We start from the raw sequence: 144,179 nt of genomic DNA, 5'->3' as shown, positions 1-144,179 counted from the left end.
TTATCTATTGTGGATCATTTATTATCTACTATCAATGGAGAGAATATGATATAAAAACAAGTAATTGCACCTAACTAATTCTAATTTCAGGCAAAAGAACAGTTTTGTATACAAATTAATGTATCTTCACAGCAAGACATTTAAGTGGTAAAAAGAAAATTCACGTTCTAAGTGACCCCAAATTTCTTATACAAATGTCCTGTATTTTGCCTAGGGCCTATAATTTTATGGGAACTGAGCTGAACACTTGGGAGTAGACCAAAAATATTGAGTGAAAGGAATTTTAAAAAAAATTTTATTTTAAAATATTTTAAACTAGAGTAAGTTCAATAGAATATGTTTACAGATTAATTTTCATGGAAATCAAAAATCAAATAAATATTTTGCTAGTCATTTTTGTTGTATGTAGGGACTGAAATGATATATTTGTTTTAAGCTTTACGGATATTTCAAGGAAACTCTGAAATTATTTTACGGTACATGCTACTACAGTAGCTAAATCTTAGTCACTAGCAATTAATAATTGGCAATATGTTCAGAATTCTCCTTGATTCAATAATCCTGGTTTAACCATTAAAGTCGAGTTTATAATTCTTCTACAGGCTATATCATTTATACTTCTTCCATAACAACCTTAATAATAAACATTTCTACTTTCCACAGTAAAAATACTGTGGAAATTTTTCATGATAAGTCTTGAAGGCACCAAGTGGAATGTTTCATACTGCTGAACATAGCCTGCTGACTTCTCAGTATCATGCTACATTTCCTTCACACTGGGCTTCCCATTTGATTTGTGTTTCTTTTAATCCCAGGTTGCTCATATGCTATCTTTGGTCTCCTGAGATGGATGCTGTTTTCTCTTTCCACATTACCTTCCCAGTGTGTTCCATGTGTTACAAAAGAAACATGATTAGAGGGACCTGAGGGTTTTATTCCCCAACTATGATGCAACCATTTAATGCAGTGACAAATACTTATCTATTTCAACCAGGTCCTCTCCTGATCTGATTAATCAATCATTCCCAAACTTAGACATTTTTAACTACAAAGGAGATAAATATTTGAAAAGCCTTGATCTAGCCTCAGACATTTTCTGAATGCATTTTCTTGGGTTCGGTGTTGTCTTATATGATAATGACTAAGAAATTGTATATATTATTTATAGTAACATAATTGCAATTTAATACTTTGAGTGTTTAATTTCCTAAATATTTAAGCCAACAGGGACCACTGAAACTTCCTAATATCAGTAAGATGACTCACTGTTTTCATTCTCTGTGATCCACACACTGGTCTATATTAAATGCATTAGTCCACAAAGAATTCACTCAACAAAATTTTCACAAGCTGGTGAATTATACAATCATCACACACTGAACAATGTAGCAAATCATTATTAAATTGTTACAATGATCTTATGAAAAAGTCAGTAGATATTCTTAAATGTCTTTTTTGCACAATTCTGCTGTGTGGATTTTTTGTAATATTTCCAGATAAATAATATGTATTTTAGAAAATCAAACTCAGCCACTGCATAACATAGTTGATAGTTTTGAGCATGGGCTCTGGAACCCAACTGCCAGAAAGGAATTTAGGCTTGGTTGTTCATTCCAGTATTGTTTATAGTTGTAAAATATTGGAAGCAATCTAAACACTCACACATAGGAGAATGGTTGAATAAGTTCTATTATATTCACACAATGGAGTACTATGCAAGTGTTCTTTGTGAAATGGTATGGAGGTGTTTTCCATGGTATACTGTTAAGTAAAAAAAAAAAAAGTAAATTGCAAAAAAACATAAATAGTATCCTATCCCTTTTGCAAGAAACAGGGAGATACAACAAAATACATCTATCTATCTTCTTGTTTGTGCAAAATAAACACAGAAAAAAGAAAACAGAAGCCTAAGTAATTTGTTACCTATAGGGGTTGACTGAGAAATGAGCAGAAAGCAGGATCTCTCTTTCTCTTGGAAGGATACATATGATTGCATTTAGGGTGTACTCGATAATCCAGGATAGTCCCCTCCTCTTAAAATCCTTAATATAATCACATTTTTTGGCTATATAATAAAGCACACATATGTTCCGGGGATTAGGATGTGGTTACTTTTTGAGGGGCTATTTTTTAGCCTCCCACAATATCCATGAGTCCCTATCAATGTATGTAATTACAATAAATACATAAATGGGGAAAAGGGACAGCTCTTCATTAGAGATGACTTCAAATATTGAAAAATATAGATGGAGCTAAGGAAATAGAAAGTCACCATAGGCAAACACTATATAATAATAATTGCAGAAGAAAACCATTAATGAATGCTAAAATCAGTAGGCAAATATTTGAAGAAAAAAATAGATATTTGCATAATCTTAAGGTATTTTTCAGTAGTATCCACCTTATTAATTACAAAGTGAAATGTAGTAATTTTATGTGGAGAAACCCAACAGACACCACGATTACCAAGAAATCAAAGTGAACACCAATAGTAACACATATAAACATCATGTACGCCCAACCTGATATACCAAGAAAGACACATAACATTTTTTTTGTAGTATTCTTGCTAAAATGTATGATGTCAATTTAATCACAAGCAAATTTCAGGCAAACCCAAATTGAAGGACAGGCTACAAAATAACTAGCTGGACTAGCTGACCCTAGCTGTCTCAGTTGGAGGAGACTAAGGAGACACACAACTAAATGCAATTTTGGATCCTGGATTGTTTTCTGGAACATAAAAGGGTAGTAGTGAAAAAAAGTGGGTGAAAGTTGAATGAGACCAGTTCAGTTTATAGTATTATATCTATGTTAATTTCCTAGTTTTCATAATTATATAATGACTCTGTAAATTTTTAATATTAGGGGAAGTGTGGGGAGGGGTGTATGGTATATGTGAAAGCTCTGCCTTAGCTTGTCACATATCTTTAAATCTAAAATAATTGCAAAATAAAAAGCGAAAGAAAAAATAAAGAAAGAAAAGGAAAGGAGGGACAGGCGAAGGAAGCGGGGAAAGAACTGTTTAGGTTTTATATAAACACATGGGCCTTTTGGGTGGCTCAGTCTGTTGAGCATCTGACTTTTGCTCTTGATTTTGGTTCAGGTCATTATCTTATGGTTCCTGGGATCCAGCCCCACATTGGGCTCTGCACTGATAGCACAGAGCTGGCTTTGGATTCTCTCTCTCCCTCTCTGCCCCTCCATGCTCGTGCAATTTCTCTCTCTGAAAATAAATAAATAAACTTTAAATAACAACAAATAAATTAAATAAATAAATAAATAAATAAATAAATAAATAAATAGACCAGCTCCTGGCCAAAAGACCCAATGGACCTAGGTGCTGGCCTATCAGCCATTTTGGTAGAGAAGTGCGATATATGCTTTTTGATATGCTACAATTTAACAAAGGCCACATCACCATTCTACACACTAATACTAAAGGATGGATGGATGGATGGATGGATGGATGGATGGATGGACAAATAAATAAGCAATCAAGGAAACTGTTTTTATTGCCGAGAAATATCTAAAGCAGACATCCTCACTTTGTTGAGTCCATCTCATCCCTGAACTCTTGTTGGTATTACCAAACTCGTATTTAATCATGATGGGTAAAATTTTCTTAGAAATAAGCCCAGTTATAATGGATCAATAGTAATGATTTTATTATTTTATGATTTTAGTATTTTCTCTTTCTGATTACCAAAGTAATGCATACATGATTTTTAACTGTTTTAAGAAAAGAAATAAATGAATAGAAATGGACTGTATCTTTTTACAGAGTTAGCAGTAGGAAGGTTAGAGTTGTGTTGGTTGTATCCATTGGTTACCAGAAACCATAATATTACATTTTGCTTTAAAATCTTGCCTATCTTAAAATGGTCACAACTCTTTCAATATTGTCTTGTCAGAGGGTTCTTCTTCAACTCAGACCACAGGCTTCTGATCACATATTACTAGTATAGTTATTTGGGGAATCTTCCAAAGGACAGGTGGAGGCAGAATTTTTCTCTGTGTTAATTTCTCTCTGTGTCTCTACTCCTGTATGCCAAGGTACTGTCACTGCCACCAGCTACCCATAATTCCCAGACTGTTGAGAGAGAAACAAAGGTTTTTGGCACAGTGCACATCTCCTTACACATTTATCTCTGGACGTCTATTCAGCAAGTGGTAAAAATTGGATAAATTGTTCTGGACTCTTGAGATCTCAGGCATTGATGAGTTTGGTCACTGTAGTCTAAAAGAGGAGTAATAGCAGGCAAAGACTCAAGACCTTAATGCAAAAGTTCTGTCAAAGTGGCTGTCAGGTTTCCTTAGGGCCTAGACATTTTATGATGAACATGCGGGCTTTAACTGCACATTCTCAGAGAGAGCCTGATGCCAGGTCAAAGGCTACAGAGCAGTCAGACCACTGTCCCTTAATTGTAGTGGCATCTTTAGCAACTATTTAAATGTACTTTGCGCATTCAAAATCTTTCTGGCTGATATTCTTTCCAAAGAGCAAAACTAACAGAATCATGGCATCAATTCAAAGAAACACTCTCTTATAATCAATTAATTTAATAACACTTGAATATTCAATTCTTGTGATATATAATTTATATCCAGGTTATAAACGACTTGTTTTACAATGCTCAGGCCTAACAAAATGACCTCCTAAAAAGTGGTGCAACGGTTTCCTCCCCGCACACCCCACCTCCCCACCAAGGACAAACTCATCATCAAAGATATTCTAGCATGTCCTTTAGTAATACACTACATAAGCTCACATTCTAGCTCTGCTGCTATAACGTAATATGAAAACAGTTTATTGGAATCTTTTTTATAACCTTTTAAAATTAAGTATCTACCTGAACCAGTTAACTGTGTCCTGGATGCTTTTACATACATCGACTTAAGTCATCCCCCAGTGGTGTTAAACTGCACTTCCAGAGGTTAAGGATTTGCTCAATTGCTCCTCAAGTTTATCAGAGGCACAATCTGAGGGTTTTTTTTTTTTTTTTACTATAAAATCTCTTCTCTTGTCCTTGCACATTGTCTTCTATTTTCACATAAGCTGCGAACCCTATGGTTGGTATATTTTTCAGGTGATAAAATGCAAAGAGTAAAATAAAGGCAAATGAGATGATTTCTACATAAACAACTTCCAGTTCCTCCTTCCTTGGTTTCCACAATGAACTAGAGCATATTCTGCCCCATTCCAAAGTGTTTCTCTGTGTTGGAAGGTCCCTAAATTTCTGTAAAACTCTGAGGTCTTCCAGAATCCAGAAAATTTGGTGGGTGAGAACTTTCTATTGAAAGCCAAGAATAGGTTGTGGCTTTGCCAATATATACAAGATGCTCACAGGTGGTAAACTCATTTGTAAAATGCATACAGTCTGGCTTAATGTTGCATACTGTTAAAGATAAGTGAAAACAAGGAACAAAGTTCTGGCAAACTTTACCGAGGCTTTGATCCCTTTGCCTTCAATGTATAGTGGCATTTTTCCACAACTGTGGAAGGGAAAGATTACTTAAAGTTACATAATTTAGTCATAATTGGATACATGTGATGGTGCCTTATTTTAATGAAATTCAACACATTTTTCTAGAGGATACTTATGGTTAACTCCTTCTACCTTATGTTGTTTGGATACATTTCCTTTATATAGGATTTTATTCTAATAAATGTGCAGGTGGTAAAATAAACCTGATGTTGTGGTAAGTAAATACTTCCTGGGGAATAAGCTTTCCACATCTTTGGAATGAATGCTTACTTACACACACACACACACACACACACACAAATGCTCTGTGTGTGTATATCTGGCATCTGGGCTGTATTAGTTCACTTGATATGGACATACAGTTTACTGTCATAGAGGAGACTATCCAACATGCGACTAAACCATCCATAAGAGTTATACTGTTCCTTAAAGTGAAATAAATACATACAATGCTTCATAGAAGAGCTTTCTGTGGCAAATATAAATTCTTGATATTTATTGGCAGTTTCAAAGTATGGAAGAAAAACCAGCAGCTGTGATTATAAGTATAGATGCACTTACAATAAGTAGGGGCTTGGAGCTAAACTGATGATTTAAAATTTATCAGAACATGATAGGAGTCCTCATTAACCATTCTGAGTTATTTGTAATAAATAAACTCAAGTAATTTTTGTCTGTGTTATGCTTCATCATGTTACTCTAATTCCTGGCAAATCCCCCTTGATTGTTTTGCTCTGCAAAGTGTTTTATTAATGTCCCTTTTAACATTCTCCACATTGCCGGTGGAAACTTAGACTTAGTAAAGAGATTACATTTCCACTTTTAGCTGTTCACAGAAACTTAATATTTGGATTCTAAGATGTCTCCATCTAAATTTGCAAAATTGACACCTTTATCTAATCTAGCACATGGAAAAAAATCAATCAGCTGAGTTATATTCCTCTTTACAGGAAAAATGTATTATTAAATTCATGAGACCCATTGTGTTATAAGCAAACATATATCATATCTATATCTCTGTATAGATATGTCATTTATAAGCAAACAAGTAGATAATCGACCATATATTCAGAAAATACTAAATGTTTTTGCCTCACATCTTGTACAGTATGGTGTGATGAGAATGTAACCTTAGTGTCAGAGATATTGATTCAAATCTCAACTTTATCACTGAAAAAGTTTGTAAACTTGGGCTTTATTTTTTGGTTTATTCATTTATTTTCCCAATTCAAGCATTAGATTTTTTATCAATTAAAAAATCATTGACATGGCAGGATTGTCTATAGATTTTAAAATGGCAGAAAAAAATGTCTAATGCAGTGATTGGAGCATAATAGAGATTAAATAAGTCCCATTTTCTCTTTTCTTCTCTTCTATGAGTATGTGGCCTGCAAATTTTCCATGGTAAATACTCAGTAAATATGTTTTCGCTTGATTTACTTATCAGTTAAATATATACAAATTGACCAATTTACTTCAAATAGGTTATAAAGGCATTTCCAGAAAATAACTTTGTTTTTTAAAGTTTATTTATTTATTTTGAGGGAGACAGATAGAGTGTGAGCAGGGAGGGACAGATAAAGAAGGAGAATCTCAATCAGATTGTGTGCTACCAGCCCGAAGCCTGATGTGGGGTTTGAACTCATGAAACGTTGAGATTGTGACCTGAGCAAAAATCAAGAGTCTGATGCTTAACCAATTGAGCCACCCAGGAATCCACAGAAAATAACTTTTAAAAATATGATCTTAATTCCTCAGATCAGCTCCCAATGTTTAGTCAATAATTATCATATATTGTTAAGACCTACTTAGGTAAAATTAGCATATATAATATTAATATAAAATAACATATATAATATTGCTTATTGATACATACTCATGTTTTTTAAATTAAAAAAATAAGTTTACCTGAGAGTGAAAAATTTTGCCATAAGAATGCTTATTATGATGTTATGATTAGTAGTAAAAAATTGACAATGATCCAAGCACATACACATACAGGCACAGAAAATAAAGTATAAAGATTATTGGGAATGAGAGGAAACAAGTTTCTTTCACAGTATGTACAAAATAGAATTCATTTAATGCTGCATTTTTTTAATAGTAAAGAAATGAAAATATATGTAGAAAATATAGAAAACAACAGAAATTAAAAACAGCTCTTGGTAAGGCAAGGCGCATTATGAGGACCTTCTCTTCCTATATTATATATTTGTCTAGTGTTTGAACTTTGTTTTATATAGTGTAGGTTAATATATGTTAATATCCTACAAGGAAAAAATATAACTTCCTGATTAAAAATAAAATAATTGGGGAGCTTCTCCATAAAGACAAATAACCAGGGTAATGTAGCTCTATATTTTTCAGTTTTCTCATCTGACAAATGTCTAATCTACTTTACAGAATTGTGGGAGTAATTTGAAATAATTTAGGAGAGACTGCTCTGCAACTTGTAGTGCTATCTCATAATTTCAAATCTGAAGAATTTGCTTTGAACCATTGATAAGATTATCTCGCCTACCTCTAATTCCAGGTGGAAGACAGTGCAGTAAATGGCTCTTACAGAGATAAGACACTACCTTCTGTAGCAGCCAAGTTTAACTCCTTCAGAGACAGGCTATCATCATCAGTCTGTATTGCAAAACAAATCTCATACTTTCTGAGAGGAAAGCTCATTTGCCAGGTTGTTGAAAAGCCTAAAGAATGGTTCCAAGCAACAATGGTCATTTGATTCTTTGTTTATTCAAATGTATTATTATGCATATGGAAGACACTTGGAAATATTTGTATTGACAAGCTAGAGTACTGAAGCAAGACAGCCTGAGCCATATGGTTATGTAATTATCATAAAGTTATCTAGAAGAGCATAGCTAAACCATTACGGACTATGTCAAAGAAAGATAGCTGGCTCATTTATAATGAATGTTGTTCTTTTCTTGTTTTTTTCAGCAATGAGAATGAAATATGTACATATATATATATATATATATATATATATATATATATATGACAGTAGGTGGCAGCATCCTTAGCAGCATTTGGCAGATTGAGGCAGTTAGTACCTAATAAAATAAGGACCACATTAGTTGTACTAATATTTGCTGCCCTTCATCCAAAGAAATTTCCATAATTATTATCATGTAGTTACATCACCAAATGAAGATCCATATTTGAATTGTGGTTTAAAATGCATACTGATTGTGATTTGATTAGTCATTAGCATACCAAATATGGAATCCACAGGCTTTTGGAAATGTGGGAGGCTAGATTTCAGTATCCTCAAACTGGATGATTTTTACCTTTCTTTAAAAAAAATGTACTTAGGATAACCTCCAATGCATTCATTTCTCAGATTTGCCTCTAGATAAATGACGATCTAGGTTTAGACATTAAAATAATGTTCTATATTTCACTTCAATAAGCAGTACTGAAACTTTCATATGAATCATAATCTGTCCATCCTTTAAGTAAATCTCAATTACAATCAGAAAATCAATTACAGCTTTCTTAGGAGAGTGTCCTTTCTAAACTTAATGATATTTAGATCCTTAAAATCTTATAATTTTCTTTCCAGGTATTTTCTAAGGAATAGATAGGAATTAAAAACAGAGTATTTTAGAAAAATCTGAGAAAAATTAAAATATGACATTTATTAAGATGAAATTATAATTTTTTGCTTAAATTCAATGTGCAGAAAGTCTTGAATGCCAACAATATTCCAACCACATAGAACTTCACAAAACAGGGGGGTGGGGGGTGGATCCTTGACCTTAGGGGGTACTCTTTGGTAGAGAGATGCTATGCAAAAATATGGATAATATAAAAAGCTATAATGGATTATATGCGCATAATTTTTAGTACTACTCCTACTACTAAACTATCAATACTAATAATGATTATTTTTTTTAATTTCAGAATGCTTTATGTACTAGGCACTATCCAAGATACTCTAAACATTTACTTGTTTAACCTGTCCACACACCTTATAAGGTTATATGCTTTTATCATGGAAGAGAAAATTGAGGCTTGAGATGTTAGTTAAGGTAGAAAATGGCAAGATTTTTCTTGTTCCAAGATTCTACTGAACACAACAACTCATAAAATTATAAATAATATGTACAATACAAGACAAAATAGGATACATTATGCAGGAGAATTCAAGATATTAAGCAAAATTCAACGGAGTAAATTTTCAAGATCTTATTGGTTTTATTCAATGATTCATAAATCAGGAACATCCAATTTAGCAGACAGAAAATAACTTCAAGGAGATGTACAAAATGAAAGACTTATCGGCAGAGCAGGAACAAAGAAGTTATACCAGGTAAAAAAAGTGGTTTGGTAATGGTAAGATCACTTTTCTTTAGGGGATGGCAGGGTTCTATCAGCAGATTAGCTAACTACTGCTGATTAGGCAATTCTTGATTGACTAGTTTAAGATTCCTTTTCTGGGATACCTGAAACTGTAATTAAGTATTGGTTTGGTGACATGAGGCTTAGCACAAGTGACTCCATTTGGGGGTCTGTTGTCTTATTTTTAAGAGAGCAAAGGATTTTAATGTCAAAGTGGCAGGCAACTTTATCTGCTTTGTTCACAGATGTATGCCAAGTTCCTAGAACTGTCTTGTCAATAAAAGATCCTCAAAAAACATTCATGGCATTGAATTACATCTCAAGGAAGTAAGTTTGCATTCATTAGATGTGGGGGTTGTGGTGTGAGTTGGGAAAGGATTCAGATGAAGTTATTTGAAGGAAATTTTACTGGTGTCCATGGAATAGTTACGTTCCTTTTTGTCAAATCTCCCACTCACTGTAGCTTCCCTGATTGCAAAATGAGCATTCAAGCTCTCTTTGAACCCTCTTCATGTTAAGAGAATTTCCAAAAACATTATCTAAATGTAGTAATATTTATATCAGCATGCTTAGATGCAGAATAAGAATGTGTCATACATGAGAAAAAAAAATATCAGTGTTTAAGACTCTGAAAGACTCTGTGGTCGTGTTTGTGGCCAGTAGAAATTAAGTTACTAGAGTTGAAGAGGGTGAGGACCTATGAACTGATTCAATTCTACCAGATAGTCATAAACTTTGCAAGAGATAAGGCAGAGAGTGAAAATGTAGACCAGGTGCTGAAATCACTGCAGAAAGAAAAAGAAAATCTGAGCAACTTAGTAAAGGACTGTATTAAAGGACAGAAGGCAAACCTTGTCAGTATGAGCTGAAGAAAAGACATGGGTGGAATGACTGTATTCTGGCCACTTGCAGGGAGCAAGGAATGTGCAAATGGTTTCTGTCGCTATGGATTCCTGGGGGAGTGCATTAGACAGCCAGATACAATCTGTTTTGAGGGAAAGGCAAATGAATGGAAGTGATATTTAAGGAAAAGTCCGAGAATAAATTCCTTCAGCATTTATTTACTGATTCTCTACATATACCAGTCTCTTTGCAGGACCCTATAGATGCAGAAATGTTTCTATTATCAAAATAATAAGCCTTGAAAAGGGCACAATTAAACAAAGGAACAAATACAAATCTGGTGAGTTTGGTGAGAGTAGGAGTGAGCTAGTTTGGATCAAGTAGGGAGCCAATTTGGGGACAGGCAGTAAGCAAAGGAAAGAAAAGGAAACAAAAGGTTTAAGAAGTATGACCAGATGGGATGGACATGTTGCAGTAGAAAATGAAAGTGTAGAATTTAAGGAATATAATAAGAAAAGTTATCTTAAGTAAAGATGAGTCAGACTAATTTTGATATTTGGACAGCTACTAGATATAATCATAAAATTATTAGCTAGCAAATACCTAGAAAAGCACAGTATTCAACCATAACTTAATATGATTTCATGAAAATTAATCACCCCAGAACAATTTAATTTCTCTATGACAGTGATAGCTAAAATCGAACAAGACATTTAATATATCTAGGTTTTAGAAAGGCCTGATGCAGATTTGCATGTCATTTTCACCAAGAAATTTGGAATATTTTGTAAGGTTAATGTATAATTGTACGAAAGTTTATATTCATAGGTGGTTATCAGTGATTATGTGACAAACTAGGGTTACATATTGAGAGCCATACCACTGTGGTCTCTGTTCTAAGACCCAGTATTTTTCAAATATTTAATCAATGGTTTAGGAGATAGCCTCATCCACCAGCTTAATGAGAACATTGCCCATTGTCCTCTTGGAAGACAGCCAACACTACAAGGTACAAAAATATAATTCAAGTCATAAAAGTCTGACTTAAAACATAAAGATACACCCTCTAAATTTAAAGACTGAACACTATTTGAATATATGCATTAATACACTAGCATAGCTCCAAAATACAATAACTAAAAGCAGAAGTTCTTTTTTTGTCCACAGAAGTCCAATTTATTAAGAATATCCACAATGCCTGCTATCTCTTAATTGGAGTATTTCTTCTCTCTCTCTCTTTAATTTTAAACAGGATGCCACAAACAAGATACCTAACAAAGGTTAATAGATACAATATGAAAACTAATATGTCAGATTTTTTTTTTATTCTATATAAGCTATTCACATCCTCTTGTTCCATATTTTGCTCAAGTATTATTTGTTGAATGAATTGATGACTTGAAAGAGAAACTTTAGGGGCAATAGATAGTGAAGTAAAATTCATTCATTTCTATTAATTTGCTGATTTAAATGGCACTTATTATGTTTTAACTATTTTCCAGCATTGTGTTAGGCACTGGGAATACAGTAATGAGTGAATCATCAAACCTGCTCAGAGTAATCAGCAAAGGAAAAAAAAAAAAAGAAAGAGAAAGAAAATCAATAACTCCAACTATATGTGACAAAAACCATAAGAAATACATGGCAGGACATTAGAGGAAAATAGAGAACAAGAACCTGTCTAAACTGATGGTGTTCTGACTAAAGCAATATTTGAATAAAGTTTGCACTGAAGTTTCAAGGATGAGTTACTCTTCACTATGGGGTGTGTGTGTGTGTGTGTGTGTGTGTGTGTGTGTCTGAAAGTGAAGATATGGGAAAACATATTCCTTGCAAGTGGAAATTGAGAGAGGAAGGATAGCTATATTTCTATCAGACAAAATAGATATTTTTTATGTTTATGTATTTTTGAGACAGAGACAGAAAGAATGCTCCTGCGCATGTGCACACAAGTGGGGGGAGGGGCACAGAGAGAGGGGGACAGAGGATCCAAAGTCGGCTCTGCACTGACAGCAGCAAGCCCGATGTGGGGCTCGCAGTGGCAAACTGTGAGATCATGACCTGACCAGAAATCAGACACTTAACCAACTGAGCCACCCAGGTGTCCCTGGCCAAAATAGATTATAAGTAAAAATCTGTAACAAGAGACAGAAAAGGTCATTATACAATGACAAAGCGGTCAGTTTATCAAAAGAATGTTTTTGAATTAAAGATATTTGAATTAAATCTGATTTTTCTTGGAGAGTAGTGATGAGTGTTGAGGCTGGATAGGAACCAGGGTTCTTACTGGTATAAAATTTAGAGAAGCTTAATATAAAAGCTCCTTGTGTGTCAAGTAACTACCATCAATTTCATAAATTTAAAATAAGTGAATCTGAACTAGCATATGGACAAAGTTCCTTTTAAGTTGAACAAAGATTAAAATGTAGGGGAAAGGATCACTTGGCAAATATATTATTGGTTTTGAAAAACTTCCAAGTGTTTAAAAAGTAGTCTTCAAATCAATGATACCCACATGTCCAAGCTTTCTCATGCTCACTATTGAAAAATGAAAAGTAGAAAAAAATGAATAAATTTCAAGAAACCTACAACTTAGGAAGAATGAATCATGAAAAAATAATAAATATGAATAGATATATAAGAAATCAATAATCAAAAATCTCCCAACAAAGAAAGGCCAAGAACCAGATGATTGCATTGATGAATTCTACCAAACATTTACAAAGTTAATGCCAATCCTTTTCAAACAAATGAATGAAAAGGATACTTCCAAACTCATTTTAGCCAAATAAGCCAAACAAGGACACTACAAGAAAAGAAAATTACAGGCCAGTTTCCCTGATGAACATAGATGCAAAATTTCTCAGTACAACACTAGAAAATCATAGTCAGCAGCACCATAAAAGGATTGTACACTGTGAAAAAATCAGATTATCCCTGGGATGCAAGGATAGTTCAACATACAGAAATCAATTTGATACACTACATTAACAAAATGAAGGAGAAAAAAATGTATGATCATCTCAATAGGTGCAGAAAAAAAGTCATTTGATAAAATTCAACTTCCTTTCACCATTCACCAACTCTCAGCAAACTGGGTATAGAAGGAACATACCTCACATAATAAAGCCATTTGTGTCAAGCCCACAGCTAACATCACACTCAATGATAAAAAGCTGAAAGCTTTTCCTCTAAGATCAGGGGGGAAAAAACAAGGATGCCCACTCTTGCCCCTTGTATTTAGCATAGTACTGGAAGTTTTAGCTAGAGCAATTAAGTAAGAAGAGAAACAAAATATATCCAAATCGGAAATGAAGGAGTAGAATTGTTTCAGTCTGCAGATAGCATGATCTTATAAATAGAAATCCCCAAAGACTCCACCACAATCAGTGTTAGAATTAATAAATGAATTCAGTAAAGTTGCAGGATACAAAATTAACATACAAAAATCAGTTGCATTTCTATATCCTAGCAAAAAAAAAACTACCTGAAAGAGAAATTAGGAAAGGAGTCACAATTATAATAGCATGGAAAAACAGCAAAATACTTGGGAATAAATTTAACGAAGGAAGTAAAAGATATACATACTGAAAACTATAAGATATTGATGAAAGAACATCAATTATATTTCAATTAAAAAAATATCTGTCTTTGCCCACTTATTTGGAAAAATAAGTATTTAGGACCTAGAATTGATATCTAAAGTTTCTTCTTACTTTGGAATGAAATATATTATTTGGATTATGAATTACAAAACACATTTATTGAGCATTTATTTCATGCTTCCTGTGTACTAAGTATTTACCTGTAGGATACTTGTTTCAGTCTTCAAAATTTATCACTATTTTAATCCTGCAAAAGGTTATTTCTCTCTCATGTGACCAAACTAGATTATTAGAATATTTTACTCACTGTGTTTATGTGAAGAGCCATACTGAAAGAAGCTTTCAAAATCATCAGAAAGGGAAAAAAAAATCATCAGTAAGAAGACAACTTGGCAAATTAAGCCTGGGTTCTTCATTCATCACTGTTCACATTTAGAAGCAAGTCCAGGACCAAAACTCATGCTAAAACAAAACAAAACAAAACAAACAAAAAAACAATGGAACTATGTAACAAAAAGTGGGAAAGCTAAAAATATTTGGTGACCACAAAATGACAATCTAGATTTCTTGATTCTTGACTGTGGGCAATATCAGAATACAATCTGTATTAAAATTTTCAAACGTGAGAATATAAAGCCCAATGCATTATAATAGGATTCAAATTTTTTTCTTAATCATAATTTTGTACATTCATTTTTTTTTTCTAAAGGGCACAAGGTTACAACACTATCCCATGTTTTCTAAACATAGTATAATTGTATGCTATTTTAACAAATTTTAATGCCTTTATCTGACAATATAGTACAAAGTATTAATTAACATAAAATAATACAATATTATGTAGGCCAAATATTCAGGGATTTCAGAAGTCTTGGTGTGATTAGTTGATTCAAATTGCTTAATGGGGATGCTTGCTTTCAAATCTGAAAGGGGGCACGATGAAAGAGACAGAGACAGGCAGAGGAAAAGAGACAGAGAGAGAGGTGATATAGGAAGGAAGTACGTTTTTAATGAGGGCAAAATCTCAAGGAAATATGTAATTTGATGTGCTTGCAAAGGTGAAATTTCAGGGCAGCCTGGATGGCTTAGTCAGTGGAATATACGGCCCTTGATTTCAGGGTCATGAGTTCAAGCCCTATGTTGGGTTTAGAGATTGCTTAAATAAACTTAAAAAAAAAAACAAAAAACTTAAAAAAAGGTGAAATTTCATTAAAAGAAATTGACCTTTGAATTAAAAGAAATATAATACAAATATATATGAAATTTCTCTAGTGTTAATCATATTTATCCATACTCATCTATGTATAGATATTCCTGGGAAAATCACATACAGGGATGAATTTTGTAAACATATGAATATTTTTCTGCATTTCAATTTATTTCCAGTAATAAGAGAGACAATGTCCCTGATTTTTTTTTGTTGTTGTTTTTATCAAATTCAGGACAGAACCATCTTAGGCAATATGTTGCAGTGAGTGTTCTGATCTGGGAATATAAGGGACCCATCATTTCTGACATCATATCATATTTTAAGAGACAACAGATGCTAGATAAAATTATTACAATATCTCCCAAAAGAATCACCAAGGCAGTTCTTTCTCTATCATCTCTATCTCCTTTAAACTGCTTTTCACACGGCTATACTTTGTTTTTGAAGTTGTCTTCATTTTACCCAAAGCAATTAAGATGTATTTGGGAGTTTGGAAAATGTAATATATAATTTCCCTGGCTTCACTACTCTCTATTGATAATAAACTTAAAATTTGGATGTAATGTCTGTCAAAGACATTTTTAATATTTATGGATTTCTGCAAATGGAAAATCTCAAAAATGCATTTACATTTTAATAAATGACATGTTTATTTATATATGCAACAAACTATCTTTTTTAAAGAATATAACTATATTCGATTAAGATTGTTCTGGATAATTCAAAACATTCAGTAGTCATGTCTATGGTTGATTAAATACTCCAGTTGTAAGGATAGCCATGGACAAGATCAGAATGAATGTATATGTACACAAAGAGAAAAGTTTACTGCTCTAGGTTTGTATGTGAGCTTTCTCTTTTACATACTTCCTTTAATTTTGAAAATGTACATGCCTATATTTGTGTGCATACCCATTTGTCCCTAAGCCATTGAAATGCTATTCTTGGAACTAGAGCTAGTTTTTCATAGCTGTGACTGTTTGAGTAATTGGGAAAATCACCCTGACAGAAAATCCCTTAGTCTATGTACATCAGCAATTATATCCATGGTGACATGACCCAAGAAATAAAACTTCAGGAGATTAAAGACTGAGTGATCTTGAATCCTGCTTCCAGCAGCTAAAGATCATAATTTGATATCTGGCACAGATTTTTTCTTGTGACCTACACAAAACAGGTTAATGATTTTTATGCCTCAGTTTCCTTATTTGTGAAATGTAGTATGAAAATAAAGCTGATCCCAGGGGGAAGAGGTGTTGCTGGGTTTACATGATGAAGTGTGATGTACATGCTGAGTGGATTCTCGTTATGTACGTTATGGCCAGATTATTTTCATGTTATGTAAAAACTAGCCAATTTATAGATACACACAGGTATTGTACTTCATATATAAAAGGCAAGGTCAGAAACGTTTTTCAATTATTATTTTTGAGAATGAGTAAAAGCTAAAATTAGCTAATGTATGGCTTACAATTTTCTGCATTTTTTGAGCAGTCTGCTCTTAGCCAATAATATCAGATATTAGTCTGACTTTAATTTGTAATAAAACAGAGCTAAATATACCCAGTTCTTCATTTCTATTATTTATTGCAGTGCTTGTCACATGAATGTATTGATTTTTGTGCCAACTTCTGTTCTTATCAAATTTTTGTCATGCAGATTAACTTCTCTAAATGCAGTACCCTCAGTATACTTTACAAAATATATTGGCATGACATTATAATTTGACCTTTACATCTTAGACTGAGGAACCAGGCCATTTCGGGTCTGAGAGCCATATTCTGTGCTTCATTTTATTCCATTAATTTTGGTCTTTTATTGAGCTCTCCACAAAGTAAGGCATGGATCCTTCATGACACTTTCTTTGAATGTTATGATTGAATACAGGTAGTTAAAATATGCATTTTACATTTTTGAAACATGGCTGAACCATCTTTTTGAGCATGGTTAAACTAAGACCATTTATTTAAAGGAAAAACATGAGCAGAAGAGCAAAAATTGCATCCTGAGTTGACTGAAAATTCAGGAAGTTACTTGAAAGGTTAATTAATTAATTAATTAAAACAGCAACAACAACAATAAAAAACTTGTGACTAATTCAGAGAGACATTGACATTATTTTATTTAAAATTCTTCACAAATTTAATATCCACAATCTGTGGAACAATGTGGAAACCTTAAAGTGCATTTATAAGGTTCAATAAACTATATTGTGGTTGCTCATCTCAGCCCTGGGTTAATAACCAGCTAGGAAGAACTGGCCCATGATACAGGCCAAGAGGTAAAATGTCTCTCAATCACCTGGTCCTTCATTCATTTAGAAATATTCATTGAGCACCTTATATTTGCTAGGCTCTGCTTATTTCTTTCTTTACATTATTATTTGTTTACATTTGAGGAATTTTTATACTTTTAGGCAGAGGAGGGTTTTTTTTTGTTATTTTAGATTTTTTTTTGCAATAAGAAAATATTTCTGAAACTTATAGACAGTATTCTTTCCATTGAATCACAGCCGAGTTTTAAAATCAAAGACAATTGATAGAGTACTTTTTGGGTAATATTCAACTATTAGATAGTGTAAGGCTGTTATTTTTACTTTTTCATCATTTTCTGGGAATATTACTGCCCCTCTCCAAAATCAAATTTGATTATGCTCAAAGAAGCACATTTAGACTAAAAAGAATTAGAAAAGATGATCAGGGTTCCTGGATGGCTCAGTCGTTTAAGCGTCTGACTCTTGATTTTAACTCAGGTCATGAGCTCACAGTTCATTAGATCAAGCCCCGTGTCAGGCTCTGTGCTGACAAGACAGAGCCTACATGGTATTCTCTCTCTCTGCCTACTGCTTCTCTCTCAAATTAAATTAAAAAAACTTAAAAAAAAAGAAAATATGATCAAAATCAGAAGTTTTCCAGAAAGAAAATCTCCATAAACATTTAAAATATATATTTAAGGGTAAACATTAAAATGACAAGCATCAAAATAAAAATGATATGTTTATATTATTTATAATATGTGTTATATATTATACTGTATGTATTATACTTATATATTGTATATAATGTTATCATATAGTATATGTAGATATAAATCTATATCTACATTTACATCTATAATGAATTGCTGTTATCAGGCATGATAACAGGTATGGGCCCCAAGGCCCATAAACTTCCTTTTGAAAATTCTTTAGAGAAGACTTGCAACCTCTGAGTAATTTATCATGATCACTCTCCAAGGAAGTTCTGAGTTCACAAGTCTTTTTTCTCAATTTATTTCTGACGTCATTTCAGGTGATACTCGGAATAATTCTACTCCTAGAGCAGAGTCTAAGGAACAAGATGCAGGATTATAGCTTCTATAATGGAGCCTTCATTTTATAGTTTCCTTAAAGCCAAATAATATTAATCAGAAAGTCATGCAGGCAAGCCATTGTTGTTGTTATCAAAATTCTGAGTAAAGCAGAACCTAAGGACCCCAAGTATGTAATGAAAAAGAGGGGAAGGTAAAGAAAGAGATAAAGGAGATAAAGTGGATAATACCAGCTATGCGGGCATTCAGAATCATAGGAACATCATTTTTTTATTTCTCTTTACATTAAGTCATTATAAGCCAATGTTGGTCCAGAAAGCAAAATTGTGCTTTTCAAGATTCCCGGTAGAGTAACTCCTGATCCCTTTATTCTATTCTTTCACAACCCAAAGTAAGTGGTAATGAGCATTAGAAATTATAGAGATGAAATGCTTCATAGAAAATGCAAATATGTCTTTAATTTTTAGCTGAGTGATAGCTATCAATGAATAAAATCTTATTCAAAGAACATTTTATAGTCGTCATTTTTAAACTGAGAAAATGAAGTACCATCATCATTCACTTTAGTGTTGGTTAAGAATTGAAAATTGGATTCAGTCAATGATAATGAAGATAAGTGTTAACAGTAGCTTTCATGTACAAGATAGGTCACTCTCTGTCTCACACACACACATGGAATGAAGAGTTAGGCAGGCTAGGATTGGATTTTTGCATCTAGAAAGACATCTAAGTTTGCCCTGGGTTCCACCCCCAAAATCACAAGATGGCCATCTGTGCAAGAAAGAGTTAACTAAGCAGGCCTGTATTACTCAAACCTTGCACAGCAGGCCCAACACTGGACCTGTCTGTGAATGGATTGGCCCTCAGCTGCTCCTAACAAATGAGGTCTTTGAATGTTCTAATTGATGAAAGTGTTTTGTAGGCTTGGAGCCTTTAACCATGCTGTACCAGTTTTTCCAGATAACCTGTGCAAGTGTGATTTACAGTGAACACCTGCTTTGGGGATCTGGAGGAACTGTGGCAAGTCCTGTAGGCATTGTATGTCCACGTGACCAATCCCCACTGAAAGCCCTGGGCGCCTAGGTCCAGGCACAGGTGAGCTTTCCTGATAGAAAACACTGTGTGCATGTTTTCATATATTGTTGCTAGGGAAATTAAGCACATTCTATGCAACCCCACAGAAAGCAGAATCTGGGAAGCTTCAGACTGGTTTCCTTTAGACTTTGTCCCATGAACCTTTTTTTTTTCTTTGATAATGTTGTACTATATCATTTTGCTATAATAAACTATAACCATGAAAATAAGAACTCCTGGCTCCTGTGAGTCCCTTGAGCAAATCAACAAATCTGAGGGTTATTTGGGAACTCTTAACACACATAATATTCTCATATGAGGCATTAGAAAGGAAGATGTACGAGGGAAGAAAAAAAATCCTTATCTTGAATCTTCATACAACATCTGTTTAAATCTCCATTTGCTCTCTTATCTTTATCTTCATCTGGGCACAATGCCCAGGGTTCTGTTGGCAAGAAAAGGAGAATGAATATTGGGCAGGCAACCAGCTGCATATTTGCCCACTCAAACATCAACATGCCCCTTATTCCACCCCCCCCCCCATATATGGAAGAAACACAACCTTCTCTCAAAGAAAACCACCCTAAAATTCTCATAGAATTTCTACACAGACCTCAAGGCCCAGGATCTCTGAGTTACATGAAGATCTGTGCACATTATGTTGGGGGTGGTTCTTATGACTTGTAGATTAAAATACTATAAGGGAAGAATGAGAAATACATAGCAGTCAAATGCCACCTAATAAAAATAGCCTTGAGACTTGGCTCTAGCAGTGGAATTTGTTTCTTGATTAGCCAGTATGATAGGCCTTGATTCATCTCTTGCATAGATTATCACCTGCTCATTTTCCTCCAAGGCCCTGACTTTGACCTCTGAGAGAATTTTCCTTGCCCTGGATCTCCTGATTGTATCTGAGGTGAGTATTGAACAGTATGCCCTTCTTGGGGGTTGTATAAAACCCATGGCTTGCTTCCTACTGTTACAATTTTAAAGGCCCAGAGATTTATTTGTAAATTGAACTGTCATACCTCCTTGAGACAAACATTTGGGATTTCAGCAACACAGTTGCCTAAAATTTAATATGCTTCTGGTCTATTTGTGTCCAATCATCATGACTAGTGTCCATGTGGAATGATTATTTTGTCATTGTTACCATATTTCATTCATTATTTATGACACTAGTGCCATCAAAGAAAATCAAAATATTGTTTGTCTCCACCCTTCAGGGGCTTACAGTCTACTGAATGAGATGATACTTCAAAAAATGAAGCATTAAAAAAATAAGAAGCAGCCTATATGTATATATTTTTTAAAAAAGTAGATCAGACGATAGGTGCTATAAATACAATTCAATAAATACAGAGAGTCTCTGCTGGAGTAGTCCTGAAAGGCTTTGTGGAGATTTAGAGGTGATCCTTTGAAGGACAGATATTTAAAATAGCTGGAGAGAAAGAGAAAAGAACTGCTAAAGATTCAGACCAACCCACGTATAGGATGGCATAGATAATGAATGCAGAGTATTTCCCTAAGGAAAAAGAAAGCATGATGAGATATGGACCTACAGATTGGTCTCAAAGATGTCTGTGTTTAGAGAATAAATATAAAATGGATAAAACGTAAGGGATATGCTATCCCAGATGGATATTTGGCTACACCTGAACTGCTGTTGTTCAAATAAGAGTAGGCAACCTTAAGGAGTCTTGGGATACTGGGGCAGGATGGTAGGGAACTGGGTAAGGTGTCTAGGCATTTGACACTACAGGAGGTAATGGAGCACAGAAGTGATCCAGTTAGTATCTGAATGCTATAAGCAAGTTCTAATAGCCTGTGGCCCCAAATTTTAAAGGCAGCCTTCTTTTATCACCAGCATCAGTTAATATGATGGAAACTTTTCACCAACATTTCTGAGGCTATCACAATGCCCGCATCTCCTTATTGCTTCCCCCAACTCTTTCCATCTCTTTTTCCACCTCCTCTTCTCCTTCCTTCTAGGATTTGGCCTTCCTCTACCCACCCTCATGTCCTTAGGGACCAACAAGGCATATCTTTTTAATCCAAGTGTAGTTTTTAGCCTAAATAAGTTTATCTTTCATTATTAGCCTCTGTCTTTTGTTCTCTTTCTCTGGCTAGTTTAAGTAGAAAGAGGTTAATTAGAGTGCTAGAAGAAGAATCTACAAGAAGTCCAGCAACAATAAAAGTTAGGAAAAGCTCACCCTTTTTTTTTAATGTATTTTGAGACAATGTGTGCAAGCAGGGGTAGGTATAGGAGGAGAGAGAGAGAGAGAAGCAGAGGGAGGGAGGGAAGGAAGGAGAGAGAGAGAGAGAGAGAGAGAGAGAGAGAGAGAGAGAGAGAGAGAGAGAGAGAAGGGATAGAATCTTAAGCAGGCTCCCCACCCCGTGTAGAGCTGATACAACAGGGCTTGATCCCACAATGCTGAGATCATGACCTGAGCTGAAATCAAGAGTCTGACACTTAAAACAGTTGATCACCCAGGTGCCCCATATTTTTCTCTTTGAAAGTAAGCTCCAACTCTGCTCATCATAGCATTAGGCACTTAGGATGCTACAAACTGTATATTAGAACTTGTACTAAAGATGAAGATAAGGCATTAGTGCAGTAAGTATCTCCCAGTCCCTGACTATACTTGCTTCTTTGTATATTTTTCATTGCTCACTTCCTCCTTCTAAGTTCATGTATCTGTACCTACTTAGAAGAACCATAACTGCAAGGAAATCCACCTTCAAGGGAATCTGAAAATATTATCTATCTATCTATCTATCTATCTATCGATCTATCTATCATCTATCTATCTATTATCTATGTAGCTATCTAGCTAGCTAGCCATCGCCTATCTAATTTATTTATTTACTTTTAGTTTACCAGTTTATTCATTATAGGAAATTTCATTAGAAAGGGGTTGAAATATCATTGACTTAACTCCTAATTCTCTTAAAACATCTCACTTCAATTTGTTGGAAACTATTATTTAATCCTAATGAATCTTAGAAAAAGTTATGTGAAGAAAGATTAAAATCATTCCCAATAGCAAAAAATAACCAATTTGATGAACCATATATGTGTATATGTATACTATATATAATACGTGATATATAAACATGTATATGCTACCTTTGAGTGAATTAAATATAGAGAACTTTACAAATATATTTAATCGAATTGTTCAAATCAAGCATTATTCAGAATATTGAAATATGTTTCATTTGTCTTGTTCTGTTCGCAGTTGCCTAAGTACAGATTTAACATTAAGTTCAAGGGCTATTAGGCCCATTCATACTTCCAGAATAAGTATCCTTGAAGACACATAATACTGGTTTGTTGTCAATTATTTTCTTTCTGGACCTGTTCAGGTTGTAGGAGTTACCAAGTTTAGAATAGCATTAATAAAGGTTGAAGAAAAAAGACCACAAACATGAAAAAGTTCAATGGAAACACCCATAATGTAGAATTAAAGATAATAATGTTGGGGCACCTGGGTGGCTCAGGTGGTTAAGCAGGCAACTCTTGATTTTGCCTCAGGTCATGATCTCACAGTTGGTGAGTTGGAGCTTGTGTGCTGACAGTGTGGAGACTGCTTGGGATTCTTTCCCTTTCTTTTTCCCCTGCCCCACTCATGCGTGCGCGCTCTCTCTCTCTCTCTAAAATAAATTAAAAAAACATTTTAAAAAGATAATGTTAATAAAGGGACTTGGCCTGAAACATTCACATGAAACAAAATTTTGAAAGCTATTGTATGAGCCCTAAAGTGATCAGTTTACTTTTTCCCATGGTTTGCAAAATGTTGCCATTTTTTTCATCAGTACTTTTACAGACTTCAGAGCACAAGGGCATGAACATTAGGTGATTTAGAATTTCAAAGACCATATTCACTATGGTGTTTGCTTTTCATTTTCCTACCCAAACTAAAATACAAACATGCTAGGCCACTTATTTTCAGAATAAATCCCAAAACAACAGAGTTTTAACAAAAGATTGAAATAATTGCTCAATTATCAACACAAACTAAAGTTGCAAGTTCTTATTAAGAACTGAATATTCAAAATAAAGTCCAGAAAGAAAGAATGAGTAGCTACAGACATCTATTTCACTCAAGTATCCAGGTCTCAGGTCATTGGTGCAAGGGGTTATGAACAAGATTGTAAGCCAGTGGACCAAATGGAGATATTAGGTTTTATATGTTTGTTTACTTTCATATAATTAAAAAAATATATTATAGAACCTTTTTTGGGTTCTATGTTTTTACATATGCTTCCTGTTTCTTTCTGCCAAAGTTTTCTCCAGCCCAGTTTGTTTTTTTTTTTTAATTTTTTTTTTTTAACGTTTATTTATTTTTGAGACAGAGAGAGACAGAGCATGAACGGGGGAGGGTCAGAGAGAGGGAGATACAGAATCTGAAACAGGCTCCAGGCTCTGAGCTGTCGGCACAGAGTCTGACGCGGGGCTCGAACTCACGGACCGCGAGATCATGACCTGAGCCGAAGTCGGCCGCTTAACCGACAGAGCCACCCAGGCGCCCCTCCAGCCCAGTTTTTAATTCATTATATTTTCTCTCCTGATATCTCAAAAATTATAACACTATTTTATTTTTCAATCTAGAAATCCAAAACATAATGATCTTTTTCTGCTTCCAGAAATGTGGTTTTTGCATTTGGATGTATAATCCATAATCTATAATCTATAATCTATAATCTATAATCTATAATCTATAATCTATATATATGGCACTCTCTTGCTCTTTCCCCCCTGTGTGTGTGTGTGTGTGTGTGTGTGTGTGTTTTCTTTTCCCCATCTTTCCTTTCCCATCGTCTCTATTTTCATTGATCTTGCTTTATGGGTCATCCTATAATTCATCTGTGGCTCTAAATTTCTCACTCTATTGTGTCTTTCAAGGAGTAAACATTTTCATCATCTCCAAAAATAAACACAAATTTTTATTTGATCTTTACATAGTTGTAATCTACTAGAGCTACACCATCTTTCTCTTTCATAGCTAAGGGTCTAGAAGCAGTATTCTCCTCTTCCTGTATTTACCACATTCCAATTCCCATTTGTTTTTCAGCTCACTACAGTGTGGCTTCAACTATTCAAGTGGAAAATGTCCTTAGAAAATTACAAGTCTCCCCACGTTGCCAAATCTCAGACACACTTTTAAGTTGGGATCCTCTCTCTTTTCAATGGCATATAGTCTTCTTAGATTGCTTCATATCCTGACTCTTGAAATGTACTCATTCCTGGCTCCCAGGAAACTAGTGTTTCATGAAACAGCATCTCAAAAATTTTCCTCAATTTTTCTGAGCATTCCTTCTCAATTAGTTTTCTGGGCTCTTCTTCTTGTACATATTATTTATAGTTGGTGTCATATAGCATTCTTTTCTTGGTTCAGTTTTCTTTTCACTCTACAAATTCCCTTCTAAGTGATCTTATGCATATCTGTGTACTAATAAGTGATAAATCTATGGTTGTATCCATATAAGAAATAGTTTAGAGTAGTGTATATAGAGTTTTAGATGTACATAGTTTAGAATTTGTATATTATATATATATATATATATATATATATATATATATATACATATATACCTACAGTATATATGTGTATGCATATATATGCACATATATGTGTGTATATATGTGTGTGTGTGTGTGTGTGTGTGTGTATACATGCATTGAGTAGCATTAATTGGGTTTCTTATATAAATCTCACCCTTAGGCTGTCCAAAACTAAATTTAACACCCTCTTCCACTATTGCCCTCATTGCCTCTCTCAACAATCTTTTTTTCTCTGTACTAAGGGGATTGTTAAGCAATTATTCACTATTCCAACCACTGGAAATAATCCTACTTATTTATTCCCCCCTTGTCCTACACATGCAGTCTTAAAAATCATTGAAGCTCATTTCCAAAAGGCCATTCCATCCACATCTATTACCATTTCCTTAGTTCAGACCCTCCCTACTTCATGCCTAAATTACCATGGCAGCCATCTGTCAGGTATTCCTGCCTATATGCCCCAAACAACACTTCACTGCTCTTCTTAAAAAGTATTTTATCAATTCTTATTAATTACTGAGTCTTTATTCCCAACCAGTAAGTATTTTGTCTGGAGCTGGGAGGGTGGGGAGAAGAGAAATATGGAATTGGAATATGGTTGAGGAATCAGGGCTCAAGTAAACATTCCATGTTGATTAAATGCTTACAGCGCACTATGTATTTTACTCATATTATCTCATAGTAATCTTTTCAGTATCCCTATGGGCAAAGTATTATGATCCTCCAAATTCTACAGATAGAGAAACTGAAGTATGAAGACATTAAATTTCCCACCCAAGGTCACATATCTACTAACTGGAGTGAAAACTGAATCCGAGAAATGTCAGTACAGGGCCATATTCCTTAGGGCTACGTGCAATCATGAAATCACAGTAAGTGACAACTTTTGTCTTCCTGGATGAATATAAAATATCAAAAATCTAGTATAACACACTGTTCTTTGAAAAACAACTTACTGAGATAGAGTGAGAGGAGAAGAGAGGTAAATGGACCAGAATAAAACATAAAAAAAAAAATCAAAAAAGGAAAATTTTCTTCAGAGAAAAGGATGTGACCCACAATGTTAAGACTACTAAAATGGTAGACACAAGCTATTTCTTAAAAAGCTTTCCAATTTTTCTTAGACAATAATTCATTACAGTTGGAAGTACACTATTATTAGAGTGTGAATTGTTTTTAATAACTATGGGTTACAACATTTTAATATTTTATCATGGTTGATAATTTGCAAAAACAAAATAAAAGAAGCAGTTTTCCAAAATTTTCAATGTGGCCTTTTATGCTAACAACAAAACACTATTTGCTACTAAAAAAGCACAAATACAGAGAATAGAGAAACTGTGTCATGTTATTTTAATAACTATTTCAATATGAATAGAATGAGACATAATGAAGAACACATGTTTGCTTGGTGCTAATGACATAACATTTTACAGTTTTATAGATAAAGCAAAATGCATAATTTGAACCAGATGTTGAAAAACTTTAGGATTAGTATCTAAGGACAAATATTTCAGAAAATATGTGGAAAGGTTACCACACATTTGCTACTGGGAGTCTTCTATGCGAGTGTCTTTATATTGAACTTTACTCTGTTTCTCAAAATAAAATTGCAATCTGTTCTCAATACTATATGTATTTTTTAAATCCCATAGGAGAAGCAGTTAAGCAAAGTGGTTAAGTGCTCAGATTGTGTAGTCACATTTTTGGCTTCATCATTTTCTGGCTGTGGGATATTGAGAAACTTAACCTCTCTGAGCCTGATCCATCATTCGCAAAATGCAAATGAAAAGTTGAACTTACCTCATAGGAAAATTGTGTGGCTAAGATTAAGTTAATACCTGAAGTACTCTCCACTAGAATATAGCACTCGATAAAAAGTAGCTAGTATTATTGTCATTGTTATTACTAGTACTTTTTTTTTCATTATTACTGCTAGTAAAACATTCTTCAAAATTATTTACTGCTAAATCACTTCAGTCTCCCTCAGTTTCAGTATTAGTTTGGATCCTGAGAAGTGTATCGATTAGGCTTAAAGTTTGATGGTACAGAATCACATTAGTTATCCTCAGGTAATTGGGGCTTTTTTTTACAATATACAGGGAAGTTTGAAAAAAATAGGAAGTGGCCTTAGAAGCCATTCCAGACCTAAAATATAATTTATTCCCAATTCCTTATACAGCTCTGGTTCTGTGCATCTGGCTATAGCTGCACTGATTCAGAAGCATCTCTACTGGTGATTTTTGCAGAAACAGGTACTGCCTGGGCTTTAGGGAATGCTTCTGCCTATCAGGCACCCAGCTGCTTCTGCTGAGCCTGCTATCCTGAACTGACTCTAATGTCAATGTGATTTCAATTCAAGCTCATCTAGAAGGACTGCCTTGAAAGATTGGCCACCATAATCTAGCATGGTGTGTCCCTCCTATGTGGGGTTCTCCCCTTCATTACTACACAAACTGCTAGGCAGTAATGCTTTGTTAACCATGTAGCTAGTGGAAAGGGAACAGGATGTGGCAAGACAATACAGACATGTTTTATTTTGAGGCTTCTCAAATGGATCAGTGTAACTGGTAGATGTGTTGAGTAGAGTCACAAGACTCTTGTTTAACTCAATGGTTTCTCTGATAACTCATTGGTTTTCTCTACAGTTTTAAGGCAAAGTGTTTATATTCATAACAGATTCCTCCAGGGAAGTCATTTGGTCCCATCTTTCCATGCCACCTTTGGGGACCACCTTTCCTTTGCTTCCACAGCTTGGCCAGGGACAGTCTGCACAGACATTTTACACACCATGACCTTGTTCTCTCACCAGGCCAGGCAAGCTCATCACATTCTATTCCCTAAGGATAATCACTTTGCCAAGATACTTATGGTTCACTTCCTAGGAAATTAAAATTGAGATTGAGAAAGAAAAATCTGCTAAAGAGTACAACATGTCAGCTCAGGATTCATCAGCAGCCATGTTTTCTCTGATTTTATTTTGTGTTTTGTTTTCCTTTTGTTTGATTGTTTGTTTGTTTTAATTTGCTGTATTTATGGTCAGGAAAATAAGAATAGGCTTATTTTGAGAGAGAGAAAATTGAAGCAGCCATAAAGAGAGGCACAAGCCTTGAAGTTCCCATTCCCAGGCAATTCCTGAGAGTTAAATGTACACCTGTTGTCAGTTATGTGAGATACTCTTGCACCATAGTAAGATCCCACTTGCGTAAGCTAGTGCCTGTTAGTATTTATTGTTTGAAACTCAGAGTCCTAATAAACAGTACAAAGATAATTTTTTTCCTTAAATTAGGCACTGAAATGGCATAGATTATATATAAAATTTCCAGAACAAATTTTGCAACCAATTTTCTGTCATAAAAAGGGGGAAATCTTTAATTATAAAGTTACGGGAATAATATGGTTTCTATGACCTCAGCTTCTCATTCTACCTTTAAGTTTTTTTTTGTTTCATCCTTGTTATTGAACTGTTGATACTTTTCAGTAACATACAATAAAAAATATTTAATTATCTTGGATCTTCAACTCAAGTAGACACTAATTCTCATTGTTTAGAAATATGGATATAAATGTAGACGATATAAGATGGTATGTGGTTTGCACTAAATCTAGGATATATGTTACATTTTTAAGATGAGTATCTATTACTAAATCCAAACTTTGATGTAATTTTTTTTTTGGCCATTTGCCTTTTTCTCTAAATAAGTGTGTCTGTGTATGCATGTGTACATGTGTCTTATATATATAATTTTTGTATTATAAATTTTTTGTATTATACATATATTCGCATTCTAAGACATAGACTCAGAACTGGTCAGGTAGGTGATATTTAGTACAACCTGGCCTTAGTCATCCCCCAATCACAGTCCTAAAGACATTTCAAATTCCCTCTAATAACTGTTGATAAATATTAGAGGTTTACTTTTTAATAATCTATCCTGAATGGTTAGATCCAGATAAAACCTACAGAACTCCTAAAAATGATATACATGTCTAATAATTCTCTTTCCCAGGAATTTTTTCTTTGTATGATTCATCTGATGCCTAACCATATTGTTGGAGACTAGGGGAAAGTTTTTTTGATTTCCCTTCATCCACACTTTTTCTCCAGCTGTTCTAGTCATTATTTCTGGAAAACAAACTATCTCTAACTTAGTGGCTTGAAACAATCACCACCTGGTATGTGCACAGGTTCTGTGGGTCAGGGATTAAGATAGGGTCCTGCAAATATGTCTAGTCTCTGCTCCACGATTCTGGACCCTCAGCTGAGCAGACGCAAATAGCTGGGGATCACTCAAGTATTTTGGTACTAGATTATTCTGGAGCCTTCTTGGGATAAGAGACTTAATCCTGGGCTCAGTTTTACTGTCAACTGGGCTCTGAGATAGCCAAGAGAAATCTGGAGATTTCACACAATCTGGAGAGTGAGTGTTCAAAGAGAACAAAGTAGAAGGCACGTGGCTTTGTTATGCTATAGCCTCAGAAGTCATATAGCATCACTTTCCCACTCAGTTGCTAGGGGAGGGGATATAGACATCGTTTTTTAAACAATTTTTTCATGGTTTTATTTATTTTTGAGAGACAGAGCATGAGTGAGGGAGGGGCAGAGAAAGAAGGAGACACAAGCTGAAGGAGGCCACAGGCACTGAGCTGTCAGCACAGAGCCCAAAATGGGGCTCAAATTCAAGAACCGTGAAATCATGACTTGAGCTGAAGTTGGACACTTAACCAACTGAGCCACCCAGGCATCCCTAGACATCAGGTTTTTTTAATGTTTATGTATTTTTGAGAGAGTGAGTGAGAATCAGTGGGGGAGGGGCAGAGACAGAAGGAGATACAGAATCCAAAGGAGGCTCCAGGCTCTGAGCTGTCAGCACAGAGCCCAGCACAGGGCTTGAACTCACAAACTGAGTTCATGAACTGAGCTGAAGTTGGACGCTAAACTGACTAAGCCACCCAGGCACCCCAACACCAATTTTCAATGGAAGGAATGTCAGGGAATTTGCAACCATTCTAAATCCAATCAATTGAAAGTGGACATGAGAAGCCAAATGAGAATCTAAATATACATCATTGGTAAAACTAGATTGGAAATACTGCAGGGACATGTTACTTCCTCTTTCTATTTGAATTTGCATACCTAGTTGCAGTTAAAATCTCAGAGCATCAGCCTCTTCCACATCTCTCCATTCCATTATAGAGGAGGATAGGTCCCAGGATATTTATTACTTTCGAAGAGGAATGAGAAAAGAATTCATTCTGCTTGAAGGCAGGCAAGTCAGGGAAGAGAGCTTTTGATACACCAATGGTTTCCATGGACAAATTAGATGGTTCTCTGACCCAAATTCAGTGAAAGAGGAATCTCAAAGAGATTAATAGTAAACCAGTCTTCGGTTGAGTTCATGTGCCAATTAAATGAAGTTGTGCTTTAATTTTCATGCTTTTGTGGTCATGATTCTCAGAAAGAGACCAAAAGGTTTACAAACTAAAATAATATAGGTTAGATTATAAATATAATACAACAGAATAGAAAATATGAGGCTGCATCAAATCAGAATAATTTTTGTTTTTTGGGGAGAATTTTGTTATTCACTATGTAAAATAAATTTCATATTATGTGCCATGGTTAAACATTACTGAAAGCCACTTCAGGGGCACCCGGGTGGCTCAGTTGGTTAAGCGTCTGACTCTTGGTTTTGGCTCAGGTCATGATCTCATGGCTTCATGGGTTCAAGCCCCACATCGTGTTCCATGCTGGCAGTGTAGAGCCTGCTTGGAATTCTCTCTCTCCCTCTCTCTTTGCCCCTTCCCCACTCAGGCTGTGTCTTTCTCAAAATAATTAAATAAAAACTTTTAAAAAGAGAAAGAGAGAGAGAGAGAGAGAGAGAGCCACCTTACCAGGAAAACTCCTATATATAACCAGAAAAAAAGCATGAGAGCATTCAAATAGCATTGTTTACTTTAGAAAAACAACCAGACACATTCAAACATCTGTAAGAATTTACAAAAGAATGGTAAATAAATTGTGGTATATCCAGGTAATGGATACTATGCAGCAGAAAGAATCATGAATAACAGTGAAAAGGACCAATATGGCTAAATCTTAGGAACAACTTAAAAATCATGCTTTTGAAGAATATTTATAGTATGATTTCATTAATATGCATTAAAACATGCAAACTATTAAAAATAAATATAAAACAGATGCAATTAAACTTTAAAAATGCAACACAAATTTTACAAGGCTCAACAGGCTTGCATTTTCTTGAATCTTTGCTTACCAAAGTCCCTGGTTTACTGATGCCCTAATATTAAATTCACCCAATGTGATTGTAATTTCTGTGTATTATTTTGGTCCCTAAGTGCCAGACCTTGTCTATTTCTTAATGTTCCTGACAAAGAAAACAAGTTATAAAGGTTTGGATGCCCCAAAATTAAAGATCCCTCCTCCCACTTCATGGAACTTATTTGCTCCAATAAGCACTAGGTAGAGAGGGAAAATCAAAATGAAAAATCACATCAAACAAGACTCCCTGACCTTCTTGTAAATTCTGGAAAAAGGGCACCAATTTTGTAAATTCCATTAATTCTTTGACATGATAACAAGTATTGATGATCTTTCCCCCCTCTAGCTATGATAAAACATGACACCCTGGTTATCCCTGATAGACAGACTTATGTCAGCTGAGCTTAGGTTCACAGATCAGGGGCTCTGGATAACTGGCCCTGAATAACTGGCACATTAGCAAAAGTAAAAATCAAGATTCTCCTTCTCTCTCCACCCTTCATCCTGCAGTTGTTCTCAGGCTCTTTTTCTTTGGTGCATCTCTTGTTTCTGGGAATCAAATTTTGCTTGAATGACTGCTGAATACACAGTTGCTACCTCGTAGAGCCAAACCATGAATAGGCGGACAGAATCAAGAATGTAGTAATCACTATATCATGGAGAAAACATTTTGTTTTCTGGGAAAATGTACTTTAAAGCTCACTCCTGGGGCGCCTGGGTGGCTCAGTCGGTTGAGCGCCGACTTCGGCTCAGGTCACGATCTCGCGGTTCGTGAGTTCGAGCCCCGCATCGGGCCCCTGTGCTGACAGCTCAGAGCCCGGAGCCTGTTTCAATTCTGTGTCTCCCTCTCTCTGACCCTCCCCCTTTCATACTCTGTCTCTCCCTGTCTCAAAAATAAATAAACATTAAAAAAAAAATTTTTTTTTTAAATAAAAAAATAAAAAATAAAAAAAAAATAAAGCTCACTCCTTCCTTTTGTAATGAAAGAAATAGCACTGGTTATATTTCATAGCATTTTCATGTTTTATGGATTTATTAGGCATAAAATAGCTTTTAAAAGGAAATTATCAAAGTGATGAGTCAGCTTCAAGAAGTTCAGTGTTTTGGTTCAACTGAGTACAATTACTCACATTTGATAATTCATTATAAATTCCAGGCTCCATATCTCATTTTTCTTCCAACTATTCAAATTTTATGTTCCTCCAACAGCTGTATTCAAGGTAAATTTGCCAAATGTGAAAATCATTTTCTATGCTGCTGGGACCAGTTGCTAGGAATGATCCTTCATTGTTTTTCTCTTCAATGGCATCATTAAAACTCCAGTCAGTTAATCATCAAAGGAATTACACAAACAAGTTTTTCAATTGCACAAAACATAACAAAGCTTGTCAAATTTATTTTTATACAAAATTTCCATGACAATAATGAAGCAAACACCAATGTCTGTCAGGCATCACAGTTTCTGCATCAGTTTTACATTTATCCATCCTCAACTTGTCAAAATATCGTGACCATCCCCAAACAAATGTATTTGCTTGAGATTTTTTATGTACTTTTGCCAAAACAAGTTGTTTAAACACTGTGCATATCTGTGAGAGCTCAAACCGAAATGATAACTAAATATAAACAGGAATGGAAGTGGGCGCTTTTAGCTTTGTGTTAAATCTTTTAAAAAATACCTCTCACTTGCATTAATGCTCTAATATAGTCTCATCAATCATCCATTACTAACTAGATTATGAGCTATTTCTCTGATGTTGCACTTTATTATTTTTTTGTTTATTTATTTATTTTAAGAGAGGGAGATCGAGCAAGGGAGGGGCAGAGAGACAGGGAGAGAGAGAATCCCAAGCAGTGTCCACACTAACAGCGCAGAGCCCAATGTGGGGCTGGAACTCATGAACTGCAAGATAGTGACCCAAGCCCGAGTCTAATGCTTAACCAACTGAGCCGTCCAGGCACCCCTGATGTTGCACTGTAAGTGGATACCTAGATGCATTTCTATGACATTAGAAAAGAAAAGGGAAAGAGGTTAAGTGAACTTCTTTTTTTCCCTTCTGCCAGGCCCCACCATTTTCTCAGTTTCTGTGATCCTCGATTAGAGAGTCTCAGACTGAAGGCTACAAAATGTATAACACAGGGCTCTGAGGTAGTAGCAGAAGTCCTAAGTTTAGACATATACCAAGAATATCTTCTGAGTTTATGACTCAAAGTTGAATACACAGGAGGGTGTTTGAATATAATAAAGATCTGTCCACTAACTGGTCCACAGGCTGAGCAACACTGATCTTGGGAAATTATTTGCTTTTCTCTATGATTCCAAAGATTATTTCTAGGTTTTTTATTCCAGTATGAATTAACTCTACAGTTCACAGGTGAGCTTTTTATCAGCATGCTCCAAAGAGGTTTTTTAAAATTTTCTTTTTAATAATATTCACCTAATGAAATATATTAAGAGTTTAATATAAATGCATTTCTGTATTTTTCTTACTTTCTTCTCCATCCCATTAAAAATTTTAAATATTGAAAAAGAATCTCTTCCTTGAAATAATAAAATTACATTTCCAAATGCATTAATAGAGTGAAAAACAATTTGCTCCAAGTTATTCAAAATAGTGTACTAACAAATCTTAATATTAAAACTAATGTGTTATAATCAAAATATATCACAAAATAACAGTAATTAAAGCAAAAATGAAATATAGTACCAGATATTCACAGCAGTCTAATTAGCTGCTTCATCCTGCTTCATGATTTCTAAAATAACTAGCAGTGCAAGTCCTAAAACTTTAACAATTTGGTTAAATTTGCTACTAGCAAATGTTCAGTAGATACATAATGTTCAATAATAAACAAATTCTTTTTTTTTCGGTTTTTGTTTGTTTCAAGTTTTGTTTTGTTTTTTTTTTTAATTTGAATTAGTTAACATATAATATAATATTGGTTTCAGGACAGAATTTAGTGATTCATTACTTATATATAACACCGGTGCTCATCACAAGTGTCCTCCTTATACTCATCACCCATTTAGCCCATCCCCTACCCACCTCCCCTCTATCAACCCTCAGTTTGTTCTCTATAGTTAAGAGTCTCTTATGGATTGTCTCTCTCTTTTTTCTTTTCTTCCTTCCCCTATGTTTCTCTGTTTTGTTTCTTTTTTTTTTTTTTTTTTTTTTTCTAATGTTTATGAGAGAGAGACAGAGTGAGAGTAGGGGAGGGGCAAAGAGAACGAGAGATACAGAATCCGAAGCAGGCTCCAGGCTCTGGGCTATCAGCAAAGAGCCTGACATGAGGCTCGAACCCACCAACTGTGCGATCGTGACCTGAACTGAAGTCGGACGCCCAACCTACTGAGCTACCTAGGCGCCCCCTTTGTTTTGTTTCTTAAATTCCATATATGAGTGAGATCATATGATATTTAATAATAAATTCTAATGTGCTTGTTTTACTTTGATCTTTTTGCTTTAATATTCTATGTTGTAATGCATTATTAAATACATAAATAATATATGTAAGCTATAAAAAAATAATATGAACCCACTACCCAATCTTCAAACTAGACCATTTCCAATAATTTGCATCTACCTTTAGGCCATTCTCCTATTCCACCCCATTATGTCTCCTTTAGGGATAACCACTATTTTTCATTCTGTTTACCACTTTCTAGATTTTCTAGTTTTATTGTGTGCTGAAGTAGATATTCGTGTTGCATTTTTTTTGAGTTCTGTCATTATATATACAACTGTTGTAGTCTTTCAGGACCCATTATGTTGTCCTGATCTGTTTCTAAAGGTCCATTCCTGCAATCATATCTAGCTGTAGTATCTTTCTTTTTATGGCTGCATTTTATCCAATTGTGTGAATGTGTCCCAGTTTCTTTATCTACTTTCTTGTCAATGTGATTTGAATTATTACAAGTTTTAGAGGGACATGCCTTTCTTTTTCCCTTTTTTTTTTTTTCTTTTTTTATCCTCACAAACATTTTCTCTATGTTCTCTAGGGTCTATGTACAAGCTGCTCATTAAATATATGTTTCCCCTTTTTACTGGGCACACAGACGACCTTTCTCAGATTTCCTTGGTACAGGCATGTGACTGATAGCCAAATGGGATGTGATAGCCAAAGTACCTTACATTTGGGATACAGCTGTTAAGAAGAGTGTTTGTCTTTTCTTCAATCTCTTCCCCCTGTACCACTGGTCACAGAAAATAAGAGGCTTCAGAAGATGGTCAAGGCTCAGTATGGAAAGAACCTGGGTCCCTGTTAGTTCACAACCTTGGGAGTTTCCCCAGATGAAATTTGGAACTGTCTCCCATACATGGAGAATCAGGAGAGACCAAAGAAAGAGGCAGACCACTCCAGACTGGCAGGTGGCAGCTTCAGTTAGCAAGGGAACTTACAAATGAGGCTTTCTGTGGGTGGTGGCAAGGTGAATAGATCTTCCCACCTGCCTTCTAAAACCTTAAAAGTTTTTATAGAGGCCTTAATGGGGTCTAGTGACATTTTCAACCTAAGTGGTCTCTACCGCATATTACTTTCTTAAGGATACATATTTGAAATGGCTCAGACTGTGGGAACAGTAGGTGGAACTCATATTCCAGGGACAGGGGAGGGACTAAGGAGCCTCTCCAGTTGCCTGGGTCCAGCATGCAAGTCAACAGGCAATAATCCCGTCCTTTGGATGACCTCCTCTGACAGGAGGGGAAGTGGGGCAGAAGCACTGTTAGTGCAGAGGCCAATGTGGGGCTCAATCCCACAAACCATGAGCTCATGACCTGAACCAAAATCAAGAATCAGACGCCACCTAGGCGCCCCAGTTTTGCTTTTTAAATTCCACATATGAGTGAAATCATATGATATTTATCTTTCTCTGACTTATTTCACTTAACATAATACATTCTACTTCCATCCACGCTGATGCAAATGGCAGGATGTCATTCTTCCTAATGGCCAAGTAATATCCATTGTATATATATGTTCCACATCTTCTTTATACATTCATCAGCTGATGGACATTTGGGCTCTTTCCATAATTTGTCCATAATCAATGGTGCTGCTATAAATATCAGGGTTCATGTGCCCCTTCTAATTAGCATTTTTGTATCCCTTGGATAAATACCTAGTAGTGCAATTACTGGTGGAGGGTAGTTCTATTTTTAATATTTTGAGGAGTCTCCATATTTTTTCCAGAGTGGCTGCACCAGTTTGCATTTCCACCAGCAGTGCAAAAGTGTTCCCCTTTCTCTGCATCCTTGCCAACATCTATTGCTTCCAGAGTTGAAACAATTTTTAGCCATTGTTGAATTTCAGCCATTCTGACAGGTGTGAGGTGGTATCTCATTGTGGTTTTGATTTGTACTTACCTGATGATGAGTGATGTTGAACATCTTTTTATGTGTCTGTTAGCCATCTGGATGTCTTCTTTGGAAAAGTGTTCATCTTTTGCTCATTTCTTCACTGGATTATTTGTCTTTTTGGGTGTTGAGTTTAATAAGTTATTTATAGATCTTGTATACTAACCCTTTTTCTGACATGTTGTTTGCAAATTTCTTCTCCCAGTACGTCATTTGGAATGCCTTTCTTCTCTTACCTAATCTTCTATGTTACTATCTGCTATATGTCTTGTTTGCTCTTGTGCTGTTCATATTGATTCATTAAACAAATGTCCATTGGGTGCCTACTATGTTCTATTCTTGTTATGACAATGAACAGAACAGATGGAAATCCCTGCCTTCATAGAACTTAAATTCTAGTGGTTGCTCTACCCATATCTTGACTCACAAGATTGTTGGTTTCTTGATTTCTTTATGGTTGCTAATGTGATTTTTCTCACCTGAACTCTTAAATGTGTTGTTTGGTTATCCTCAATATCCCTTCTAGCCCTTTCAGCTACAAACAGATGAAAACAGCTGACCAAGTCTTGACATTGGTTCCAGCTCCATGCACTATAAAAATCACTGCACAGAAATGAAAAATAAAGAAGTCCCGAGAACTCATTTGTCTGATCCTTGAGACAGATTTATTCTACATTTCACCAGAGCAGGAGCAGATAAAAGTAATAGAGATAAGAGACCACATAAAAAGATCAAGAAGTATCCAGAGGAAATTTAGCTTGGGATCTTAAACACTGTGAGTTACTGGGATCAAAATGAAAACTTTTTGCATGCCATTGTACATAGAGCTTTTGGAAATTTCTTGATCATTCATAGATGTTCTAAAGGTATTCTTAGATCTCTGAAATTGTTTTTCAATGTTATTTTTTTTTCTAAAATCTCAACACAAATGCCGGTCTGTTTTTTATTATATTTTTTGGTGACTATGTCAAATACAAAAAATGGGCTGAATAGACTGTGTTTGATAAAATGTACCAATTCTTACATAAGTTATATTTTATTGAGCAAAATTTCAATAATGGAAGGTAGAAATCCTTTGTTATTGTACGGCTATGTAAGAGTGAACTTCATTTCTTACATGTGTTCTATGTATTTTAATGTTTTAATTTAAAAAATAACCTTAGGTAAATTACACAGCAGGCTTTAAAAATGAATAATCACACACTTTCTACATCATGGATATAGGGCCTTAAAATTATCTTTGAAGCGAACAGAAGATCTTTAATTCACTACTGACTAATGCCATATGCCTTTCAGTACACAAGGGAAGGATTAATGATGTGTAGGAACATGTAAACGGAGAAAATCAGTCACAGGTGCTAAAGGCACCATAATGATTGCTTTCCTATGAAATAATAATCCCGATGTTCTTCAGATAGAAAATGGGATTCCTTTTGGGAATATAAAATCAAATTTTGTAACAGTTAAAGGCTATTTTTGTGAAGACATTTTCAAGTGGATTGATGAAAGAGCCATGTATGCTTTTGTGATTTATATCAAAACAGTTGTGTTACATTTTCTTGTGTACAAGAAACCTACTAAGTGAAACTTCTGAATTTTAAGCAGGAAATAGTAAGTCAAACAATGCTGAGCAATAGTATTTTTTTTGCTTGCTTGCTTCTGAAGTAAAAACTACAGGTTTTACTTTTGTAAAACTCTGTCATATTTTTATAACTTTTAAATTAGTTATTTTAGCTTATATGTGGAAATTACTTTCTAAATGAATGATAGGGCTCAAAACTAGTAATATTTAATAACATTAGATTGTCTGATTAAGGTGCAGTACTTCATAACCCCACATAGTTGAAATATATATATATATTTGTCATATATATATATTTGTCATATATATATATATGACAAAGACTAGACAAGCTTGCCTCCCTAGTTCAAACTAGTTCAACAATGAATTGTATCAATTCTTTCGGCAGTGAATTAATGCATTACTGGAAGAGTTTAGTCATGTTCAAATACTTGTCAGCCAAATGGCTGTCTAAGATATGACATGGGAATCTTTTACTCTGTCAATTACATAAATTGTTTTTAAATTATACTGTGGACCTGGAAACTGTCTTACAGAGATCAGTAAGACACTTCCATCAGCGTCAGAGGCCACTAACTATGGATTATGTGATTTAGTTTTTAGTAAAAGCAGATACAAGAAGGTGGTACATCCAAAGCTGTTTTTCATCCCATACAGAAAACCATATGAATTTAATCTGGTTTTGGATATTCATGTGAAATTTGAGCAACCTAGGTTACATACGAGCCTATAAATCTATCTTTGAAATAAGAGTCACAATATTTTATTACAAGGACGTGTGAAATTCTAGAACCTTGTCCATCTAGGATCTGATTTTGGCTCATTGCGTAAATTTTAAAAGCACCCCATCCAAAATACTCTTAGATGAACAGCCTTCTCCACCCAACTGAAAATTATGGATGCAACATTTAAGAGTGTCTCAAGAACAATATATGTTTAGTTAGTACTTCTGTAATTCCTGTAAAACACTCAAATTTTCAATTTTTTTAGCTAAAAATAAACAAAAAGTATTTTTAACAGAGTCCCTCTTTCATTATTTTACTAACTGGCAAGGAAGAGTTCTTCAGGTTAATGAAGTTTCTATTCTTTAGTGAAAGGTTGGGCATAAACTATTGTCAATAAAGTATAAGAGACTGGCTTCATTCAAACACAACAGCTGAAGCCAATAAAGTAGTTTAGAATGAAACTATTATACCTGCCTTTCATTGCCTTTGATTTGTCTCAATAAAATTTGCATTTAAACATGGTAAGATTAGCTTGCTTTGCTACACTTCATATAAAAAACACTCCCCACCCCTACAAAGAAAGTTTAATTTATTTTCCAACTTTTATTTCCATAGCTTGATTGCTACCACATCTGTTGACATTTTGTATAAACACTCAGTAGCTATAGTACAAAAAATACGTGTGTGGTCATCCTAAATAAAAGGAAATATTTGTTTCAAAAATACCACACATAGTTTAATTTGTGTTAAATATTTATCTCATATATAGCAACCAGATGTAACTGAGATTTAGTTTCTTCCTAGTATTTAATTTTTAATTAAAATGTTTCCTTTAATGTCTACTTGTCCATAAAAAAAGTATACCTTCCAAATTTAAAATATCAATTTAGATTATATTTACTGAGTTGTTGATTAAATATGACATGTCTTACTATTTAAGCCACTTTAAAGGAACTACATCGAAGTGTTGTCACATTATTTACATTAAAGAAAATCTGTCTTCAAAGTGAGCTACTTAGCTTTCTCTAATCATCTTGTAGATTAAAATTTTTTATGAAAGAATTAGTGTCCATAATAGTAATATGGCACTCTTCCAGTAGAAAATATTCAATGGGTATGTAATAAAGGTAAACCAAAACAAATCAATATCGGCAATGAAGTTATTTAAACATATTTTCCATATTTCCAATGTTAAACTAATTCTAGATTTACTAGAATAAAATTAAGACTTGTGTAAATTACATGAAACAAAATGGCAAGTTTTCAACCATTAATTGATGTTTCCACTTGTGGAAGAAGGGGCAGAGAGTATAGAAGAGGAATAACTTACCTACTTTGACTCCACATGGCTGAAATTTACTAGGATAATTGACAACTTTCCCTTTGTAGTGCCCAGACTGGATCTCAAATCAGTTTAAATCATCCCATGTGGTGAAGTTTATCCATTTATAACACACTTAAATCTGGGAAATCTACAGCTATATGGCATTAACAGCAGGTCAACAGAAAATCACATCTGAAATTCAAAATAAACAAGAAAAAGACCAGTCAATCTCAAGCTTGTTAAGTGCATTTTTATTGATTGTATTTTCTTCTTTTTGGTGTGAATCCAAAGGACACAAACTGGTCCTGTGGCTTTTACTCTTTCATTTTCCCAAACAAGAAAGAAAGGATGGTATAGAGAACAGGAACATAAAATAGCTGTTTCTGCAAAAATGATCACCTTCCTCATAGCTTCATAATTTACTCCCAGTCCATAAGGTCCTCAGTTCCAGTGATTGGGATGATGGATGACTCCACTTCAGCTACAACCAGCAAAGATGCTGCAATGCATCACTCTGCAGGATATACAATAGAACAAACGAACCAGCGGGACAGAATGGCAAGCAGGAGCGCCAAGGGAATTCTCTTCGGTGGAAGAGTGGATACTCGTTCCCTGGAATTATGTAAAATACAGCTTGTAAATATCGCTCCCATTGTGGACAAGTGCATGTGCATCTTGACAGAAAAGGGCAACACTGGCATGGAAGAATGCAAAAATATTTCCACTTCAGTGCCCATATTTTCCACATGGCCAGATTTTGCATTAAACAAAGCTCCAGGTCTATGCCCAGTGAATTGTTGAGAATGTAAATATATATATATACATATACGTATATACATATACATATATATATATGTATATGTATATATATGTATAGATTTGAGTACAGATAAAACCATTTATGGTTTTATCATTGAGATCTGATTTACTCCAAATCTTGTAATTCAATACTAAAGTAATGCTAAATTGTTTGGTAATACTTGGTTAAATCACCATTCTAGGAACATCCCCTATGTCCCCTATGTCTTTATGAGACAATATTAAATTTGAGCTGAAAAAATTAGGAAGTGAAACAATTTCCAGCAAATGTTAGCTCCTCTGCCCTTCTGCCATCAGTTAACAAAAGGTGCTTTGAATTTCCAGACTACACAGGCAGACATATTCATTCCCACCCTCGTCCTGTGCAGCTTGCATAGGGAAGAAAAATCCTAACTGTATTTCACACATTCTCACATAATCTAATAGAAATCTGCTCTGTACAAAATAAGGCTAAATGCTTATGTCCTGATAGGATCTTAGCAGCTAAGGCCTCATATCAACAGGGAATAAGAGTGGTTATTAGCAGTTCCTCTGAGTTAATAGCAACTAGCAAGAAGAAACTCCTTGAGAGATTCTTTTTATTCATTTATATTTTTTTTATTTTTTTAATGTGTATTTATTTTTGAAGGAGAGAGAGAGCACGAGCAGGGGAGGGGCAGAGAGAGAGGGAGACACAGAATCCAAAGCAGGCTCCAGGCTCTGAGCTGTCAACACAGACCCCAATGCAGAGCTCGAACTCACAGACTACAGGATCATGACCCAAGCTGAAGTCAGACCCCCACTGACTGAGCCACCCAGGTGCCCCACTCCTTGGTGGATTCTTAAAGCCAATTCACAGATTGCTTTTGCCAAGTTCTTCTTTATCTTTTACATTTGAAAATTTCTATTCTACAAGGGACTCTATTTGGGAATTTGTTTGTTCATAATTTTTATGCAGGAAGCCTGCTCTTCTACTTCCATTAATTACTAACAGGAACAGGGTCAAAATCATTAAGTACAACTCATAACAAGTAGTGTAACAGAATTTTGGGCGCTCAGGTCTATACTGCCCTGACACACTTAATATATATAGCCATAAAACAGCCTCTGTGTGTGTGTGTGTGTGTGTGTGTGTGTGTGTGTGTGTTAGGGATAGTGGATAATCCATAATCTTAGCTAAAGTGATTGGCCTCATGACAGATGCAATGTCCTTTGTAAGCAAATGAAAAGATGTGGGTTTCATTTTTTACCTATTCTAGTAGACACATTTAATGTTGTATTTCTTAAATCTCATGCAGGTCTTTAATTGGGGGGGGCATTGGAAAAGGAAAATTGAAGTAAAGGAGAGACATTAGTCACAAAATTATATTTTGTATACATTTTATTTTCAGGAAAGAGATTCAAACAATACTTTTTGAGGATGGATAATAGAATTCCCTGCTTTGGCTTCTCGGGACATAAGCTACATACTAAATCAACGTTTCCCATTGTGTTCTATAAAATTATTTGTAAAAAAAACAAAAACAAAAACAACAAACAAAACAAAAGGTTCTGTAGTCAAATAAGTTTGGAAATACTTGGAAAAATAGTTAAATAGGTATCTTTAGTGCACAACTTTGCAGAGCCTTTCATACTCTCACATGCATTGTAAATATCAAAAAAAGGGATATTGTACGCATTTTTTCCTCGACTATATTTGTGTTTGAAACTTTTGTTTTCACTTAAGACTTGTTAATATTCTGAAGACCTTACATTCTGCAAAGCATATTTTGAAAAATAATGCTTAATGTTGCATGCATACGTACAAGAAAGAACCTTTGGTTGATCTTATGTTTGGATCATTGTTGTTAATATCCTGAATTAATGCAGTGTTACAACCTGTGCAGATTTCTCTCTGTTTATGTATTCTATTTTATTTTCCTTCTGCTGCTTTATAGAGCTACAGCCTTGTCTAAGTAGCCGATTTCTTTATTTGAAAAACTTCCAAATAGGTTGATGATGGTTGGTTACTTAAGTAACCTATGTTGAAGGAAAGAACTCCTTCATAACTATGACTCTGTGGCTTTGTAATCTAGAACTCTGGGTTGTTTCCAGTCCGCTTTATAAGAGAGATGCATTGTATTACAAATTATATAATTATATACAGTTTATAGCTTTAACTTATACTTAGTTATTAAAATTCACCTCCATGTGACATTCAGAGACCAACGTCAGTGAAGGAATGTGGAATCTTGAAGTAGAAATAGCACAACAGTAAGGTTCAAGACGCCAGAGTTTGATCACTAATAACAGTATAGTCCCAGACAAGTCATTTTCAGGGTCTCAGTTTCTCATATGTAAGATGAAGAGTGTGATTCATATATTAGAATCTTTCATTCTGAGCATGGATTGGGAAATGAAAACTTGATAAGTATGAAGTTATGATGGCAATTCCTTTCTTGCACATGGGCCATTGCAAATGGAAGTCATTGAAGACTAAATTTGTATTTATTGTTTTTTTTTTTATTTTTACTCAAAACATATAAACAAAAATAGACTATGATATTCTGTTTCTTTATCAAAACCTTGAACAATTAAGGCAACGTTTCTACCCTATGTTTGTAGTCAAAGTATTATAGGTAAAAATACGTGTTGTTTACTACAAATTGGGCAAAGAAATCAGACACTTTTGTTTCTAGCATAAGTATTAATCTATAGGCTCTTTTCTCAAAAACAGCTGTTAGCCTAACAGATTCAGAATTGACTTGCAGCTCTTTCAACACATCAATCTACCAACACAGAGCTTTTTTAGTGTCTCTCTTTTTAAAGATGGATGTGTACCTACTTGTTAGAAATCTTGGTACCATTTCTCTTAGGTATGTAGAAGATATAATAGCTTGACATTAAAAGAACTTAGCTTTAACAAAATATACCCATTAAGTGTCACAGCCAATTCTTCTTGGCAGGGAAGAAAAGGTATGAAAGAAGAAAAGTGTGAGTTCGTGAGAAGAACACAAATTAAGCCTTTTAAAATTCCGTTGGTTTAACAACCTACATGTCATCCATTGTTCAGTAAAAGACATTCATTACATTTTTTATGATTCATTGCTATATACGTTATTTTAAATGTTTTAAATGTGTCAATTTTACCTTCCTAACATCCATGCGAGATGCTTTATGCCATTAAATACCTTGAGGGAAAACACAACCTTGAATATTTTTGAAGCTGTTCTTCAAAATTCATGCTTAAAAATATATTGTGACAAAAGCATATTTAAATGTTTACAACTTCCATGAATTATGAAAAATCCTTAGAGAAAATATAAATGTAAAAACAAACAATATTTCCTCTTGAAAAAGAATAGAAAAATATTTTACATAATCTGCCAGATAAAAACAAGTATTTTTCGTTTTGAAAGCAGAGGGCAAATGTTCTACTTAATTTGTTGGGCCACTGTATTGTGGACTGTTCTTGTTTATCACTTTACTTCTACATCACTGGGGCACAATTGCCCGGATTAGAGACTACAGTAAGCTTGGTGAACGGGGTAGGTGTTTAGTTAGGACTTTAAGGCACACAGATGGACTCCCCAGAGCCCTGAAACACTGAACCTTTTTCTACCTGCAGGGACCCCAGCAGGTTTGTGCCGCTGATGGGGCTGCTCTGAATGGAACATACCACAGGTCATGCTAATGAAGGAAGCTCAGGGAGGGACTGGGAAGGAGCACACAGTTTACTGCTGATGGTGGAGTGCCAAAGGTTAGTGAAAAGCGGGATTGTCTGCTGGCCCGGGAAAGATAAGAACACAAAGGGCAGAGAAATGGATTTGAATACAGGCACTTATCAGTGTGCCTTTTAAACTACATAATGCTGCACATAACGGTGTGCTTTTAGCAGTAAAACTGGGAGTCCTGGTATGAATGTACCAATTTATTAACATCAATTTGTGTTACCATTTAAGTAGTTATTCTTTTTTTTTTTTTTTTGTCATGAAGAAGGAGCATCGAGAAAACATTAGGTTAACTTCAAATAAGCTATGATTATAATGAAAGTCAGATGTGTCATGTAATTATAAATAGTTTTATATAGTGCAACTTTACTACCACATTAAGAAAAAATCTTTTAATTTCAATAACATATGAATGACATAAATCTCTATCTTTCGATGATTTACCAGTTATTTAAAAAATGTATGTTTACTTCCAGTTATTTTAAAAATAAATATGTTTATGTTTTCAAAATAGTTTTAAAGTACACTTATGTTCATGTGGAATTAAACACCATAGTCCACATAACAATATAATTGCATTTTGAGTGGCATTGTGATCAACTAACTCTGAAAACAATAAACCAGAATTAATTCATGTTAAATCCATTGTAGATAATTTTAAATTTAATAATTTTAAATTAAATTTTAAATATTATATATGCTATTTCATTATTAGTTACACTTCATTTGAATTATATTAGCCAACAAGTAATATTGCCTAAAGAACAATGACTGTTTAAACAACAGAAGACCCATAACATGAACATTACAGATTTCAGCGTGTTTTACCATGGAGCAGCTACTTGTTGATAAGCTGTGTACAGTCACCTAAAGTGTAACTGGTGATATAATTGATCATTATGAAACTTAATTAAGGTAAAGTTTGTTTTTGTTATCTGTTGTTGCTCAACAAACTACCCTAACACTTAGTGGCTTAAAATCAGAATCATTGTGTTTGTGCAAGGGGTCAGGAATTCAGGGAACAGGTGTACTTGACTAGACATTTCTTATGTTTCGTATGGCGTTTCCTGGGGTTACTCATTTCGCTGCACTTAGGAGGGTTATCAGCTAGAGATTGGGTTCATTGGAGGCATTAAGCTAGCAGGAGCTGAAAAGCCCAAGATGTATTTGTTCACCTGCATGCTGTCTCCATTTCAATGACTGGAATATCTGGGGGTCCCTTGGATATCTCTCCTTCTCTCTCCATGTCATCTCTTCAGTAAGGTAGCTGGACTTTTTCCCTGGCAGATAAGGGCTCCAAAAGAGAGGAATTGGAAGCTGGAGACAAGGTTTGACCTCAAAAGTTACAGGGGAGCCTGGGTGGCTCAGTCGGTTAAGCGTCCGACTTCGGCTCAGGTCACAATCTTGCGGTCCGTGGGTTCCAGCCCCGCGTCAGGCTCTGTGCTGATGGCTCAGAGCCTGGAGCCTGTTTCGGATTCTGTGTCTCCCTCTCTCTCTGCCCCTCCCCCGTTCATGCTCTGTCTCTCTCTGTCTCAAAAATAAATAAACGTTAAAAAAAAATTAAAAAAAAAAAAGTTACAGTGCCAGTTTCATTTAATTCTATTTTCAACACTAATTCACCAGAGTAGATTCAAGGGGAGGGCAAAATAGACTCCAAAACTTCATGTGGCAGAATAGGAGATATTATTGTGGCCATCTTTAGAAAGACAATTTAAATCAGTTTAATATCTTTTGGTTTGCTATTTAAAAACACCATATATTGGGGCGCCTGAGTGGCTCAGTAAGTTAAGCCTCTGACTTTGGCTCAGGTCATGATCTCATGGTTCATGAGTTCGAGCCCCATATCGGGCTCTGAGCTGACAGCTCAGAGCCTGGAACCCCTTTGGATTCTGTGTCTCCCTCTATCTGCCCCTCTGCTGCTTGCACTCTGTCTCTTGCATTGTCTCAAAAATAAATAAACATTAAAAAACAAATAAAATAAAAACATCATATATTTTATGGAATTAACATTTAAAATTATAAATCTTATAGACATTATTATCTCTGGAGGAGAGGTGAGAAATATTTTGGGAAAGTTCCTTCCTAAATATATAAAATTGCAGTCATCCTGAAGAACAGTTTAATAAGTCAGAATCTGCACCCTCATTGCCCTGAAGTAGTGTAGAGAGAGCTGTTTCAACAAGAAGCCCATGCTTCATTACAAAACCAGACCTCAACACACCTGGCTTCTCAAAGAATCGAAACTGGAATGAAGGAGATAAACTATTATGCATAAGGATTTTCACCACCACTTAAGAATGGCTTTCATCTAGGGGCGCCTGGGTGGCTCAGTCGGTTGAGCGTCCGACTTCAGCTCAGGTCATGATCTCGCGGTCTGTGAGTTTGAGCCCTGCGTCGGGCTCTGTGCTGACAGCTCAGAGCCTGGAGCCCACTTCGGATTCTGTGTCTCCCTTTCTCTCTGCCCCTCCCCTGCTCATGCTCGGTCTCTCTCTGTCTCAAAAATAAATAAAAACGTTAAAAAAAATTAAAAAAAAAAAAGAATGGCTTTCGTTTAGAAACAAACTACTGACGTCTTGGTGGGCCATATTGTAGCCTTGCTCATGGCAGTTGAAAGTGGCCATTTCAGGAATTTTATAGCAAGGTATTGAAAACATGGTAACACCGAGTTCCTAAAGGGTATACAACACTCACTTCTATACCCAAAAGTTGAAGAACATTTTTGTCTTAAGAAGAGATTTTTGCAAAGAATAGTACTGAAATCATGAACTCTAATTGAAATAAAATGTTCTTTCCTTTATAGATACCAATTCTTAGTTCTGAAAGGTAATAAAACAAAATATAATGTAAGAAGAGGATTTGATGCTCATGTATTTCAACACCCTCATTTCATTGGTTGAAACAAGAAAGCATTGAGAGATGGATTCTGGCTCTGAGTCAAAGGATTAACACGTTATCAAGCCAAGACAGGAAACCAGGTACTTAATCTGATTCCTTTCCACCTCCCATTGCACCAAATTGATTTACATGACTTGCCTCTTAGGCTCTAGATCAGGGATCAGCAAACCATAGACCAACTGTCAAGTCCCATGCACTGTTTTTGTAGAGAGCATAAGAATGTTTTTTTCATGCTCAAAAGGTTGAAAAGATATTCTGTGATGTGTCTTTGTGCATACAAAATTTAAATATTAGTGTTTATAAAGTCATATTGGAAAATGGCCATACTCTTTCACTTATATAATTCCTCAAGCTGATTTTACACTATACAGACAGAGTAAAGCAGTTTTGAAAGAGCTTCCTTTTGGTACATAAAGGCTGAAATATTTATCATCTTTCCTTCTAGAGAGAAAGTTTCCCTCCCCCACGCTAGGTTTTTTCTTCTCTTGATTTATTATCTATTTACCCTTTCTTTCCCTGCCCTTTCTGTCTTTTCTCTTTCTCAATCTTTTTCTTTTTCTTTCTCTCTCTCACTTTTTCCTACCTTCCCTCATTTCTCTCATTTGTTCCTCTCAGAACTTCCTTTTGTGTTACCAACTTTTTCTTTGACTTTTGCAAATTTTTATGTCCTACATATATTTATTTACTTATACCCAAACAAATATTTTTTCCAAGTATTTTTTTTCAAGATGACACTTAAGCCCCATAAGCAGAAATTCATTTCCTTCTAGTATAGGTAGAGATGCAGTCATCAGTCTCTTTTTAATAATTGCATAATTCACCTAAACCAAAAACATATGAAACCTCTCCATTGTTCACTAAAACAGAGAACTATTTAGATTTGCACTTGGGCCCCAAGCATTTGCACAGCACAATTCTTCACTTTCTTCAGGTCTTGGCTTGAATGTTTCTCGTTCATTAGTGTCTTCCTTGGCCATTCCATTTAAAGTTTCATGGGCCCCCACAATTACATTTCTCCTCCCTATTTTCATTTTCTCCACTGAGCATAGGTCTGAAGCACATAATTTACTTATTTGTTTGTTATATTCCCCTCTAGAGTATGAGCTTCACGTGGTCAGAAATTTCATCAGTTTTGTTTACTGCACATCCTCAGTGCCTAGAACAAAATAAGGAGTCAATCAATGTTTTTTGAATGCCTAAAAGAATGAATCTTGGACGTTTATACACATATAAGAAAGTCTTAATGACACAATAACCTTAATTACTTGGCCAAGATTGAAGCCATAATTTTTAAATTTTATACTAAAGAAAAGTCATTTCCCAAACTGACAAACTAAATTGTGAGGATTTGGCCCAAAAGACAGCTCCATCTTCTAACCAAAATTTTATTTCCACTTTCTCTAGCAAAATAGGACAGAGAGGAAACTACTGAGTTGTTTTACTATAACTTAAAATATTTAATCCTTTAGGTGACAAGACAATGCTTTAAAATCCTTTGGCCCATTTTAGATGACAAAAAGTAGTGAAAGAAATGACACCTGTTAATGGAGGACAAGAGAAACTTATATAATCTCAAATTTACAGACAAATTGAAGGTAGAGTAGAAAAAAAACAATATTTTTCTTAGTCAATGGTTCTAAAAATGTCTATAGCACAAAGATCCATCTCAGAATCAGCCATTGGATTTAATTGTTATGTCTTGTGTCTTTCAGTTTGGAATAGCTCCTCAATTTTTCACTAGTTTCTTGACCTTATTATCTTTGAAGTTTACAGACCAGTTGTTTTGTAGAATGTCTCATTTTGGGTTTGTGGAATGTTTCTTCATGATTAGAGAATAAGATTATGCATCTTTGGCAGGAATATCATAGACATGATGCTATTTTCTTCTCATTGCATTCCATCAAGTGTCATGTGATTTCTGTTTGTCCCATTGTTGTTGATGATACATTTTGATCACTTATTTAAGATGACATCTGCCAGCTTCTCCATTGTAAAATTATACATCTTCCCTTTCTAATAATGGTAAGAATTTGGATGAGAAGTATAGGTACTACAAAACTACATAAATATCATATTCCCATTCCTCATAAAAGTATCAATTAACTTATTTAATCTATCCGTATACATTTGTGTTTTCCTAATGCATTCATTGGGCCATAAAATACTACTATCATTATTGTTTTGACATTCAATGTGTCCCCTCTGTGTCTGGAGGGAGGCCTTCTAGTTGGCTTGTGTGTGTGTGTGTGTGTGTGTGTGTGTGTGTGTGTTTGTGTGTGTGTTTATGTTCTCATCGTTCTTTGACTATGTCATTGCTTTCTGGCACAATAGTGTATTTTGGGTTGATCTTGTACTTTCCCTTCCCTGCCCTGGTATAATTTTCACATTTCTGTCTTTCCATTGGATTATTACCATTTCCAGGTCCTCTCAGAGCTGAGAAATGTAGAAGTGTGGATATCAGGGCTTTCTTTCCCATGTGGGTCTCTGCTTGCCTACCAAACCTATGTTACTCCATAATTGGGTAACAATTTGTTCTTTTAGAGCATTCACAGGTGCAATTAGTCACTTGCTCTTTCAGTAAAAGAGGTGAGTGGCCAATTTCACCTGCAATTAACCAATTACCTCATTGTTTCATTTGCCATGCTTGAGCCCAGGTGTTTTTACACATTGCTTGTACTGCATCCAAAACATCCAGAGACAGGTCAGGGGCAATTTTTCAAACTCTGGATTCAAGCATTTGAAGTAGCACACACTTTATACAAGGGGGACTAAAAAATCAGAAATGGAATAACACAATTACATTTTTTTCTGGTTATAATGAAATGCAGAATCCTCACATAGTAAAGTATAGAATTGCAGAATGGAATATCATTAGTGCCTGTAAAGCTCACTGGCTTGTGCAAAGGCTCTCATTTCATAGACCATTTGTTGCAGTATCTCTACTAAGTCAGCAGATTTTAAGAAATGCATAATGGTGCTCTCATTTTATTTTCGTTTTCTACTTTTAAGGTAAATATAGACCTAGGTAGATAAATGATAGATAAAGATAAAGATAGATATGATTGAAAGGGATGGCTGCTAGTTTTCATTTCCTTGATGCATTTCAACAGCAACAAAAACATTTCATTTTCAATGAGAATCCCACAATTAAAACACCTTACTTCAAATTTAAGATAGGGAAAGAATAATTAATTGTGTCTGCGTCACTCGTTGGTCCCCATCCTTGTGCCCACCATAGATCTCACCTCATCTCCACCCCTTATCCTTAGTGCCTCTCAGTTGCAAGATTTAGATTTTCCAATTCCAGTAACTTGTATAATTAAAAGTGAGGGAATGATGCTGTACAAATGGTTTGATTGCACCAGATAAGTTGTAAATTGCTGCCTTATAGGTTAAAGAGTCACCTTGGCCATATACCATATGACTGATCTTCCTTCACCTGAGAAAAATGAGATTTGATCAACTGTTCTAGGAAAGCATGTGAATACATGTCTTGATAGTCTATTCCCCAGAAACAATTTTTTTTTTAATATTAAGTAATGGAGAGAAGGAAAGCATAAGATGCTCTTAAAAGTCTTCATACTTAGCTCTATTTGATAACAATTAGAAAACATTAAGATTTTGATTGAAAGTACTTAAAACCATTTAATATTTTTTCCAAAAAAAAAAAAAAGCTTATTCTAGGGGTGCCTGGGTGACTCAGTCAGTTAAGCATCCAACTTCAGCTCAGGTCATGATCTCACAGTTTGTGCGTTCGAGCTCCACATTGGGCTCCATGCTGACAGCTTGGAGCCTGGAGCCTGCTTCAGATTCTGTGTCTCCCTCTCTGTTTGCTCCTTCCCCACTCATGTTCTGTCTCTCAAAAAATAAATAAACATTCAAAAAAACTTTAAGCTTATTCTTATGTCACATTTCATAAAGTTACTGGCAATTTACTTTTTAACCCCCCAAAAATGGAAGTCCTTGGAATTTGCTTGACCACCTCCCCTCTTTTAAACAGATAGGAGTTCTATTTCCAAATACTTGTGTAAGTGAATGTGTTATACACAGACTCACTCTATCCTCTGTATTCTTATTGGAAAAGTCTCATTTTTCCATTGATTTAAGCATATCTAAAGAATAGAACATAGTTAACCTCACTCTGGGAAGTCCAAAAGGCTAATGAGAGGCAGGCACACAATAATTTAGCAAAGGAGATTGTGATCAGTGATAACAAAGTAATTAAACACACACATACACACATACAAAATAAAATAATAGTAAGAGAATATGACCAATTTCATGGTGGTAGTATATAAGACATTGGCATGGTAGCATGGCATTCCTTACAGGATTAAGAAAGATATAAAGCCATCCCTTGAAGGATAACTACAGAAGCAGAGCCACAAGGATTTGGGAAATGTAAGAAATATTTGGAGGAGTGAAATAACTATTCACTCAATAATTTTCAAGCACCACTTCTAAAGGTTGATACCAAATCTTTGACACTCCTTCCCTTGAATCTAAGAAGACTCTGCTTTGATTAATAGAATATAGCAAAAATTATCCTGTGCTACTTTCTGGGCCAAGGCCTTTTAAGAAACTGGCAGCTTCTACATCTTGTCTTTTGAAATACCTGCTTTTGAAACCCAGCTCCTGCAATGTAAGGAAATGCAAGCAACAATGTGAAGAGGCCCATGTGAAGAGGAATCAAGGCAGAATAACCCCAGCTTAGCTCCAAGTGGATAACCAGTGCCCACTTACAAGTCTCATGAATAAGCCATTTTTTAACATGTATCTTCATGTTCTGGTCAAATTGCACCAGCTGATGCAATATGGAACAGAGATAAGCCAATCTCACTGATTCTTTATCTTCCCATATGCATATTGTTGACTAAAATATGACAAAAAACTTATTCTTGACAAAATAAGTTTTGGGATAACATGCTGTGAGATCAATAAATAACAGAACAACTGACACATACTCAAACTATACCAAGTCCACCATTACATAGGAGAGAAACTGACAAATGTAAGTCCTGTGTTCATGGAACTTAGTCTGGTACAGTGGTGCTGGGGTGTAGGTATGAAAGAGAGTAAGATATGGTGGAACAAGAATTGAGAAAAGGAAGTTTATTAGTGAATGTAGGGGGTAAAATGTGGTTTTAGATGTAAACCACAGAAGTTTTCTTAAGTAGAGACTCATGCTTTAGGACAGTGAAGGGTAACATCAGTATTTGGGTTCACCTGGAGAAGGCAACACTGAAAGCAGACTGACTCACCATTTAATATTCACTCCACACTTCTCTTCTGCACTTCATGCCTCTCTTCCAAAGAGCCATGTATTGCTTTAAAAAAAAAAAATAAAAGATAAAAAGGATGTATCACTTGACTATGTATAAGATAATCTGAACTACATGTAATATCTCACCCCTCCAGCCACTTACCTGTATTTTCATGATGTGTAGTTTCTTTGCTTTTGTTCCCTTAATATATTCCAGAAAATGTATTTATAGATGGTACTGCAGTAGAAAATATGATGAATAAATATGAAGACATTTTTGTTCACACTCTTCCGAAAGAGGAAGGACAAAAATGGTACAACAATAACCACAATATGAGTCACATACCTGGTACCATAAAATATATTTTCTTACAGCATTCTGATTCTTAGGCTCTAAGATTACCTTCTTCATCAAACATACCTGACAGTACCTTTGATGTTGGTTGACTAAAAGATAATAATCTTTGTTTCCCAAAAATACACATGATCATTATCATAGGATCTATATCCACTGGCTTCTGAAAATTCTACATAATTTAAATGGCAAAAAAAGAAATTTGCTAAAAAGATTTGGGAAACTAACCAAATGTCTTTGGTCACACTTACCTATTGCTATAGTTTGTAAAAATGAAAGAAACCAAAAAAGACAAAAAAGACAGGAAAATGGTGTGTTACTTCTTAAGTTAATAATGAACCACCAAATGCATATGTGGAAGTTCATCGAATATTATTTGATGTTTGGGAATTATTGACCCTACTTATATTTTATTTGTAGCAATTTGATTGTTTTGCATCAATATATTCAAAATAATCTAAAATAAGAATAAAAACAAAATATACTTTTTTTTTGGAAAAAATTTGGTGACTAACTGCCCAAATACATCCTCTTATTTAAAAAAAAAATTAAAGCTCTAACAACTTATTTTTTAAATAACAGCTCAAAATTACTGACAAAACTTAATGTCTTTATATTTTTTAAAAAAGTAGGCATACACATATTTTTAGTTTTTCAGATGGTATGAGGGAAACTTCACAGTGTCTGGAAGCCATATGCCAACAATGCTCAGTTATTATTAATTTATCTATGCATAAACCATTGAAAATGATATTTCATGTCATAATTCATCTAAATGTTCATTCTCTTGGAACATTGCTTTCCACAGATAGTAACAGGACTTGGAACAAAATAAAATAGCAATATTATACACATTTTCTATTTCTGCATTTTTCCATTTCTGGAAATGGTCATAGGATCAGTTTGTGACAGATTAATATCATCCATGATCCTAAATCGCTAAGAATAAAAGTGCTAGATTCTTTCGGTAAAGTTGCCATAAGGACCAAATTTATTTTTTTAACCAATTCCTTGGAGTATCAACTGATTTTTAGTTTTACAGCATATGTATCTCATCTCCAACCATTTTGCCCCAATTCTAGTTCTTTTTATCCTTCAATAGTGAGGATGAGAAAACCTGGATGCATATGGATATGGTTGATTTGAAAAGTACTTTTTAAACATTTGGAGGTTTTTCAAAACCAAAAACATATTTGCCAAGTGATCTTTTTCCCCTACATTTTAAACCCATGTGCAACTTAAAAGAAACTTTGTCCATATGCTAGTTCAGATTCACTTATATTAAAATCATGAAAATTATGTTTAATAGCTATTTGACACACAAGGAGCTTTTAAATTAAGCTTCTCTAAATTTTATCTTTCAAAACACACTCTGTTCCCTATCCATCCTCACCACTCCTTACTACTCTCCAAGAAAAGATCAGATTTAATTCAGGAGCTCTAAATTAGATGCTTTCAATCTATCAACGGTGATTACGTAATAAGGAAAAATACATTCAATATTTTACCTCTTTCTACAGTTTTTTGGCTTAAATATCTCCATACAAGTTTTTAATGGCTTGACCTTTATCAGGATCAATAATCTGAGGAATAAAATAAATGTTTGTATTTGTGATTTTATATTTCGTTTACAGTACATTAAATACACGAGCATTTTAGTACTTTGATATTTCGTTACGAATAATGCATGAGCCTTGTATCAGCACAAATATAGTAAAATTGTATAAAGAGAAAAATAATCTCATTTTCCTTATCCTCTGCCTCCTCCAATCCCTGCTGCACTAAGATAATCAATGTTAATGGTTCTGTGTCAATCCCTCCATACCTTTAAGAGACAGATTTATATAGTACAATTCTTTTTTAGGTAAAACTACGTGTGAATAAAACCATGTGTGGTTTAGAACTCAAGATTGGGATTTCTAAGTAGTTAAGGAAGAGGAAAGGAGAATGAAAAGTCAGGTACACTTAAACTAATGGTAGAATGGAGTCTCCAGTCTTTGTCATATCTGAAGTCCTAACCATTGGACTACTGAATACTCACATTAAATTATGAATAAAAAACATAATAATAATGAATAGACAAGTGTTTAAAGTGTGAATGAAGGATGACCTGTGCTTGTTACTATTATATCACTTTATTTTTAATTTTCCCAAAAAGGTTTAAGTCAAAGTATTCATAAGTTGTTCATCTCTCTTAACAAAATATTCATGAACTTATAAATTAGGTAAAATATATATACATATATAAAGTAGGGATATATGTAGTAAGGATATATATATAATAGGGATATACATATACATAGTATGGTTCTCATACTGCAGTGTAATCAGAGCACCTCATTCCTGTTTATAAAAAATTGATTCTGTGTTGCCAAGAAATAATAATAAAAACAACAAAAATCAACTTATATGAAGTCAGTTTATAGGTTAGGGAAATTCAGATTGACAATAACAAACAAGTTATCTTCAACTGCAGAAATTTTAATAATATAATTTCCTCTTTACAGCTATAAATGCATGGTTATAAAATCTAAATACAAATAAGCCCATCCAATGTTTGACTATATAAATTTTGCTTAAAGTAATGGCCTTTCTTTTGCTCTTACCAGTAGTATTACCATTAGCACGATGCCTCATGCACATCCTTATTATTTCTATCACCCAGTGTTATAATTGACAAAGCACAAAGTCACGCTCAAACAGCCATTTATGCACACAGAGCAGCATTTATCCTAGGATAGACTGTATTTTGGGTTTCTTAATTTATTAACTCTTTATTTCCAATGCACAATTTGGAAAGTCTTGCTGTTGGAAAACTATCTGAATGGCTATAGGATCCCTGACTAATCCCCTCCTCCCAATGAACACACCATTTTTTTTTTTTGGCTTATTGTTATAACTGTAATTGTTCTTTAATTTTTGGTGGATTATAACTGATCTACATTTGCATCCTTCAATCTAATGCCATTGTCAAAACCCCACCCTTCAAAACTCTTGTTTTGGTTTCTTTTTATTTCCTTTTTTTTTTTTTTTTTCTCATTTCCTCAAACAAAGGGAGTGTTTGTTTGTCTAAGCAAATCTTTTGTCTGAGCCTCTATGGTACAGATATGAGGACAGTAGTAAATTTAAAGGCTCCTTCATTCACATTAGATTTGGGGAATGCACTGATCACTCTTTCCTCTGTTTTCAAGGCAAAGTAGCCACTGTAACAATCTTTAGTGTGAAAACAGTCTTTCCACATTTTACCAGGATTTGGTTTTTATTTCCACCACTGATGCAGGCTGGCTGGTTCTGAGGACAGAGAAGGGTACCCCAGAATCAGCTAAGGGGATTCTTGGCTTTGCATAGGATGGAAATGAAACATGAACCAAGGGGAAGTGAAAGCAGAGTTTACTGAAGACCTAGAACAGAGTATAGATACAGACAGAGTAAAGAAGACAGGAAGGTAAGGGTAGAGAAGAGGGTCTTATCTTTGTTTGGGGCCTACAGTTTTTGTTTTGTTAAGGATGGTGGTCCAGTGCACAGGTCTTCTCAGTAGTCCTGGAACAAAGCTGGAGTACTTAGGTGTCCTCCATAAGTCACTCATGCCCTAGAGCCAGGGGTTTTGATGAGTCCTCGGCCTTGGAACACATTCATGATGAGGCCATATAGTTACTCCTTAGATGTTATATTGTACTAGGAGGCTCCAAAGAAATCATTAAACCTTGACCTTTACAAGGAAGTACATGATCTGTTCTATAAAGTGTGCATAAGGCAGGGATGTAGGTCCTAACAAGAATGGAAGCAGGAAAGGGAGTGAATAAAACAATTTTTCATGGGATCACTTTAGTTTCCCTCTGTCACAGCAATCTCTAGATATTTTGAAAATGATAAAAGCAAAACAAAACAAATATCAAAGATCAAAACATCACTTCCTATTCACTTTTTACTAAAAGTGAAAACTCATGCACAATTATAGCCAAAGCAGCTAAAACAGGATTTTCCCTTTCTAACTTAGTTTTCACTGCTGTATACCTGATGGGCCATTTGGTAGATCAGATATCTCCTCTCTGATCTATACCTGAAAATGAAGTGAATTTTAGACATGTGAAGATATTCATGAGTCTGAAGCCACACTGACATTCTGTCAGTTTGATCACTCTCAGGCTACGACATTTCCTAAACCTTCAAATTTAGTAATACAATAAAAAAGAGCCAACATTTATGGAGTACATTCATTGAAACCTGAATATGTTTTAGATACTGCATTGAGAACTTTATCTGCAACATTTAATTGAATGCTCACGGCCACCCTGAGAGAGAGGTATTATTGCTTTACTTACATTTACATAAAGGGATTAAGACTTAGACAAAGTAACTTGACTAAGATCACATGGCTAATGAATTTAAGTTAAAGCTGTGAACTTTGAGAAATTCCAGCTCAAACAGAAGGGACTCTTATCCACCCCCCACCACCCCCTTTCTTAGATGTGGCCAAGCTGTAGATATACACTGTAAAATTTTTCTCTTATCAGAATGGTCCCCTGACATTTGGTAAAAAACTAAGAGAATCTGTTTCCACAAAGTACAGACTTAAGTCTATACTGGGTATCGTGTATATGGGAGTTCTCTGTGCTATATTTATAAGTTTTCTGTCAATCTAAAACAGTTCTAAAACAAAAATTTATCTGGAAAAATGGGTCCATATACATACCCAATTAGTGTTTAAGGACAATCCATTTTACCACTAACACACATCTTCCATTATAATTTTATTATGTTTTTGCTAAAGAGGGACATAATAATGTACTCAGCAATGAAAAAAAGCTGTTTTCATTAAATCCTTTTTTCTTATGTCAGAAGTCTTTATTCCATGTCTCAAAACCCAGATATTGCGTGGATCATGAAAACACACAAAAGCAAATTAAAGTAGTGAAAAGAAAAGTGTTTACAAAAATGTTATTAATGAAACAATCCATTTACACAAATGTGAACATATTTTATATTCAGGGATACAGCAGGAAGTGTTGTAACGTAAAAAGAGATTTACAAGTGCAAAAGCTGAGGCAGAAAGTTTCAACTTCAAGCATTAAGATCTTAGTTCATAAATCTGAAGGGAAATAGGTATAAAATAAAAGCATGAGAAGATAGGAAAAAATTCTAAAAGAATGTCTCTTTCATGAATCTCTGTGAATATACAGCAACACATAAGCTATAGAAAACCAGTTTACTGTTTAAATGATGAATGGGAGTTCAGTGGCATCAACATGGATGGAAATGGAAAATAAACTCATATTGTTTAGGCAATAAATTATAGTATCCTAGTTAAAAGGAATTCTAGAACATAACTTTCCCTACTGAAACACCTTTTGCTGCTTTAAAAATGTACGGTGTTTTGAGAACAGAATGAAAGATTATCAAATACATACTAGTAAATCACGAACAGTTATCCTAAAATCAAATTTAAAACTATTACACAGTTTATTAAAGAGTATTTGTTCTCTTGCTTTAAATGGAATGTATAGATGACTAAAATTTAAACCATGCTAATCTTAAAATGTGCTTTGGATGTCAACTAAAATTAATACATTCAAAGTTTTTATTTTCCTATTCAATTTAATAGGAATTCCAAAAGACCACTTCTTTTCAGAGAGAAACTTGTTGAAATAATTACCTATTGAGGACTAAAAATCCCAGAGGATTAGTTATGGATACAGAGCTTTCAAGTTTCTAGGCCACTGAATGGAATCTGAAACCAAACCCACAGGGACTAAAGAGCATTACTAGGAAAGGCTGTTAAATGACCTTTATCATATGGTCTCAGTGAGAGACAGGTGTCCACTGTTGTTGACCATCTGGGTTAAGAAGCAAGAACATAAAAGGGTATGATTACCCCTTAAAATGATCACCAGAGATTTGGTTTAGGCAAAACATCGGAAGTGGACAAGTCTGTGTGCAGTGAGTTAACATAATCTCTCTCTCTCTCTCTCTCTCCACACGCATACGCAGCCACACACACACGTACATATACATACACACATTCTGTGTATACTTAATGTGAAGATATTTATTATAAAGATGATTCAGGGAAAGGAAGAAATATTTTCCTTGAAAGAAAAAACTAAATTTTCTCAAGAGGTCCTGAACGTGGATAAATGATACGTCAAAATCTTACACACGAAAAAGGAAAAAGTGTGTGTTAACTACACAGGTTTTGGAATTACGAAGACAAGCACAAAACTTGTTACCAGATAGTTTCAAAATGCAGTTTCAGAAGTTTATTTTCTCTGGTTTGGGAAATATTGAGCCATTGTCAAGATAGGTCTTTAAAAAGCTTTGGTGGGTGGAAAAACATTATATAATGTGCAACTGGGTGGAAAAACATTATATAATGTGCAACTGGAGAGCATGAGAGCAGTGGGCTACATACAAAATGAAGGATGATATTGGATCAAATTCATTTCATTTGTTGCTATAAAAATTGTTTTCATAATCAAAAATGAAATTGAATCTTTACGTTTGCTATTGAATATGAATATTAATGAGATTCATGTGGTAATGTTGGGGAGTGGGGTAGTAGTTACAAGTCGCCCCACCCCACCAAGAGAAAGAGTGAATCTAATACACAGTCTCTGTTACTTATTTTGGCCACAATCAGTGTGGAGACTTGTGTCTGGTATTCAAATCATCTTTCTACGTAGCATACTAATTTTAGCTAAGCTTCTTCTTTGAAAAATGTGCTTTACAAAAAATTAGAGCTGCTATACAAAGACTTGAGAATGAAATGGGGGAAAGAGAGCCTGTGGTTGATGAAATGCAAATGAGGCTTGGCTCAGACAGCTGGCTGCTTTGGGATGACATGGGTGATAAATGGTTCTTAAAACATGAGCAGGCATCAGGCTCCCGATTCAGTGTCAGACTGGCAAAAACAGCAGTATTACTAGATGCTTCCTTTAATTAATGCAACACTACTGCATTAGTCCGGACACTGCCGATAAATGGGAAAGAAGTGATATCAGTGGTAATATCAGAAATCTTTCAACCTTGAAGCTGGGATGTGTTGGCCAAAAGCTGCAGTATCATAAGAGGTTTAATTGTATTTGTAATGTACCAGTGCACCATGACAAAAATGGGGAGATAGTGTAGTCAGGACCAGGAAAGGCTGTGATAAATGAGAGAGAATGAGTGATTACACAGCCAAGAAGACTGTGAAAACAGACAAAGGACAAGCAAATGGAAAGGGGGATTTAGCCACCACTGCAATTTGAACAGTAAGAACTCAGAGGAACTTTGAAGTGGGCAGAATGGTAATATTTGGTCCTTCAGGATTTGTCAGAGCTAAGGGATGCATATAACAACGTGCCCCTAAATATGGTCAGACAGCATATACTTTGTAATAAATTACACTTTTTAATCTATATCTAAATACATAAGCTCTACTGGGACAACGTCTGAGAAATATCTTTAAGACACACACATACACACCCATACATGCTCACACGATATTTTAAGGAAAATATAATCTGAGACTGGCTTCCTTTTAAGAGGGTCCCCTTAGTCTTGGCTCAAATTCCCACTTAGAAATCAAAAAATCTTTCAGATGATACCAACATTGTAAGTATGTTGCAACAAAATAAGGCTTTATTAAAGAAAGTAAGCCAATAAATAATTTTCTGCAAGAAGCAAATGACAGAAAATTTGTCTCAAATGTGACAATAGACCCCACTCAGAATTCCCTGAAATCCATTCTCCTTTCCCATTTTGTTAAACTACAATCACTACAGCCACAATCACAACCACAACCACACATACATGCTGCCATCTCTCAACACCCTTCACAAAATCTCCCTACTCTGGTCCTCCATCTTTTATAAAGCTTTGCCCTCCTATATCCCTTTAGAGCAAGGGTAAGCAAACTTTTTCTGAAACAGGCCAGATAGTAAATATTTTCAATTTTGTGGGCCATAACATCTGTCTCACCTACTCAAATATGCTACTACAGAGCAAAAGCAACATGAGGCATTAATAAATGAATGGCTATGCCTGTATTCCAATAAAATTCTACTTATAAAAACAGACAGTGAGCTCATGGGCACTTGGGCTACAATTTGCCAATCCCTGATGGAACATCCAAATTCTCTGTGGTTACTTTAAGCACAAAAGAGAGTCTGGCCAATAATTATACCTCTCCCAGCAGTGTTTACAAAGATAGTGTATGAGCTGGTTGGGGATAACTTCCTCTTAATGTGTGTATACTCAGGAGTGTACTGGGAAATCACCACATTACATTGTGGGATAGGACCCTTTCCTTCCCTTTCCTTCTGACCTTTGCCCTAGAGTAATCGAGGTCACCAAGAACTATTTTCAGTTGTAAAAATTAATCTGTCACCTACACCCAGGATTTTCTGCCTCTTTTTTAAAATCTTTATTGAAGTATATTTGACAAATAAGAGTCTAATAAATTTAAAGTATACATGATGATTTCTTATACACTGCCAAGGGATTTCTACCACTGAGTTAATTAACATATCGAGCCATCTCACAAATGTATCTTTCCTTTTTTTTTTTTTTTTTTTTTTTTGATGAGAAGCTTTAACTTGTACTCTCTTAGCAAATTTCTATTATACAAAATGATACTATCACCTATGGCCACCTGTTATACATTAGATACTCAGAAGTTATTTATCTTATGACTGAAATTTATATCCTTTTACCAGTGTCTATTTTCCCAGGCCCCTGATAACTACCATTTCACTTTCTATTTCTACGCATGAGAATTTTTTTTTTTTGGGGGGGGGGGGATATTTCACACATAAGTGATAACACACAGTATTTGTCTTTGGCTTATTTCACTTAGCATAAATGTCCTCCAGTTTCATCCATGCTGTTGTAAAAGGCAGAGTTTCCTTCTTTTTTAAAGTTAAACAATATTATAGATATCACACATTTTCACCGATGGACACCAGCTTTTTCCATGCCTTGGTTATTATAAATAGTGCTGCAGTGAATGTGGGAATACAGACATCTCTTTGAGATAGTGATTTTCTTTCTTTTGGATATATATCCAGAAGTGGGGTTTTGGGATTATATGCTGGTTCCTTTCATAATTTCTTGAAGAATCTCCATATTGTTTTTCAGAGTGGATGCACCATTTACATTCCCACCAAGAGTGTGCAAGGATTACCTCTCTCACATCCTTCCCAGCATTCCTTATCTCTTTTTGATAATAGCCATCCTAACAGGAGTGAGATGCTATCTAATTTTGATTTTGATTTGCATCTCCTTAATGATTGGTGATGTTTAGCACATTTTTGTGTATGTATTGGCCATTTGTATGTCTTATTTGAAAAAAAAAATGTCTAATCAGGTCCTTTGCACAAATATATATATATATATATATATATATATATATATGTATACACACACACACACACACACACACACACACTGTTGAGTTGTATGAGTTCCTTATATATTCTGGATATTAAGTGCTTTTCAGATACATGGTTTGCAATATTTTTTCCCATTCCATAGGTTGTCTTTTCATTTTGTTAATGGTTTTCTTTGCTGTGTAGAACCTTTTTAGTTTGATGTAAACCCACTTGCTTATTTATTTATTTGTTTATTTTGCTTTTTTTGACTTTGCTTTTGGTATCAAGTCCAAAAACTTATTACCGAGATCTATGTCAAGAGGCTCACGACCCCCCCATTTCTTTCTTTCAGTTGATTTTTGCATTTGGTGTAATATAGGGATCCAGTTTCATTATTTTGCATGTGGATATCCAGTTTCCCAACACCATTACTGAAGAGACTATCTTTTCCCCATTGGACCATTCTTGGCTAGTAATGCATTATTATTGAGCCAACTACTGGGTTTTTGTTTGTTGTTTTTTTTTTTTTTGCAACACCTTTTAATTTTCAGGGTTAAGCTACAAAGTCCCTTCCCTGTGATTTGAAAGCAAAATATTTGAATTCTCATATAAATTTCATGTAATTATAAAGTGTTCAATAAAGCCTAGACAAATGATGTATTATCTTTAATTCTTTGTCTTGTAATGACCATGATTAATTAAATATATGGAAAAATGTATTAACTGTCTTTCTTCAGGCTTAAGTCTCACATCTATCTCTTGGATTTCAATCAATAGCACTGATTTTAGAATTGAATACATTATTCCTAATGTAAAATCATTAGTCTCTAACTTAGAGATTTTTTTCACATGGCTGTAACGGAGATCAAGCAGCCTTGCTATTCCTTAAGAACTTTCTTGTGTAACTTTAAAACTTATGTCAAGGAGTTAGAGCAACTAAAAAACTAAGGATCTGTCCCCCGACCCCGTCCTTTAAGTGGCTCCTCAGGGAAGATGGATTGGACCGGGATGGGTTATAATTCTTTTTTCTACAATGTTCATGACATGCACTAATGAAAATGTTCACCTTTATGTTCCTCTTGATTATAACCAAGGAATTTTTGATGCTACATAGGCATAAATTTTTGTTTCTTGAACGGAAGAGGACAGGCTGGTTGTGGAATCTAATTGCTGAAAAGATGAAATTTGAGAACAAGAGGTCATTCTGAAGTTATAATTCTTTCCCACATCCTGACAAATTACTAAAATTCCTTTTTTTTTTAATTTGAAGTTAAACTTTATTTTCTTAGGTTGCCTTATGGATTAACACTTCCAAAGACAGCTATCTAGTGTATAGTGAACCCCCGTAGGAAACTCACTTTCCAACATAAATGTAAACATACATGTATAAGTTGGCTGAAGAATACTTTTCTGAGGTCTATTGCAGTACAGACAACCGGGGGCGAAAAAAAGGTTCTTTAACACTTGCACCATTAAAAATAATGCATTAATAGACAGAAGACATGAGTGATTGGTTAGAATCTCAGAAAGATGACTGATGTCTGATTTGTTTCCTTTGTCCAGAATGGGATATATGACATTCAGGTGCAGGTGAGGATTTGAATAACTAACCAAGACTGAATCAGTTATATAAGAAAAAAAAAAAAGTTTTATAACTATATTTTACTGGTTTGTATTGAAACAGAATATTTTCCTTGTGGTATTAGAAAGCTTCCAAACTTTCAACTCTTGAAGCTTCAAATCCTTAACTGATCTATTTAGTTATCATTTTATCAGTGTGTCTATCTATTTAATGTACTTGGAATAAAATTTTTCTTCATCTAAGACTTGATCAAAATATAATGAGGATTATTCAACACTCAACTTGCAAGGGCAGGTGACTCAGAAGTTAGTTGCATCTCCAATATATTAAAAAAAACCACAGGTAATTATTTACTTTTCTCATCTCTCAGGCTTATTCTGAGGATCAAACGAAGTAATGAACAACAGCAATACTTTGTAAGCTGTGAGATCTGAGATACTATAACATAAAGGAGATATTTTGTGTTTAAATATAACTAGGATTAAGGGGAAGAAACTGTTGGCATACCTGGGTGGCTTAATTGGGTAAGTGGCCTATGCTTGACTTTGGCTCAGGTCATGATCTCATGGCTTGTGAGTTTGAGCCCCACATCAGGCTCTGCAGCGACAGTTCAGAACCTGATTGGGATTCTCTCTCTCCCCCTTCCTCTTTGCCCCTCCCTTGCTCTCTCTCTTTCTCTCTCTCAAAATAAATAAATACACTTTAAAAAAAAGGTTAAAAAAAGGGTGGGGGGAGAAAATGTTGAGATATCTGTGGGCATGTCGATTTCTGTAGTTCAGTCTAGGAGCCATCATCATCTGGCAAAGAAACAAATTTACTGAATGATAACAATATTCATAATTTTTCATATTCATATAGTTACGTGTTATGGGCATTTAGAATATGCATACTCATATGCAATATATTTGAACTTCAAATTTTAAAGCTTTTTATATTTCAAAGTCCATTATTGTCACCACCTTTCATTCTTTGTTCTTTGCTAGAGTCAGGCTAACTACTTGCTGCCATCTGCATTAATCCAGGTCTTTGCTCTTGACATCCACCTGCATTAAATATCTTTTCTTTTTTTTTTTTTTTTTTTCTGTTTGATTCCTACCATCTTTTTAGGCTTCAACTGAAAGTTGAGTTCTTACATGAAACTTTCTCTGAATTCTCCATCATACTCTAATCTCTTTTTTTTTCCTGATGTCCTGTTGAACTTAAGCTGTAACACTCCATTTAGCACATGCCCCATCTCCAGTTTTGTCACATTGTGTTAATCTTGTCATTCCATTAAGCTTGTAATCCCCTGGTGAGCACAGACTATTGAGGAAGAGTGAGAATTGGTTCTCTCAACCTCCATGTTACATCCTTTAAAACTGAAGAAATTAGAAAGCTAGAAATATTCCTAGACTTTGTGGCTACTGTGATTCCAGAAGAGAATGAGGTTCCACTAGTTGAATTATTTTGAGAAGAACTGGAGGGTGGGAATGAGGCAGAAGCCACTTTTTTTGCACCTCATTGATTATGCTGATATGCAATGTTATTAGCTATGTGCTGTTTTTCTTCAGGAACATTATTCTATTTCCCATCTTACCAGACTTACATGCCTCAGTAGCAGCAGCAGTAGCTCTGGTGGAGCCTTTTTTACCCCATCTGCCTTATTCAGCTATATAGGAGTGTGTTTTTTAATTCCTGGCACCAGCAAAAAAAAATCAAATCAAATCAAGATCAGTAGCTCCCAGAGGCCTTGCCTTGACCATGCACTTGAAGTTTTCCAAACTATTTCTAAGTACCTATTTCCTTCTGTTAAAACTCTTCCAGTTCAGAATTCCTACAGTGATTTCTTTGTTCAGCATTGAGTCCTAATTGATATAGTGGTCAGATATTATGTTTCCTCATTAGCTCTGATAGGTCTTTACACAAAGTAGGAGATCTACTGAGATATTAATAAACACTTGGATGATTGTATTAATTATTTGTTGCTATATAATAAACTACACCCAAAACTTGGCAGCTTAATCCAAAACAAAAACAAAAACAAAAACGCACAAAAAACATTTATTTTATCCCATAAATTTTGAGGGTCAGGAAGAAAGAAATACTTTAACTGGATGGTTCTGACTCAGGGTCTCTCAGGAGGTTGTAGTCAATCTTTAGGCTGACATGGGAAGTAAACTTGACTGAGGTTGGAGGACGCATTTGGAAGCACACCTATATGGGTGTTGACAGCAGCCCTCAGTTTGTCACTGGGGGTTGATCAAGAGTCCCAGTCCCCTCAACACGTGGTCCTCTCTGTTAATGCTGCTCATGACATGACAGCTTACTTTCCCAGAGCAAGTGATCTGAGGGAAGGAAGGGAAAGAGAAAGAGAGAGAGGAGCCTAGCAAAATGAAAGGCACAGAATCTAATGTAATCTATGTTAGAAGTTAAGTACCATTAGTTCTAAAAATTTGTCACATGGCCTAACCTTGTTACAAGGTGGGACAGGACTATAATACAGTCTGGATTCCAGGCTATGAAGGCTATCTTGGAGGCAGTCTGTCCTTTCCACTAATAATTCCTGTGTGTTCTACATGCAAAATAGTCTCACTTTTCTCCAAGGGCCTGAAGTCTCATTCCATTACAGCCTCAGTGTGATATCCAGAATCTCATCATTTAATCAGGCCCAGGTTCAGGGAGTTCTACTTGTGTGTAATCCCTTAAGGAAAGCTTCATGAGTCCAGGTCCTTTCATTTTGGGGTCCTGTGATCTAAAGGGACATAGAATCCTGCCCCCCATCCACACACACGCCCAACAGACAATGGTGGAGCAGACACCAGAGAACTTCTATAAGAACTCCTATCCAAAAATTGGGAAAACAGGAGGCACACTTACTGATCCACAGCTGTTCTAAAATCCATCCAGGCAAAATGAAAATTACTTGATTAAGACTCAGTTCAACTCCTGTTTATAAATGACTTACTGTGGTTCTGGGGTCCACCCTCTGGGATCTTCATTCTGTGCTGAGTTATCCTTTATGTTATGTTTTCCTTAACACAAAAAGAAATGTGTGTTTGCAGCTGCATCCCGCTTGTAGAAGTCTGAAAATCCAAAGGTTTTCATTTTCTACTCCCTTTCAGTCAAGCTTTCCATGATTCTCCAAATACAATTTTCTTTAAAAAAAATTTTTTTTTTTTTTTTTGGTCTTCTTGAATCTTATTAAGGTTCATTCCATTAAACAAAAACTCCCATCACAAATAACTCTGAAGTAAGTCCTTCTCTAGCTGAGCTTCTGCTAACATAGTGGAGGGAAACTCCCTAAAACTTAATGGGGCCTATTGTTTAAAGGGATTTGTGAGTCATAGCCTTAAACATCTTTAGAAAACCCTATCTGACTCAATAGTACTCTGAAATTCCAATTTAGGTTTTTCTAAGGTTTTAACAATGCATTTGACAGGCACACCCTCCACTTGAAGACTGCCCCCCACCCCCAACCGTGACTGAATTTGCTCTTTGTAGGAAGACATTTCTTAGTTTGAGCATTGTTTGTTAGCCTGGAAAGCCTGTGAGTATTCCAGGCCATCAAGTTCCAGTTTCTTCATGTTCAGCACTTTTTCCGTACCTTTTTTTCTTCTGGCATTTTATGATAAGCTCAAGAACAAACCAGGCAACATCTTCAACCCTCTGGCTGGAGTTCTGATCTAAATGAAGCTGTTCCTTAGGTCTATTTGCTACTTTCCACTTTACCGAAAGCAACGGTGTCGCTAAACTTTCTGCCAGTATATACTAAAAATTCCCCATCTACTAGTTTCCAGTAAGAGGATCATCCCTCCTTCAGGCCTTTACTGTTAGTTAGCCTCTTCAAAGGCCACGACACACATTAAGCTTTCAGTAATGTTCTCTTCCAAGTCTTTCCAGCTTCTGCTCACTTCCCAGTTTCCAAGCCACCCCTGCATTTTTAGGTATTTGTTATAGAACACCACACACTTGGTAGCAAGGTCTGTTTTAGTTATCTATTGTCATGTAACAATTTACCCCAAAAGTCAGCAGCTTAAAACCCACCTATTTATCATAGCACACATTTTCAGAGGCTCAGGAATTCAGGAGCAGCTTAACTGGATGATTCTGGTACAGAACTTCTTATAATGTTGCACTCAAGAAGTTCACCTGGGATGAAGTCATCTGAAGCCTTGAGTGGGGCTAGAGAATATGCTCCAAGCTTTCTATCATGGCTATGGGCAGGAACCCAAAGTTTCTCACTGGCGATTGGACAGAGACCTCAGTTCCCCCCCACATGTGTATCCCCATAGGTCTGCTTACAATTCTCAGACAAAATGATCTGAGGTAGAGACAGGAAGCAGTCAAAATGTGAGATACAGTGACTTTTATAGTCTAATCTCAGAAGTTAATATACTATTGCTTTTCCATATTCTTTTGGTTATACAGACTAATCCTGATATAATGTGGGAAGAGACTACACAGAGATACCAATATCATTCAGAAGCTGGGATCATTGGGATACATCTAAAGAGTCTCCTACCATAATTGTTGAAAGATTCCCAGATAATGTGTCATGTCTTTCTTGTTAAATGTTTATTGAGTACCTATATCTGCCACGAATTTTAAATGTAAATATATTTAATTAATAACATATTTTATGAATCATATGAATTAAGGTTCTCCAGAGAAACAGAACTGATAGGATATGTGGTGCATATGAGCATGGGTGTGTGTGTGTGTGTGTGTGTGTGTGTGTAGATAGAAAGAGACAGAGAAAGAGAAAGAAAGAAAGAAAGAAAGAGAAAGAAAGAAAGAAAGAAGAAAAAGAGAATTTTATTTTAAGGAATTAACTCACATGATTATGGAAGCTGGCAAGTCAAAAGCATGCAAGATGGGCCAGATTGCTGGAGACCCAGACAAGAGCCAATATTATACATCAAGTGCAAAGACTGTCAGGCTAGAGACCTAGGAAAGAGAAGAGATCCAATGTTTCAGTTCAAGTCTTAATGTGGTATGCCGGAGAATCCCCCTTCCACTTGGAAAATCAGTCTTTTGTCCTCTTCAGGCTTTCAACTGATTGAATGAGGCCCACCTACATTAAAACTGGCAATCTGCTTTACTGGAAGCACACCAATTTAAATCTAAATATTATCCAAAAACGCTCTCATAGAAGCATCCAGAATAGTGTTTGACTATCTGGGCGTTGTGGCCCAGCGAAAATTTGACACAGAAAAATGAACCATCACAGAATTTAAGCACTATACTCGTATTTAAATAAGGTGCTAAGGTATGGTATTTTGGCATAATGAGTTAGACTATTTCTCCCACAACAATATCTATCCGTATTCACTGATTTGCCATTCAAATGAGGCTCGCTCTCAGTTCAGAGGTGGTGGGAAGGTAATTTTTAGTCAGCTCTTACCAGTGGGTAGAAAGGTAGTTTATTCATGTCTACTCTTGGTGTTCACAGATTTATGACTATCAGATTGGGGTGAGGTAACAGAAATAATATTTCAAGGAGGGCCATAATTGATCCCAGGAGAAAATTATCCAAAGAGAAATAAGAACCTAAATATCAGCTATCTTACCTATATGACCTGGGCATCTACACGAGAATGGTGAATTCATGTACAATGAGTGGCAGAAACAGTAATCTATTGCAATTTGACCATCTGATGGCATTACAACCCCTGAGGAGAAAAAAGAACTAAGGGAGTGAGTACAAACAGCTTTTATTTTGGTGCTCTAGACACCCTTCTGCAAGAACACCAAAAGAGAGTGAGATATTTTATTTCTCTTCTTCAAGAGACTGCCATGCTATATCGGACTTGGAAGGGAAAATTGGAAGCTGACAGTATTGGCTGGGCTCTAAAGAAAGGAGGATGATACAGCAATTAAAGCATATATTGGCGCCTAAAGGGCCGGGGATAGATTGTGTCTCTGGCACACCATGGTGAGTAGAAGCTTAGACTGGTTTATGATCAACATGGAGAATATCAGCAATACTAGTGTGACATTGGAATAGAGATTAACACTTCTGTGTGAGCAACTAGAAGCTTGAAGCTCATAAGACTGCGGTAATAACGCAAAGATTACCTAAACCGCACCTATTGGTTAGGGAGGGCTGGGAACATTTGGTTTGCAAAAAGTATGTGCATGATTTCCAAGTTTTCTATTTTCTAGAAGAAAGCTGTATCTTATATAATGTCCCTTGCCTTTTAAAAAAGCAGCAGTCTATACCAATCAAATATTTATTTTCCTGTGTCCTCATTCAAGAGAGAAGAAAGCATTAAATAGAAAAAAATGCATACTGGGTAACAAGTAATGAGGTCTCTGGTCTTCATGCCATTTACTAAACAAACATTTTAACCTAATTTCTCAAAATCTCAGTTTCTTCTGTAAAATGAGAATATTAGTCCTATCATTTGGATATAGGCTAAAAAAAATTAAATGAGATACTAGTTATGAAATAATTGGGTATGCTTCACATGGTGAAGCATAATTATTTTATTTTGTTACGATTATTTAACTGAAGAGCTATTCCCAGTCAGGAACCACACAAAATTCTATCTTTCAGTACACACCTTTAAGTAGAGCAATCTGTGGCTGAGTACAAGATGTGATTTATTCATTTAATAATTTCATTGGAACTTATTCGTAACCAAACATCGTGATCATCTTTGCTTTTAATTTGTGACTTGATTTTCTTGATGCTAAATAATTCTACAATACAATTACCCATATTGAGGCAACGGGCTCTAGACTTATACAATCCCTAGCCAGCTCTAATAAGGGATCCCTTCTAAGCAAAAAGGGTAAAAAGGGCCAGATAATAGATATTTTAGGCCTTATGGGCAATATGGTCTCTGTTGCAATGACCCAACTCTGCCATTATATCGGGAAAGCAGCCATAGACAATATGTTAACAATGGCTGTTTTCCAATATACATTATTTTTGAAAGCAAGCATCAAGATTTGAGCCCGAAAGTTCAACTTTGATGACCCCTACTTTAAATAATTATTAGAATATATTTTGGTGAGTATATTTGTATAGTCTAAAGAGATCTTCTATTCCTTGTCTTAAGATATACTTATTTTACAAGTTTAAAAAAATCCAAATGCATAGATGATAGATAGATAGACAGATGATAGATAGAGATAATAGATAATAGTAAAAACTAACCCTGTATCCGACAGTAAAGACCTTTTATTATTTATTTATTTTGCATGTTGTACTTCTAGAATTTTTTGAAAATATATTTTTATTATAGATAATGTAAAGCTTATTTTGATTACTACCCAAAGTCATATTACCTTTACATTTTCTCTTCTTGAGGAAATCATTGTGATGATCTTGATGGATTTTTGGACTAAAAAAATATTTATGTGAATATAAACATATATAGAATGTATCCATAAACAAAAATATAGATTTTACTTATATATGTGAGCATGACCATCTGCCATTTATTACCTATACCAATGTATATCAGTGGTATATAAATATATCTTCTTCCCATATCCTAGTGAACGAACACTTGATATTGTCATGTTTTCAATTTTTGCCAGTTCAAATAATTAAGAAAATAAATTTTTAATCTTTGCCATTTCAATGGGTTCAATTCAATTACTTCTCATTGTTTTAATCTATGTTTCCTGATTACAAATGAATTTAAACTAATACCCTATGTTTATTAGCTGTGGTAGGCTAAATACATTCCCCTAATAACTATACACTAATCTCTAAAACCTATGAATATGATACCTTATATGAAAGAAGAAACTGAATATTAAAATTAAAGATTTTGATATGGGGAGATCATTCTGGATTATCTGGATTCTTCCAATCCAATCCTATGAGGTCCTACAGCATAAAAGATGGAAGAAGAGTCAAAGGAAATTAATGTAAGGACTCCACCTCTATTGCTGGCTTTAAAAATGTAGGAAGGGGGAAAATTTTCAAGGAATGTGGTATCCTCTAGAAACTAAGAATGACTCAGTTTACAGATTGCAAGAAAATGAAGATCTTGATGCCATGACCTCAAGAAACAGAATTCTTCCAACAACCCAAAGGTATGGGAAACATTCTCCCAAAGAGCTTCCAGAAAGAAATACAGCCTGCTGATAACTTGATTTTAATGCTTTGAGAACTGTCAGACTACTGACCTTGAGAACTACAAAATAATAAATTTATGTTGCTTCAGCCACTAAGTTTATTGTAATTTATTATGGCAACTATAGAATTGACATTAGTATTTATTCTTTTGTGGTTACCTGTTCTTATCCTTTGCCCATTTTTCTATCAGTTTGCTGGGCTTGCTTATTAATTTGTAGTTCTTTGTACATTTTGTTTACCAATCCCTCATTATAGTCTCTATTATATGAGTTACAAAAATCCTCTTTAGGTCTATCACATGCGTTTTAACTTTTTTATGAGTATCTTGATATACAGATGACTTTAATTTAATATAATAAAATGTATGAAAATATGTCCATTAAGGTTATGCTTTTGTTGTCTTAAGAAAACAATCTTGGGGCACCTGGCTGGCTCAGTCAGTGGATCATGCAACTCTTGATCTCGAGGTTGTGAGTTCAAGATCATGTTGGGTGTAGAGATTACTTAAAATTAAATCTTAAAAAAAAAAAAAGAAAAAAAAGGAAAAAAAAGCAGTCTTTCTGTTTCAACATGAAGAAACAACTAGACTATATGCCAGTTTCATCAGTAAGCTAATTCCTAGGTTGAGTGCTGATAATGTCAATTGGCTTCTTTTAGTTTCATGTAATAAGACACAGAATAGAAGAGTAGAAAAAAAGAGATAAAAAGAAAATATGAAATTTCACTTTGTAGTTGTTATCCACTATAACATTTAGTTTCCATTTTAATATTTTAAGCAGTATAAAACTGACAGTTTTGAGTTTAAACAGTACAATATTGGCCATTTCACATGATTTGATGTATATATTCTTACACAATTTGGCAAAGTTTATAGTTTTTACATAGGTCATGATAAAAGCTAATTTTATCCAGATAATTTGAATTCCTACACTAGATTTTAACTGTTTTATAGGTCATTAAAAAATTTAAAGGAAGCGATATTAAAGTTATCACTAAAGGATACACAAGAAATACTCAACATTGTTAGGCAAGATGTTTCTACAGGCATCTCGCTACATCTTTCCTTGGCCTTAACTCCCAGAACCTTGAAATTGAAGATTAGACTTGCAGACCATCAGAATAGCATTTTGCGTGGCCTGACGTTCCCATTTAAATCCTATTTATGTATTATGACTGTTATGCAATCCAACAATTTTCCCTAGTGGATCTACCAAGGTTTCTAGTTCATTTTTCAGCTTATACCCTTTCAGATAGGTGTTTTTGTCTGCCTTGCATGGATTTGAAAGATCGCCAGAGCAGATGTTAGCATAGTTTTCAGTTGGACCGTCTTTGCTGTCTTGTAGAAATGCAAGCTATCATTACTTGAAAACTGGATTTTAAATGTTTTGTGTCATTGTTATTGTTGCTGTTGTTTCTTTTTAATTGAAATCAGGCAAAGAAGGAAGTCAAATGCAAATATTAGCTATTGTTGGCTGATGGATACTGTGACCTCAAGTCCCTCACACAAAATGCTGTACAACTTCATGGGTTTGATATGGAAATATAATTTCTGTATCTAGTGCAGGCTTTTATATATTAAACCTTTGGGACGCAGAGGGTATAGAGAGCTATCTATATTTAATGAAGCTCTTCATTATCTGGGGATATGATTTAGGAAATATCTAATGCACTTGTTTCAAATTCCAAATTTTGTGGTGGCAGATGGAATTAGTCTAAGAATACCCAAAAGTTAATTCTCTTTCTGAAGAAATGATAATCATTATAAATATTGTTATTACAATGATTTATTTCATCAGGGATCTAAGTATTTTATTAACCAGAGGTACAGCCTGGTATAATTTCAGGCTCTTTTTTTTTTTTCTCCTTCTGACAGACAGTTTTTTAGGTTAAAATTAAAGCGCATTTTAATGATGACCTTCTTCTACAGGTTAGACAAAAGGGAAAGGTTAACCAGAATTTAGATAAAAACCAGTACATGATTCAGTTAACTGCGATTATTTAGCATTTTCTGACCAGTACACTACCATTTAGTCTATTTATTAGTGAATATCAGTACAGCAACAACAATCTCAAAGACTTAGTGGGTGGATTGAAGAACATTTATTTCAGTTTTTTTAAGTAGGGTCTATAGAACCCTACTCCATGAAATGCTCTGAAAAGAATATATATATATATATATATATATATATATATATATAAAATACATTTGAAAACTGGTCTCTTTCTATAATACACATATATGATAGAATAATATAATATATATGTGTGTGTGTGCCTATATTACTTATACATGTGTGTGTATATATATACATATATATGTATGTGTATATGTATATGTATATATACATATATATATGTATATATATATAATTTATATACAACAGTCCAAGTTAGCATTTTAACTATTCTTAGAATTACAGTAATAAAGAAATTTGTTTGACTCTTTTAAACCAGTTTTTCCCAAATATATTTGCCAATAGACCTTTTGTCTTAAATAATAACTATTGATACATATATCAACAGTTGATACATAATAACTGTTGATACATAATATACATACATATCAACAGTTGATACATACATAACTGTTGATATATAATATACATATATGATAGAAATAATATAATATATATGTGTGTGTGCCTATATTACTTATACATGTGTGTGTGTATATATATACACAGTCCAAGTTAACATTTTAAATATTCTTAGAATTACAGCAATAAAGAAATTTGTTTGACTCTTTTCAACCAGTTTTTCCCAAATATATTTGCCAATAGAGCTTTTGTCTTAAATAATAACTGTTGATACCTTTGAAAGCATTTCTGGAAAACAGATATTGTGAAACTCTGATTACTGATGAGGTCAGAATCTTAAATATTAAAATTCCTGTTTTGAAATATACAGTTGATCCTTGAACAACATGGGGGTTTGTGAGGCTGATCCCCTGTGTAGTCAGAAACCCACATATAACTTTTGACTTCACCAAGACTTAACTACTAATAGTGGTTGGCTGGAAGACTTAATGAGAACATAAACAGCCGATTAACAGATATCATCTACGTATATTCTTACAATAAAGTAAGCTAGATGAAAGAAAATGTTATTAATAAATCATAAGGGAGAGAAAATACATTTATAGTACTGTATTATATAGAAAAAGAAGCTGTATAGGCAGACCTGCACAATTCGAGTCCATGTTTTTCAAGGATTAACTGTACTTTACCTTAAATTCTGGCCATGATCTACACAGAATGAGGATAATATACATCCAAATATTTTGCTTCATCCCTTTCCACTCCAAAAAATTAAATTGGTCACATCTGTTACACTGATCTCACTGCTCTCAACCACCTCAAATCACCTTTTTTTCTTTAAAAAGAAAACAAAAGAAGTGCAAAATATTCCTCTTCATCTGTTTACCAATTAAGCATAGTGGTGAGTCATCATTTTTTTTCCTGTGAGTTGCAGAATTACTAATGTATAAACACAAAGTATGTCTGTTTTTAATAAAAAATCTGAACTCTTAGAATATTTTCAGGTATCTTTTTTATTAATGCTATGGCCAGGCTAAGGAGGTTAGATTACATATGTAGCTATGTAGCTGTCCATTTTTTTTTTTAAATATTAGATTTGAAATTCCACTTGGGAAAATGCCAAACACTAAAAGAGATTTATTATATGCATGACTCTCCTAATCCATATACAGAAACTTACCTATCCGCACAGTACAGAGAGGATGAGCTCAATTAGGGAGGAAATTATTATTTCACTTTTTCAGTGAACTGTCATTTTTTTAAACATTTTTTTAAGTGTTTTAATGTTCAAAAACATTATACATAAGAAGACAGTATGTTAAGTATTGGTTGAATGTCTGAGAAAGACGAAGATGGTTAAATTTCAGATTCTTAAAATCATCATGCAACTGTAAAAATGCAGGTATTTTCCCATGCGTATCATTACGTAAAAGGACACTTTAGAGGAAACTGGATTATTGACTAGGCTTTGGCCTGAAATTTCTTGGTGCTCTCCTACTCTAACAGTATTTGTGAGCTTAATTTGGAGCCCAGAAAGAGACCAACATCCCCAGTCCCGCAAAGTATTTTGATCCTCATAATTTTACCATTTTAATGAGTAGTAAAGCCAATCACAAATTTAAAAAAAGAAAGAAAGAGAAAGAAAGAAGAAAAGAAAAGAAAAGAAAAGAAAAGAAAAGAAAAGAAAAGAAAATAGCATTTACCCCAAAATTCAAAGAATATCTAACCTAACCAATCTGCTTCCTGCCTCCTTCCATCTGGATCTATGAGAATGCTGCTGGGTCTTTCTTCCAAACATCTGAATTCATTGTGGTTTGAAGATTGCCTCCCAAATGGGAGATGATCCATCTATATTTCCAAGAGTTCCCAGAGAAAAGAGTAACCAAAGACGTGTTCCAAAGAGAAAAATGACAACTTGATGTGGAAGGCCTCTTAATTTCTTAGTCTGAAAACTCTGTAACATATCACTATAACCCATTTATGTCCTTGAGTTTAGAGTTATAAATGGGGAAGTAGACAGTTATTGAATTCCACCAAGAGGTTATATGTACATGTGTACTTTTAGGGAGCTTATATTATAGGGGTAGTAAGTGGCTGTCAAATAAGGCTACACTTCAGATTATATAAATAAAAATGTACCTGAGGCCACACTCTAGACATCCATATGTTTTTACAACACATCAAGGTGATTTTTAAAGCTGCATTCTTTGCTTTAAATAGTCCTAGGATTGCCTTTAGTAAACAAATTGCAATGACAGTCATTAAAAAAGTATAGGGAATTATCTTCACTACATGAGTTATACTCAAAAGTCAAGTGGTAGAGTTTATAGCAAGGAATATGTTTACAAGGCTAGTTCCTACAGTCACAGCATCTCTTTGTAAGTGGAGAGTTTATTAACACAAACCAAGCAAAGAAGCCAGACTTTAAGTATAGGGATAGGGATCAGAACAAGAGCTTAATACTGAGCAGAGTTGTTTTGTTTTGTTTTTTTAAATATTATTCAAATAGGTGTGTGGAAGGAGGCAAAAAAAAAAATAAGAATAAAATTCACTAAATTCAAAAACTGCACTGACCATAATTGAAGCTTTCATTCATAATTAATGGCCTCTGAATCTTTTGTATGAGCATTAATTCTTACAGGTGTAGCAAAGTAGTAGTAAAATGTTTCAGGGTGGTGAAATAAAAGATACATTTCCATTCCCCCACTTACCTCTTCCCATAACATACACACATAATACATGTCTGTAAATAACAGAAAACCTAGGGATCTGCATATCTGTGGATGAGAGTACATGGGGATAATATGAGAGAATGTACAGCTGTCTCATAATTTTATACATTTTTACTCTCTAATATTAAAAGGAGATATGAACTTTTGAAATGTAATTGAAACATTACATATATAATATATAGCATATATGCACACACTGTTTATTTGTACAATACTTTTGGGGCACCAGAGTAAATGATGTAAGTTTGCTGGATGTAGTGACACTTCAGGAAGGAAATACATCTTACATAAGAGACATTTCTTAAACATTTGATGTTGCTGTCAATGAATCTATGGCTTGCTTCTAAATGAAAAACCTATTAGCTTTTGATTCAAATTTAAGTGACAAAATTTTAGGAACATTATGGGCCTGTGTATATAATACACGGGACGATTTTTAATAGGAAAAATATTAGTTCACATAGGTCACTCAGAAAGAAAAGTCAGCAAGGAGCTACCATGGGAAAATACTCTAGCAATGATTCAAAATTGGAGCAAGTTCACAGATGTTTGGTCTCTGAAAAGAATGAGGTGCCAGTTATAATTTGCCTGTGGTGACCTTTTAAAATAATGTCAAGTCCCAAAGAACTACCACCATCTGGATGGCTGCTGCCTCTAAGACATGGATCTAAATTAGGCATTGAAAGTAAACCAAGGATTATCTTAAACAATGACAAACTGAACTTAATTTGTAATAGGTTCCTGATTTAGCTTCCTGATTTAGCCCATTACTCTCTCTATGTGGTTTCTAATTTCCTGGGTATTAATAAGCTCAGCCTTTCTAGTTACTCTCATGACAAGACTATTACACAATACACAAGAATGAGCCACTGCCCCTTTTCTACTTGCTTCTAGATAGAGGTGCCCACCAGTAGAATAGAACATAGGATGTGTGATAGGTAACCACATAATTCATTGTCTATACCTAATTCTAGCAAAACTATTAGGAAAAACAATGGGTCTGTACTGTATCTGGGAACTCTTTCAAGCATATAGGATCAAAATAACCCTTTAACATATAATTAGTTCTAACGCACAGTGCAAAGGTCTTCCCAAACTTTCTCCAGATATTCAACAAAGGTAGAACTACCTAGACAATTTATGGCTCAACTATTAATTACTATTTACTTGATTTCTTTTTTTAATTATAATTCTTTCATAAAGCACCAATCCTTTATTTAAAAATATGAGAAATTTTGTGTCTTGTAACCCCTACTAAAATCTTAACCCCCCATTGTAAAAACTCTCATCGCGTTCTTAAATGACTTCACAGCTTCAGGTAAAAAAAAAAAGAAAAAAAAATCAGAACGTCCTATAGTTTTTCCTGCTTTGTCTCCTATTTTGTCTATGTCTCCACAAATTCTTAGGTACCTATACCTTTTTTTTCCCAGCTGCATTGAAAATCCATTTTATCCCTACTATCTATTCAAAGTATCTTTTCCTCCTATATTCAGTGAATAAAGCCCATTCAACATCATTTGTATTTTATATTGTTTCATTTTGTATTTCAAATTAAATCAGCTACACAAACCCTAGTAATTACTAAGGCTACATCTTTATGTTATTAAACATCACCGCCCCCCTCTCCAGACACACACAATTGGCTAGAAAAATGTGTTAATGGAAGCTTCATCAGTTATCCATTCCAAAAGTAAATAAATCTACCACCTCCTGCAGGCACAGCTCCTTACCTGGTTTCACATATACACAATTTGAAAACATGGAATCTGGGAAGAAATAGTTGGTGTCTATAGGACTTGCCTACTATCCTTAAACTTTGTAAGTAATGGACTTAGCATTTAGGTTTTCCCTGTTGCTTTTGATCCTTTTATTCAAATGCCTTTTCCTCCCTCATATGCAAATCACTTCTTTTTGGCCACATTGCCACGCAGGGGAAAAAAAAAGAAAATCTTAAAATGTCTCTTCATTCAACAAACATTGAATGAAGACCTAACTTTGCACCAGATACAATATTATATTCTTGGGATATTAACATGATTCCTTCTGTAAGGAGCCACTGTCTAGTGGGGAGAATACTAAGCTAAGAACTATGCTAAGTACTACAAGAGACATAAGCACCATGTTCGGGTGATACCTGAATTCTAGCACATTAGGAGAAGAAGCATAGTGAAGAGTTAAATATGTTCCTATACACATCCCAGTTCTGCTGCCTAAAACTTAAGCAAGGAAATGTTATACAACATCCGTGGATAATTTTAGCCTGTTTCTGTTTTAAGTGTGCCATTAAGGGTAATGACATTTTTTGAAAATTACATGCAACATAGTAGGTGAGAAAAACAGGCCAGTTGTGATTATCAAGAAGCCCAGGGAAGAGCTTAATTCTCTCTGAGGAGGATCCAAGGGTATGTTACTCAAAAATTGACATGAGCCAGATCCTGAAGTCCCCACAAGCTGAATTAAGAAGTTTGGGCTTAAACCTGAAATTACTGTGCATAATTTTGAGGAGGGAAGTGGCATGATTGAAGTAGCATTTTAGGAAGAAAACGTTAGGGTTACGTGTGTAGAACATGAATTGGAGACCTCACATGATGACTGTGAGGAGGAAGGAGAATTGCAATGCTCTTGAATAGCCAGTGGAACAGTTCCATAGAGCTGAATTAGCTCAGTGGCCGTGAATTTGGATGGAGCAGATACTGACAGTCAATTGGATGTGATAGAAAGCGATCAGAGTTTAACTCCAAGCATGCTGGCTTAAAAACTGGACATATGGTGTTACCGTTCAGTTGCTGACATTATTAAGGCATAAGCTTTCCCTAACTCTAGTAGTGCCAAATGTTTGTGAAGAAATGTAACTAATGTCCCTTTGTAGTTTGTGGAACCAGATTCATAACATGTGGTTGTACTGCCTAGAGGAGAAAGGTAATTTGCTTTTAGGATAGTGCCAACTGTACATTTCATCTACTTGTTGAAACTTACTTTAGGTTTCCTGTAATCTGAAAAAAAAATAACACATCCTAAACCCCTCAAACTTCTCCTTTATAGATATATACTATTTCTTTTAAAAAAGATTTTTAATGTTTATTTATTTTTGAGACAGAGAGAGAGCACGAGCAGGGAAGGGGCAGAGAGAGAGGGAGACACGGAATTGGAAGCAGGCTCCAGGCTCCAAGCTATCAGCACAGAGCCTGACGTGTGGCTCGAACTCATGAATTATGAGATCATCACCTGAGCCGAGGTTGGATGCTTAACCAACAGAGCCACCCAGGCGCCCCTAGATATATACTATTTCTTTTTCTCTCAATATAGGCATATACACAGAATGAGCTCTCCAAATTTATAAAAGTGAAGCTTGCATATCCAGTGATCTTATCTTAGTTAAGATCAAAGCAAGTACCTAACTCATTTTTGACAAAAGCTTTTTGGCCATATCTTCTTTCTTCTCTCTTATCTAACAAAAGGTGGTGTATTCTGACAGGAAAAGCAACATGATCAATTATCTTTAATATGATTATTTCATACCTTGACTTTCACAGAAATGTTTTTTTTTTTTGCATAATCTTAATATCGTAACTTCTTTTAAATCCTAGATCATCTACATTACATAAAATCACATACATCATTATATGTATTATATATATTATTGTTAAAAAATAACAACACTTGAATAAATGGCCAGTAACGAATTTATAATACTACCTTTCCAGGCCACTAAAACATAATTGCCTTTCAGAGTCAACTAAAACTAGAAGACAACAACAACAACAAAAAACAATGAGGGATAATATCAAGCTATGGCAGGCTTAATAATGGCCCCCAAAGTTGTTGACATTTGAATACCTGGAGCCTATCCATGTTACCTTAGACAGTAAAAGAGATTTTGTAGATGTGATTAAGTAAGCGATCTTGAGATGAGGAGATTATCCTGGATTATGGGAATGGGCCCAATGTCACCACAAGTGTCTATAAGTGGGAAGCAGAGATACATTTTAAGAAGTAGGTGATGTGACAATAGAAGCAGAGATGGGGGTGAGGTTGCTTCAGCAGCCTCTAGAAGTTGGAAGATTCACGGAACAGATTTTTTCCTCTAACTTCTAGAAGGAACCATTCCTGCTGAGTCTGATTTTAGCCAAGAAAGACTAACTTCTGATCCTCAAAATTGTAATAATATAAATGTGTGTTTTAAGCTACTAATGTAGTGGTAATTTATTTAAAAAAAAATTTTTTTTTTTGAAATAGAGACAGAGCATGAGCAGGGGAGGGGCAGAGAAAGAGGAAGACACAGAATCTGAAGCAAGATCCAGCTGTCAGCACAGAGCCCCATGAGAGGCTCGAACTCAGGAACCATGAGATCACGAGCTGTGCCAAAGTCAGATGCTTAACTGACTGAGCCAGCCACCCAGGTGCCCCAGTGGTAATTTATTAGAATAGCAATAGGCATCAAATATATGTTTGATAGCAGAGAGGAGCGTACTGCTGAAAAAATACTTCCAGAAGTATGGAAGTAGCTTTATAATTGGGTAATGGGGAAAGGCTGGAAAAATTATAAGAAGCATGATAGAAAAAACTATAAATTCAATAGAAAAATGTTCAAATCAAGCTTGCATTATAATTGCTTGATATTTTCTTGTAAATTATATGTTGTTTATCTCCTCTAAATATAATGCAAGCTCCTTAAGAACAAAATTCCTGTGTTAATGATTATTATGTCCCCTATTTCTTGAGCAGTCCCTTACACTTACTAGGCTGTCAAGATATATGGTGTAGATTGAGTAAATAGTTTTTTAAAAGTATTTGAAAATGAAATTTCAAAAAATGTAAATTGCCTTAAAGAGACTGTTAATAGAAATATAGATGTTAATGACTCTGCTAGAGAGAACTCCGAAGACGTGAGGGGCATGATAAGCCTATCTTCGAGAATACCCAAAGTGTCATAAACAGACTAGATAGAAATATGGAGGGTAAAGGTGCTGCTTGTGAGATTTTGTAAGGAATAGAGGAATATGTTATCAGAACTGTAGGGAAAAGTATCTTCATCATACGGTGGCAGGTAACTTTGCAGAACTGTATTCTATAGTCATATAGAAAACAGAACTTGTGAGTGATGAACTGGGAAATTAGCTGAAGAAATTTCCAAGGAATGTGTTGGGGTGCAGCCTCATTTATTCTTGCTATTTATAGTGGAATGCAAGTGGTTAGAGATAGATTGAGATAGTAACTGTTAAGCAAAAAAGACAGCATTAATGACTGGGAGAATTCTTAGACTATCCTGATTCCCCAAAGAATGCTACATTGGAGAGTCATTGTCGGGAAGCATGCTCTGGAGAGAGAGCCAATTTTGTGGTTGAAAACCTTTTGCTAGTGCCTCTGAAGGATCAAAAAGTAAATTGTTCAGTCACATAGAAGTCCTTTGAAGAGGGTATGTATGTGACTCGGTGATCCCTTCAGCCATCTCAGCAGTAGCTACCCTCTGACTTCCAAAGATTCATGTTCATCTCACATGCAGAATACATTCACCTCATCCAAGGTCTTCAAATTTCTCAACCCATTATAACATCAAGTTCAGATTTTCATATAAGTCTTATCAGCTGAAAATTCCCAAACCTCATCATCTAAATTAAGGATGAGTGAGGTTTTATAAATAATCCACCCTGGGGCAAAAATCCTCTCCATCTGTGGACCTATGGGGACCATTGTGGATTTATGACCTTCAGAACTGTAAGAGAATAAATGTCTTGTTTTAAGCCACTACCTTTGTGTTACAAAAGTTAAGCTAATATTTGTTACAGCAAGAATAAAAAACTAGTAACGTAACCTGGCTTTAAAACTTTAAAAACTTTGGTGTTTGTGGTTGGTAACCTCTCTAAACAATAAATAAAATTTCAATGAAAATTTGTCAAAAAAGTTATCAAGATTGTCTAGCAGATTTTTTTTTCTGACAACAAAGTAGAAAAATTTATAGGTTCATAGGAAGTCAGTAAAGACATTCTGTCTAACATGATATATTTTCATCCTTGTTTGAATGAGAATTAAGATATTCTTTTAACTCTAACCTTACTAAATTCCCTTAGGTCAGCAGCCTTTGGCAAGTTAACTTCTCTGAGGCTCAGATTGCTAATGTATAAAGGATGAAAAATAATACCTAATTTATGGGCTAACTAGAGGTGTTAATAACAGCCTTTGTAAATTCTAAAATAATAGCAATGTTAACCTTTATTATTTTCACCTTACTTGAGTATTTTATTATTATTTTAATATCTGTTTAAATAAATCCCTGTTGACCAAGGAAGGAAAAAAAAATATTTTATTTACTTAGGGATTTATTTTTTAAATGTCTAGAATTACAAATTACAAAGTTAAAAAAGATTTTTTGCAGTGTTCAAAATTGCTTCAAACTTTAATAAATGAAATACTTTTCAAATGGATTTCATTTTGTGTATGAACTGAGAACAATTAAGGATAAACTATCAGGTATTCCTTATTTTTAGGGAAATCTAGTTTATAATTTAAACTTACAGAGCAGATTAGGGAATTGCTATTTATTTGAAATAAATCACCTAATGGCTTCTTTGAATAACTACCAACAGGAAAGAATTATACACATACATATAAAGTGTCTACAATATATATATTTTTAATATGCTGAGACTACAGGACATTCTCCAGAAAAAATAAAATAAAATAAACGTAAAACCAAAAAAAAAACACAGATTTTCTTTCCATGTGGACATTCTCCAGAAGAAAAAAACAGATTTTCTTTCCACGTATATACATTTTTTTTTTTTTTAACTTTGAACAAAGTCCCTCCATGCACACAAGGGCTATTTTTAGTTCATCATGAATATTCACAAGAATGCATGTTATTAATAGTTTTGGAATTGTTTGCCTTTATACTTATGAATTTTCTTTACAGATACATTTCAAAATTCAAGAACTCTTTTTATGTATTTCCTGTCTTGAATTAATAAAAATGTGTTTTAAGGTAAAATGCTTTATCAATTTAGTTTCAATTAAAAACAAATATATTAAATAGGACAACACATATAAGGTACCTACCCAAATCCTTAATACACAATAGGCGTTTAAAAAATAGAAACAACTGTAGAAAAATAAAAAAATAGAATTATATGACATTATTATATTATTACTATTGTAATCAATTTAGAAGAGCCCAAAATGTTCTATGTACATAGATTTACACAGAGTAAGACTCATATTTATGCAAACACATTTTATACATTTTTAATACAGCAAGAGAAAGAAGTAAAGTTTTAAAGGAACAAATTAATTGTTTTATATCATATTTTAATTTAACAACATGTTTGGTTTACTTTTTAAGCTAGTTACACATTTTTAAAAAATTCAAATTATTTAGGTTCTATGATACATAGGTGCTATGATACATACAAAACTGAAAAAAAAAAAAACCCTCACAGTTATGTTTTCTTTTCTCTCATAGCATGGATTTTTCTCCTTTCCACCTTTTTTATGTGCTAAGTAATATGCACATATTATCAGTATATAATGTCCACTTATATTGAACTTGAGATGGCATTGAGATTTAGCACTATTAGAATCAGAATCAGAAAAAATGAGAACAGAAATCAGATCATAAAATCAGAATAAAAAATAAAATCAGCATCAGATTCAGACATAAGAAATAATCAGAATAACACAATAACACTAGAAATCTGATCTAACTTTACTCCATAATCTTGCTATTTAAAACTATTAAATAACTCTTAACCTTGAAATATAACTTAAAGTACAAATATTGTTTAAAGAATTATAACTTGGGTGTTTTTCTTGTCATTTTCATTAATTATATATAATTTCATCACTACTGAATCTTAAGTAATATTAATATTAACATAGTAAAATATACTATATTTAGTCTCACTATGCCCTCATTTTTATTCATGTTTATAGTAGAACATCTGTTTGGTTGACATTTTAAAAGTGCCTGTACTGAAATAAGGCTAGCAAATGTTATTTGACACCTCATATAACTAAAAGTAATAAATCTAAAAACGCACAACAATAAGACAAGGTGATATTTACATCATTAAAAAAACTACATAAGTGCTATAAACATAATTCACTTTTAAACATCTTTATGTGACATGGAAATACATTCAGCCAATCATAGTGCTTAGATATAAAAATGATCCATTTTTAATGTATATAGCAAAAAGTAGCTCTGGAAGAAAGCATATCTTATGGTATGAAATAAGAATATAACCCAATAAATAAGAGTTAATAGTATACATAGAAAAAAAAAACAGCTTAAATTCAAGCTTTCTATAAAGAGAAGCAATGTGAATACTCTCAAAAGCAATGTCCTATATATTTTCAATGTGTGTTTGCCTATTTACACATATAAAGAACTCTTACAATAATGACACATCTTTGCTGTGCTCTATGCTTGTGATGGCATTTTCATATGCGTTTAATTTTAACCTTATAGTCACTCTTTAAGGTAGACAGCAGACATTTGATCCCCATTTCACAGACTAGATAACTAAGACTTAGAGAGAGTGAATGGCCAACTAATGAATTATAGTAACATGGAAGCTATAGCTCTAATTCAACTTTTTCAATCCAAATTCCCCAAATCTTGACTTTGGGATGGTTATTAATAAATATGAGAATCCATATACATTAATCATGAGAAGGAAACAACATATTTCCCATTAGAACTAGCCTCCTAGGGTTCTCTGAAGGAATGAAGATGATTAACAAGGTTTGAGTTCAAAGGTCAGTCACACAAATATTACCTCTTCTCTGCCAAAGTATGAAAGCAACTGGAAAGACAAAAAGATTATAAAAATGGGAACCAAATACTACCTTTATTGGTACTAAAGTTGGAATTGTAGAATGTGGCTTGGACAACTGACAATGATACACTTCCTACTATTGATTCCAAAAAATCAGAAAGACATAACCCCTCCCCCCCACCCCCCCCACCCCCCAGTCCCTCACAGCCCTGGACCACCATGAACCTTTCTGTAGGGCAGAGCCTTAGCTTTTAGGGTGATCCTATAACCAAGAGCATCAGACTTCTGTAGGCAAGCAGACCCCACAAAAGAGAGAGGAAGAGGCCAAGGTTCTCATGTCCAGTTTATTCCAATACTTAACAAATAGATGAATGAGGAGGGGGAGAGGGGCAGGAGTGTTAAATGGGAGAGCCCACCCTACATGGAAGAAACTATCAGAAATGGGGAAGAAATGTGTCTTCTCCCTAAAAGCAGGTGTTAAATAATCACACAGATGAGAAGTATAAGTGAAAACTATTTAGATTTTCTAAAAGCCTTTTTAAAAGTCACAATGTGTCATATTTGCCATGGAAGGATATATTATTCAGATTAATGATTTTATTAAAATGAGACATTATGGTAACCCCATATTTATATTGGACCTGCAGTCTCCATTGAGCTATTTTAAAAATAATCTATACAAGCATGGCATACTTGACTTTTCCTGCCATCTCTTAAATTGATATAAGGAAAGAAGGATGCAGCTTATTAAAACAACTTTGATGACAGGCTCCTGGGTGGCTCAGTCAGTCAGTTGAGTATCTGACTCTCGGTTTCAGCTCGGGTCATGATCCCACGGTCATGGGATGGAGTCCTGCATTGGGCTCCACGCTGAGCATGGAGACTGCTTGATATTCTCTCTCTCCCTCTGCCCCTCTCCCCCATTCATGTTCTCTCTCTCTCTCTAAAAAAATAAAAATTAAAAAAAAAACCCAACTTTGATGAGACAGTATTATCTCCCAATTAGAGCTAGATTTAAGTGGGTTCCTCCCTTCTCCTCCTGGCAAAGGGAGACTTGTACTGAGTTTATTTACCTTAACCCATAGTTTTGAATTTCTAATATGGTAATAAATCTTATACCTCAGTCACCCCACCTCAAAACCCTGGCTGAATTTTTAACTGTAAACCAAATTCTACATCTCTTTATCCATATGATGGGGTAGCAAAGATATTTGGCCCCTGATACCAACTTTTGCTGGAGTTATGACTAGAGAGAGTCAAATTGCTTGGTTACCATCTATGTCATTTTGGATTACCTTGTAGTGTCGGTAGCCTCGTTTTTAGCTTCTGTCACTTCCTATCGAGCATCATTGCAGTTCTTTGCTAACCTGTTCCATTCTATGTATGTATGTGCCTTGATGACAGGCTTCATGATGTCACAAGAAGCATATAACTAAATTGAAATGTATTTGGCAAACGTCAAACACTTCCAAACTTTACACTGTTAAATTCACATAAATAAAATGCAGTGAGAGGCTATGTATTTGTTTTCTTAAGGAAATCAATAAGCACATGCAAATTTAGAAAATTCGGAAGTCATGATTGGGGGTTGGGGGATAGAAGGTAGAGAATAATGCATATTCAACTCAATTTGTTTTTCTTCTGTCACAAAGAAACACTCTGATAGCTATTGCACTAACCCACCACAACTCACAGTGTGGTCCACACACCAGCAATATCCCGGAGGCACTTCCTAGAAATGTAGACTATCATACCTCAACTCAGATCTACTGAATTCACATAAGACCTGATATTGAGAAAGCACTGTATGATTCCATGAAAACAACTGTTCAAAGAGCATTCGGAGCCCAAAGCACGTTGGGATTTTTTTTTAAAGAAGCATTTAGGAATAAAATAGAAATTATTGCCCTGTCCTTATTCAAAACAACAAAGAATCCACACCTGGAAAGTCTCCTTGATCCACCTCAGGAAATAATGGAGTTGAAGAACGTCTGGAGAACTATAAACTTAAATTACTGAGCGGAAAGAGGGCCTGCCACATGTGGAAGGGCTAAAGACTCATTCAGCCTGCAAACATGAAAGATGAAGCAACAGTGATCAAAGTTTACAAAATCATGAAAGGCACGGAGAGCATGTTCACTGATATTAGTGTCAAGGAGCTGCCTATGCTGGAGAAATATGTCTGTCCTCCACCCCGGCAAATGTAGATTAAGTGTCTGCTACTCAGGCAGCCAAGCAGCTGTTTGTAGTTACCAGGTTTACTTCCAAGGCAGGTTCAGTCAGGACCGAATCTCAACCGAGTGAGAGGAATATAAAGACAGTGGAGGCCAAGACAGTGCACTGGCTCTGTGTCAAAATTCTTCTTTGCTTCATTTCCATCCCCAATTACCTTTCCTCTTCACCCTTCCAAAGATGCTCTCTTCACTTATTTTTGCTGCCTGCCAGTATTCTCATATTATTTAACTGGACTTCGCACAGTCTTTACTCCTTTGCTCAAGGGTGTGAAATGCTCTCTTGATCTGATCTCTGACTGACCAATGCTCGGACACGCCAGTTTATCAGCTTTTGATATTCCTTCAGGCCACCTCAGCTCTTTCCGGTGGTTGATTTAAGATTTTTAGATGTCACTCCTTGGACCTTGCAGTGACTTCACTCAAAAAATGGAAAGTATTTCTCTATATAATAGTAAAACTATCCTGTAAATGGTAGGCTACAGAACTACAAATAAATTTAAGAAGGTTTGATATTGAAATCATTAAATCCATAGATTTTTTTATTAAAATCTATGAGACTATTTAAAGGAAGAAAGAAGACTTAAATATTCCTGGTTAATATGATGGAGGATCTTTCATAAAACACCCCTAAGTAGACAGAGGCACAGCACTGAGGAAGTGAAATATACTTCTACTCACTGTGACATCTTTTTATCCTCAGTTGTAAATTAATAACATCATTTAGTTCTAAAGTCTCATTATGGTTGAGAAAAGACAAATAGAAATGTCTGGTAATATTTCGTGTATTTTTGTTGTGGTTCTCAATTATTTCCAAACACATAGGATATAATTTTTAATTTTCCATATACTCCATATTTATACTTAATATTCCTTAATGATGTTTACTTATAAACCCAATCTCCTTCCTTTTCCATGTTATGGGAAATGAGTTGATAAAAGTGTACAGAAATGTGCATATGATGTATTTATAAAAGAGGACATTTGTAGATTTGAAGTTGTGGACTGGAAAGAAATTTAGTTCAGAGAAGGGTTTTTTAAGAAAAAAGAGTAATGGGAAATAAAAAGGGCTAATCGATATCTCCTGAGTACCACTATGTGCCAGATACAGTACTTGTGCTTTAAAACACAACCAGGTAGGGGCGCCTGGGTGGCTCAGTTGGTTAAGCGCCTGATTTTGGCTCAGGTCATGACCTCTCAGTCTGTGAGTTCGAGCCCCGCGTCAGGCTCTGTGCTGACAGCTCAGAGCCTGGAGCCTGCTTCAGATTTTGTGTCTCCCTCTCTCTGACCCTCCCTCATTCATGCTCTGTCTCTCTCTGTCTCAAAAATAAATAAACGTTAAAAAAAAAATTTAAAACACAACCAGGTATATTTCCTATAACCTCAGAGTTTCTATCCAATACCTCTGAGGCCAGAAAAAATATACTAGATGTCACTATACTTCCAGTTTTGATTCTTATGTTTTCTGTACAATACTTATATAATGCTTGTTTCTGGCAACATTACCCCATCACCCAACTCCAGCTTGTATGTGGGAGGCAAGAGTGAGAGAGAATTAAAGACAGTGTTGGTGAGGATTTATCTGGAGAGACTGGTCAGTGTGCTCTCCCCACCTCCTGTGCGGTAGGGTCAGGAAGGGCTTCCTCTCCTCCCAAGCTAAATAAGGATGGCTTCCTGAGGATCACTGGAGAGCATGGTATATATTGCCTGAACTATCTGACAGATAAAGAGTCTGTTTTCTGTCACTCATGAAAAATCTGAAGAAGGAGAATGTATAACTTTTATCCCACAGAAAGTTTCCTTGCCTGAGGAAGGGCCAGCTGGTTGTGAAAAGAATTAATTGGTGATGTTTGGAGTTTTAATATGATATTGGGCTAGATTTTGAATATTAGGAAATAGAGACAATCCATTATCACCTAAAATTATCTGGAAAAGCTTTGGGCCATGAATGACTTTCACACAGAAGAAAACAATATATGTAATATATGTTCTAGTCAGAACATCTCTCAGTGTACTTCAAAACATTCATAATATATAACATAATTATTAAAAGAAAGCATATCCCTTTTTTTTTTAAATATACACTTATGCTTGCTCATAATTAGATGCAAACTTGATTCATTCAAGCTAAGTCTCTTCCTTTTAGTATACTTTCCTCTCATCCCCACACTTCCCTACCCAATGGTAAGGACATTAATGAACAGCAAAACAACTGGGAAATCAGCCAACTAAAATGAAATATTTGCCAATATAAATGAAAAACACATATTAGTAATGTCACTACCCCAAAAGAAATCAAAACAGATCATATGATTCAGGTAAGATCACCGTGAAAAAAAAAATACACACACACACATATATACATATGTATATGTATATGTATATGCATATGTATATGTATATATATGTATACACATATATATACATATACATATGCATATACATATACACATATATATGTATATACATATGTATATGCATATATGTACATATATATGAAATTGTTCTTCTTTCATTTTTCTATTGCTTCAGCCATAATTATCAAGGTATCAGTAGCTCCAAAATTTGTATCAGGAATATTCATTATTTCTGATTACACAAAATATTAAATAATGGATCAAAATGCTTAGCTTGTCTCTGCCTCATTTACTGAAATGAATAGATAGATGATAGATAGATAGATAGATGATATAGATAGATAGGTTTATTTATTTTTACTGTCTCCTGGAACTTTAGAATTTAGCTTCAATAGTCCAATTGTGCGATCAAGGACTCTATTTTCTAAGATATATCAACCTTATCTTTTCTATAAATTTACACACTCTCATCCCATTGATAAGATTTATTTATCAACATATGGAGTCCATCACTTCAAATTAACCATAAATGAATTAAAATAGATGTGGATAACAGAGTCATAAAAGATTTACCTTCTTCATAACCTGCTTTCCTCTTTTCTGGCTTCTGAGTCTAAAGTAATAGAAGAGAATTTCTGTAATGTATCTCAAAGTTGAAAAAGATATAGACAGTCTTGTTTTAATGAAATATTTACTATATGCCTGAGGAGCTTAATCTTTGAAACACAAATTTACTGATTTTCTATTAGATTCTCCCAACATCCATAAGCATTCCTTCCGTATTTCTCTTTACCTCTGCTTCCACAGAGACGAAAACAGAAAATGCCAAATACAAGCCAGAGGCCAGCTACCAGGGGAGGTAGAAACTTGGTGGAGAGTTTGAATAAAAGGCACAAAAGTTCTAGAAATTATGTTGGGAGTGAACAGGAGTAAGAACCAAAAGGAAGGTTCTCTACCTTAAGCATGGAGGTATCCCCACAATCTGTTCTGAAAATTTAGAAGTGAAGCCTCCATATCAATGGACTAAGCCTAAGGACAAATACAATGGGCTATATCTCCATCATGTTGTGAAACTTGCTGTTTGAGTTGAAATATTTAGTGTTCATGATTAAAGAAAAGTGATAATTATTTTCTACAATTCCTTGATTCTAATGAATTGTTTGTTGTAGGCTGCATTACCTAGAAGTATTACGATTTGGGAATGGTACTGTCTAATATTATTACACTGTGACACAATATTTGGCTATGCCTTAACCAAACTATGCCACAGAACTAACCCTGGCAAGACACTGACATGACAATTAGTGTCAATATAAGGTACAAATAAGTGTACATACTATTTGCCATGCATTTATCTAACAAATATTTATAGAGCATGATTCTTTGTCACAATACCCTCTCAGAGTGAAAAAGACAGAGAGAAAATGGAACATGGCCTCCAAAACACAGAATGAGACACAACTACAAAGACAAAACTACATCTTAATCTGAATTTACCAAGGATCGTTCCTAAGAGAGGTAATTTAAGAAAATACCAAAGGGTAGGTTTTGTAAAGAAACATGGAAGACTACATCTTTAAAAGAGTTTGTAAGGGAGTCGCATCACTTTTAGAGCAAGAAAGCTGATCCACAGAGAGAACTCAAGCAGACATCAATTCACTGATGGATACTTAGAGGTTCCAGACCAATGGTTTGGGGATTAGAATTAGACCAGGCATGGTGGCCTATTTTGGATATCATCATAGGTTAAAAGGTAAGGCATTTTGCATTTGACCTGTATCAGAAATTCAGGAAAGAACAAGGGGTATGTAGAACATGAAAGTCCCTGCTGGTGAGGTTCTGCAATGCTTGAAATACTTGAATACATCATCCTCAGTGTACTAGATATCATCGACTTTATTTTATTTTTTTAAGTTTTTATTTTAATTCCAGTTAGTTAACATTATATTAGTTTCACTACATAGTATCACATTAGTTTCTAGTGTCCATTATAGTGATTCAACACTTACACACATCACCCAGTGCTCATCACAAGTGCACTCCTTAATCCCCATCACCTATTTCACCCAAACCCTCAGCCCCCCTCCCCTCTGGTAACCATCAGTTTGTTCTCTATAATTAAGAGTTTGTTTCTTGGTTTCTCTCTATTTTTTTTTTCTCCTGTGCTCATTTGTTTTGTTTCTTAAACTCCACATCTGAACGAAATCATGTGGTATCTGTCTTTCTCTCACTGACTTATTTCACTTAGAATTATACTCTGGCTCCATCCATGTCATTGTGAATGGCAAGATTTCATTCTTTTTTATGGCTGAATCATGTTCCATTGTGTATATACACTACATCTTAATCTATTCACCAATTGACAGCATCTGGGCTGCTTATATATCTTGGCTATTGTAAATAATGCCTCTAGAAACATAAGGGTGCATGTATCCCTTTTAATTTGTATTTTTGCATTCTTTGGGTAAATACCTAGCAGTGCAATTGCTGAATTGTAGGGTAGTTCTATTTTTCAACTTTCTGAGGAACCTCCTCCATACTGATTTCCAGAGTGGCTGCACCAGTTTGCTTTCCCACCAACAGTTCATGAGTATTCCTTTTTCTCCACATCCTCACCAGCACCTGTTGCTTCCTGTAGTGTTGATTTTAGCCATTCTGACAGGTATGAGGTGATCTCTCACTGAAGTTTTGATTTGCATTTCTTTTAAAGTTAGTATTTCTGGAGAGGAGCAGGAATAAAGGAAGGGAACCCCATTCTCTTAACCATCTAGGAAGTAATGGTTAACATGCTTCTTATATATTTTATATGAGTGATTGGAGACAAGAGAAGCATGGGATTAGGCATTGCTTAGGCAATTGTGGAAAGGAGGTTATTACACTGAGGAACTAATAGTCTACCTCAGGCATTTAATTTGTCCAAAATTCCCCTGTAATTCTCACTAACAGTAGTTAATTTAGGTAACAGGGATAAAAAAACAGAGATCCAGAGTAACAAAAAACTAAGTATAGCAGCCTTTCTGAAGTGAGTTGGGCAAACACGGCATAGAAACCATATCCTCTCATGGAATTTCTTTTGGGGTAGGGGGTGGGGGAGAGGGCATTATTCTAGGACAATCGAAACCAGGTGTCCCCAGGTATATCCCATTTGGATGTAAAACTTCAGGCCCAGCAATAGCCACAAAATTGGTACAGTTCTGGACCTTTCCCTATAGCTCTGTAGGAAAAGCGCAGACCCCAGCCTACACCGTCCTCTCAAATTTCTTCTCAGTTTGTACTGGAGGTCACCCCTTCCATCACACATATGCTCAGAAAATAGTCCTGCCAGTGAGTCTGATTTTCTGCAGTGCTAATCCTTTCCTACTGAACTGCAGCCTCAGAGCAGGGCTGCCGGGCCTTCCTAGACATCTTACCTTGGGTTCATGAAACCCTCCTTCTGGTTTTCCTCTGTCCCTGCTTCAAACCTTGTGGCTAGGCTGAGACACTCATCTTCAAGGGTTGCAGTTAGAGCACAGTCTGAGTGACCAACACTAGCCCACTCAGAATAACTGCTCCAAACCTACCCGACACCCACCCACATACTCACAGTGAGCCCATGCCCTGAAACGAACTCAAAATGGTTTATATTCCCAGGGTGCCTGGATGGCTCAGTCAGCTAAGCAGCAGACTTTGGCTCAGGTCATGTGATCCGTGAGTTCGAGCCCCGTGTCGGACTCTGTGTTGACATATCAGAGCCTGGAGCCTGCTTCAGATCCTGTATCTCCCTCTCTCTCTGCCCCTCCCCCACACATACTCTGTCCTCTCTCTCTCTCTCTCTCTCTCAAAATAAATAAACATTAAGAAAAAAATTTTAAAAATGGTTCATTTTCTCTAACTCTTTAGGATTTATTCTTTTCCAAAGAGCTTCAAGGAATTACTTCTTATTGCTAGAGGATATTTACAAGTTCTGTTCACGAAAAGAGGCCAGGGCCAACCAATTACCCTCCCACAAAATTTTACCACTTCATGCTATATCTCTCTGAATAGTTGCCCAACATCTCCCATCCTAGGCCAAAGCAATGAGAAGTTTGATGGTCCAGGTGTAGTTTCAATAAATGGCCTATCATCCTTGCTAACATACTGTAATGTGTTTAGTTAGGTTTCTGAAATGAGTTGCACAGGATTTGTGATGAGATCAGCATTTACATTAGGCTTTCCGATCGCACCTAATTGGTTATAAAGAGCTTCACAAACTTCACAATAATGCAGCAGAAACTTCCTGTTGTCAAGAGCATTGCAGCAGACCCTGGTTAGATACTCACCCATCCCATTTTCTCTTGCTGAGTATGCGGGAAGGAAATTTCAAAGATTCTTTCGAGGTCAGCTTAGAGATCCATCTGATTAGTTTTATCTAATGAAATGTGAATGGAAGCGATATTTGCTACTTCCTGTCCTATATACTAAAATCTCCCAGAGGGGTGCCTGGGTGTTTCGGTCAGTTAAGTGCCCAGACTCTTGATTTCAGCTCAGGTCATGATCTCATGGTTCTTGAGATGGAGCCCTGCATCGAGATTCTTGGGATGCTTTCTCTCTCCCTCTCTCTCTGCTCCTCCCCCATTCGTTTGTGTGCACATGTGCACACTCGTTCTCTCTTTCTCAAAATAAACATTAAAAAAATTAATTAGAAAAATAAAATAGGGGTGCCTGGGTGGCTCAGTCGGTTAAGCATCCGACTTCGGCTCAGGTCATGATCTGGTGTTTCATCAGTTCAAGCTGCGTGTCAGGCTCTGTGCTGACAGCTCAGAGCTTGGAGCCTGCTTCTGATTCTGTGTCTCCCTCTCTCTGTCCCTCCCCTGCTCATGCTCTCTCTCTTTCTCAAAGAATAAACATTAAAAAAATTAATTAAAAAATAGAGTAAAATAAAATAAAATCTCCCAGAGATATTCAGCTAGAGTGTCCTCTCCCATTTGCCCTGAGGACAAATGCAAAAAACTTAGACATGACTGAGTCACATGGTGAAAAGAGCCAGAATCTTTAAATCACAAAGTCGGAGAAGAATCTTGCCCAGGAGACACATCCAGTCTACATCAGACTTGAGATTGTGATGTATATGTGCATGTGTGTGTATGTGTGTGTTTGCATGCTTGAGTGTGAGTGTGTGTGTTAGTGTGGTGTGTGTGTGCTGTTTGTTAAACCATTGAGGTTTGTGGGTTATTTGCTACAGCAACTAGTGTCGAGCACCCTGTCTTGTATGGTGTCAGGTGATATCTCCTGGTTTTGATTTGCATTTCACTGATAATTACTGATACTGAGCATCTTCTCATGTGTCTGTTGGCCATATATATGTCTTCTTTGGGAAAATGCCTATTCAGGTTCCCTGTCCTTTTTTCAATTGGATTATTTATTTTTTGGTATTGGATTGTGTAAATTCTTTATATATTTTGGATGTTGACCCTTTAGCAGATATATTATTTGCAAATACTTCTCCCATTCAGTAGGTTGCCTTTTCATTTTGTTGTTGGTTTCCTTCATTGTGCTAAAACTTTTTGTTTTGATGTACTCCCAATAGTTTATTTTTGTTTTTCTGTTCCCTTGCCTAAAGAAACATATCTAGCAATATGTTGCCAAGGAAAACAAATGATAATTTTTAAAAAAAGTAATCAAAAAGATTACTAAGGCTTCCTTCTAGGACTTACTGTTTCAGGTCTCACGTTTAGGTCTTTAATCAATTTTGAGTTTATTTTTGTGTATGGGGTAATAAAAATATTTCTTTAAAAAATATCAGATCCATTTTATTTTAGGCAAGGATTGACATACTTCTGTAGTGTTCCTGAGATGACATCAGCAATGCCATGTATCAAGCACTAAGGTAAATAACTAACACATATTGCATAAGTTGATACCCAGTAAAAATGATTTAGGAATATGGTTTGTTTGAATGTATGTTGTTATTTCATTTTGACTTTAATAAAGGACTGCCTCTTTGGCTTGCCTGACAGCATGGATTTTTAGAATGTATAGTTTACCTTTGAAGCTAAGTTTTCTCTACTTTGGGAGAAGCACCAGGAAGAGTCCTTCAGTTGCATACATATAGGACAAATACCCACCTATCATTCAGGGACAAAACTTGAAGTCTTATAAATTGGAATAGAAATATTGATGGATTGTGTAGAGTTATATAAGTTGGGTTTATCAAGAGCCACACAATAATCTTATAAGTGATATTTTTTCTTGAAATAAGTAAATAAATTGGAATATTAGTAGCCTCTACAATAGGTCACTTGGGAGAAATAGTAGAGGTTTTTGGGAAATTCCCTGTGCACTATTGGCTTATCTTTTTCATTATATGTATTTCTTTGTTTAAAAAAAAAGGAACACATACTACACATTTAAAAAGTAGTAAAGGACTGGCAGAGTACATAGCTGATTATAAGTTTCTCAACCTTACATCCTGAGGAACTATGAGGGGGGGTATACAGACATGGTCAGTTAATATTGATCCAAACAAAAATTTAGTATGCCCAGGTCTTGACGATAAACTAATGTTGGTAATGGACTCTACCTTAGATCAATAAGACTTTCCAATGACAGTAACCAGGATTGGTTTACACTTGGTCAGAACTAACTCTAGTGAGCTTTGGAGAGTATCTGAAGAAGAGAAGCCAAGAAATAGAATAAGAGCTCCTCAATTCAAGGAGTCTGTCTCAAAGCCATATTGATTTGACTACTAAAAGGTCACAACCTTATATTTAACATGAAGTTGGTGAAGCCAGACAGATAAGTTATTTAGGCTCCTTTCCCAAAATTCTTTCTTATATTGCAAAAGTCTATAGTTATGAGCCCTTTCTCTGATGCTGATTATAGGTTTTCTTTATCCTTAACTTCATTCTGCCTTGCCTGCAGGAGGGAAAAGAAAGTAAAGCTTGAATGTTATTTTTAAGGCTTACTTGAACAAACATGGCATTTTCTTCCTTCAAAATGGCATCCTAAGTACATTCTAAACGGGGTCTTGACACTTGGGTAATCTCTTAGAAGTTCACCAGGCCTATTATAAAGGAATTCTGCTTCATCATAAGGAGACATTTTTGCCAGAGGGAGGCAGTCTGGCCACTTAGCTTCAAAGCCAACTTACTTCTACCCTACTAGCTCTAATTCTTCAGTATATTGTAGCCTTTAGCAAAATAGCTTTAGCAAGAAATAAGGAAACGCAATGAATGAAAAAAAATCATCAAGGGCAATGAAAATAGCCTTTTGAGTCATCATCTCAGACTAAAAATATAAACTTTATCAGGTCATTCTCAAGTCAGTTTGCACTTGGCTAGTTAATGGCATGAAAGAGATGTGATGAAGTTCATCTCTACAAAACACTGTGATTTCTTGTTTCCTGGGTAGTAAGTATTTTTCAGCTTCATAGCTCAATATATAAAATGAACAAGTTGACAACCCAAGCCTCATTTGTTGTCATAAACAAAACAGGATGTATTTTCTCTAGGATCTTGTCACATCATTAACTTAGAGTACAATACGGGAGAGATGCCTTACTGCTCAAAATAATGTCATTGCGGTATTGATTCTTAGACCAACCATGATAAAAAGAATTAGCGCTGTTTTCCACCTCTCATTAAGCAGAAGGGATGGAAGGCTTGAGAGAGAGGTTGATCAACTGGAAGATGTGAGGCCGTGGACACACATCTATCTTTCTCCTCAGAGCAAAACTGAACACTGTCCCTGGTTTGTATGTGTTAGTTTTTCCACATTTTAAAAAATTGCTTCATGTAAACATCCTATAAATTCAGACAGAAGAGATCACTAGCAGGTTCAACCAACGTAAGAAATAGTTCTCTGGTACCACAGGTCACATGACACCAGTACCTTCTGTTTAAACAGGTTCACATTGTCTGTCAAGTCTGACTAAACTGTCAGACTGAATTTTTTTTTTTTTTTTGAAAGGCAACATGGTTATTCAGTGCACTTTTAAGAGAAAAAAAAAACGTACTGGGAAGAAGAATTACCAGGGAGAAGCGCAGAAATAAAATTTCCTATTTTAGGCAGTTAGATAATAAATTGCTCAAGCATGGAAATGTGGAATACTTTACATCAACTGGAGAATTGTGGTTATTAAAACGATCTGTCAATAGAAACAAAGCCAAGTTTAGGTGATGAATAGCTAGCAGCTGCACCTTCGCTGCTCAGTCAGGAATTTATAATGAGGTGTAGGTGCTGCGTTTCTTTTCATTTCACTTTTTTTGGTAAATAAACAGAGAGGCCTAGAAACAGCCTCAGGATTATACTTACAGTGGATTGCATCCCGTGTTTTAAATGTTGTAGAATATTTATGTGTTATGAGGAAATTTGGGGGGATGAAGCAATGCATTTCTTCTGCTCATACTGTCTTCGTAACAAACCTAGCAGTCCATGAGAGCTTAGCTAAGAAAATTTATATCAAACATAAATGCCTATGGGTTGAGGATAGAATCTTTCAGATAATGATTACAAGCTCTGGACTTTCTTTTATACAAGAAAACAGAGACACATTAAAAAACCCATTAAAATCATCTTAAATCTTTTGAAACATATTTATAACAAAATTGACATTAAGATGAAACATTCAAACTAACATAGTGCCTGACTCCCATACTGTATTACCTAAAAGATCACTGCAACTTCAAGTCTCTATAATTCTAATATAAAATATAAATGAAATTGGAAAACTATGGTATAATTGATCTTGGGCTATAGTTACCTTTCTTGACTTCCTAGCCCTCAGTCTTTCTGAACTTTGTATCTAGGGTCACTTAGCTTCATCAATTAGCTCCTATCAATGTTCTGGATCAAAGTCTAACTCTGGTCAGGTATAGTGTATGCCAGTTTCATGGAAAAAGGAAATCTTATTTATTTGACCAAGCCTATTGATTCTAAGAACTGATCTCTTTTACTTGTGGAAGCCCATTGACCAAAGACACCCAAAAACACAAATGCAATGTAAGAAAGTGAAGCATGATAAAATGATTTATAATAAATGTATATTTGTTCATTCAGTGACCAGAATATATATTTCAGGTGTGTTTGGTTTTATCCACAGTTTCTGAAAATTCTTCAGAGCCATAAATGTGAATGAGTGTCTTATTAATGAAGGTGACTTTTGGACCACGTACAAAAGGAGCAAGGGAATTGTAGCCAGGAGGATCAACCATGTGATTAAAAGGTTGGAACATTCAATCCCAACCTCCTGACCTCCAGGGAGGGAAGAGCGGACGAAGGTTGAATCAGTGAATGGCCAATGACTTAGTCAATCATGACTATGTAATGAAGTCTCCATAAAAACCCAAGACAAGAGCTTTTTGGACTGATATTTTGAGAACTTTCATGCCTGGGGAACCAGAACACTTCCATGTGCCATCAAGACAGACCCCAAGCTCTATGTGGACAGAAACATGTTAGGGACCTCACCCTATGTATGTTTTCATCTGACTGTTGATTCATATCCTTTAATAAACTTGACAGCATAAAGTGTTTCCATGGGTTCTGTTAACTGTTCTAGTAAATTAATTGAACCCAAGGAAGAGGTTATTGGAACCTCCAATCTGTAGCTGGTCATCAGAAGTATAAGTAACAGCCTAGGACTTGTGACTATTATTTAAGTGTGCTGTAGAGGGACAGACTTATAGAATTGAACCTTTAACCTTTAACCTTTAATCTGATGTTACCTCCAGGTAGAGAGTGTTAGAATTGATTGGATATCTTAGATGCCCTGATGGTGTTATGTGTGGAAGAACCTCTCCCTGCCCCCAACATTGAAGTTGGGTCTGGGAATTGGATTAGGTTTATTAGTTTCCTGAAGCAAAAGAGAACACATACCAGAATTATTGTGGGGGCATTTGGAAAGACCATGGGAAAGAAGAGGATCTCTTATAGCGTTTTAACTTGGACTGGTTGACTCTAAGCAGGAACATAGAAATGGGGGTCCCATTTTGAGATGGATGCATTCAAGAAGTTCTGCAGTTGACTATTTTAATAATCTTTATTCAAGAAATGGGAGAAATGAAATAGGGCTCTTGATGTCTTTGGTAATAAGGTAGCAATCACTCTGAACAACTGGTCCTTGGTAATATTGTGGTTGTGGTGTGGCCTTGAGTATGACTCTGAGAAAAACATTTTTTTTTAATGTTTGTTTTTGAGCTGGGGGAGGGGCAGAGAGAGATGGGGGACAGAGAATCCGCAGTGGGCTCTGCCCTGACAGCAGCAAGCCCAATGTGGGGCTTAAACTCACAAACCATGAGATCATGACCTGAATGGAAGTCAGAAGCTCAACAGACCAAGCCACCCAATGTGCCTCAGAAACACTGTTTTTTTGTTAGCTTTGTTCCTGATCCATTGTGAAAACATTTGATGTTCCCTTATGAACATCACTGTCATAATTATCAGCAGGATTGATTTTTACTTTCATATTTTGTTCCTGATCCAAAGAAGTCTGTCCTACAAATCTCAGCTTCTTATTTTATTCACTGGATCTCACTATCCTACTTGTTTCGGTTTTCTCTTCAATGGCACTATCCTTCTGTTTCATTACTAAAGACCCAGCACATGCCTCTGAATACCATTTGGCTGGAGTTGCAACAGTTTTGAACATATCTTCCTCATGCTAATGGCTTTATGGGACTCAGCTGCCAAACTGTGTCACCTGCCAGGACATCTGCCTGTTTTAACTGCAGAATATTTTAGTTGCTTAAACTTCCTCCATCGTCTGCTTCAGGAACTTTTCCTGATTTTCTGCCTCATCATTTTTGTTCTGTTCAGCCCCTCTTGCCCAACCACCAACTGGACTCCAACAGAAACGAAGAAACACAGAAACAGAAAGTTGAAAATTTGGTCCAAAAAAGGAATGTTTCTAAATATATAGGTGTTTGGCAATTGACAATTCATGCTACAGACCACACCAGTGAATATTTTGTTGTTATCGTTATTTGCCTTTAAATATGAGAACAAAACACATTAAATTAACCTAAAACAATTAGTGATGAAAGGGAAGTGTTTCTTCTTTATTTCAAAACTGAGCCAAGATAACTTGGGTTTAAGCCTATCTACGCTTTTACTACCTAAGCAACACGATTGTAGGAAACAGTTATTTAACCTCTTTGTGCGTTGATTACCTTCCTCTGCAAAAACAGATACAATAATAGTCTCACCTCATAAGATTGTTGATATCTAAAATACATTGTGTGGCACACAGTACCTTGCCATTATTATTATTTTTAATAAAGGCAATTACTGAAGACGGTGTCATTGGAGGGAACAACATTACTGAGACCAGCTATAAAATTAATATTAGGAATATTTCTGGAAAACATGACTTAAAAGGTTTATTCTTAACATTTAAATGATTCTCTTAGGTTAGTGCCATTGAACAGGAATATATATGATGACAAGAATGAGAATAATTCAATAACGTAATTTCTGAGATAATACACCTACGGTCTGCCAATGTGAGTAACAGTGGTGTTGCAGGGCTAACACAATTCGTAAGTGCCACTGTTAGTTATGCCATTGTTTAAATCATGTAGCATTTTGTAATTTACATGTTCCTAGAGATTTTAAAAGTAAGTGCACGTTATAAATCAAAGGAATAATAACAATGACCATAGACATTATCTTTATCATCAAATAAAATATGACTACTGGATTATCTTAGGCACTTTCAAACTAATACTCATGTATAATGTGTTATTATTTTGCTTCCCTTAAATATTTGTTTTAACCCAATATTTCATATTCCATACTCATGCTTAATGTTTTGTGTAAAAATATCGGAATCTGTTGCCATCCAATGGAGGAATCATTTAAATTAGACTACTTCTATCAACCTTATATGTTTTTTTACTCCCAATATTGCACTGGTCACAGACATGTAAAACATCACTTCGTCAGATGGAGATGGTGGCAGCTTTCTGAGCCCCGTTTAGCAAGCCCTCAGCACGACTGAACCCCTTCATCCTCGCCTTATATTTGCTTACACAATTTCATTTTCTTATCAGCCAATTCAACACAGTCCCTAAACCTCGGAACAGAAAGCTTCTATTGTACTTTTTACCTTTATCGAACTCCAGCAAGCATTCTCCACCTAAACATTCTTGAAAATTAACTTCAAATCTTTGCCTGAGGGGATTTCTTTTTCGCCTTCCAATTTTCCACTTCTGTGGTCCTCTCTTTGCTTCAGCATATTCTGAAATGTGTGCAGTTGATAGGAACACATTGGAAAGCCAGTGCCAAGGAGCACCCCACTCCTTGGCTTTTTCCAGGTGGCTGCTCTGGTTTCCTGTGCTGTGTGGTCTGTGGTGGTGGTATATGCCTAATGAGGCAATGGTAGTTGTCTATATATTAGGTGTCTTGGTAGGTTTCAACATCTAGTCTCTCTCTCTCTCTCTCTTTTTTTTTTAATTTTTTAACACTGAGACAAATTGTCAGGGAAATGAAATTTAAATAACAGTCACAAAAACTCTCCTATGTAGGTGACATAAAAGCCACTTACTAAAGTAAATCATATCTTGGCAACTTAATGTCTTGCAGTAATGAGAAAATTTGAAGTCATTCCTAGGAACGATAGATCATACAGCTCTGTCCTTAACAGGAGCTTAAGATAAAATGGCGGCGGGGGGGGGGGGGGGAGGCAATAGCCATTAATATAGGAAACAGCTATGAAAATAAAACTTACAAGAAGATATACTAAATCAAGATGTGAACATTTTAAAAATAGTGCTGCTAAAAATGGGAAGCAATTTTAGGCATAGTAAAAACCTTTTAAAAAAAATTGAAGTTCACAGTCTTCAAACCCAGCTTCATGTGAGGCAAAGCCCTAAAACACACAGAGAACATAGTATGGTCACTAAGATATATGCAACCGAACCTTAAAAAATGAATGTGAAACTTGCTCCTTCTGATTGGCACTTACCTCTATGAAGTGTAGGTACATTATTTTATTCATCACAAGGAGATGCTTTAGAAAATAATTGATCACTTCTAGAGAACTGATTTTATCAATTCACAAGTAGCCATCAGATTCAAAGACATTATCAATAGCTAACAAACTCAACAGGCACTGAATATTAAAGTTGATGTCAATGTGTCAATTGAATCCAGGCAAGCAGAGAGGGCAGTAATGTTCCATGTATTTATTCTTCTCTTATTACCAATGTAGGAGTTGTTCATGTAGACACTCTAGAGAATATGGAGAAATTGAAAACAAAAAATGAAAATCAACCACAGGTGTATCACCCAGAGAGAACCATCGCATGACTTTGTAGTGTCTTTTCAGCCTTTTTTGCATATTTTTATATATTACTTTGTGTACATGTGTGTTTTTATTAAGTTTTTTAAATTTTAATTCCAGTATTGTTAACATATAGTGTTTTATTATTTTGGTTAGGTTTTTATTTAACAATATAAAATAAATATTTTTGATGTAATAAAATATACTTCTAGAAAAATTGTAGACAGCTTTAATACTGCATTGTCTATGTGCGGTATTTGAAATCTAAAAAGGTAATGCATCTCAACAACTAACCTTAACTCAGGAACCTCAACTTTCAGTGATGGTACCAAATCTTAATCATAGAATTAAAGAAAACTGAATCTCCTGTGGATGAGATTTACATCACATTCAAGATTCTTTTTTTTTCCTTTCTGAGATGTTGTTTGTATATTGGGAGAAAGTTATGCATGGTGGACATATATGCATGACTATTGGGTTAGAGGTAGTTTATAGCTGACTTCTTACATGCCTCTTCCCCCCAATCTGGTCCCTGGTTCTGGCAGAGTCCACTGTTGCCTACAATTTCAACTTGGCACACATGAGTGGAAAAAAGGTACCTAGGTTCTAGATTTGATTTGATCTGATATCATTGATTCTTGCTGCTTTTGTGGTTTTGGCAAGGATAATGCCCATTTCCTCACTTTTTGGAGGATCCTTAGCCTTTCTCCTTTTGACTTCTGTCAGCATCAAAAGCTGAATCCTCAGAAGGTCTTATGCATCATCACTTGGCTGAGTGAATTCAGGCTTTGGTTCTTCTCTCTGATTGTAAAGAGCCTGGTAGGTTATCATCTATACACATTGACACCCAAGGACAACTGGTAGGGAAAAGAGGAAGGAAGGAGTGTGCCTTCCTGGCTCTCCAACCTCAGCAGAACAAATATCCCCAAGCCGCCCTGGAGAGTATACTCAATGAACCCCTATCTTTAGAAATCTCCAGTCAAAGAAAGGCACTTTATTTTGGAATCACTTCCTTATGTGTAACCATGGCTGGACCACAGTGCTCAGGTATCTGGCCAAACATTATTCTGGAGGACATTTCTGTGGAGGTATCTTTTGAATGAGATTTACATTTAAATCAGTGAACTTTGAGTAAAGAGGTTACCCTCCACAACACGGATGAGTCTGATCCAATCTGTTAAAAGTCTTAAAAGAACAGAGGACTGACTTCCCCCAAGCAAGAAGGAGTTCTTCTAGCAGACCACCTTTGGATTCAGACTGGCATTCTTCCCTGGGTCTCCAGCTTATTGGCCTGCCCTGCAGATTTTGGAGTTGCACCTCCACAATCTCATGAGCTAATTCCTTAAAATAAATCTCTTGATGGTAGATGATAGATAGATAGATAGATAGATAATATCTCTATACACACACACATATACGCACACATCCTATTTGCTATTTCTCTGTAGAATCCTGACCAATATGCCACACCCCAGAAATCAGAGAGACTTTTTGCCTCTACTTCCACCCCATCTTACAGGATTGGGAACTTGGTTTTTACTTTCTCCTCCCCTTAAATTAAATGGTAATGTAATTTATCATTAAATTACCATTAAATCTCCAAGCTCAACAGAACACTACACTACCCCAAGCTATCCTGGAAAGTATACTTCAATGAATCCCTGACTTCAGAAATTTCCAGTCAAAGAAAGGCACTATTTCTTTATTTTGGAATCACTTCCTCTTTAGTGGCTAATTTTATGTGTAACCATGGCTGGACCACAGTGCTCAGATATTTGGTGGATTAAATGGTAACACTCCCCTGTCCCCAAAGATATGGCCATACTTTAATGTCTGGAGCCTATAAATGTTATATTATTCGAGAAAAGGATCTTTGCAAATGTAAGGAAGTCTAACCTGTATTATCTTGGTGGACGCTAAATCAAATGATAAGGGTCCTTATAAGAGAAAGGCAAAGGGAAATTTGAGACAGATAGAAAAGAAGGAGACGATGTGATCATGGAGGCAAAGATTGGAGGAATATGGCCACAAGTCAGGAAATGTGCACAGCCGCTAGAAACAGAAAGGAACAAGGAATGAATTCTCCAAGGTAACCCAGAGGGCTCAGGGAACACTGAGCTGCTGACACGTTGAGGTCAGACTTCTATCCTTCAGAACTATGAGAGAAGAAATTGCTATTATTTTAAGCTACCAAGTTGTGGTCATTTGTTATGGCAGCTTCAAGAAAGTAATATACTCTTCCTCTTTGCAATTCACCTTCCCCTTAAATTCCTTTTTTTTTTTTTTTTTTCCTTTCCTTCCAAGCACACTTTATACGGGAAAATGGAAGCAAGTGAGATAGAGAAGCAGATTCTTTTGGAATATATCCCATATAAATTTCTAGTCACTCCTCACCTACCCTTGAAAACATGCAATAGTGGCCAAGAACAGAGAAGGAATTTCTTTAAAACAAAAAGCTAAAGAATGTGGCATCATTTAAAAATTTTCCTGTCGACCAAAAATTATCTTTGGTTTATATACTTTTACCATATCAAGTTAACTAATATTGAGGTTGTTGGGTATTTATCATAAAGAAGATAGCCGCAAATGATCATATTTTGGCTAAATCCTTACCCACAACAAGGATGGGGAATTTTTAAGTGGAGTGCAGAGTTGTAGAAACTGCAAATATTAAAAGATTCTGGCGTATTTATTATGCTGTCTTATTAGTCTCCCTGCTTCTGATTCAGTGTTTCCCAAAGTGTGTTAACAAGAGATATTTATTCCAAGAAGTTATTAGTGAATAGGCAGCAGGTAGGAAATAAGTTCTGTAGTCACATTTCTGGATATTCATTATATAGTGGTAATTCACCATGTTTGAAAGAATCTATATTTTAAAGTCCTTCAACAGGACTCCTGCTTCCTCTTTCAGAGTCTGAACTCAATTTCTCGGTCTCTCTTGCAGACTGGATGGTCACATTTACCTTGTCTCCTCCAACCAGATGCACGTGCATAATTAGTTTTAGAAGGGAACAGAGTGAAATTACACATAATTATCAACTTAGCGGTGGAGGTGGCCAGCTTTGCTCGAGCACTTTTAGAAGAATTTCTGACATGAAACCTTAACTCTCACTGGTATGAACTGAGATCCTGGACTTAAGTAGTCGCAATGTTTTGCCTTGAAAGCAGCCCGTGTGGTATACCACTGAGGTTTTTTCTTACTCTAGACCTTACAATCCTTGCTCTCAGGACCTCTTGGAGAATCAGTTAGTTGGTTCATATTTTTTTTTTTTAATTTTTTTTTTTTAACATTTATTTATTTTTGAGACAGAGAGAGACAGAGCATGAACGGGGGAGGGTCAGAGAGAGAGGGAGACACAGAATCTGAAACGGGCTCCAGGCTCTGAGCAGTCAGCACAGAGCCCGATGCGGGGCTCGAACTCACATACCGCGAGATCGTGACCTGAGCCGAAGTCGGACACTTAACCGACTGAGCCACCCAGGCGCCCCGGTTCATATTTTTTGATAACTAACTTTCAGCTTAAACTCACTAGTGTGGTTTTTCCTTTTTTGTGATAAAAACATTGACCAACAACACATTAAATAAGTTTGAGAAATCCAGGGTTAAATTTTCTCTGCAGTTTTCTTTACTAAAGCCAACTTTAGCATATTTATTGTGCATTCTGACCTTCCAGGAAGATAAAGTATGCAGCTTTTCCTTAAATCTATTTGACTACAATATACTTACTCTGAGAAAAATCATATAAAACCCATGTCCCGTGAAAAATTATTTGAGAAATGTTTCAGGTTTCTCCAATCTACCTGCCATGAGAAAGACAGAGTAAGCTTGCCAACATGCAAATCTTATCATGGCTCCCCTTTCCATAAATTCCTCAATAGTTTTCTATCGGCCTGTAAGATAAAAAATGTAAACTCTTCAGTGAAACATAATATTTTACATATGCCTTTATTTATTTATGCCTTCTGACATTTAATTCCTGGTTCTGGATCCAACCGCATGACCCTCCTCTGTTATCTCCTACTTTCGGTTTGACAATATTGAACTGCCTATAGATTCCAGAAAAAGCCTTGCTCCTCTCTACCTTTGTGTGCACTGTTCCCTCTGCCTGTATCTTCTCCTCTGAGGAGTCTAACCAACTTTCTACATCTTAAAACTCTCAACTCAAATACTATATTCCTCTGTAGCATTGAACTTGACATCCCCAGGAAGATTTAGGTTCTTCTTCTCCTATTGTACTTGACACACACAACATTAAAATGATTGCCTTATGAGCTCCAACTGCTTATTTGAAGTGTCTGCTCCTCGGTAAGCTATCATTCCAAGAGGACTCAGGCAGCATCTTCTTTCTTATATAAGGTCATTTGCGTGGAAAGGAGACTGGAGTACAGTTCTTTATAGAATCAAGTCTCCTGCCTCTGCTAGTGGATAAATCAAGTAACCTAATTCAGACTGATATACAGAGAAGTTCTTTACTTCTGGTCAAAGGTTTCTCCACACAGATTCCATTTTGAATGGAGGATGACAAGACACCTATAAGGATTAGTCAGCTCACCTACCAGTTCCTTCCTGAACATGGAAGAATAATATTCTCCCATATTCTTAACTCCAGTACACTTGGGAGAATTGCCTTCCTGTAAATTGCTATTCACCCCTTCTCCACATGCTTTGGAGTCCCTTAAGGAATGTTGCTCCCCTGATTCCTGCCCTGTGCTCTTGCCTCTTCTTCTCAAATTCCATTCTTGGTTGACAAACCTTCCCTTTGACCTAATATTTCTTAGAATGAAATGAAAAGTTTCAGGTCTCTGAGATTAGGGAAAATACTGAAGGAAAGAATAGCTGTGTCAGCCTCAGGATCAAATATCAATAAGAAAACCAGCCATTTACATTGTCAAGCAAACTTTCCATAGCATAACTATTGTGTTTTTATGCAGAGAGAGATATTTCTTTTTCCTTTCTTTTCCCTCTAAGTTGTATTTAAAGGCCCATATCTTTTATTTTACCTCATTTAAGCACCCAGAAGGGATGCATTTTATGCCCAAGAAAGTGATAGTGATGCATTGGTGGAAAAACTCTCTCCTGCCATCTTTGCAATCTCAATGTCCAGCAGGACGAGGACACATATTACATATATGTAATTGTCTTTTACATTATCACAAAAAATAACAACTGAATATTTCTTTTTGTTTTGTTTTGTTTTGTTTTAATGTTTATTTTTGAGAGGGAGAGAGAGAGAGAGAGAGCACACAACAGAGTGTGAGCAGGGGAGGGGCAGAGAGAGAGAGGGAGACACAGAATCCAAAACAGGCTCCGGGCTCTGAGATATCAGCACAGAGCCCAATGTAGGGCTTGAACTCACTAACCATGAGATCATGACCTGAGCCAAAGTCAGACACTTCACCGACTGAGCCACCCTGGTGCCCCAACAACTGAATGATATTTCTAAGTAAAGAGCTTAAGTGTATAATAAGGTGTATATTAACGATAATTAGTATCATGACAAGTGATACTGATACTGGAAGTTCCCCAGTAGAAACAGTATTTAGGTCACTTTTCAAAGCTTTTCTCAAAGTGGAACAAAGCAGCATTTGGAAGGATACACAGGGTCAGAAGTTTTCTTATTTGCTTGTTTTCATTTTTGTTTTTTAAGATAGGAAAGACATAAACATATCAATAAAATGAAGGGAAAAGCTCTTTGGGGAGTAAAAAGCTAAAAGTCTGAAAATTGAGGGCACAAATTAGGAAGTAATGTCCCCAAGAAAAATGAAGGGAACATGATCTTGAACACACATAAAAGGATCCACTTTGCATAAGAGAGACACTGTCTTTCTATTGAGGATGGGGTGGATGTGAAATGGACACAGAGGCAATTAAGTTGATCACAGATCAGTAATTTAAAGAAATTTGAATCCGAGAACTTGTCTCTATTTAGGCATATAATATATACGTATTTTTTTTGTTTGCCAAGAGTTGACTAAATTCAACTCAACGTGTGGTGGCACAGACCCATGTAAGTTTCCTTTTCCATTTTATTTATCCATCAGTTTCACCCTTATTTCTACTTTCACTCATCTACTCTGCCCCTATTGGCACTTGTTCAAGTGTCTTTTACTTATGATATTTATCTATCTGATGAGGCATTATTCCTAGCACATGCATGTGTAGATGCAGCTGGGGAATACGTCAGTGAACAAAACAGAAAAAAAACAAAAAAAACAAAAAAAAAAAAACGCCCTGCCCTTGTACATTCTAACATGAGGAGAAGAAGCAGAAAAAGAGAAAACAAAATAAGTAAGTAAAGCATATAAACCTTAGATGGTCATTAGTGCTATCAAGAAAAAAGAAACCAGGGAATAAAAATAGGAATGCCCAGGAAACATAAGGTTGGGGTTCCGATGGGGCAGTCGGAGTATCACTGAGAAAGTGACATTAGAACAAGTACGTGAAGATTTGAAGCCAAAGATCCTTAGAAAGGCCTGCAAAGCCCTGTACACCTGCCCACACTCTACCTCTGTAAATGTTTGATCCACTCTGCCTCACTCTTGAGGTCCAGAAACAGTAGACTCTGTGCTGCTCTTAGAACACACCAGTACCTCTTGCATATGCACCTGCTCTTCCTTCAGCTATGACTCAGTGCCTGCAAATATCCAAAAAGCTCACCTCCTTACCTCTTTCTACTTCTTCCTTAATTGTCACTTTCTCAACAAAGCATTCCCCGGGGAATGCATTTAAAATGAAACAGCTAGGTACCCTGAACAAAAATCGGAGACACATTGTGTCTATGCTTAGGGTGGATGGGAAGAGGGTTCCCATAGGTACAGGATACTCTCTGCTCCTTTTAATGGCCCATACTGAGACAACAATTGCCAGATTTTCTTCCCAGCTCTCCAACTATGAGGTCCTGCTACCCCCAGGAAGAGGGAGTTAATAAAGTCATTGGGGCATCCAAAAAGTAATACATAAATTAACATACCTTCTACCCCCCATGTCTGCAGTCTCTATCCCTCTCCCTGCTTCATTTTATTCCATAAAATGTATCTCTTTCTAAAATGCTATAGAAATGGCTCCTTTCGTTTATTATCTGTCTCCCCTCAATTCTCCTCTGCAGCCCCCCATGGGCACACACACTAGAAAGTGACCTTCTAGGGAACGGGACAAGGAGTATTTCTTTTCTGTTTTATTCACAGATGTATTCACTGATCACCCACTTCCTCCCTGCAGTACCCAGGAAAGTAGGCTTTGAGTAAATATTTAAGAAAGACATGAGCAGAAGGAACAAACCATTGGATATCTGGAAGACAGCTGGGCGATACCCAGGGGGAGTGGGCTGAGGGAAAAGTGTTCCTGGGTTGTTCAAGGAAAGTAAAGAGACCACTATAGCCCAAATAGATGAACTTGGAGAGGACAGCAAGACAGTGGGCAAATTGTGCTGGGTTTTCTTGGCCCCTGAAGGATTTGGAAGCTTTGGGAGAATTTTAACAATTGGCTGTCATGGGCCAAGGGCTAAAGCTGGGAGCTCAGTCAATAGAGCAGTGCAACAAGCCAGGGTAAATACGATGGAAGAAGCTTAGCTTCTTATAAAATGTTTGGTGTCATTTTGTGCTAATGCATTTTTAATGTGTACAAATATTACTATGATGTTCTTCCTCTGTCTTACTTTTCTTTTTTCAGTCAGCAATATGTTTTCATAATCTGTCTATGCTGATGGGTGAGCAGCTAGTCAATTGCCTCTAACTGCTATGTGTTATTTCACTGTCCACATCTATATCATTTTTCCTAACATGAACTAGAAACATGGCTAAGATTGGGATAAGCTGTCATTAGGGGAACAGTGTGAAGAGAATAACGGTAAGGAGACAATTGCCAAGGAGAAGGGGAGAGTGTGAGCAACTCAGAACAGAAATGGGTTGGATTAAGTTAACAATGTTGGAATTTGCCAGATGGGGGCAGTGAAGGAAGGCAAAGGTCAAAGACCTAAAAGAACTGGTAAGAAACTGACCAAAAGAATAAACCCTGGGCCCTTCTGGACACTAATAATAATAACAACAACAACAACAACACCACCACTAACAATAAGGTAGTTTTCCCTAAATACTTTCAGTACACAAGACACCAGGTAGGTATTCACATGCATTAATTGAGGAATGGACTAATACATTTGAAGAACAACAAAAAATCAGGTTTTGATACCTCATTGAAATGAGCAAAGCACTTTAGTGAAAATAACAAAATGAAAGCATTAGAAGTATAGAGTATGATATTCAGAAGTACTAATACTTAATTTTCCAGAAGCAAATACTTTCAAGACTACAACCAGGTCTAGTGAATGTCATCACAGCTGGATGAGAAACTAAGATATGTTAGCAAATCATGTACGTGGATGTTGATGTACTCTGAGATGATGGTAGGAAGTACGGTGGAAAACTGAGACGATCGACGTATACTGACTGCAGTTGTAATTGAGAGATAGACAATGACATCTTAACTTCTGTCCCATTGATGGGCAGGGAGGAACAAGAAGCCCATGCAGAGGATGGACCATGAGAGAAGCAATACCACTCGAGGTCAGCAGATTTAAAGCAACGCAGAAGGAAATCAAGGGCAGACACTGAGGTAGAAGGCAGTTTCTTGACGGTGGCACAGGAGGCTCCAAATTGCACAATAATGAGGTCTAAATGAAGATAATGGGAGAAAGTACAAAACCATAGCGGGGGTCAGAGGAGGGAAGAAATGGCTGATAAAACAGGACTTGCAATTAGGCAGAGAGAGCTCATAGTTCTAAATCAAATAATGGCAAAGTTTTCCCAGTTAATTAAATAATGAATTTAGAGTGAAATCTTTAAATCTATCTAGACAAGTGCTTTAGCTCCCTGAATATAACCTATGCAGCAAGCATAACTTCCCGATGAGGAAAGACAGCCTAATTCCTCCAGCCCCCCTCACCTCCCCATCCACCACCCATATATTCATGCACATATACAAAATAAAATAAAAATTTCCTATTTGACCAATTGGAAAAAATATAAGATATCATCTCAATAACTATATTAAATGGCCTTTGATTCTCCTTCCACTTTTTAGAGCAAGTAAGAAATTAAATTAATCTGCTTATGATATTTAATAATTTTAGCTTTTAAAAATTTTTTCTGGTTAGTCCTTTGGCTCTCAACTTTTAAAGTAACTTTTTCTTCTTACCTACATAATATTTGATACACACACAAGCCATTAACAGGCCTGAATTATAAATAGATATGCAGATGTCATTCTCTCACCTCAGTTTTTGCACATCATTCTAAAAATAAAATGTGATAAACTAGAGCAGTTTATAGTTTGGGAAATCACAGTGTGTTTATAATTCAAGTCATAGGATTCGTTGTTTAAAGTTAAAAAAAACTGTATTATTTGACTTCTAATTGTAACAATGGCTTAGTTGTTATATATGTGAACATATATATAACATGAATATATATAACATGAATATATACACATACACATGTTCATGTTATGTGAACACGTATATTAAATGCAGGAGTCAAATAAACTTCCATCTTTGAGCTTTGTGTCTTTCCTTGTCTCTGGTGACATTCACCAATGCTCACATACACTTTGAAGTGAACTTGGGCCCAACGTTGTTTCCACATATGTTATAAATCTCCCATAAGACTGATAGTGACTGGATTATGTCCTAAGAGGTTTCAGTCCACAGGGGAAGACCCTATTCTCTATTTTCCCAAAACCCTAGTAAAGAACATAGGTAACTACTCGTAGGGTATGAAATCATTCCCATTGCCAGAGAATTGCCACGTAGAGCAGTTTACTAATGAAAGCATTCCACGGTGCAGAGACACAAGCTGAAGAGTTGGGCACCACTATATAACATCCGTTCTTGTTTACCAAATAGCACTGTGAGCCAGATGCAGGATGCAGGGATGAAATGAATGAGGAGTTTCCCTGTAAGAACACACAGTTCATTGAAGGAGACTGATGCATAAACAAATATTTATAATAACAATAGTTAATACATGTACGTTCTTAGTTGTGGCCGAATAATCTGGAAGAGCAGGAAAGATTTTCCATTAATGGAAAGAAATCTACCTTATTAGTAATCACTTGTGAACAAAACAAAGTCAAACATGTGATAACAAAACCTTTTTGCTTCCTCTAACCAAGAAAAGTTCAGCCCCTTTAAGGTTCTTTTCAGATGGACATCAGGTGACTCTTTTCTCCCTGGCTGTCCTCTCTGCCTGCATTTTTGTGGGTCTTTTCACCTTTTTGGATTTTCCTGCGGAGTCCTGGTTCTAGGTTGAAAAGATGGTAATAGATCCTTATTGGCCTTCATACACAGAAGTTTTAGTCTTTCAGAGTCTCCAAAATAGAGGAGATACAACATAAATCGTTATTAGTGTATGTACTTCCACACCAACATTGAAGTTTTAGTGTACTTCCAATGCTAACGTGAAGTTTCTCTAGACAAAACTGTTCCAGTATCAATGGACAAGGTCTGATAATGTGAAAAAATGATCCAGCTCACGGATTCTGGAGTCGGATTGCCTGGGTTTGAAACGCTGTTCTGACAGTATTTAACATCTTTCCTTTCCTCATAACATTGGTTGAGGATTAAATTAATGGATAAGATGTGTAAAGAGCAAGAAGAAATTGAAAAGCAAAAAAAAAAAAAAAAGTGAGAGAAACTGCAAACCTCGTTCTGCCGTAGAAAAATAAATATGCAACTCTGGAAATTCAGGGGGCATCAGGCACACTGGTTTTGTGTGAATCCTCTGTCCTGGTGTCACAGCTCCAGACCTCCCTCTATCTGGGAGAAATTCCAACTGTTCCAGTCTCCAAAAGGAACTGCCTCCCTAGGGCTGTTATTCCTGTGGCCATCTACATGGAATTAGTCTTAGCAGGTTGATAAAATCTTCTCCAATCTTGTCAAAGTGGAGAACTGACTCACCCTCTGCCTCCAGCTTATTTGCCTTTCCAGGTGGGTAGGTTCTTCCCCATAATGGTGACCAACAGGTTCCGAGAGCCCAGGACTCTGATCTCTCACCTCTCATGTCTGCAACATGCTCAGATTCCTTATTGGTTTCCTTTTCTGAGACTAATGGACGGAGGCTTTGTTTGACCATTTTCCCAGCTGAAGTTAAAGCAAACAGCTTCTATTTCAGTTTTGTGGAACCCAAGGACTAGTCCCGTGTATGCAGTTTCCTCATCCAGAGATACTTAACTGAGCTATCTCATTCCATCACCTTCCTGGCCACGAGAGTCTAAGGTCACCCCAGGGCAATTGGTTTACCTTGTTAATGGGAGCACATTTTCCATAAACATGGTAAGAGGGAGGTGCTAGGGAAGATGGAACTGGGCTGTCCTTTCTCCTTTGGCTGGGTGAATGTTTCTCAAATCAGGGCCCCCATCTCCATTCTTCTGAAAATTTCATTTTTTTTACAGCTTTTTAAAGTTTTGGAGCCCTCATTTGATTATCGCCTCCATAAAGTGAGGCATTTACAATACAACCCTCAGCTGAGCACATAAGATCACACAAAGACTGTGGCTAGGCACTTTTTTGTTTATTTTTAATCTAAAATCTCTGAGAAATAGCACATGGAGAGTTTCTTCTATAGAGTAGTAGTATGTGCAAGGTCACAAGGAGAGTGTTCGATAAACTTTTACTTCTAGCAAGGAAAACTGCATATAGTCTTAGAAATCAAGATTTTAAAGAAATCAGTCCCTAATGCCTCCTGGTCTAGAACAAATGGCAAGCAGAACATCACTGAAAAAATTTAGTCTTAAATTAGTGAAAATGAATTAAAGCCTGTCTCTTAACTAGCTTCTGATCTTCAATTATTTAGCACCTCTGAGGCTTTGTCTCCTCATCTATAAAGTGGGTATACTTATATCTTCTTGATATGACTTATGATATAATAAAATGAGAAAACATGTAAGCAACTAGCAGAGTATGGTGATCATCATGATAAATCACAAAAACCCTCTTGTTTTTCATTATATTGAATTCAAATAATAATCATTGAATTAGTCAACTGTAATTTCCAAGAGTCAGTGTGGAATTTCCTCCAAATTACAAAAATAAAATAAAATAAAATAAAATAAAATAAAAAGGTCAAGTTAATTTACCTCTCTGGAATATTTAAATATAGCTCCTCTGAAGGAATTCAATGATTGCTTAAAGAACCGTGTCTGGTGGAATTAGATGATTTATTTAGCTCCTTATCTTAGATTTCTATTTCCCCAAATAAAGAATCACAAAAGATTATGCTATTCCTGTAGCTGCATAATTAGTACCCACTGAAAATGTTTGTGCCATGCTCTATAATGAATGCATTATTCTCTTAGTTGCAAAAAGCTCTATCTATAAGAGGCTGTATGTTTTTTCCAGATCATGGAAGTGTTGAAGTCAGTAATTGATATTATTAAATATGTTTACTGCTGATGCAGTGACACAGCTGAAATGTGCTTGCTTTTCTATGCTGAAAATTGATGGGATATTGAATTTGATTTCAGTTCTGCAGTGGATGTCAGCAAAACTTCAACATGTGAACCAAAGAAAGCAGGAACAGTTGATAAATGCCCTTTCTGAATTAGTCTCAGAAATGAGAGCGAATCAAATGCCTGTGGTAACATATGCTGCAGTTTCAGACAGAGTCGGCGCATGAAGCCATTAATAGCTGGTTCAAAGCAGGCTGTTATCCACAGAATGGATAAAGCAAAGCCCTGTGGAACCGGAAGAATTGGCTCTCAGCCGTACCTTCGGACCCAGGCTTGCTTGGGGCCTGGTCTATGCTTGTAGCTGCCTTCCTCAGAGATACACATTTTCTTTGCCTGGAAAGGTGACTTTTGTTTTGTTTTGTTTTGTTTTTTCTCACTACACTGGATAAATGGTAAAGACTGTCAGAAAAAAATAATCAGGCATATATAGATGAGAGAAATATGTTTGTAAAATAACGGCCAGAAACATGAGGTTTATGTTAGAAATAATGTAAAATGGATATTTCTTTTTTTTCCCTTTGCTTCTATGGTACATTGTGTCTAAGTGTGCATTATTTAGACAAAGATTTATAAATGGATATTCCCTTCCCAAAGAAAACAGCATATCCAATGTTTTCTGTTTCATAGTTTTCGTTGTTGTTGTTGTTTTTAAGTTGATTTATTTATTTTGAGAGGGATAGAGAGCACACAAGCAGGGGAAGGGCAAAGAGAGGGAAAGAGAGAACATCCCAAGCATGCTCTGCACTGTCAGCGTGGAGCTGGATGCAGGGTCCGAACTCATGAACTGGGAGATCATGACCTGAGCTGAAACCAAGAGTTGGTTGCTTAACTGACTGAGCCACCCAGGCTCCCTGTTTCATAGTTTTAGATGGAATCTTTTATGCATATTAGGCTATTTCCAGGAAGGGTAAACATTTATATCTATTTTTATAATATCATTAATGCTGTAGCAAAAATGCTTCATCTTATTTAGTTGCTAGAACAACCATGTGACCATGTGGCATGGCATTTTACTCACCATTTTACACATTAGCACACTAAAATTCAGGGTAGGGAAATGACTTGGTCAGTGTCAAATAACTAATAAGTATCTCAGTGATGGCTCTGTTTCATCTATTTTGATTTCAAATTGAGTGGTTTTTTTTGTTTTCGTTTTATGCTTTTGTATATCAGAGCACCTTTCCTGCTTGCTTTGGACCATTTACCAACATAACTCAAAAGAGAAGAAAACTACCAAATTGTCCCCTCTATTGTTTCCTTCGTTAGATATGATTAACATTAAGGATTGTGTGCTCTCTGAGCTAGGATCACAGAATGTTAGACTGGCAGATGTTAACAATGATGTAATTCAACCCTTACACCAGGTTTGCCAAATCTTTTCTTCATCTACACCTCTGTACACTTGGCAGGACTTCTCCATTGTTCCTGTTCTATGGTTATCAACATAACAATTTCCAACTTTACTTATGAGGTATATTCCCTGGGTCTGTTGCCATCTTTCCCAAATAAGATGTTAACAAATCAACTGGGTAATTGAGGTCATGTTATAAATGAATGAATTATAAGGCGTGGGCAGAATAAAGAGGACTAGTGTGGTACCCTGGAATCATTACCTCTGGGAGGCCTAAAGGACCCAGGGACAGGACAGACACTGGAAGCTAGAGAGCTATAAGAGAGGGCTGGAGTGTAATTGGCAAGGCTGAAGATAGGGAACCAACACACCAAACTCTCTTTCTTCTGAACCACCTACTATCATGCTATGCCTCCCATTATCTCATTTCTTTTTTGATAATTATAAACTGGAAACCAGATGATGTATTAGCCAAAGTGTATTTTAAACATAGCTTATGCTAACATATTCTTTGGAAAGCAAAGGTAAGGGAAAAAAGGAATGAGGTAACAAAGGGAGAGAAAATATTTAAAATGTGCTTTACTAAAATAGCCCCATCTTCATAAGCTGCAGATTGCTTGGTTCCACAAAGTATCTCCAGAGAACTGCTATGAAGCTGTGATGTCTCTCAGGAGTCTAAAGGGGCCCATTGGCTATTAATAGCCCCATGAAGTGTCGATGCTTCTGATCTGGACCATGTCATGCATGGGCAGTAACTGGTCTCACGGTGTTTTCCACTCAGCAGCAATGAGGAAGCTGTAGGGTACAAGGAAAGAAGTGGCCAGCTTAAGCCAAGGTTCTATGGGGTGGGGACAGTGACAATCTAAAGGAAAGTGAACCATCAAAACAGAGGCAGCTTGGGCCTTAAGTGGGAGGAAAGATCTAGCTCTATGATCTAAAGAACAATGTTAGCCCTCACTAAGGCCACACCACTCAGAGAGCAAACAAGGCAATGGTGCAGATCTAGGGATCTATGAACTGGGTCTGGTACAGAGGTAAGAGTGTCCATAAAGACCAGCCTCATAGGATGCAAAGGGAAAGCAGGAGTTGGGGGAGAAGAGAGCAAAGTGGGTCTGGAGGGAAAAACAGAAAATATACATCGCGTAGGTAAAAAATGGGAAGATGTTTCTACAAACTGGCCACGACATATTTTGCAAAACTGTATCTCCAAACCTTATTCTTTTTAAGATTCCCAAAGTTAAAGTGGCAAGATAGAGTGGTCTAGCGGTAGAGTCTGATTGCCCTGAGCGTAGTCTTACATTTTGCTCTGTCTCTTTTAGTGGTTGATTTTCATCCAATTGTGGTTGGATTTTCATCCAATCAGTGGGTGATTTTTCATCCTGTAAAACTGCATTGTTACACACAACCCACCCTCACCATTTTCTCAACACTGTCATCTCTTGCTGGTGCCTTTGCTTATTGCCACACACCTAGGACTCATTATATTCCTTCCCACGTCATTCTTTACAATGATAACAGGATAATCTCTTAAAAACACAAAACTGATCATATCATTGTCTCTTTTAAAAAGACTCTACCATCTTGTACATAAATCATCTTGTAATTTAGTATTGTAAAATAGTATGCCAGTTTTACGTGAAGTTTTATTTATCTCAGTCTCATAAAAGGGTCCAATTTGGTGTCTTTATAAGGGAGCAATATACTTTTCAATTTTTAGTAGATCTGAGCACAAGGAGGGCATGAATTTTACTAAAAAAAATTGAGTGTGAGCATGCCCGCTCTAGAGAGAGCACGCATGCGTGTCCCATGTTACTCAATTGATTGCATTTTTTCCACTCACATTCTCTCTTGATGGAAAGGTTGTCCACTCCTCCTGCTTAGACAGACCATTTACATACCTTCATGATAGTTTTTGTGACATAGTTCAGTAATTTTCTCTAATTATCTCTCTTCCTCACTTCTTTAAGCCCGACAGCGAGTCTTAATCATGTGAGACTCTCAATAGTTGCTACTCAGTGAGTGGTTTTGATTGAAATATAGAATCGAGTGTATTAATAGTATAGGTTTTGCTTACGAGACTATTTATTCTTCATTTTATTTGTATCTACATATATTTACATGTGCACTGATATTCCATTTTGAACACTGATTTAATTTAAAGGCATAGGCTTTCAGTAGTAAAAACAAAAACCAAAATATAGATGTTTATTATTTAATTATACAAAGCACACCCAAGAATATATAAAAAAAAGCCATTCAGAGAAGGGTTTTTGTTCTTGTTGTTGTGGTTGTTGTTTTGTTTGTCAAAGCTACTTCTCTAGCTTTTTAGGTATCCTATTCCTGAAAGGCATTAAATAGTTTTTACCACTTAATAAAAGCATGTCAACTCACCAGCTAGTCTGGCATCAGTTTCACAGTCTGTGAAGTGGGAGGAATAACATCTATCTCCTGAAGGAATGTACATAGCATGCCTAGCCTCGTTCCTTGAAAGACTATTGGACTCCTCTACTCACTCTGTTGAAAGCTAATTTTTAACAATGCTTGATATATATAAATTTGGCAATAAAATGTAAATATTGGCCAGAAGTCGAAGAATATTTTCATAATTGTAGAGTATGGCAAAAAATATTTCATTTTCATACCTTCAGGTCTTTATCATCATCTTCAGAGAAGGGAGTTAAGAAGTGCTTTATTGACTTATTCACTCACTCGGCAGATATTTGTGGAGTTTCAAATTTGCACAACACATGGAGCTGAGCACTAAAAATAAAAAAAAGAGCATTGGTTCAGGTGTGGTCTCTTCCTGCCCCTTAAACAGATATAGTCACCCAAGATCTACTGGCTTGTGGCAGCACCTAATTATCCTTCATGCCTGGGACGTCGAGTGTAATGTTCCTAATCTCCTTCTTGCAGAATTTGCTTCTGGCCTCCTCACCTCAGTGTCTATCCCACCTTGAAAGTTTTACCAGTGTTAGAGATTTATACATGTGTTTTAGTATTTAATTCCTTCTTATACATTGCCTTATCATATTTAACCCACTAATTTTTTTTCTTTTTGATAATTACAATAAATTTTAATTGTAATCACTAGTTAAAGAGAATATCATTTCCCCTTTCCAATGTTGTGGAAACTAACCTGACCTAGAAATGTATTTGCATTTATTAATGTCAAACACCATCTAGTTATCCGTAATTGTGATTGGAGCCACATGGGGGGAAAAGAAGTAAAAAAGGACTTGCCTACCTCAGCTGTCTAAACTCAGCTAACAATTAATATTTGCAGGTGCTGGAAAATGTCTTATAAGGTTGCTGCCAGGGCACACGTTGATTCACCCTTGAGGCATGGCATTAGGCCTCCAACTACATAACCCAGAAAGGAATTGTGCAGAGATACAAAACAAATACACAGATGAATTGCCCAATGCTTAGTTTTGTACTCCTCTGATTCTAAAGACAATGTCATTGGTCTTTAGACCATTGTATTAAGGTCTTTAGACATTGTATTAAGATAAAGATCTAATTATAAGTAAAGACTAGAAAATATTATAGAAGCAAAGGATATTCAACAATACGAATAATACATTCTTGAACAATCATAAATTATTCTGATGTCTTTCCTCATCCTTGTCCTCACCAAGTTGCATATGTAAGGCTACCTTTGCAAAGATGGTACATAAAATTCCATCTGTGTGATTAAATCTTTTGGTATAGACAGGAGTGGATATAGTACAGAATAATGTTTTTCACCAGAACGTTCTTTTTGTTTAGGTGATGAGGGAATAGGGAGTGTCTGCAAATAGGAAATTTTCAAGAAGCTTAGTTCTTCCTTGCATGCATGACAATCACCCTGGCAACAACCGCAATAGCTAAATACAGAATGATAATTTCTTCACAGTAAGGAAATAAAATAAGCTATTAACTCCAGAACTAATATGATGTTAGAATAGTTTAAAAAGTACAGTTTTAGAAGGCAAGGGCACAGTTTTGTAAGTGTCTTCCTCTTTTGACATTTGAACTTTGAGGCTGAGGGTAGATGGTACAAGTTCCCAGGATCTGAGTTCTGGAACAGGAACTAGACTCCAAATACATTGCATGTCATTACCATGCCCACAGTTCTGTTTTGGTTTTTTGGCCCTGTTACCCTTTCTGAGGTCTAAGGCGGTTTGTTTTCTTTTGTTTGTTTGTTTGTTTGTTTCACTAGTACCAGAACCCATTTTTGGTCGTGTACCGTATTGCTAACGTTGATCTACTCCAAATCTGTGTAAATAAAATTGGAGCACATTTTCACATATCTACTTTAGAATTGCAGTTCTTCAAGTAACACTGTAACATGAACATCATTATTGAATGTTCATGGAGAATGAAAATTTTCTCAATACTACCCTAAGTCTAGATTATTTTCTCCTAAAACTGGTAAAATCAAAAAGAAAAAATCAAAGATTAAAATTTCTTTAAAACACAACATTAAAAAATAAGTTGAGTTATGCTGCTAGATTGATCCTTAAAGGTGAAAACTACTATCTTAGCCCCTCTTTGTTTTTATTGGTAAAGAAGCTAAGGTCTAGTGATGTTAATTTAATAGGGCAAGAATAGAGTAAACCAAGAAACTATGAATGGAGCCAAGGTGATTTGTTTCTTTTTTTTTTTATGTTTATTATTTTTGAGAAAGAGAGACAGAGAGCAAGCAGGGGTGGGGCAGAGAGAGAGGGAGACACAGAATGGGAAGCAGGCTCCAGGCTCTGAGCTGTCAGCACAGAGCCCGACGCAGGGCTCGAACCCACAAACCACAAGATCATGACCTGAGCTGAAGTCAGCCACCTAACTGACTGAGCCACCCAGGCACCCCTCAAGGAGGTTTGCTTCTAATTCCAGTACCGTTTCACCACTCCATGCTGCTGGATTCTATTTAAGTCATAAACCAGTGTTTTCAAAATATAGACCCCCAGGGTCTACCTGCATCATCGTGATGCTCCCTAGCTATAGTTTCAAGACCACCTCCCGAGATTAATTTTGCAGATCTGGAATGAAGTATTTTGAATGACAACCACCCAGGACATCTGATGCACACTAAGATTTTAGAACACTGCCCACAATGTGATACCTTGGATCACTATGTAGACACACAATAAATCCTGACTACCCGCTTCCCATTCATTTCCACTCAAATGTACATGGTATCTCTAATTCAGATATTGGTACTGAGCCTCTGATGGAAAAAAAATTCACATGTAAGACTTATCTATTTATTCAGTGAAGCAATAGATAGAGTGTAAGATTCGGTAACACAGATTAACTCTCATTCTATAAATGGTGTGCACTGAGTCAAAATCAGCTATTGCATTTTACTTCTTCACAGAAGCTGGCAACTAGCATCAAACAGGATGGAGTGGATGTATTTTTCTTTAGCTAAAAGCCGAATACATATGGGAATGGTGAGATCCTCAAGAAATATTCATTCAGCTAGCAGCACTTGATTATATCCAGCCCCAAATTCAGAACTGGTGACATTCTGAAAAAAAAAAAAAGATGGGAAGTTCCATCTACCAGCTGAGAAATGACACTGCCGAGAGCCAATATTAATATTATTATGATCATCGGCAACATGCTAGTACCCATTTATTTGTGAAAGCTGTGATGCAATTTTCAACTGACAATGTTCAACAAGAATCAAGATAACATTTCTCATGTCAGGTTTTGATTTTGTTTTTGTTTTTGTTTTGTTTCAAGAGAGTGAGGGAAGGAGGGGACTGAGAGGTACTTCATATTGAAGTTTGATTGAAAACAAGCAAATGCCTGCACCAGTCTACATACAAGACGAGGCCTCAAGTTTTCTCATTTCAAGCCTGAGTAATTTAGATCATCTGGAAAGCACGTGGGTGCAAGGCCACGGATTCCAGTCAGTGTCAGTTGCCTTTGTACAGGAGACAATCAAGCAGCAAGGCACACTGTAATTTTTCTTTTATGTTTCAAAGGGTTCTTTAAAAAGATTGTATTCTTCCCTCACATTTTCATTGCCACAGCTGGTGACTCCCTTCTAAATGGTATATTAGGGCCCTCGAGCACTTGATGTCTATCTTCTCTTACTTGACTGACATGATGTGTGTCAAAATGTAAATAGTCTAATGCAGAAAGCACATGAGTTCAAGGAGAAATTATAAAACTGTTCCTGAAATGTCTCTGAGAGGCTGTGCTCTGAGAAATTTCAGCCCTGTGACCTCCCAGCCTTCTCTAATTCTAAGCTGGTGGATTTACAAAGTGTGCTAATGACCACACTAATCTATACCCACTGAAAGGACCAAAATGTTCTATTTCCTCTACTTGAATACACAGCGCTTTCTGCAGTGATCTAAAGCAGATTATTCACAGCTTGCGATATAGCCCTACCGTTCCTGAGAGCTAAATTAAATTAAGCCCATTTCAGATTCTTTTACTGGTTATTAGGAATAGTGCATTTCATGTTTGGAACCTTGCTGTAATGAGAGTTCTGTTGTTAATGAAATCATTACGCACCGATAATGCTGTCTGCATCTGACCAACAGACAATTGAATGTGGTCTTGGCATGCCGGAGATGGCAGGAGGTGAGAGACGTAGGACCGTTTAGTTGGGCCTCCCCTCGCCGTATTTTTCAGATGCAGCATTCTGTGCGAGCTGACGTTAACAGCTAATCCTGCACCTGCTCCTGGGAGGCATCTGCAGATGCCTCCCCCTTTTGCCACGGAGCCACTGCCTTGAAGGTGAAGATGGACCAGAATCTTTATCATGAGTCCTGGTGGCAGGAGTCAGACTCTCTTGGCGGGTCAAATGCAGGTCTCAGAGTCTGTGATTCTCTCCTTACTCTCATCTCTCTTACTTGCCATGTTGATTGACTGCCAGGTTTCGTGAGGTACTCTGCTAAAGATAGAGTTTTGGAGATGAGCAAGAAATTGCCCTCAATAAGCTAATAAGTAAATAGTTGTCATCGTTTATTAGTGACACCAGACAAATATTAAAAGAGACACCGTGAGGATGAAAAAGTGAGATTCATTTGCATGATGGTGGCATGCCCCTGTCTCTTTCTCCAACCAGGTAAAAGATCACTCCTTCTTCTTCTCTTGCATTCTTACAATACCTCCCAGCTAATGGTTTGGCATGATCAGAGTGCTCCTACTCTCTCAAACATGCCTTGGCATTTCACACCTACCATCCTTTACAGGCTTCTTTTTTTTTTTTCAGGGAATATTACATAATGTAATGGCCAAAATGACTTCTTCCAAACATGGCTGTCTACTATTTCCCCACCTCTAGAGCACACAAACATCCTCCACACACGCTCACTAACCCCATTTTCTGTGGGATCACAATGTGCTTCACTGTGAAGATAATACACAGTAGTCTAATTTGCAGAGATTTAGATCATTTTTTGAACCCATGATTTATGTCTGGCTTTTTTGAGTAATATGATAATTTAAGCCAACCTCAAATTCTGTAACCGGCCAGGTTTACCAGATCAAAAGATTGTTGCCTTGTGTCATCGTATATTTTACAGAAACACATTCCATCTAAGCTCTGAGATCCTGGTTTCTAAGTCATGTTGTCAAAACCAAACTTTGCATACTGAAGGGTTTCAACTTGCAAGCAGAAAAATTCAAGGCTATAGGAGCAAAGAGTTTCAAGTTCCTCACAGACTAAGAAATTTTCATGGACTAAGTATGAAAGTTACTTGTTTTTTTTCAGCTGATTTGTTGCCTAGTGGTCTTCTTTCTTATTTGGATCAGGGTAGGTGACTCTGGGGAACAAGGAAACCTAGAGATGATATGAACAAACTTGGCATTTGAGGATTGGCTGCTGTCTTCTGCTGATTTCTGAGAAAAGCTGTGAATTCCCGTAAGGTTAAGTTAATTTTCCTTTATGTACTGCATTGACTGTCTCCATTGTGTTCTTAACCTAAGTAATTCCATTTTACTTTGATTCCACAATATGCCTGTAACTTGTGATAAAGATAATCCATCTATTGAGACCCACAAAATGGAGGATGCCCCAGTGGTGTTGCCCATATCACAAATCAGCTGACATATAGGGAAATGCCTCACTATCAAGGAAATCTAAAATACATCAATCTCAATACTCCAACTCAGCTTTAACTAGCTTACCTTACCCTATAATATAGACTGGATATATATAAAATCTCTGATCTTCCAGCTAAATCTTGTTTCCACGGTGCCACATCTAACATTCTATAAAACTCACTCTTGCCCCAAATCCCTGTGAAACAAGTGCTCATGAGACACTCTACTCCCTAATTCCATGGATGGTTTTACCTTAAACACAGGACATCAAACTCATTATTAATTTTTTTTTTATTTTTGTCATTTGACAGCTGTCTCCTGGTGAAATGTGTTTATTTTTGAATTTGTTTTTATAAATACATTTGCATATAATGGTGTATTTATTTCTAATTGGATACAATCAGTTACATTAGGACTTCAGTTAATTTTTAAAAAGTTAATATATAGCTTCAAATAGAATATTGGAATCATGTCCTTAAATCTCCTAAGTCACTATTTTTTTTTATTTAGATAGGGGCAATATTATTGATGGTTAATTTTAACCATTACATGTTAATTCTTTTTAATTTCACTCAAGAAAAAGTTAATCTAATTTCAAAGTTCTAGGAACCTATTGTTGACTAGGATGGAAATCTGAAGGGGCATAGTAGGATCCAATATTAAGCAGTTGCTTCATCACTTCATAGTGCAAGTTTTACATCAATTGAATAGGTAATGCATGTATTTCAACGCCAATAGGATGATAAAAATAATCCACATTTGTACAGCATTTTAAATGCTAAAACAAATACCAATTTATTTCATTCTCACAACCCTATAGATGGAAAAATTATTATCAGTAGATAAATCATTGATGTTTCTCCCAATAGTAGAAAAAAAATCCCTCATATAAAAACATTCAATTTGCCTAAAAATGAGAATTCCTGGAATGTGATTTAGGTTTGTTTCTTCAGAGCTTTGAAGAAACAGCAGAGCCCCGCCATACCAGGTAGAGGTACCAACACTCACAAACTCCATAGGCAGGGATATTTTCATGCATATGTACATCATCTCATTCTTGCTGGTGAGGGGCAAGGAGTGTGTATGGATGATGTAAATCCACAAATAATCAACAAACTTCTTTGGCTCAAAGGGTTTGCACTTTATCCCCAAGGAGGCTTTGGTCCTGATCTCTACCTAGAAGGAAAAATTGACTGCTCTTTCTTCTTCCTTAGATCCCCTTCTCAGCTTGTGGCCATGAGACTCCCCTCCAGGAGTTTATGTAGTATCTCCATTGGAGGTCATCTTTTTTTCATCACCATCTGGAGGTCTTTTCCCAGGCACTTTGGTTACTCCTCCACCTGATTACAATATCCCACTGATCCTGTTTTGCACTCTCTGCTTCTTAACAGGATCTCTCTTTGGTGTCCCAACACCATAAAGAAGTTAATAATGCATAATGAGCTTGGACATCAATAGTTGGAGCTGTCGTGGACTAAAATCACCCTTCTCTTTCATGTCATCATGAAGGCAGAGTCTGATCACGGGCTCAAGTGAATTCCCATGTTGTCGAGACAGACATTGTTGGGTGCTTTGTGAACAACAGTAAGCATGTGAGGATAGGCCATAGCAAATGCACTTCTCTCCCTTGTTCTATTCATCTGGAAAACTGATAACTTTGCGTCTGTCCTTGAAGAACCAGCAACTACTAGTCTGGAAACATTACCTTTGTCTAGTAAAATGCACAATATAATCTTGGCAGTTTCCTCATAAATCCAACTTGCCTTTCATTGCCTTTGGTTTCGTGTTGCTTAATAAATTATGATTAGCATGTTTAGACACACTTTTTAAAAATATCTATTTTCTTTAAGAACATAGCAGAGTCCTAGCTTAGATATGTCAAGAGCTTCTAAAATCATATTATTTATTTTCTTTTATTACGTTACTAGAAAGGAAAATAGTGTCTGCTTTATGAATTGATTGCTTGGAAAAATAAAACACGCTTACAAAAGCGAGTTTTTGTTAAATGAATACATGAATTAACTAATCCTTTGAAACAACTTGGGTACATGGACAAAACATTTGGTTTGGGGAGAGGACAAGAAGTAGGAGGCAATTTGGGATCAGTATTTGCTCCAATGAGTGTAATTATTGTGTAAATTGTGGCTCTTGACAAAAATCTCTGAGTCCTGTGGAGATGTTGTTAATGCCCCGGGAAGAAGCCTGCCTTCTCTAGTGTGATTGCTTACAAAGATGCTGCTGCCTCCTTCCTCCTTTTCCCACAGGAGATGGGCAATTTGCCAGTGTTTCATTTTCAAGTGCCATTGTTCACCTAGAGCTTTAGGAAAAGCTCCTGCTTTTTGATTGTTAATCCAAGCCTAAATGATGACCTTTAAAAAAAAAATCCTATAACATTGTATAACAAATTTATTAGGCACTGACATTAGCCACTATGGCACAAAAAAGCTTTGCCACTTATTTTTTAACTTAACAAGTCATTTAGTAATTTATGCAGCCTGGGAATTACTTTATTGGTTTACGAAATCTCCCTTTATGAGTAATTCATTGGAAAAATTATAAATCTAGAGCCGCTTTAGCATTACCTTTCAAACATCATGCTCCGATTACGATTCTGACAACAAAGCGGTGTGGTCATGTTTATTACATGATTTAATCCTTTTAGTGTCTATATTTTACATTGCATATGTATATGACACTGAAGAAAAACAGTCCAATTGTCCTACAGTCTAAGGAAATAAGATACATTTATTCATTAAAGAAATTGAAGAAAAGGTTGAAGATGTTAATGATCATCGAATATGAGCTCATGCTGGGACCTTATGTGTATTAGATTTGGCAGTCTTGGACTAATTCTTCATATTTAACACACACTACACATTCGGGGGTAATTTCCTGTGTTTTATCATAAAGACTAAAGCCTGATCGAAATGGATGCCAGAATTTGAAATGGTTCTAAATGGTTCTATGCAAAAATGGAAAGCAGGTAATCTTTGCTATTATCGCTCTACATCCCATTCAGCACTCTTGTGCTCCCTCCTCCTACCCTCACTTCCCATAGCCTGCACACCTTCTAGCACTTGTGGTCTGTCACTCACCAAAGCCCCTACCATGAGGGCATCGTTATGCTCCCAGCCTTTCCCATTTCCCACACCCTCAGTTCCAAAATTTGCTCCAAATGTTACATTCTTTAAGAGTCCTGTCTACTCTAGAGAACAAGAACACTGATTTGTCTTTAGGAGTTAATCGCTGGTAGTAGCTATTAATGTGACACCCTTCCCAGATATAATTTGCATTTAAACAGCTGCCTTTAACTGAAAGGAGTGGAGAATGCTGGCAATTCCAGACTCTGAGGCAGGGCCAGTGAAAGTGACTTTTTGCCACCAAGCCCGTCCCAGTACCCCTCAGGTGCTTAATCTGCTTAGGTAACATTAGAAGGCAGAAAAACAAATAAATAACATTCTGATTTCATGCCCAACTCTGATAATTACTGGCTATGTGACCTTGAGCTAGTTCTTTAGTGTCCTCAATCATAAAATAGGGCTAATAAGGTTTTATGAGGACTGAGTAAGATAGCTAAGACTCCTAAAAGGTTTACTATTTATTGGTTATAAATGACAGAAATTCAACTCAAATCAGACATTCTGATATAGGAGGAGTGGGTTGTTGTCTAGGAATGTGTATTTTTTAGCAAGCTAAACAAGGGTAGATTCTGATCTGGGATCACACTTCAAAAACCAAAAAGCACTGTTTTAAGAGATCAATAGATGTAAAAAAGAAAAGAAAAGAAAAGAAAAGAAAAGAAAAGAAAAGAAAAGAAAAGAAAAGAAAAGAAAAGAAAAGAGGCAGGAGATTCTAGACAATATAATGGTCCAGATCTAAAATCATCTGAAAGAAGGTGATGGAAAGCTCAGTAGGTCAGAGTACAAATGAGATTGAAATGCCATGCCTAAAGTAAACTGAATTATTCACTAAATATTTACTCAGGTCTAATCTTTGACAATGGAATGAACTGAGTTTAAAGAAATATAGAAATTACTTATAATCAGGGAAAATAGTTGGACAGCTGTAACTGCGCTAACACGAGGTCGCTCCTTGGTGAGCCACAGATGGAAAGTGCACCAGGTATAGTTGTCACACGAAGACAAATTTATTTGCAGCAAATAAGGAGATCACAGGGAATGACTTCCAAAGCCATGATCCCCTGAACATGGGTGAGTGAGTTCCTTTTATTTAGGGTTAGGGCGAGTACTCAGAATTCGTGTATAGAGGCGGGTAGAAGGTCGCACATGTGCCTTGAAGAAACATGCTTATACATACATTGTACGTTATGTAGATGAGGTTTGTGTTCCTCCTCAGGTGGAGATTGTAGTATTATAATGAGGTAAAGGTAGCTGTCAGTCACTCCATGGGTCATTCCATGGTCCATCTGCGCAGGCATGAGGCGGAGGTTGAGCTCAAATCAGGTGGTCTGGGGCCACCAGAACTCTTCAACAGGGTAGTCGTTATTGCTTGAGGGGTAGTCTCAGTTTCCATCAAGGGATGCTCTGCCTGTCAGGTCTTTGGTCTGAGTTAAGAGACAAGCTGGAAAGAAGAGCTTAAGAAAAAATGTGGGGCAAAGTTCGTAGGTATAAGCAGGTGGGCAGTAAAGGTCAGGTTTTGAGGTCTAGCTAGTGACACTACTATCAGTAACCTGACAAAAGGAGCAGAAAATGAAAGAGGTACCAAAAGACTGGAGATGATAAAATGTAATCCCATTTTTCTTTAAAACGCCAAAACTTGGATTTTTCCAGATGCAGAGCAATGAATCTTGATGCCAACGTCAAGAGAGATTGCTAGAAAAAAAAAATGTTGAATGAAAGATGTTTTCTAAAAAAAATTTTTTTAAGTATCTTTTAACAGTAAAATTACTTGTTATGTAGAATTGGAAATCTTCACTCTACATTCTTAGAGAATGAAAGATAAACATAATGTCTTAGTATTATTAAAATGTAGTTTGGGGGTATCTGGATGGCTCAGTTGGTTAACCAACTGAGTCTTGATTTCAGCTCAGGTCACGATCAGGGTTCGTGAGATTGGGCCCCACACTGGTCTCTGTGCTGAGACCCTCTCTCTTTCAAAACAAATAAATAAACATTCAAAAAGTAATGAAATGTAGTTTTAACATTGCAGACCCACCCCCAAAAGATCTGAGAGAACCCCAAGGATCTTGGATTCATTTTTTGAGAGCTATTACTTCATAATTTTTAGAAGAACAGTATTATTTAACATAGACAAATAAAACAATATCTTTTTGAAGTCAGAAAAAGTATGGGAAACTTAAAATGTATTCTGATAAAAAAGTTAAAAAAAACTGAAGAGTACATTTAGCAAAGAAAAAAAATAAAATTTCAGGAATCATGATATTAATATTCAAATATTTAAAAGGCTTAACAAAAGTGAAGACTGATTCCTCTCCCCTTGAATTCACTGGAATTTTAGTGATTTGCTTCTCATGAATAAATTGAAGAATAAGTGATACTGAATAACTTCCACAGCTAGGTCATACAAGGAGGTAGAGCTTACCTGATCATCTCTCTGGACAGTCATCCTTGGAACCCTGCCAGTATGTTGTGAGGAAAGAAGCTCAGGTCACATGGAAAGACCACATGCAAATGCTCTGGCCACCAGCCCAGGATGAGGTATAAATCAATAGTCAGAATCAAACACCAGACATCTGAGTGAATAATGCTTCAGCAAATCAGTCTTTGGACCCGTCCGGCTGAAGCCGAATAGAACAGAGACAAGCTGATGACTGCCAAGCTCTGACCAACTTGCAGATCATGATAAAAATGTATGGTTTTTTTTTTTTTAATTTTTGCTTTTGTTTTTGCTGCTTTTTTTTTTTTTTGTCACTAAGCTTTGTGGGTGGCTTGTTATGATGCATGAATATCTGAAACAAAGAATAGTTACTTCTTGAAGGGTTGCCACTAAATTTTTGGTGACAATTATACGAAGTCCAATTTTGGTTGACTATAGGAAAGATTTTTATGATGAAAAATCTATCCAAAAAGTACAACCATAGAATGCAAATGTTTAATGTTGATAGAATTGTACCTTACAGTTATGTCCAACTTTTTCATTTTCCAGATAAGGAAATGTGGACTCAGCAAGGGTACATGATTTGCTCCTCTATTCTTTAATGGATCAGCCAGAACTAGAACCAAGGAATCTTGAAACTTAATTAACTTAATTTTCCACTACACTACTTTTGTTAGGAAGTCTTGGTTTTCCTACTTCCAGAGCTCTTCAAAGATCATGACTTCCCACTTGTCAGGAGTGTAATAAAAGGAGAACAAGGATGGATTCGTGTTTTGACTAGATGATAGACAAAGACCTTTCTGGAACTCAGATGTTATGATTATATGACTTATAAAGGACATGTGTCTGGCGGCACCTGGGTGGCTCTGTCGGTTGTGCCTCCCACTTAAGTGCAGGTCATGATCTCCCAGTTTGTGAGTTCAAGCCCCACATTGGGCTTGCTGCTATCAACACAGAGCCGACTTTAGATCTTCTGTCCCCCTCTCTTTGACCTTCCCTTGCTTGTCCTCTCTCAAAAATAAATAAACATAAAAAAAGGCATGCATTTGCACATTTTTGAGAAACAAAGGTCTTTCCTAAGCACACTACTTACACCTCTCTGTAGTCCCTGTCTCCCAAACTAGTAATTCGTATACTTTTTTATAATTTTAAATATTATAGTGTTTCAGTTGTTAATTATCATTCAAAGAGACTGAGAGTTTCAGCATGCATTTCTGTACTAATCCATTCTACTGATATTTGTTAAGAGCCCACATGTGCTCCATGTTTTACACATTTAAAGAACTAAGAATATTAATTTCATCCCGTCCAAATCTAATTGTTCCAAATGTATTTTCATCTAATTTAAATTACTTTTTGTATTTATTCTATTTTTCTTTATGCTAATTTTACACGTTTGAAAAGGGTAAGAATTAATTTGCTATTTTTGTTAAATTATAGATTAATTAGTAGAAAACATCAAAAGGAGTTAAATGGACATATATTGTAATCATAGGAAGATGTAGCGATTTTTGTCACAAGCCTACATTGTAAGCTGGAGATACATAAACTGTCACTAAATGGAGTATTTGCTTTCTTTTTCCATCATTGTAGCTGACGTATATGAGATGTTTAAGGTGAAAAATATCAAAGTAAAAGACAAGCATTTTCCAGAAGGAAAAGCACTTTAGTGTTAATTGCTATTTCCATACAAAACTGTGAGGAAACCAATACAAGTTACTGGTTGACAGGGCAGATCTATAACTGAACTGCCTGGGTTCACATCTCAATGAATCCACTTCTTCATTTTCTTACTTGGGATGAGTTACAAACCTCCTTCTACTTTCTTCATTCATAAACTGAGGATGACCCTAATAGCACCAACTTCATGTAATTGTTACAATGGGTAATGTGGTTAATATTTGTAACAATACTTAGAACAATGGTGCCGTACAGTCATTAGTGGTTTTTTGTTCTTGTTGTTTGTTTTGTTTTTAAAGATTTTTTTAAATGTTTATTTTATTTATTTTGAGAAAGCACACGCCGGGGAGGGGTAGAGAAAGAGGGAGAGAGAGAACCCCAAGCAGACTCTGTGCTGTCAGCACAGAGCTAGAGGTGGGGCTTGAACTCACAAACTGCAAGTTCATGACCTGAGCTGTCATCAAGAGCCAGATGCTTTACCAACTGAGCTACCCAGGCACCCCTGTACATTTGTTAATTAAAATATGGGCATGTCATAATAGTTGGACTACTCTCCTCTTTCTTCTGATTAATTAAAAAGTTCAGTTTTGTAGATTTAACTAACATTTTAGGAGTAACAGTAATCTGCCCATTTATTTTTCCTTCTATTTTTAAATCCTCTAAAATCTTACAACTCAAATGGCTTACAATCATCATAGAACTATTTAAACTTAATCTATATTGTTCATTTAATTTTACTCTGGTTAAATGCACCTCAGGATGTTTGCTTCAGGGACATTAAAAAAAACATTGTTCATTCCAGAGGTAGAGTAAAGATATGCTCCTAAATTTTCATATTGACTGTATAACCTTCATTCATGTTTAATCTTTGAGTGGTGTAGATTTTAAATTTTTAAATCTTTGAGTGGTGTAGAATAGACATATAATTTTTTATAATCCTCATATTTAGCTAGTTTCCCAGTGCCATATATTAAAGCCATCCATGTAAAGAAATGTCCATATCTTTGTCATATACCAAATATCCATATATTCACGGCCTTATATTTGGTCTCTTGAATGTAATTCATTGGTCTATTTTTTTTTCCTATGCCTTGCCAGACTTTTTTTACTTTTATAAATTTATAGTAATAGCCAGTCTTTACTGAGAAATAGTGTAGCATTCAGGATGCTAACTACCAAACTATAGAATGCAATGAGAAAGTTACTTTGACACAAGTGAAAGATATGAAACCACTGAGGAGTGAGCAGTAAGGCAAGAAAAAAGTGGATGAAAGAAAGCAGGAATCAGCAAACAGTCCTCAAATGAAAAGCTTATTAATTCTCAAAGTGAAACTATTGTTAGAATTACAAGTCTAATCTCCAAGAGACTGACCGTATGTGACATTCAGACAGCTGTTTTAGCCCATTTATAATCTATTTAAGATACTAGCTTCAATTACCAATGCAAAACTCGATCATTAGCAAAAATATCCTGAAGAATTAGACATCATAACATGGAAATTTTCAATGGGTCCAGGACGCCCTGGTGTCACGCTGACAGGTGGAAGATGGGGAGCGTGTCATTCTCACCTTTCTCGGGCTCGGTTGTAGAACCTAAGATAAGAAAGGGGGTGAATGAAGACTTTGACAAAAGAAACTAAATCACTTAAAAAATGTAAATAATCAGAAAGCTGCTTGAAATGTGACACAATTTTGTCTATACGCTGTTATCTCCAGACACCATTTTGAAATGTATCCCTTTCTGTTGGCTGCTAATATTGTAATCGTGCTTTATCCTGGATTTTCATAAGAATTCTGGACGATTTCAGAAAGACCAATTAATCAATGCCAGAGTGGATAATGATTTATGACCAGAGTAAAAATAGGAGAGCATACATTTCAATGTGGTCCCTTCTCTTGTTGACCGGATTTTTTTTCTTTTTCTTGGAATGACTCCAAACATCTTGCTGGCAAAGAGGATGTATTTTTTGAGATAGCAAAGTTGTTTATTGAGCCTCTGAGTTCAATCAGCATTAGTAACTCTCACAGTAGAAGGAAAATTGGTAAGAAAAGGCTTAGTGTAAATCTTTGAATATGGAGTAACCCATTAGCTGGTTCAGCAAGTCACAGAATGGGACTTAGAATGTGTGAACACATTGCATAAAGAATGTGTGTTTGTGTCTATTTTAAAATATATGGGATAGTCTCTCCCTATCCAAGCATTTTTATTATGCTACCATATTTGTACTTAAGTATTTTGATACTATTCCTGGCATAACACTTCCAGACAAAATGAAAGATATATACATTATTTTCCTGAGTTCTATATTGATCCTTCAAGATATCTGGTTCAGATATTCAATCAGACTTTATTACCTTTGTTTCCAAATCATAAATGGTTTAACAAATGCCCCATCATTGACGTGTATCATAGAATAAGGTAATATCTTATTTCTTTGATGAGTGATTATGGGATACTACCTTTATACACTGAGATTTATGCTACTCTTTTCAGCAAAAGCTAGTGTAGGATGGTGAAATGAACAGTAATAAAGTTGGCAGGCTGAAAGCCGCTATGTGTGTCTAATGTCTGAAAAAGGAGTCTGCTTTTATGCAAATACAAATTGGCTGTGAAGCTTGTAATTCTAGAATCCAAACATCTAGCATGTGTCCTCTGTGTGACCCAATGTGATTTGAAAGACAGAGCAGAGACAACGGGTGGAGAGGGCAAGGAATGAGAAGGAAAATATTAATGTCGTTTGTAGATATTTGTTAAAGGTCACTGCCTGTTAAGGAAGGAGACTCAGGAATGGAACTACCGCTAAATTAAAATCTTAGTAAAAGAAAAAAAAAAAGAAAAGAGAACTGTTATTATTTTTCTATAGCAACGACAAGGGTTAATTAATATCTAACACTGCCTTTGGTATTGAGTAAATAGATGATTTCATTTTATCAAGTGTGTTGTGAATACTAACAGTGCTCCTTTTGTGAGAAGGAATAACAAAGAACAGGGGAGAGCTATGCCTGCTAGGTCCAACCTGTAAAAAGAGCCCCCTGCAATCTGAGAGTTGGCACCCTAGGACCATTCTGAACCATATTAAAGAGGTTATTGGGTCCCCAGTGACCACTGACATAAGAACTGGAAACTGTGGCTTTCTATATCTATACTGGGTAGCTTTTGCTTGTTCTGCCTGGGATTCCGTCTTCTAGAATTCTCACTAGCAATTAAGAGTTCTGTCAATGAGGGCTATGTTTTCATGACTCCATCTTTTAAGCACCTTCATTGGTGCAAGAGTGTAAATCTGACCAAAGCTGGTAGAAATAGGGTTCCTTGATTCCCGGCTAATGTCACAGGTCCGGGCTGGGGGACTCCACCACCCAAGACCAATCAGATACGTGTGTCTCTGAGATTTAAAACTTTAAGATGAAAAACATAGAAAGTATTAAAAGCCATGCTTTCTGCCACACAGAAGATACTTTTGTACTTTTGTATATTCACAAAAATAATATAATTAGGCAAATGGAAGCCCAGCTAGAGTCCTTCAAGTCCTGTTTCTAGGGGTTCCTAAGCCTCAGCTGCATTCCCAACTTTCTTATGTACTGAATGTTCATTTATACCTTACATTTCTTGAGTTAAAATATTGCCTATGTTTTCTAATTAATACAATTTAGGATTTTGTTACTTGAAATTGTAAACCTCGACTAATATAATTTCCAAGGTCAATGATGTTCAGGTATTCTTGATTGAGGAATGGTTAGGTATCAATTCCAGTATATTATGTAAAAAATTATGGTGGCAGATTTCTGTCTAGAATTGATCAAAATTTTTTTAATAAAATTATTTATATAAACTATATTTCAAGGATTAAATAATGCTGAAAAGCCTCTGATAGTTAAGTGTTACACACATTAGTACAAGTATAAATTTAATCCCTTTATAATGTGATTACATCAACAGAAGATACTAAATCATTTCTCTTTTTATTCCAGTTCACCAAAAAGTTTGTAGATTTTCTATATACAAACTAGGTCAAACTTAGCTAGATGACCACTAAGTAAAAATAAATATGTAATATAAATTACAAATAGGTTAGATTTGTTTATCTCTTTAGGGATTTGTTTATTCTCTTTAACTATTTATATCTTTTTATTGAGATTCATTGATACAGCAGCTACCAGGTAGCGAGCAATGAAGACAGAACTAGTCTTGAGGAAGAAAGTAACATCAAAATCCAAATAGCACACATGCACACACACACATACACACAGATGAGATAAGAATATCTACCTATAAGGATTGTGTTGTGAAAATAAAAATAATTCAAATTCAGGAGAATGTCTTAGGAGAAGGTACTAAATGTATGCTAGATGTAAATGAACTCTTTCTCCATTCCAGACTCATTCCTCACATTTGTGCTGATTTGTGATCTTTATATGCACCATTGTCCTTTCTTCCTCTTCTCTATCTTCTTCAACTTTTTATAAATAGACGCACTGATTTCCCATATGCAGATTCAGCATACCCAGTTTTCCTGAATTAGTCCCAGTTGAGCCAGAAAAAAAGTCCCCACAGCAGCCATACCGACCTCTCCTTAATTCCAACCTAATCAAATGGGGCTTTCAATCGTTAGGTCCCTATACTTACCATTAAAGGTCCAGTCATTATTTCTCTCCCAAGTGTCCCTTGCTGCTAATTTCTGTAAAATAGAAATAATGCTGTATATCTCATGGGGCTGCTGTGATTATTAATTTTTAAAATGGAGAGAAAATGCTTTGACAAATGTCCCTCATCGTATAGCTATATTTATTATTTTTATTAGTGATATCTGTATTTATTATGTGACTTTTTCCTATCATTATTATTATTATTAATTATTTGTAAGTATTATCTTCCAAGGCCTAATTATGAGTGCATCTATACCTCTCAAACTAACATTCTGGTGTTTGCACTAAATCTTTAGGATTGATATTCTTTCTATAGTCCACTATCTTAGTTCATTAGTTCAATAATTCATTTATTTAGTTAATATTTTTCAATAAGCAGCAGGTAAAAGAAGGCTTAGATAAAAGACCAGAGGTGAGGCAATTTAGGGTAGCAAAACTAACCTAGCCAGTTCAGCTTTGGGAGAGATGGACGTAGACAGGATGGTCATACCCATACACTATAATAAAGACATGGGTCTTTATTCCTGAAAAGGGGTAAGAAAGACTAGAAAAGAGGTCAGAGTGTCTTATTAGGTTTTTCAAACCATGTAACTATGATCTCTGACCTCAAGAACAATAAAGGAAGAAAGACTGATATATAAATATACAATGTAATACAGTATCCAAAGTGGAATGCATTTACAAATAGTAATGCCAATAGCTAATAGTTATGAATATATATTATATGTGAAGCACTGTGTCAAACCTACTCATATGCTGGAGCTGGCTCTTATCTGCACAGTGGATCCAATCTGGTTCATATCTATTCAACTCTACTTCTACTTTCCCTTCCCTTCTTCCCTCCTTCCTTGCTTCCTTCCTTCCTTTCCTCTTTCATTCTTTCTCTCTTTCTTTCCTCTTTCTTTCTTTCTTTCTTTCTCTTTCTTTCTTTCTGTTTCTTTCTCTTTCTTTCTTTCTTTCTTTCTTTCTTTCTTTCTTTCTTTCTTTCCTGGGGATCTGGTTGTTAAACACTTACCAGAATACACAGCCTAAATTATTTAAACCTATCATCTTACTATCTTATTTATTACGTAATCCTGAGTTACTGAGTTACCATCATTATTCCCTTTTTACAGATGAATTGTTTTAAAGTTTTGTGATCTTCCCAAGCAAATTAGCAATTGAGTCAAATTTTGAATTCAGTCTAATTCCAGAGTCTGCAGCTCTAAACATGATAATAGCCCAAAGGGGGTTGATATGAAGGTAAGACCTTGTGTAAAATGGCTTCCTAAAGTTGTGCTGGGTTTTGTGTTGAACAGGAATTCAAGAATGGGCTTGGAAGATATGGGAAGCATAGAAGTTGGATGTTCCAGTTCTGATCTGGAGAGAAAAACATCTTAGATGCTATCACACTGGTAAAATTGACCTGGTTTTTACTTTTCTCCAGTTGCATTATTATGCATTAAACACACACACACACACACACACACACACACACAAACTCTGTTTCTACCTTCTCACTAACTGGCAATTCCTTCCTTCCAATTATCCAGGCGAATACCTTAAGGTTATTCTTGAAATCTTCCTTTCCTTTAGGTGTGAATCCATTTAATCAACAAATATGAGCTCTACTTTCAAAATCTATCCAGAATCTGACTACTTTATATCAACCAACAATGCTATCACCCTCACCTAAATTATCATCGTCTCTTGTTAGTCTCTTTGATTCCATTCTTGTCCTGTGGAGGCTTGGATTCATATAATGTCCAGTAAAGTAAAACCATGTCATTCCTCTGCTTAAAACTTCAATGGCACTCTATCTCACTCAGAATAAAGTACTAAATATTTATCACAGTAGGGTCTGCACAAACATACTGGCTGAGCTATTTGACCCTGAACATGAATTGCTCCTTCATGACTAGGATAGGAAGAAGTATGTCTAAAATTCAAGGGAAAATATAATAAGAATGGAAAGAGAAGTGTAGATGTACTAAGCAAAGTTTTACAGACAGAAATCCCAGCTCAATCTAAAAAAGCTAGCCTACAGAGTACATCACATCTTAGAATTGTCTAAGTCAAGGTGTAAGAAAGTTGAGAATTCATACCCTCATAACAAAATTATTGTTCAAGAGTTGTGCCTGGAGAGACATAAGTTGTTTTTTTTAACATTTATTTATTTTTTGAGAAACAGAGAAAGACAGAGCAGGAGCAGGGGAGGGGCAGAGAGAAAGAAGACACAGAATCCAAAACAGGCTTTAGGCTCTCAGCTGTTAGCACAAATCCCAATGTGGGGCTTGAACTCATGAACCATGAGATCATGACCTGAGCCAAAGTCTGACACTTAACTGACTGAGCCACCCAGGCACCCCGAGACATAAGTTTTAAGGTGTTTCCCACTCTATCTGTGTGAGTAAAATAAACTCAACATTCTGTGGACAGCCTCATGGGCAAGAGATGCAGGTTTTGACTCATGGAATCAGAATGAATGAACTGGTTGATTTCAGGGAATGTGTGTAAAATACAAACAATGTCTTATACAATCCACCCATTTCAGTGGTGAGATCCATGCAATCCTCACATTAAATTTACCGTACTGATTCCTCAAGAAGGTGCTTGGCAATACTTATAGAAAAAAAAAAAGAATTCTCAAAAGAAAGATCAGCACGTTGAGCTACAGCTGCCACTGCTGTAATTGGTCTTGAGGCTTAGGTAATATTCCTCATCTGCCTCTTTTATCTCACTCTCGGCCAACATTTCTCCTGTTGTGGGCTAATGAAATGGGTGACAGATCTTTATACCTCAAGAGACTGAGCCCTTATTTGGCTAGGGTCTGTTCATGGTTAAAACAAAGTTTGAGATCACCAAGGATGCTGTAGTATGTCTCTAGAGGCTTGGATATACTACTTTCTGCTACTTTGTGTAGAAGCAATTCTACTTCCTCACAATGATCAGAGTCCATTACCATTGCCAATAGGGTAACATTCTTGTGTGCAAGTCTACTGGCATGAGGAACTCAAAATGCCAGGTAGAAGTCATAATTTTGAAACTCTAGATCTGCCAAATGTAAAATTGCAAGGGCAAGAGGCACACATTCTCTAAATGGTTCACTGGGAGTGATGGTGAGAGGGGTTACTTCTGCTTCCATACCATCATTTCTGGACTCACATAATCTAAGTATCAGAGACTCAGGACAAAACGGCCATTAGCTAAAAAGTATATACCATATCAGAAATCAATTCTCCAAACCGGCAAGGTATTATTTGCAAGTTGGAGCCTCAGGCATGCCTTTGAGTGGTCATTGCAGCATTATATTAGGCCGTCAGGCTTTGAGTCGTATAGAAAATAGTAAGGCTAATTATCCTTTGGGCCATGCTCAATGTTATGATCATTTTTCTGCAAAATGTGTCCTTTTATCTGAAGAAATATTATACAAGATAAAGTGTCAGTAAATCAGACACACTGTAAGCCTTTAAATACTGACCAAGACACTAAGGGCAGGAAAGGAAAACACATACCAACACATGTGTTCATTACTGCCCATTCCAGGGTGGATGAAATCTGATGTAATCATCTTGCTATCAAGTAGTTGAGTTGAAGTAGCACTTCAAGAGTTGAGCATCAAACACTTTTTCTGACAAGTCAGACATTTAACAGCAATAGTGGCTATTTCAGACTTGTTAGAATAAGCCCATACTATAGACTCATTTATAGCTAACATCTCTTTTACCATGATTAGTCCATTTATGGGTCTACTTTGTGAGCACTGGCACAGATAAGTACAGAGGGTAGTTGACATACTGGATGAATCATCCTGCCCACAAGCTTATTGATGCCTCCTATGCAAAGTATTCTCTAGTTGACATTAATGTGGGCTACAAAAATCTACACACCATGAGTCCATCCATATGTCTTTCTCTAGATTTCCTCTTCAGTCTTGCTCTTTCCAAGCTACTGATCAATTGGCCCAGCCATTTACAACTGGTCAGGAATCTGGGTATGTCCTTACAACAGGCCACTTCTTTCTTTATGTGAGAGAGAAGAGTAGATGCACTACACAAACTCGGACCACTGGGACGATTTTTTTCTTGCCACTGTCTTTCAGGATTCCTTATGCAGAGGACCAGCAAGATCCTCTTGGACTCTACCATGACATAGAGCAGGAAAGTTTAAGTATCATTGATCAAGCCTGGAATGGATACTAATTACTGTCTTCCCTAGCTGTAAATATATCCATCCCATTAAAAACTCCAAGTTTAGGAAATGACCACATAATGAACCCATGTTTTCTCTGGAATTGGACAAGAACTCCATTTATCACTTGGCATTCCTCTATAATAGGTGGTCACAGTGGGATTTGGGGTCCTTGATCTCATTATAGGTTGAACTTATAACTGACAACTTTCACAAATTCTGGGTATTCTACCACCCCCAATGTATACAGATTCTTTTGGGGAAAGATTGGGTGAATTGCTATAGCATAGCAGGATCCTTCCTCAAATTCACTTGTATCTTCTTCAGTCAAGCTCAGGTCTCGAAACTGGATGAGGAATAATAGTATTTCACCAAGGTGGCTAATATCAGTTCATCTGCCCTTAATCTTTTTTTGATTATATATATTAAGCTATACTTTTTTGATTGTCCATTTTCCTGGTTCTTGAGAATACCATGGTAAATGAGCCATAAACATAGATCCCTGTGGGTCAGCGCCCCAGGTTTCTATTCCAACCTTACTACCCATAATGCTAAATATACTCAACTCTGTGTCTGATGATTAAATGCTACCACCTAACCTCTGCCTTTCTGTAATCATATCATCCCCACAACAGCAGGTGAAGTTTCACAACATTTCTGCTTATTAATATTGGTCTCCAGTGGATAGCCATCACTCCACCACTGAGCTTCCATTTCCTAGTTGCTTGCAGACTTTAGAGTATAGACTTTCCAAAGCTATGAATTTATCATTCTTTGTAGCTCTGTAGGATTCACCATTGAGTTCTAGGCTTGAACCTCAGTGTGGGGCTCACTCTCTGGCTCTAGCTGAGAAGACCCTCTGTTAGTGCTGCCATGGAAGAAACTTTCTTTTCTTTCTTTCTTTCTTTCTTTCTTTCTTTCTTTCTTTCTTTCTGAGAGACAGTGAGACAGAGCATAGTAGGGGAGGAACAGAGAGAGAGGGAGACACAGAATCCGAAGCAGGATCTAGGCTCTGAGCTGTCAGTACAGAGCCCAACATGGGGCTAAAACTCATGAACCTCAAGATCATGACCTGAGCTGAAGTCAGACACTTAACCGGCTGAGCCACCCAGGTTCCCCAGAAATTTTACTTTCATATTACGAATTGGTCATTGACTTACCTGAACTTATCACTCTCTTTTTTTAGCTCATCAGTGACATCTGGCAAAAAAAGCAATCAATTCCACAATTTTAAAAATAACCATTACTCCTACATTACTTGAATGCTAGAGATATTGCACAAGCCAACACACCATCTCCCACCTTCAACCCATTCTGGTTTACCAGAAAGGAAGGTTTCAGTAAATGTAAGGCAGTTTTATACCAGAATTACCATCCATCCAATTTTCACCAGTATTGCATCTCTGTTGCCATCTGGTTAAGGGTGACCTCACTGCAGAATTCCCTTCTGCCCATTTCTTTTTTAAACCAGCTCTGTTAACAACTATGCTATACTGTATTCTCCAAAATCATATTCTGAGACAAGGTTTGTAAGTTTGGAGTTATTAGAAATAAATAACTAAAAAAATGGCATAAAAGTTGGGGTAAT

The sequence above is a fragment of the Panthera pardus genome, unplaced genomic scaffold (assembly GCF_024362965.1).
Source record: "Panthera pardus isolate Hobbes unplaced genomic scaffold, ASM2436296v1 HiC_scaffold_16, whole genome shotgun sequence".
Taxonomy (NCBI): domain Eukaryota; kingdom Metazoa; phylum Chordata; class Mammalia; order Carnivora; family Felidae; genus Panthera; species Panthera pardus.
Note: the sequence above shows the minus strand (reverse complement) of the source record.